Raw genomic sequence first — 118,170 nt, forward strand, 5'->3', positions numbered from 1 at the left:
TTTCCCCCCAGGAAGGAGGCAGTAAGCGTCAGAGGAGGGGACAACGTTTGCCTTTGCCACCTGCAACTAACAAAGGCAGCTAATTGCCAATTAACGCGCCATCCCCGGGCTGCGGCCGCGGGAGCCGAGAGAGCACTGGCCTGGGGGCTGGGAAGGCGGCTGCTCGCCCTCGGGGTGCCGGCGGGGCACAGAAGCGCGTCCGCTGCCGCAGGCGGCTGCTAGCTTGTGGTTTCTGGCGAGCGGGACTCGGTCCCGGCAGGGAGGTGGGGCCGCAGGAGCTGCGAGCGCGCCGGGGTGCGGGCAGCGGGGCCGGCCGCACTTGGGAAGCCGAGTGGTTGAAGAGGAAGAAAAAGAAGCGCCTGGAGGCGGGGGAGGGGGCTCCTCCTGTCGGGAGCCGCCGCCTCTCTCCTCGGGCGCTCAGAGCTCGGCTCCCAGCAGGGAGCGGCCGCCTCGGGAGGGGCCTCGTGGGTCAGCGGCGGGGGAAGTGGCTGAAGGTAGGTTTTTCCAGTCAGCGCCGAGCGGGGCGGGGGGGGCGAGGGCAGCTAAGGGGCACCAGGGGGCTGCCTGGGACACACTGAGGCTGAAGGAAGATGGGGTGGGGCGGGTTAAGAAAAAGGACCCCCCCCACCCACACCCACATGCCCCCGGTTCCCCCGGCTGCGGGCTCCCCTCTCTGCGCCGCTGGGGCTGGGCGAGGGGGGCGCCCGCGGAGGGAGCCTGCCCGGCGAGGGGGATGGAGGCGGCGAGGGGAGAAGTCAAAGGCTGGGAACTGGACCCGAGGCGAGAAGCGGCACCGCTCCGGGACTGCGTCCCCCGGGGGCCGCCTGCTCCCGGGGTGTGGCTGAAGTTCTCTTTCCCGATCCCTGGGGTCTGCGATCCCCGCTCCCCCCCCCCAGCCTCCTGTGTAGCGCCTGCGGGGGGAAGGAGCTGGAGAAGGGGATGTGCGCTGGCATCCCCGCGTCCTGCAATAGCTCACAGTGGCGCCGTATGAGCGCGCCCCCTTTCTTTGGCTTCAGGGGTAATTAACAGGGGAGCAGGCACCTGCTCATTCACAAGATGGGCACCACCAAGACTCAGGTGTGGCTTGGCGGGTTTTAGGAAGAGAGGGGAGCACAGAAACGGCCAACTTAAGGTAGCGTCGCCGGGTTTTGTCAGGGAAACAGCATTCAACACACAGGTCGTTGGGGCAAAATGGTGTTTCCAATACGGCAGTATGAAGCGTTGCTTTGTGAGAATGTGGGGCCATTGTCTGCAGCATCTGGAACGCACTTGAATTTTGGAGCAACAGATCCAACATCTGGAACGCACTTGAATTTTGGAGCAACAGATGGAAATTTCTGGGGAGTGGGTTGAGGGCGGGAGGACAGGGTAGGAAGGGATGGGCAGAGGAGTGTGCACCTAAGGGCCATGGAAGAGATGTATGTTTCCAGTGATTAGCCTGTGAGCCACTGTACCTGCAATACTATTCAGGTGACTATATAGGGACACTTGAAGGTAATTTTTCTGAGTAGGGTGTATAGGAAGGAATGAGAAGGACTTGATGGAAGAACTGGCAACATTCTGGAAATGGCCCACCTTGATTATCACTACAAAAGGTTTTTCCCCCCCAGCTCTCCTGCTCACCTTACCTCATCACTCTTGTTACAGTGTGTATGGTAACATTGTTTCATGTTCTCTGTGTATATAAATCTGCCCACTGTATTTTCCACTGCATGCATCCAATGAAGTGGGCTGTAGCTCTCGAAAGCTTATGCTCAAATAAATTTGTTAGTCTCTAAGGTGCCACAAGTACTCATTTTTCTTTTTGGCAACATTCTTGTATTTAATCATGAAGGTGGGCAGAAACCACAAAATTAGATCCAGATCTTGAACATCCATAGTCCAAGGGGAATTTGGATCCAAAGTTTTGGTTTATGCCCATCCCAGTGAATGTTAATCTAATTTTGTATAGCAGCCAGCTCAGACTCTTAAAAATGTGTTTTTTTTTTCCAACAATCCGTACTGCTAATAAAAACATTTTCCTATCCCTGGGCTTGAGGGACATCATCTGTTTCTAGACAGTTCTTGCTTGGTTTTTAAACTGACTTGTCTAGGGAAAGCAAATCCTTTAATTTCACAAATGTTAGTAACGTACTCCTGCCCCTGTGTCTTTTATTTGGTGCTCAGACACTAACATGGACATAATCAATAAGCAGAGTAGCCCAATCTGTGGCTGGACTTACTTCATACTCATACTGTGCATTATGGGGACCTTCTGGTCTGTAGGCACCAGGTCTACCAGGCGAGTCAAAAGGAAGCCTTCCTTGGTGTAGACAGTAGAAGCTGTGGTAACTCTCCTTGGCTGGAAGTTTTTCTTTGTCTCTCTCTCTCTGTTGCATTCTGAGAAGTTCTATAAGGGTAGGGTCTGATTCTGCAAATCCATACACATGTGCATCCTCCCATCGAGGTAACGAGGACCATTTGGATAAGGGTTTGCACGATTGAGCCTGTAAGGAGAGAATCGCCCCACTGCAGAGAGCCAGCATCACTATGCTTATGCATCATATTTTGAGCAAAAGGCTGGTATTTTCATGGGAACTTAAAGGAGATAGCTGGACAAATCTCACTGAGTTTCAGTGGGAGTTGGGTGCTTAAATTCCTTAAACTCCTTTGGTAATCTCAACCCTAAATGGTGTATTGGCTTTGTGGAGGCTCTGTTCACAGGAGTGAATTATACCCCAGAGAATGAGCTTTTCACCCAGGGCTTTGGAGCAGAGTCCGGAGCTGGAGTGCGGAGCAGCTCTAGAGCACTGGAGCTGCAGGTTTTTGCCTGGAGCTGGAGCGGAGCCGGAGCACAGCTCCAAAGCCCTGTTTTCACCACAGAGAGACTCTTTCCTTTTCCTTTGTTTTGTGTTTCTGTGAGCTGGTTCTGCTTTACATTTTATCACATAGTGAGTGACCTCATTGTGCCTGTCAACATGGAACTTTCATGTATTTGGCTTTGATTGTCATTTTGTCTTCATTTGGAGGAGCCTATGATGCAAATAGGTTGTTTAGCCTATTGAGGTTATTTGGCATAAATGCTTTAAAATAACATGAAATAAGCTCAGTATTGGTGGTGAAATTCTGGCCCCTTTGAAGTCAGTGGCAAAATTCCCATTGACTTCAGTAAGCCAGGATTTCATCCTGGGTGTACAAACACCTCAAAATGTGCAGGTGCGTGGATGTTGTATTGGTACAATAATATGTCTTAGATGCTCCAGGAATCTTGAATTGGGCTGTCTAGATATAGGGAAAATTCTGGAGGGTTCATCTGATTTGTGTGAAAATTGTAGATAATACAGTGAAATAATTATTGGTGAAGAACTGCAAGTTACCAAAGGCATTGAAATGTGGAGAGAAGTGTTCTCTGTTATGGATCCTGATGGTCTAAACAGAGCACAGCAAACTCCTTTAATTTTATCTAAAGAGAAAGAGCGTGCACAAAGTTAGGACCTGATCCCCCAACACTTCCTCAGATAGGATTATTGCCATGAGTGAGGGTTTGCAGGATGGGCCCTTAATACCCACTCTTGTGAGGTGCTTTACACCATCAACTCAGACTGAACGGAGGGTGCACAAAAGTGAACTGGGTCAGTACAGTTGGGGGACGAAGGCCCTGAGTAGGTAAAAGAGTTAACAGATGTTTGGAACTGATTAACATCTTCACTAGGTACAGGAGATTGTGCTGATGTGGCTGGATTGAGCAATGCTTATTACCATTTAATGTTTTTAAATTCAGGTTTACCATTCAAAGATATGCCTGTAAGCAATAGGTGCACAAAAAAGCAATGACAGTAAGACTGGACAGCATGAAGTCATAAAAATCAAGGCAAAAGTAAGAGCCCTTTCTGGTGTATTTAAGAAATTAGCATAGTGGGAGCAAACTCTGTGGTGTTCATTATCATTTGTATTACAGCAGTGCCTGGAAGCCTTCACCGAGGTCAGGGTCCCATTGTGTTGGGCATCACACTCCTAATAGGAGACAGTCCCTGTCCTGATCAGCTTGCAAACTAAATAGAAAAGACACATACAAGATAGGAGAAGGGGATTTATTATCATCCCCATTTTACAGAGGCACACAGAGATTGACCTCTCCTGTGCCACAGCCCAGTTCGTTAAGCCACAAGTACAGTTTCATCTTGACATTCAGCACATGTCCACAAAGGGTACAACTACACCGCAGCTGGGAAGATGTAATTTCCCAGCTTGGGTAGAGGTACACTTGCTTGAGCTAGCAGGCTGAAATAGCAGTGTGGCTGCACTGGCTAAGGCTAGCCTTCCAAGTACATACCTCGGATTTTGGCCAGGGTTGTACTTGAGCAGCTGGTCTGAGCCACCACACATACCACACTGCTGATTTTAGCATGCTAGCTCGAGCACAGCTAATGCACGTATGCCTACCTGAGTTGCACGGGGTATGCCTGCCAGTTGCACTGCAGACGTAAGTGAAGTGTGGTTTGTTGGACTGCAGGTTCTACGTAGAGCCCTTTGTTCTGGTTCTTGGAATGGACCTCAACACAGCCCGGGGGAGACAGACTTGAGCTAGTGGTCTAAAACAGCTTTGTAGACTCTATGAGGTTTCGGCTAGGACCTGGTGCCGGATTTCCAGTTAGGCACAGTAGGCACGTGCCTAGGGGTACTGGCATTCTAGGGGCGCCTAAAAATTAAGAGGGCTCCTGGCAGGGGTTGGTGGCTGCCCAGTGTATGGGGATGGAGCAGCGTGAGCATCCGAGTCAGCCCACCTGGGGGCGCTGTGAGTAGGGCAGCTGCTGAAGGTGCTGGGAGCATCCAAGCCCCTTCCCAATCTCGGAGGCCCTGCTGCTTCTGCCCCATGCTGGGAAGCGAGAGGGAGGGGCATGGCCAATGCCCCATTCGCTTGCACGGGCAGAATCGGAGTGCAGCTGCCATGCCGGGCTGTGGGAGTGACGGAAGACACCAGTGGACCACTAGCCACAGGGAGAGGTACAGTTCCCCCCTTGCACCTCGCCTGGGGCAGGTGGGCTGTGCCCTGGCTCGGGCTGGGAGGCTGTGCATGGCAAAGGGTTTCATGCCTTCCCAGGAAGGCTGTGCCCCGGCCTCCCCCGCTGCCCCGGGGGCTACTCCGCCAGCAGAGAGGGGGGCTAGTGTTGGGCAGCACTGCTTTGAGGGGCTGCTGCAGGGAGGAAAGGGGCCAGTATATTGAGGCCAGCACAGATTTAATACAATACAAAATAAGTTTCACATTCATATTGGTGCAGGGTCAGCTGTAGGCGGCGGGGGGCGCTGAAGTTGCTGTGCCTAGAGGCATGTAAGGGGTAAATCCAGCCCTGCTAGGACCCACTCTTTCCCTGTGCTTCAGAGCTGGAGCTCCAGTCCGAGCCACAATTGCAAAGCACTGTCTACACAGCTATTTTTAGACTGCTATTGCAAGCCCCTCTAGCCCAAGACTTCTGACCTGGGTTGGGAGCTTTACCGCCTCAGGTAGTGAAGACTAACGCAGAGTGAAACCAAGCAGTGCTTAGAGGGGAGGAGGCGGTGGCGGTGGCGGTCTTTGGCCCATGAAGGCACCCTGCAAAGCTCAATTCTGGGTCCCCTACCTGGGACTGTGACGAAGATGGGGGCAGTGGGGGTGCTAGGAGAGGCCCGGAGAGGCCCAGGGAAGCCCTCTAGACCCATCGCACCTCCCCCTGCCTGTGCCTGGCTCCTGCTCCCAGCTGTGGGCTCCGCTATCCACGTGGCCACAAAACTCAGATCTGGCTCCACCTCTGGGTTTGCCCTAGGCTTCCAGCAGCTCTGGCCACTGCCTGGTCCCAAGCTGCAACCTCCTTGTGCTGACCCCCCTGCCCAGGCCTAGTGCTGGCACCAGCTGGTGTGGAGGGTGCTCTGCGGGGGGGGGGGGGGGGGGGGGAAGGGGGCAGGGGGCTGCCTGGCAGGGGAGGGAAAGGGGCTGGAGCAGCCTGGTGAGGGCCTTCTGTTTGGCCCACCGGGCATCAGCTTTTCCTTCCTGCTCCCCACTGGGGTCTCCACTGTAAAGGTGGCCCCACTACCTGGGTCTGGCTGGCCCTAGGCTCCTGGCAGCTCTGGCCCTTGCACTGCCAGGCAGCCCCTTTCCCTCCTGGCTGCAGAGCATTTGGTGATCCAGAGGGGTAGAGGTGCTCAGAGGCAGGTCAATGTGGAAATGCTGCAGTCAGGATGGGTTGCAGGGGCCTAAGACCCTTATTCTTTATGAAAAGATCTGCAGAATGGAAAAGCTGGAGAATCACTGACGTACAACATTCAGCCTCTACTGGATTTCATAATGTGGAAAGTCCTTCCTATTGCCTTGCTTGCCAAGGTTTGCATGACTTATTTTTGCATAGCTGCTGGAGCTGAGCAAACTGCTCAGTGAATAATTTATTGGTTAAATTTAGCCCCTCCTCCCCCCTTTTGTTGATGATGTTTTTGAGTTGACTGAATAGATCACAACTTCTGCCAACGATGTAGTTGATTAGAATTATTTGCTTGTGTTATGTGACTGTTTTGCTGTGAGTATAGCTTCAGATAGATTTTGAATAGTGAATATTGACTATGCTGTTTTAAGTGAGCATATATGTCGCATGGTGTTGGTTCTGGTCCCTGACAGGCCATTGTGGGTTTTAGGAGCTACTAGGGCCCCATTTTTCACAATCTTGGCCTGTACATATGTTTTTCCCCAATTATGAAAGTTGTTGTTTAAATTTTACCCTATGCTGTGTTTATTCTAAAATAATCCATATACAATTATCAGAATAGGAAGGAAAAAAAACAGATTAAATTAAATTTAAAAGACATTTTATACAGCAATAACTACAGCATTAAGAGGAAAAACGTATTAATACTTGTACAAAGTAAATATGAGGAAAAACTAAGGCCCCAAATCTGCAAAGACTTAACTTTAAACACATGAGCAGTTCCACTACAGCCATATTCTTATGGGTAAAGTTACATATGGCCTTACTTAAATCTTTACAGATCAGGGCCCTTCTGAATTGTACTTTATTATTGTCTTATGAAAAAGTAAACAATAATGGTTTGAGTTTCTTAAGTTTACACATTTTTTTTTCTCCAAACCAGTCTCCAACTATAATGAAAATGAATGCACTAACGCCCCCCCCAACATCTCACCCCCCCCAAAAATGGACAAACACCACTAAGTGTGTCAATCTCTTGTTAGAGTTGTTTCTACAGGGATGCAGGAGGACTGGTTGAAGTGAAAGAACTCCACCCCCCCCCTTTACCCCCATAATGTAAAATGTTAGTAGTTTAAAATGCAGAGGAAAGAAAAGAAGGTACTTCCGTTCTTATACCATGCCTAATTAAGGTACTGTACGTAGCAAGTAGTTTCCTCCTCCTCTCCCTCCCACCCCACCCCCGGGAGGGGAGGGGGAACTTGTTACAAATGATATTTTGCAATAAAGTAGTATGAGGTTGTTTAACTGTTAGCTAGCTCCTGAAATATTTTAAAGATGTCATTAAAGTTATGGTTTTGGAGTATCATAGTTCAATTCATTTTTTTAAAAAATGCAGGATTTTCATGTATTTGTCTGTCTAGCCCTGATCCTGCAAAGATTTATGTAAGTACTTAACTATGTGTTGTGAGTAGTTCTATTGACAACTCACAATGTACAGAGTTAAGCACCAGCACAAGTCTTCGCAAGGTCTGGGCCTTAATTAATTACTGAGATCCTATGGGTGCCAGTGTAAGAACCTTGGCAGATGGAAATTAAGTTTACTTTTTAGAACACATTTTATAATACTAAAAGCCCTCCAGTACTGCAAACACCTATGTTTGTGGTTAACTTTTAAAACAATGGGTGTACTCGTGTTGTCAAGTTAAATATATATGTAAAAAGTCCCAAGATTGGGACCTCTAACAGTAAACAAGCATGGTTAGAATTGTTGTAGATCAATTAAACCTTACAATAACTTGCGAAGACTTGAGCATATGATTAACTTTACACATGTGAGTAATCCTATTGATTTAAAAGTCAAACATGTACTTGCACACATACTGAATGATGTTGGGGAGTGTGTGAAGATCTCCAAATTTATCTTTTTCTTGCAGATTGCTCACATGTACAATCAAATGCATAACATAGACAAGGTTATAACACAGAAAAGGAATGGAGTCTTAGAACTTAGTAAGTAATCTAGTTAGATATGCGTTAGATTCTGTTTTGTTTAAATGGCTGATAAAATAAGTTGTGCTGAATGGAATGTGTATTCCTGTTTTTGTGTCTTTTTGTAACTTAAGGTTTTGCCTAGAGGGATTCTCTATGTTGTGAATCTGATTACTCTGTAAGGTATTTACCAGCCTGATTTTACAGAGGTGATTCTTTTACCTTTTCTTCAATTAAAATTCTTCTTTTAAGTACCTGATTGCTTTTTCATTGTTCTTAAGATCCAAGAGTTTGGGTCTGTTTTCACCTATGCAAATTGGTGAAGATTTTTATCAAGCCTTCCCCAGGAAAGGGGGTGTAGGGTTTGAGGAGGATTTTGGGGAGAAAGAAGTTTCCAAGTGGGCTCTTTCTCTGTTATATATTTGTAGACGCTTGGTGGTGGCAGCAATAAAGTCCAAGGGCAAAAGGTAAAATAGTTTGTACCTTGGGGAAGTTTCAACCTAAGCAGGTAAAACTAAGCTTAGGGGGTTTTCATGCAGGTCCCCACATCTGTACCCTAGAGTTCAGAGTGGGGAAGGAACCTTTCAAGAAAGATGAAGCTGCTATTTTAGAAGGTGCTAAAATTTATTTAAAAGGAATTGTGCATTGTACAGTTTGTCAGTTTCTATTGTTACTATAACAAAACTGGGGAAGTGTGGAATAGTACACTGGACATAGAAAATGAGAACTTCCTTTACCATATGGTAGCTGATGGAGGTTTTTTTTTTAAAAAGATACAGACATTGGCCTAACAGGCTGATAGAGAATGTGGTTATAAACGATTTAGGTTCCAAAGAGTAAAAGAACCCAAAAGAGAAGACGTGAAAAAGAAGCTAAAGCTGTTCACAATGCAGATCCAAAAGAAAGCCATTTAGGGCAGAAAGATAGGAAATTTGTTTTTATTAATTCCTAAAAATTGCATTTTGATATTCTTCTTGCATCATTTAGTCTAAAATTAGAGTTGGGTGAGAAATGGTTTTCCCATCCCAGGAAAGTTTCTGACACACCAAAAAAAAAAAAAAAATTTCCCATCCTGAATTGGGATGCAAAGTCAAAATCTTGCAAACCAAAAACAATTAAAAAAAATCTATTTAGGTCAATCGAACAATCAGTTTGGATTCTGATGACTTTTTGTGCTGTTGAAGAAGCCCAACTTTATTGAAAATAGTTGATATTTTTGAAAAAATCTGATTTTTTGCATTAACTAGAATAAGTCATATGCAATGGATATATCCAAAAGACCAGATCCTTCTCAGTTTCAGTATTTTCACTTGCAAATATGCAAAAGAAATTACCTCTTTAGGTGTTGAAGTTAGTTCTAATCTTCCCAAAATTGTCTTTATAAATATGGACTATATATTAAAAGAAATTTTCAAAGATGTATAGAGGGGGCATCTCCTTCCTCTGTCCTTATTGGGGAGAATAGAAAATAACCAATATGAATATCTGCCCAAGAATGACTTGTATCATTAGCCTATTGCCTTTCAAGTTATCTCCTTTGCTCTCATAAATAGGCTTATCATCTAATTTATATGGGATTAAAAAAAAAAAAGCCTTGCTTGTCACACAAGACGCTTAAAAACTCCTGGGCAACTGGAGGCATGGGGTTGCCAGATTTGTACCTATATTATCTAGATTTCCCCTCCAATAGCTTTGTATACATACTAGCCTGGAGATTAAAAAAAAAAAAACTTAGCTATGCCATTTGGTTTCCTCTCTTCTTTTGCATATTTTAAGAGGCTATGCATACCCTTAAGAAAAAATCCAATCTTTGCATCTACTACTTCTGGGGGAATTCTGCACCAAAAAAATACAAATTCTGCACACAATATTTTAAAATTCTGCAAATCTTATTTGTTAAAATAATACTACATAATCAGGCCAGTTTCAATTATTTTGGTAATTTATTTCAAAATACCTGTCAGCAAGTATGTCTGTAACAATACAGACACACACACATCCCCCCCAGGAGAAGAGAGTTAAAGAAACCCCTATGACAACCCAGTTCCTATTTCTCTGCCCCCTCCCCCGACACCCATAACCTGCCCCCACCAGAGCCCAGTCACACACCCCCAGCCAATACACCTGAACCCCCTACCCCCCAGAGCCCAGGTGCGGGCCCCCCCCCTTGCCCAGACACCCTTCCCTTACCCCTCAGAGCACAGGGATCCAGAGGGAGAAACATCCCGATGCTCAGTCCCTGGCTTGTGTGGAGTTTCCTGCGTGGCACCGTCTCCTTACCTCACAGTGTGCAGGGAATTGCAGCTGCCGGGAACGCCCTAGCTCTGTCCCCTTCCCCCCACCCCCCACCGGCAGTGTCTTTTGTGTGGGAGCTGGGCTCTGCTGGGTCCAGTGCCCCCTAGTGGCTGCCAGTAGTACTGCAGCTCATTTCTATGGGGGAAAGGAAATTTTGCGCGCACATTAATTTCTGCAAAATTCTGCATTGCACAGTTGCACAGAATTCCTACAGGAGTAATCTACACAGGCATCTTGCAATGTGTTAAGATGATTACAGCATCCTATCTTACTCATTCTCTTCTCATACCACTATGGGATAACCTGTGCCTCAGGATCAAGATCAACTTCACGGTTAAGACAATATGGATAGAAAAACAATTAGCAAAAATTAAAGATATAATATGGGATGATAGACTGGCCTCCTTGGATTACATGTGTAACAAATATCAGCTACCGCTATCTCTCAGTTCCTTCTTTCAGTGGCTATCCTCAAAGATTCAGGCAAGACTAGGGGACAATTGGTCTGTTTCAACTCTCTCATCCCTAGAGGAACATGTTAAGAAATATGTAAACAAAAGTCAGTTTTTAGGAATTACTTATAAGTGGTTTAATGCTTTGCATTACTATGTCAGTCTCGAGAAAAATAGGAAAAAGAACGTACTCTTACTATCGCAACAGAAACCTGGGAGGATATCTGGTTTAATGTGAAAGATACTTCAAGTTCCTTATCCTTGTGATTCTTCCAGAACAAGTTATTAAACAGGCACTACTGGACTCAAGAATGATTGTTTAAGGGTAGGTTGGCAGCACACGGTGAATGTTGGAGACACAGACAGCCACATGCCAACCTTTCACAAATCCTCTATACCTGCCAAAAAATGTTCTGGAACACCAAGTTAAGTGCTCTCTCAAAAAATTTGTGTTACTATCTTTCCTTCACCAAGCCTCTATATTTTAGGGGTGCTGGATGAGTTGGTATTACCAGTGAATACTAAGAAATGGATTGCAGTAACTATTTTAGTGGCCAAAAGAGTTATTTTGAGAAAATGGAAATCTGCAATTCCTCTCTCCTATGCAAACTGGCTTAGTGAGCTCTCTACTACTGCATTAATAGAAAATTGACTCTAATAGGAAAAAATATGAGGATGTCTGGTCACACACACAAGTACTGCATACTTTTGCAGTTTAGTATATACTAGTACCCAATACTCATAGGTTATGTCTCACTTTTATTTATCTATTTAGTCACTGTAATAATTATGCTCTGCACGACCTCTACAGGTTCAGAGTTTTTTGGTTTTTTTTCCCTCCAAGTTTTACAAAGAATGAACACTGAATTTTGTTGTTTATTTCCATCGTGTGTGTATTTATATATGTTTTGTTTAATTGTGTTTCTATTTTGTATAAAAATAAAGCTTATAAAGAAAAGCTTCAAAAATTGGGAATGGGAAATTTTGTCAAAACCAACATCTCCTGAAAAAGTTTTGGTTTTGAGAAATTGGCATTTTTTGACAGAAAGCTCTAATTTAAATAACGATAAAAATGTTGTGTTTAGCGTGAGACATTTTAAGTGTTATTTAATGTACATCAGTGTTTAAATCTTGCTAATGGTAACAAGATAAATCATTTGTATGCTGCAAAATGTAACTTGTGTGTCCTCAACAAAAAATTTTAAGTACACTATACTATTTGGTATTTTTGATAAGCTCATTAAAATGTAATTTATAAGTTACATTTTTTCTTTTGTATGAAATAAAACATGGCATCAATCCTACTATTTGATATTTTTATTAATACTGTTCGTAATCTAGGGTCTGATCCAAAGTCCACTGAAGTCAATGGAAAGCCTCCGACTTCCATCTGACTTTTTTTCTTTTTCATAACTGAAACTGCAATCCTCCAAAACTGGTTCAACTACTATTAAATAACAACATATAAAGTACATCTAGGAACAGTCCTTCAGCAAAAAAAATGGAAAGTGTACTTTTTAGATATACCATAAAATAGAAAAGACTGACGTGAGTGACTTTAGAAGAGGAGAGAGTGGGGTACATATCTCCAGAAAAGGAGACCTTTTCCCTTCCTTTATGGAGTTTAAAATCAGGGATGAATAGCAAAACCAAAACCACCTCTGTGTGTCATTAAGACTATCCAGTGCATGGAAAGGCATCCTAAAATGTTGGACGATCAAATTAGGACTAAGAAAACATTCACATGTTGGGATTTGTAACATAGGCGGAAGGAGATGCTCAGGACTTATAATACACTGACACAGTTCCTGGATAGCAGTATGAAGGAGGAAGCACTTTTATACTGTCACCAGATCCATGTGCTCAAAGACATCGGTAACGGATCAGAAGATCTTTATTGTAGTCTTAAGGATATAATAGACAGGAGAGCTGGTAGAAATGTTTCATTGTTGCAACAAAATATTTTCTTGAACATTTTTGAACAATTTTCATTATTTATTGATCAGTTCTATTAGACAGGGAATGATTCCTAAGATCAAAAATGATTCTTTTTTACTTGAAATAATAGTCCTTGAGCTGAGGCTGGAAATTCAGAGAAGGTCTGTAAAGAAACCAGAGGAGACATACTTCAGTGTCCAAGAAAACATGAGGCAGCTATTTTACTTAGTTCATCCCAATTTGTCAGAATTAGCCAAGAAGATGTATTATATCTTTGGAGAAGGACCTGCTAGAAAGCTATGCAAAATGAGGGCAGAAAACGATGGTGACTTCTCTGACAGCACAGGATGGGGACTGCAAGTGTCACATATTGAGTGACAGTAACTCACGCAATATAGCTACAGAATGCTGTATATAAATTCAGTTTTATATTAAGTTACATCAATTAAGGTGGTAGGATTATGATCATTTTAAGGGCTGACAGTGTTTTTGACTCTGTGTGTAAACCAGAAAAAGACATAGAGAAAACAATTCAGACACAATGTCCTGGATGATCAGAAGATAGGGAGGCCTGTTAATTATGGGCCAGATCCTCTGCTGGTGTAAATTGGCGTGGTTCTATTGACTTCAGTACAGTTATGTGGGTTCAAACTGGGACAGGTCAGTAATACAACACTTTTTTTAAGGATACCATCTTGTTCTCCAAAGTCTCTGTTTTCATTTAAAAACAAAGCAGAAGTATCTAGCTTTAATAGCAGTAAAGAAAACCTTCAGAATATGAACCTGGTATAAAATGATGCAGAACCGTCTGGCTGAGTCTGCAGAGAGCCTGAAACTCTAGCTCTGGAAGTTGCCCCATTCATTTAGGTGGGGTGTTAACTCAGAAGCTCAACGATGATAAGTTCATCGTCATTGACCTTGGCTTGTAGAGTGAGCCTGTAAGAATACTATGACATTTTCCCCCTTTCAAATCAAGCCTTGGAGCTATGCCATTGATAACTGTTGAGTATTAGTCCCTATATCTTGTTATTAATGAGCTGTGGATAGAAATTCTTTTTAATATGAATTCCTCCTGCTGGGTGTCATTGAAGAAGTGAGTTTTTAAAAGGAATTTGAATGAAAAAGGGTGGTCACCCGATGCACTAGGAAGTTCCAAGCCATGGGGCACTGTGGACAAAATCCCAAATATAAGTAGGTGATGGAGAAAAAGGAAGCAGGCAGATAGGAGGCTTGTATGGTGTGAAGAGAGTAGGAAGAAAGGCAAGGAGAGAGGTAGGTAAGGATGGAGTTACACAGAGTCCTCTAGGACAAGAGGCTTGAGCTTGATGTGGAGGGGAAGGAGAGAAAGTCACTGCCTCACTCCTTTCTTTAAATGCTTTCGATCTGTTTTATGGGGGTGAGAGGATTTTAGTCACATTCTTTTTGCTTAAATTGGATGAGAGTGAGATGGGAATCGGAGGCCAGCAAGGAGTAAGTTGCACAAGTAAAAGAGGGAGATGACTATTAGCTATATCAATGGGAAAAGTGACAGCTGACCTATTGTGGAGAAAGAACCAAAAGGATTTGGCAATAGCCTGAATGTGAATGGAGAAAGAGAGGGATGAGTCAGATATAACAGAATTATGAGAGACTTGGGTGATTGGGGAGGTGATGATCTCAACAGCAGGGAAGAAAGAAGGAAGAGGAGAGAGGGTTTAGAAGGAAAGATGGAAGCTTAAATTTTGCTGTGTTGTTTGAGATTCATTGATTATAAAGCGAGAAGAGACCACTGTGATCATTTAGTCTGACCTCCTGTATAGCCAGGCCACAGGATTTCCCTGAATTAATTCCTGTTGAAGTAGAGCATATCTTTTAGCAAAGCATCCAATCTTGTTTTTAAAAATTCCACAACCTTTGGTAAGTTGTTCCAATGGTTAATTACTGTTAAAAATTTACACCTTATTTCTAGTATGACCTTGTCTAGTTTCAACTTGGAGCCACTGGGTCTTGTTATATCTTTATCTGCTAGAATGAAGAGCCTGTTATCAAATATTTCTTCCTCACATAGGTATTTACAGACTGTAATCAAGTCACTCCTTAACCTTCTGTTCTTCAATAAGCTAAACAGACAGAGCTCCTTGAATCTGTCACTATGAAGCATGTTTTCTAGCCTTTTAATTGTTCTCTGAATCTGGAGATCACTGTATCCCCAGTTTATGAACATCCTTCTTGAATTATGGACACCAGAAACTAACACAGTATCAGAGTATAGTCAGACCAGTGCAAAATACAGAGGTCATAGAACCTGCTCTTCTCCTCTGCTGTGACTCATGATTTCTTTGTTTATACTTCGAAGGATCGCACAAGCCCTTTGGGCCACAGCAGTGTGCTGGGAGCTTGTGTTGAGTTGATTATCCCCCTTGATCTCTAAGTTTTGTTTTGTTTTTTTCTTCAGAGTCACTGCTTCCCAGGATAGAGTCCCCCATTCTGTAAGTATGGCCTACATTCTTTGTCCCTAGATGTATGCCTTCACATATGGCCATGTTGAAAAGCATATTGTTTGATTATATCAAGCTTACTAAGCGATTCAGATCACTCTGTATAAATTACCTGTCCTCTTTATTATTTACCCCTCCCAAACCTTTATTTCACCTGCAAGCGTGATCAGTAATGATTGTGTTTTCTTCCAGTTTGTTAAATAAGCTAGGGACAAGAACAAATCCCTAGGAGACTCCAGTAGAAACACACCCATTAAATGATGATTCCTTATTAATAATTACCGTTTGAGACCTGTCAATTAACTACATTTTAATCCATTCAATTTGTGCCATGTTAATTTTGTATTCTAGTTTTAATCAAAATGTCCTTGGGGTACCAACTCAAACACCTTACAGAGTGGTGTTACATCAATTCTATTACCTTTATCAACCAAACTTATAATCACATAATAAATATCAAATTAGTTTGTTAGGATCTATTTTCCATAAACCCGTATTCATAGGCATTAATTATATTCTCCTCCTTTAATGCTCTGTTAATCGAGTTACTCATCAGCTGTTCCATTATTTTGCCTGGGATTCATGTCAGGGTGACAGGCCTATAATTACTTGGGGTTGTCCCATTTACCCTTTTAACATATTTGCACAGCATTAGCTTTCTTCCAGTCTTCTGGAACTTCTCCCCACTTGTTCCAAGATTTATTGAAAATCTGTATTAATTGCCCAGAGATCTCTTCAGCCACCTCTTTTAAAAGTCTTGGATGAAAGTTATCCATACCTGCTGATTTTAAAACGTCTAACTTTTGTAGCTACTGTTTAATATGTGCCTGGAAGGGAAATTGTTTGATCATATGCTGTGACTACGTCATATGTGTTTTGTTCCCCCCCCCCATACAGAACAGAAATATGTATTGAACACTTCTGCCTTTTCTGCATTATTATTGATGATTCCACCATTTTCATTTTGTAATAGACCCATACCATTTTTAGGATTATTTTTGTTCCTAATATACTTAAACTCCTCCTTATTGTCCTTAACTCTGCTAGCCATAGATTTATCCTTGTGTCCTTTTGGTTCCCTTATCAGTTTTCTGCAATTCCTAGTTTCTGATTTATATTCTTTTCTTTAATTTGAGATAGATATTTCTTATGTTACTTTCACTTCCACTCTAAGGCAGGTGTTTTTTTTTTTTAAAACCAGTACAGCTTTCTTGATTGTGGAATTGTGGCTTCTTGGGCATCTAGTAAAATGTTCTTAAATAGTTCCCAATTATTCTTCACATTTTACTGTTTAAATTCTCTCCCCCAACTGATCTGGCTCACTTTTAAAGCACCATATATATATTAGAGATTTGTACTTGATTCTGTTTGCACATCATATATATGATCAAGTCATGACCACTTGTACATAAGCCACCACTAACTTTTAGTTCTGTGATCAGTTCCTCTTTATCTGTCAAGATGAGGTCTAATAAAGATTTCCCCCATGGTGGATACAGTGCTTTTTGCATTAAGATATTGTCATCTGAACTATTTAGAAATTCTGAGGACGTTTTAAGTACTGACAGCATGCAACCATAAAAAGAGCTCTGTGTAAGATGCAACCTGAAGAAGAGCTCTGTCTGTGTCAGCTTGAAAGCTTGTCTCTCTCACCAACAGAAGTTGGTCCAATAAAATATATTATCTCACCCACCTTGTCACTCTAATAGTCTGATACCATCATGGCTACAACAACACTGCATACCTCTACCATATGTTACTCAGACTGATGTACCCTAAGATAATGCAGCTTTTTTTCTGGACACATTGTAGATAACTGCTTAAGGAGCCGGTCATCCTTTTCTCTAGTGTGATTTAGAAGTCTGTAGCAAACAGTGGAGACAGGACAGTCCAGATGCGATGTTGGAAAGACAGTAGTCTGAGAGGCATGGCAGGACTGCAAGAAAGAACTTGATGTAAAAAGGAGAACATGAGATTCCTAAGCAGAGATGATATGAAGCCATGTGAATGGATGAGATCACTCAGAAATAAGACGTAAAGAGTTAGAGGAGAAGAAAGGACCAAGTACAGAGCCATGAGGGACAGTGACAGAAACTTTGAAAGGAAAGGAGTCACAGAAGAGGTGAGAGGAGAATTTGGAGCCATGGAATGACAGAGAAATCAACGGTGCCTATGGCAGCAGATAGATTGAGAAGGATGAGTTAAGATAAGTTGTCTCTGATCTTGGCCAAGAGCAGGTCATTAGGATCAAACCTACTAAACGAAGTTGGTTCTTCTTTAATATAGGTGAGCACCTTTCTGGTAATTTAATATTAGATGGGTCAAAATGGAAACACTTTTTCCAATCCTGACCAGGTCCATTCCCTTTGGAATTTCACTGGTTTGCAGTTGTATAATTACTTGTATCACAGTAGTGCTTCAGGAAGCAAATCTTAGCTAAAGTTTTTCAGAGCCAAAATTCAGCTTTCTCTGGCCATCTCTATTGTCCACTGCAACTCAGTCTCTCAATAATAATATTTTGCACTTCTATAGCACCTCAAAGTGTTTAAGTCACTGAACATCCCTATGGAAGAGTTAAGCGTTATGCCCATTTTACAGCGAGATTATGATTTGCTCCAGTTCACACAGGGAATAAGTGACAGAGCCATATAAAGAACTCAGAAGCTATGGGTCACAGTCCCCTGATCTAACCACTAGATTAATGGTGTTCCATGGTAAAGTAAAAGAAGTGGCTATAAAGTATCTGAACTAAATAAAGCTGTATTCTAGGGGGTGTATGTGTGTGTTCATCTTTTCATATATTCGTGTATGCTATGGTTATACAAAATGCCCCAGGTACACATACATTATTTCAAAGTGGTCTCTTTACTGTGATAGTAAGTAATAGATTTTAATACCAGGTGGGACCACTATGGTCCTCTAGTCTGCAATAATGCATATTGCATAAGATGCCATAGAACTTCTCTCAGTGGTGGATAGTAATGATGCTTTTTCACAATGAAAGTCAAGAAACACCCAGACAAACATTTTTCTTCTGCTGTGTAATGAATTAGTTGTCAGTGATACTGGTTTGCAGTCTTTTGCTAGCATTTCAAGAAGGAATAGCAAATAAGAAGGTGGTTATAGCAGTGTCTGTGTTTTGGATAGCAGACACTGTATACAATTAAATCGCCTTTTGATCTGTGAAGGAAGACTGCATTTCATAATGTTTTTTTAAATCCATAAGGAAAGGTTGTAACCTTGCTAATGGTGGTTTGAGTGCTGCAGTGCTGAGCATTACCAAAGACAACTCTAAAATAACAGGGAAACTAAAAATAGACTTTCGACTGGGAATTGGAAGAATACAGAGGAGGACAGTAATCTAATGAGAATGAAGATGAATAAAGACGTACTAAAGGAACAGAGTGTATGACCGTGGGAGGAGGAAAGGAGAATATTTACTATGTATAAATGAAGAAAATAGGCTAGATTTAAAAACGCAACTTGCAAAACAAGGGACGTGATTAGATTTGACACTGGTGAGGCCTCATCTGAAGTACTGTGTCTGTTTTGGGCCCCACACTACACGAAGGATGTGGAAAAATTGGAAAGAGTCCAGCGGAGGGCAACAAAAATGATTAGGGGACTGGAACACATGACTTGTGAGGAGAGGCTGAGGGAACTGGGGATGTTTAGTCTACGGAAGAGAAGAATTGGGGGGGGGGGGGGGGGAATTTGATAGCTGCTTTCAACTACCTGAAAGGGGTTTCCAAAGAGGATGGCTCTAGACTGTTCTCAGTGGTAGCAGATGACAGAACAAGGAGTAATGGTCTCAAGTTGCAGTGGGGGAGATTTAGGTTGGATATTAGGAAAAACTTTTTCACTAGGAGGGTGGTGAAACACTGGAATGTGTTACCTAGGGAGGTGGTGGAATCTCCTTCCTTAGAGGTTTTTAAGGTCAGGCTTGACAAAGCCCTGGCTGGGATGATTTAGTTGGGGATCGGTCCTGCTTTGAGCAGGGGGTTGGACCAGATGACCTCCTGAGGTCCCTTCCAACCCTGATATTCTATGATTCTGTGTGCTCACTGACGGGTAAAAGAAAGCAGTACAGATGTATAGATCCTGATCCTGTTTCTCTTGAAGTCAATGAGAAGTTTGCCTCTGATTATTTCATTGGGCCCCCTGGAAAGCGTGGCCAGAAACCAAATTTTGTACTGTAAAGAGTTCTGGGAGGTAAAGAGATGCTATTGATAGTGTGGGCATCATCACATTTTAGACAGACTTGCTGTCTAGAAAGTGGAAGGCCTATTAGAATAAAATCTTACTAGGATTTATTATTAAATAAATATTAATTGTTTTTTGTAAATAACATGTGAATTCCCAGTCCTGCGCTTCACTTCTTCAGTGAGGCAAGCATAGGGAGGCTGCTACTCTGACGGTTCCTAGAGCAGGAAATCAAAGCAGTGTCGCTCAGAAGGTAGAATGCCACACATTCTTCCAGGACACTGAATGGGTCAAGTTGACATTTTAACCCTTCTGTATCCCTCTATGCGGAAAAAGCCTCAAACTCCTCATATTGTTTGGGTAAGGTGAGCTACAAGCCAGTGGACATGTGTAGAGAGTCACTGGTACAACCTCTGTAGGGAAGCAATGGATGAAGATTTTCATCTCTGAAGTCCTTTACTATCCTGTTGGGGGTTCATGCACAGCACAGTGCCTATGGTTTTAGTTTCTACGTGAATGTAGAAGGTTAAGGGTCTGCTGGTGAGTTTATTTAAGTCCACCTGTCAGTAATTACTTTATGCTCATGAAATAACATAGGTGTGGAATTCAGGCCCCTCAGCCTGGTCACTGCTGGCAGTCATGAGGACCACTGACCTAGACTTTTAACTTCTCAGGACATTTTCCCACCTATACAACAGTTATAAATTTTCTCTCTCTCTCTCTCACAGGAGTATTCGAGGCCTAATTAATTAGTGTGAGAATGTGATTACTGATGAGCAGTTATGCATGAGTAGTCCCACTGACTTAAATAGGCCTATTTTTGGAGCAAGGTACTATTCACTATGAGTGAAATCCTGGCCCTATAGAAGTCAATGAGAATTTTGCCACTCCTTCAGTGGAGCCAAGTTTTCATTCCATTAATCAGAGTATCAGAATCTGGCTTTTAGTATTTATAAGGCCCTTTGAGATCCCAGATTACAGGTGCTACAGATATGCAATTTATATTTATTACTATGCAGCTGTAGTCACCAATTTATCGAACAGCAATGTGGTTTTAATCTCTGGAGAAAGTTATATTATACTATACCAGCCAGTGTGCTTTCTTTAATCAATTTGAGCTTGTACAGCTCAATTCAGGATTGAGACTGAGCAGCACTATCCATTAATCTACTTAATCTTGGCAGTTACTTTAGTTATGACATGAGACTTTCCCGTTCACCATATAGAACATGCCAATAGTCAATCTGATTCTAGGGGTGGGTTTCGGTAACTACTCTAAATGTTGCCTTCACAAAGCCATATTTTTAAATGTTAAACATTTTGGAGCATGATTGGAACTCATGAAATGACATTTATAAATAAGGTCATTTCAATGTTTTTATATCATTTGGTGGGTAGTATGGAGACATGTAACTTATGACATGCTAGTCACAGGACAGCTTTGTCATGCGAAGCTGTGCGTTTATGGCAGAATCATTCTATGTGGGTTTTTTTTGTTTTTTAGGGTTGGGGCTGTGGTCTGAAGTACGCTGAAGTCTTTCCATCAATGTCAGTGTGTTTGGATCAGGCCCTAGGATTTGTATTTTGCTTTTATTTTAGGATGAAGCTTACCTCTGTGCAGAACCTAAACAAGGCCTGTGCACCACTCAAGCCTTACATTGAGTAATATTTAAGTGGTGCAACAGGCCATATGCTGCATCTCTGCACAGGGTGAATTTCACCATGTGTGAATAAAATTCCTCCCTTCTGGTGGATTCTCACAACAGCATTATTATCCCTTATCTCGCCCACAATGCCATGTTTAAATAAAATCACATACAGTGTAATGGAATTCTGAATTACATTAAACTTATTTTGCGAGATAGAAAAGCACAAAAGGTGGGGGGAAAATTGATTTTCTATGGCGATAGGTGCTGACTCCATGGGTGCTCCGGGGAAAAAAAATAGTGGGTGCTCAGCACCCACCAGCCACAACTGTTGGGCAGGGCCCTGCCAATCAGCTGTTTAGTGGCTGGGGGAGTGGGTTGGAGAGGGCAGAGAGCAGCAAGCTGCGGGCAGGCAGGGGCCTCCAGGAGAGGGCATAGTGGGGCAGGAAGAGGCGGAACGAGGGCAGGGCCTCCGGGGAGGGAGCGGAGTGGGGGCAGAGCGCCCCCTGGGTGAAAAATAAAAGTTGGTGCCTATGGCTATGGCCAAGAATACTAAAATACTGAGACCTATAAGCCCATAGGCCAGACTGTCCATCTGTGTGGTACTTACATGGCTCCCATTACTTTAGTGTCAGTGACACACAATCTTTCATATATTTATCCTCACAACACATCTGTCAGGTAGGGAAGTACTATCCCATTTTCATGGATGGGAAACTGAGGCACAGAGAGACTAAGGCTCAGATCCTCACAGGTATTAAATACCTTTTGAGGATCTGGGCTTAAGTCACTTGCCCAAGGTCACAAAGAGAGCCTGTGATGGAGCAGCGTATTATATGCAGGTGTCCTAAATCTGAAATGAGTGTCATCCTCCTGTTAGACCATCTTTCCTTTCCAGCATATCTTCAGATTTTACAAATAGGAAAAGATAAATCAATTCCTTTTACCAGACTAGAGAGGGAAGGGGAAAAAAAGAGAGAGAGAAATCCCTAAAAGTACATTGGTAGTAATATTTATTTAAGACTAAGTATTCTTTGTATTCTAAAGTATTTAAGACTTTAAAATTCTTTGACGTGCCTAATTCTAAAGAGCTCTAGGCACTTATGCAACTTGTTAAAATACACAGGCTACTGATCTGCTACTTGATGCTCAATTACATATAAGGCTTTTCTTCTTTGTTATTTTATAATACAGAAGTGCAGTAGAACAGGACAAACTTTAAATGGCCCCTTTCCATGGTGCAGTCCCTATTATGTAAGTTTATAAAACAGGGTTAGACCCTTGCTTTTCCCAAATAGTTCAGATTAATATTGCCATATTTTTGTCCAATGTATTAATTTCCAAAATGACCACAAATCATGGTAATAGCAACTGAAAGACAGATATGTTCCCAACATCCTGGCACATATCCTTCCAAAAAGGTTGGGTCTTCTCATGCTTCACCTTTCTGATAAACTCAGGAACACATAATTGTGAGGGCTAAAATGTTGTTCATACTTAATGTCCCCACTGGATTGTATTAGTTGTGCAATGACTGTGCTCAGCATTGGATAAACACATACTATCTTTGCCACCAAGAGCTTACAATTCAGTTCCATATTACTAGTATCAATTTACTCACTCTTACGCATGTAGCTATTGCTACAATATCAAATTACTGTATTTCCATCCTTTCTCTCCATTGTCTCTTCCAGCACCTACCCTACATTCCATTTTAGTGTAAATATTGGCGAGGATTTGTAAATTCTGCTTGTATATGCCTTTCAGAGTCTAAGAGCTGTAAACAATAGTTTCTCCAGTTAAGGGGGACAAAAGGCCAAAGTCTACAGTCCTTTCCTGGACAAAACTCTGATCTATTCTATAATGCTCATAATCAGGACACTTACTGGTATATTCTATGGCAACATCTGTTACTCCCTAATTCTGGCCTTGGGAATCTATTAAGGGACCATTGTGATCATCTAGTCTGGCCTCCTGTATAACACAGAACTTCCCCGAAATAATTCCTAGAGCAGAATTTTTAGAAAAACATCCAATCTTGATTTAAAAATCCTCCGTGAGGGAGAATCCACCATGACCCTTGCTAAATTGTTCCAAGAATTAGGTTATGTCTACACTACGCATCTTTTAGCAACACAGCCGTGCTGCTAAAAGGTGCACATTGTAGCCACTGTTTGCTGGCAGGAGAGAACTCTTAAAAAACCACCTCCATTGGGGGCACAGCTGCCAGTGCTCAGGGAGGTGTTTTTGCAGCACTGTAAAGTGCCAGTGTAGACAAGCGCTTAAGCCCCCTAGCTCCAAAGGTGGAGCAAGGCAGAGATTAGCACACACCCCTCTTGAAGGTATCTCCTATTGCCTAGTTTAGGTGGCTCCCTGCCTAGCTTTCTGGCTTTTGTGAATCGCATTCTAAGGTGCTTATCCCTCTTCATTCATCTTATAGGGAGCCTAGGCACCTAAGGGCATGTCTACATTTGAAATGCTACAGCTGTAGTGCTTCAATGTAGACCCTGCCTATGCTGATGGGAGGGTCACCTGTCAAGGTAGGTAACCCACGTCCCCCAGAAGGCTGTAGTGAGGTCAGCAGAAGAATTCTACACTGGGGGTTAAGTTGACTTAACTATGTTGCTCAGGGGTGTGGATTTTTCACACCTCTGAGTGATGGAGCTGGGTCAATCTAACTTTTTAGTGTAGACCAGCGTAAGACAGTTTTGTGGATTGCAGTGTTGTCCCTCTCATTTTCTAGGCACCTAAAAGTTAGGTGCTGTGATGTTCACCATTGTAACACCTAAAGTCCTTTAGTTGATCCCCCCTCTCCCCCCAAAATAGATCTTCAAGATATCTTCATCTGCAGCATATAGTAGCAATTCAGGAGTCTGCCTCTCCTGTCTCAGAACCCTTATCTACTGATTCATGTAAACTGAAGATTTGTGTGTATGTGGTTTGAGTTCGCATACGCATTTTAGTCACAAAGTTCAGTAAAAATTTGAATATTACCTTATTAAATTGTAAAAATAAGGCTGCTCTTCTTTTATTATGTGCATGCTTCCCACCTGTTTTTTCAGCTTTAGTTTGTCCATAGTTTTATAAATTGTTTAACTTTCTAATGGACCCTCAGCTGGAGTACAGTGTGCAGTTTTGGATACCACACTTTTTAAAAAAGATGTGGATAAACTAGAGAGAGTCCAGAGGAGAGCAACAAAATGAATAAACATTTAGAAAACCTAACCTATAAGGAAAGGCTTAAAAAAAAAAAAAAAGGCATGTTTAGTCTTGAGAAAAGAAGATTGAGGGGGACTGGAGAAGAGTCTTCAAATATGTTAAGGGCTGTTATACAGAGGACAGTGAACAATTGTTCATGTGCACTGAAGGTAGGACAAGAAATAATTGGTGTAAGCTGCAGCAAAGGAGATTAGGTTAGATATTAGGAAAAACTTTTTAAATATAAGGCTAGTTAAGTGCTGTAATAGATTAACAAGGAAGGTTGTGGAATCCATGTCATTAGCAGTTTTTAAGAACAGTTTGGACAAACATCTGTCAAGTATGGTCTAGGTTTTCCTGGTCCTGCATCAGCACAGGAGGCTGGATTAAATGACCTTTTGAGCTTTTCAGCTCTACATTTCTATGACGGGACCTGATTCTCATTTACACTATCCCCATCCCCTTTAAGGTCACTGTTCTAGCAGTGTTAAGGGGGCTTAAAGTGAGTGGGAGACCACTTTAGGCCACGTTAAGAGCCATTATCACTGCCAGAATGGTACAAAGTGGGTTTGGTGAGAATCAGGCCCAAGCATGAGTCTTTAGTCATCATGGAGATAGCCCTTAGTTTTATATTCAAGACAAACAAGGGGTAACATGTTGGCAGCAAACTACTCTAAAAAGTTGCAAGATAATTTGGTGAGGTGCTTTTAACATCAGTTTTGGGGTTTTCCAGGAGCCATGATGGAGACCTTCATGACCTGTAATTTAGATTTAAATGTTTTGAATGACTTAGTAGCTATGATGTAGATATTTTCACTGAAAACTCACTGCTTCCCGTAGATCAGAGAATAGCAAAAAGTAAACACTACAGCAAACAAAAGAGGAAAATGAAATGTTGGAAGTATTCTCTTCCATTAAGCAGTGGAAAAACACCAGGCTTTGAATATTTTATTATAATCATCTAGGAAAACATCAGAGACATCTTGGGCTCAATATGATGAAGAATATTTAATGAAGCATTTAAAACCAACATATTACTCTGTACTCTTAAGAATGCCTTACATGTTTATTGTACTATTCTGTCACCTTGAGTATATTATGCTTTTCTGCATTATGGAAATACTTAACTGATAGTCTCCTATGCCTCCCTCCACAAATGGCCAATTGGTTTGATAGTGCTTAACTAACTGTCATGGCTGAAGTTGACGCAGGTATATACGCCCTTCTTTAGCAGTTTGGAATGCGCTTTTTAGCATGTGGGCCCAATGACTATTTCGGTTAATGCTGAAATAAGTTATTGCACCTCTGTGTGTGCGGAAATACACTACTGAAAGCATTTTATAATGGAAAACTCTCCCCGGTACTTGCAGTTTTGAGATGGGCAAATTTCAGAAGACTAGATTGCCACAACCCTTACTTAGCCACATAGGGGTGTAATCAGTGGTGAGCCGGAGCCGGTTCACACTGGTTGTTAAATTTTGAAGCCGGTTTAGAACCGGTTGTTAAAGGGGTGGGCAAACTCCGGCCTGCGGGCCACATGCGGCCCGTGGGACCATCCTGTCTGTCCCGCCTGAGCTCTCGGCTGGGGAGGCTCCCCTGTGAATTTTTACTCACCTGGCAGCACTCCGAGCCTTTGGTGGCATTTCGGCAGCGGGTCCTTCACTTGCTCCAGGCCTTTGGCGGCACTTCAGCAGTGGGTCCTTCAGTGCCGCCGAAGGCTCGGAGCGACTGAAGGAACCAGTTCTTCAGCTTCTGGCAGCTCATCACTGGGTGTAATCCCCCTTGGTGTGCGAGAGACCTCCTGGATTATGATCAGAGGGACTGGGTGGATCTTGCGGCACTCGGCCAGAACATAGGGCTGCCTGCTCTGTGTGTTCCCTGTCGTGTGCTCCCAGAGGTGAGGGCAACCTTGCTTTCTATTTCTCTCACTTTCCTTGAGTGGGCCGGCAGGAGAGTGCTCCCTGCCCACCCCTGGGCCTCTGGAACTTGTCACTGGGCCCTTATCCCATAAGCCACCCCTGACACGCCCAACCTGAGTCAGCTGCACAACATCCTGCCTATCTGTCTCCCAACCATGCCCAAAAAGCATCTGTACGCACTTGTGCTTCATACTATCCATTTCCTCGCCCTTATGGCCTGTCCTGACATCAGGTGGTGAGGAATCCCACTGCGCCAATCTGTACTCCACTCTGGTTACATGTCCTGCCAGGGATATTAGTTTAGTGGCTCCTCCATGGAGCCATAAAAGAGGCATTAACTCCCCTGACACCTGTTCCTTCTGCAGTGAGAGGGAGACCCTGGCACACATCTATGTAGGATGCATCAGGTTGCAGCCTCTGTTTTAGCTGCTGCTGCTTCTCTTTATGAGATTCTTGCTGCACTTCTTCCCACACTTCCTCATTTATGCACAACCCATCCATGGCCCTCCTCATCAGTCTCCTCCAAGATGGCCATTCACATGGGTGATGGGTGAACCCCCACTTTGGGGAGGGCAGCCAGCTGGTCGCGTCCCTTCCACCCGAGGCTCCATCCCCCCCACACGCCAGAGCCCTGAACCCCGCTTCCGTAACAGGAGGAGCCCTGAGGCCCCATCTGCCCCCGCAACTTAGGAGTCCTGGTCTGCCTACCCCAGCCATGACGGCCCGCCCCCCCACAAGTGCCAGTCCAGTCCCAGCCACGCTGGGCCGAGCCACCGCCACCACCCTGAGCTGCCGGGTGGGCCCCGGCCATGCTGGGTAGAGCTGCCAGGCCCCCACCCTGAGCCTCCAGACAGGCCCAGGCCTGAGCTCTGAGCCAAGCCACTGGCCACCCTGAGTGCCGGGCCAGCCCCCAGCCAGCACCAGCACATGGCTGAGCTGCCGCGGCCTCACTCTCTCTCCAGACCCTCCCGGCCACCTCTGGCTCACCGCATTCCCCAAGGAGGAGGGACAAGGTGATCAGCAGCAGGCAGGCAGTGGAGGTCTTGGAGAAGGGGAATGGCCACCATGGTCCAGGTGTCCAGCAGCAGGGTCCAAGCTCTCCCTGTCCTATTACACCCACCGCCGGTGGCCATTCCTCATACCACGAGGAGGAAGCTGGATGGGGGAGCAGGGGTGCTCTGCAACTGTGGGGCCTATTTCTAGGCTCTTATCAGATCATGTCTCTGGGCAGAGTTTCTCTGGGCAGTGTCCGCTGGCTCCTTAGATACCTGTGAGGATCAGTGGGTGCTGCTCGGGGGTTCTCTGCTCAGTGTTCCCCTCTGGATATCTTAATTTTAACTTTTAACATTCACTCCCATCCTTTGTTTTTTTCCATTTGTTGTCCCCAGTACTAACTAACTTGTGGCCTGGGTCCAGTGGCTCCTCCCCCTCAGTTGAGGAGGCGGGCCTTTAGCTTTGGGCAGGCCAATCCCACCTGTCCAGTACCTGCAAATAGTACAGAGGAGTAAGCCTCTGTTTATACTCTGGCGCTAGCTGTGGCCGTGAGACCTGGGATGTCAGCTGGATACTTTCTGTAACAGGATGGCTTGCCTTTGGGCTGGAGAGCCCGGGGCTGAGCCAACCTGACTACAGAATGGGCCCCACTTGAAAGGAATCGGGTGATTCCTGTATAAAAGGAGCCAGGCCTAAGTAGTGATAAAGTCCAGCTGGGCAAAAAACAGAGGGAGGTTCCTCTAAAAGCAGGATACACAGAAAGTGCTGGTGGGAAAGCCCAACAAGAGAAAGGAAAGGAAATTACCATTACTATAGTTGTTCAGGCTGTAGGGAGAAAGAAGTTTCCTGCGGGGCCCTAAATTGGCAGAGGAAAAGTCTCTTGGCAGGGAAGCCTGGGAGAGACCCTGACTAAAAGTAGGGAAGAGGATGAGGAATGGCCCCAGAGAGAGCAGAAGCTTCTGTTGTGTTAAAATACTTTTGAACTTTTAGCTGGGGAGAACTGTGACCTGGCCGAAGAGGTAAGTCATGGGATGAGTTACCAGGCAGAGAAGCTGCCACAGCACTAGAGCAACTGAGCATGCACCTAGAGGTGAGTAGATACATTTATACTCTCTCCTGGAAGGAGTGGATGGAAAGACAGGAAATGGGAGTAGTTCTGGCTCCACCCCACCTAATTTCCCTGCCAGTGTATCTGATCAGGAGCTCCTCCATGTAAAAGGGGTGAAGTAACTTACAACCCCCTTCGCAGTGTAACCAGAGAGAGAGAGAGGAGTGAGTCATTTCCACTCCTGAGGCGTACAACTACATCCCCCACTCATTCTGAGCAGATTGTAAAATTACAGTCTATCTTCTAAGGTTTGGAGTTGGGGTTTGGTTTCGTCACCAAAAGTCTGGGATCACAGTATTATGCTATTCTGTGAGCATCCCCATTGATTTTGGTGGGACTACTCAAGCTGTAAGGAGCTATCCAAATAGGAGTGACACAGGGTGGTCCTAGATGCATTCAGAAGAGTCTAAATCTCTCAGATCCGGAAAATGGGCTGCAAATTCCAGGACAATAGGCTTTCTTGTGATATTTTCCACTTCTAATTCAGAACCATAAAACTATTTGTGCAATAAGACATCGCTAATATCATCGTTTGCTGTTTATTTCATATGTCCTAATGAGAGTGAGTGTTTCATGTCCTCACTAAATCATCTTCACTATTCTTAGATTTGATCGTATAAAATCTGTCTAGGTTTTTATACCATGTCTATCACCATGGTCTCAGAGTGTGAGAGTGGCATCCTAATAAGGCTAGAGCCCAAGTAATTGAAACCTAGCAATCCCAACAAATCCTTTTGATCTGATAGTTTGTAAAGTCCTTGACAATATGGGACTCTCTCATCTTACGTTTGTTTAGTTCCAAGGATGCTGTTGGTTCTCAACAAATGATTCTAATAATAGGTATCTGGGTTTTAATTTTTATTTCAATACATTATGAAATAAATGTAATCCGCACACCTCCTGGGTGTGGTGCTCTGTCCCATTTAGTGGCACGGAGACCACTTAGCTCTGGTCTACACTGTGAGTTTAGGTCGAATTTAGCAGCATTAGATCGATTTAACCTTGCACCTGTCCACACGACGAAGCCATTTACTTCTACTTAAAGGGTTCTTAAAATTGATTTCTGTACTCCTCCCCAGGAGAGGATTAGCGCTGAAATCGAACTTGCCAGGTCGAATTTGGGGTAGTGTGGTCGCAATTTGACGATATTGGCCTCCAGGAGCTATCCCAGAGTGCTCCATTATGACCACTCCGGACAGTGCTCTCAACTCAGATGCACTGGCCAGGTAGACAGGAAAAGGCCCGCAAACTTTTGAATCTAATTTCCTGTTTGGCCAGCGTGACAAGCTGCAGGTGAGTGCAGATCTCATCAGCAGAGGTGACCATGATGGAGTCCCAGAATCGCAAAAGAGCTCCAGCATGGACTGAATGGGAGGTACTGGATCTGATCGCTGTATGGGGAGATGAATCTGTGCTATCAGAACTCCGTTCCAAAAGACGAAATGCCCAAACATTTGAAAAAATCTCCAAGGACATGAAGGACCGAGGGTATAACAGGGACCCGCAGCAGTGCCGCGTGAAATTTAAGGAGCTCAGGCAAGACTACCAAAAAAAAACAGGCAAACGGCTGCTCGGGGTTGGAGCCCCAGACATGCCGCTTCTAGGATGAGCTGCGTGCCATTCTAGGGGGTGCCCCAACCACTGCCCCACCCCTTTGCTTTGACTCCATCAATGGATTATCACGCAACAGGGATGCACATTTTGGGGACGAGGAGGATAGTGCACAGCAAGCAAGCGGAGAAACCCTTTTCCCTGAGAGCCAGGAACTGTTTCTCACCCTGGACCTGGAGCCAGTACCCTTCGAACCCACCTAAGGCAGGCTCCTGGACCTGCTAGGCGGAGAAGGGACCTCTGATGAGTGTACCTTTGTAAATATAATACATGGTTTAAAAGCAAGCGCGTTTAATGATTTGATTTACGGCCAGTACAGCTACTGGAAAAGTCTGTTAACATGTCTGGGGATGGAGCAGCAATCCTCCAGGGACATCTCCATAAAGCTCTCTTGGATGTACTCCCAAAGCCTTTGCAAAAGGTTTCTGGGGAGGGCAGCCTTATTCTGATCCTTCATGGTAGGACACTTTACCACGCCAGGCCAGTAGCACCTAGTCTGAAGTCATTGCATAACAAAGCATGGCAGCATATGGTCCCGGTGTTTGCTGGCATTCAAGCAACATCTGTTCTTTATCTCTCTGTGTTATCCTCAGGAGAGTGATATCATTCATGGTCACCTGGTTGAAATAGATGGGTGGATGAAGGGAAAGCAGTAGATGTATTGTTTCTTGACTTTAGCAAAGCTTTTGACATGGTCTCCCACAATATTCTTGTCAGCAAGTTAAAGAAGTATGGGCTGGATGAATGCACTATAAGGTGGGTAGAAAGTTGGCTAGATTGTCGGGCTCAACGGGTAGTGATCAATGGCTCCATGTCTAGTTGGCAGCCGGTGTCAAGTGGAGTGCCCCAGGGATCGGTCCTGGGGCCGGTTTTGTTCAATATCTTCATAAATGATCTGGAGGATGGTGTGGATTGCACTCTCAGCAAATTTGCGGATGATACTAAACTGGGAGGAGTGGTAGATACGCTGGAGGGCAGGAATAGGATACAGAGGGACCTAGACAAATTGGAGGATTGGGCCAAAAGAAATCTGATGAGGTTCAATAAGGATAAGTGCAGGGTCCTGCACTTAGGACGGAAGAACCCAATGCACAGCTACAGACTAGGGACTGAATGGCTAGGCAGCAGTTCTGCAGAAAAGGACCTAGGGGTGACAGTGGACGAGAAGCTGGATATGAGTCAGCAGGGTGCCCTTGTTGCCAAGAAGGCCAATGGCATTTTGGGATGTGTAAGTAGGGGCATAGCGAGCAGATCGAGGGACGTGATCGTCCCCCTCTATTCGACATTGGTGAGGCCTCTTCTGGAGTACTGTGTCCAGTTTTGGGCCTCACACTACAAGAAGGATGTGGATAAATTGGAAAGAGTCCAGCGAAGGGCAACAAAAATGATTAGGGGTCTGGAACACATGACTTATGAGGAGAGGCTGAGGGAACTGGGATTGTTTAGTCTGCAGAAGAGAAGAATGAGGAGGGATTTGATAGCTGCTTTCAACTACCTGAGAGGTGGTTCCAGAGAGGATGGTTCTAGACTATTCTCAGTGGTAGAAGAGGACAGGACAAGGAGTAATGGTCTCAAGTTGCAGTGGGGGAGGTTTAGGTTGAATATTAGGAAAAACTTTTTCACTAGGAGGGTGGTGAAACACTGGAATGCGTTACCTAGGGAGGTGGTAGAATCTCCTTCCTTAGAAGTTTTTAAGGTCAGGCTTGACAAAGCCCTGGCTGGGATGATTTAACTGGGGATTGGTCCTGCTTTTGAGCAGGGGGTTGGACTAGATGACCTCCTGAGGTCCATTCCAACCCTGATATTCTATGATTCTATGATTAAATAGGGTAATTTTATTAAGGGGACATTCAGAGGTGGTCGTTCCTGCTGGACTGTTTGCCTGTGGCTGAACAGAAATCTTCCCTGCTGTTAGCCACGCAGTGCGGGGAGGGGTGAAGCAATCATTTGGTGAAATGTCTCTTGTGATCCACCAGTGCTTGCAGTACCATTGAAAAGTACCCCTTGTGGTTTATGTACTCGCTGCCTTGGTGCTCCGGTGCCAAGATGGGGATAGGGGTTCTGTCTATCGCCCCACCGCCGTTAGGGAATCCCATTGCAGCAAAGCCATCCACTATGACCTGCACATTTCCCAGAGTCACTACCCTTGGTAGCAGCAGCTCAGTGATTGCGTTAACTACTTGGATCACACAGCCCCCACAGTAGATTTGCCCACTCTAAATTGATTCCCGACTGACTGATAGCTGTCTGGTGTTGCAAGCTTCCAGAGGGCTATCACCATTTGCTTGTGAACTGTGAGGGCTGCTCTTATCTTGGTATTCTGGTGCTTCAGGGCAGGAGAATGCAAGTCACAAAGTTCCATGAAAGTGCCCTTATGCATGCAAAAGTTTCGCAGCCATTGGAAATCGTCCCAGACCCGCAACACTATGCGGTCCCACCAGTCTGTGCTTGTTTCCCAGGCCTAAAATTGGCGTTCCGCAGCATGAACCTGCCCCATTTACCACCATGATGTCCACATTGCTGGGGCCTGTACTTTGAGAGAAGTCTGTGTCCATGTCCTCATCACTCTCCTCACCACGCTGCTGTCGCCTACTCACCTGCCTTTGCAGGTTCTGGCTCTAGTTCTGCATATACTGCTGGATAATGCACGTGGTGTTTAGAATGGTCATAACTGCCGCAGTGATCTGAGCAGGCTTCACGCTTGCCGTGGATTAACGTGAGCAGGAGAGCACCGTGGCAGCAGAAGCGGCGGGTGGATGATGATGCTAACAGCAATATGGCGCCCGCACCGAAAAAGGCATGAAAAGATTGTCAGCCGTTGCTTTTACGGAGGGATAGGAGAGCAAGGGGTAGGCTGGCAGCAGACAGTGCAGTACAACTGCTAGCTGTCATCGTCTCCTGGGTGCTCGCAGTGCTGCTGGCTGGGAGAGCAGCCTGAAGCAGAATGGCCCCCTCAAGGATTGAACTCACAACTCTGGGTTTAGCAGGCCAATGCTCAAACTGCTGAGCTATCCCTCTGCCAATATTCCAGGCAGGACTGAATTTCCATTAGACAAAACTTAAAGAAGAGAATAACCTGAGTCTGCACCATGTCTGCCCAGGCGCCCCTGACAGACCTCACCTAGGCTGGCCAAGAGCACCCAGGAGATGACGAGGACGGCTACCAGTCGTACTGCACCATCTGCTGCCACATGGCAATGAGCTGCTGCTGCTGTGTAGCAATGCAGTCCCGCGTCTGCCAGCACCCAGGAGACGTACGGTGACGGTGAGCTGAGCGGGCTCCATGCCTGCCATGGTATGGCGTTTGCATGGGTAACCCAGGAAAAAAGGCGTGAAACGATTGTCTGCCGTTGCTTTCACGGAGGAAGCGGGGGCCTGACAACATGTACCCAGAACCACCTGCGACAATGTTTTTTGCCCCATCAGGCACTGGGATCTCAACTCAGAATTCCAATGGGCTGAGGAGACTGTGGGAACTGTGGGATAGCTACCCACAGTGCAACGCTCCGGAATTCAACGCTAGCCTCGGTACTGTGGACGCGCTCCACCGACTTAATGGTCTTAAATGGGGACACACACAATCGACTGTATAAAATCGATTTCTAAAAAATCGACTTCTATAAATTCAACCTAATTTTGTAGTGTAGACATAGCCTTAGAGAGAGATTAATGAGTCGATGTACAGCCTTAGCTAAGAGCCATAGGACTAATGCATTTAGCTCCAGAGGTCCCAGGTTCAGTTTTGGCCACCGATGACTAGGATCTGTTGGTGTTACAAGTGAGGGGCTGCAGAACAAGTGAGGTGCCTCCTTGTCTCCGCTCAGGATGGCAGGTGAACTCTGGGTCTGCACTGACCCAGGACTGCAACTGTGAGTGGGGTGCAAAGAAGGGATGGGCATGTTAAAGGGACTTTTGGATTGCTGGACTTAAGAACCTGAGGGGAAATGGACACTGCCCAACTTACTTGGGGGTGGGTCTTTTGGTCATGGTTTGTGTTTATGAACCCTGTTTGCGGTGTTTTCCCAAATTAATGCTGAATTACTTCTCTCCTTTTATTAAAAGTTTCTTTTCTACACTCAGACTCTGTTTTTTTCGAGAGGGGAAGTATTGCCTCTCAGAGGTGCCCGGAGTGGTGTGTAATTTTTCCAGGTTACTGGGTGGGGGCTTGAGTCAGTTCTGTGTTGTATCGATGGAAAGGAATCCCTAGATGTTGATCCCGGCTCTGGTTACTGCTGGCTCTGCCTGGCAGAAGGGTAATATAAATACATGCTACATTTCATTACAAAAGATAACCATCAACAATATACAGCCAAGTCTGAGGTGGATTGCCCTCTGCTGGTAAAGACACAGTAAAATCATACAATTTAGGGCAAGAAATGAAGACAACTACTACAGTATATCTAACCGAAACTGCAGAGAGAAATTAGGAAGACAAAGAATATTATCACCCCATTTGGAATTTAGCCAGGACACCATGGCCAACATTCTTCTTATTAGCCAAAGTACTGAGGGATCTTAAAAGACCACAAAAAGTGAGAAAGAACTTAAAAAAAAAAAAATCTGAAAAGCAACTCCTCCGTCAGCATATTTCTTTCTATAACCATGTGTGGTCATTGGATAGGTATTGATGCTGACAGGAGAGTGCGATTTCTTGGATCTACAATATTACTTGGCAAGGTTGTCCTTTAAGACTCCAATTCAAATGCTGACCTGGTTTAGCTTGTATGAGATGTACCACCACCCTAGATCCTATGGCAGCAGACATGCCAGATTTCAGTCAGAATTGGAACACTGGCTTGGTATGATAGTGATGGACTGAGTCTTTGCTTCTAGCCCCTTGGCATGAGACAGTGTGTGGTTATGCTGCCCCAGGAGGCGCATCCGACTCCTTTCCTTGGAAACTTCAAAGGCGTGTCTGCCATATCCATTCCCTGGTCTTATGTTTGGGGGCAAGTGCTGGGCATGTAGCTACTGTTTTCTTCTAAGTGCCTGAGCTGAGATGCAGGAGTGAACATGTGTTACACTCATGCATGGTTGCGTTAGGCCTGGATACAATCTGGCCCATGATAAATAGTGGAGTCGTTCCATAACAGATATTGGACTAAATATGATGTTGAACAGTCATGTATGAAACAGAGTCAATGGATTTTTTTTTTCCACATCAGCAAACTGCCAGCAATCTCAATGATATAGCAAAGTATATAGATTAAGGGAAACTGTGTATGGCCTCTATTCTATTCTATTCTTTTCTTTTCCTCCCCCTCCCCCTCCCCGGGGGAATTTCCATTGTGCAATGGTCATTTAGAAGCAGATATATGAACTGAGATGGGCTATTAGTTACCAAGAAAACATAGCTCATGGGTCCCCAACTGTTTAACCTCAACTAGTCAACTAGTTAACAGGTCTTTTAAACATGACTTACTTTGTTAGCACTAGGTGCTACTGTGGTGTTTAACAGCAGGTTAATCAAAACTTGTGAGGTAACACATTTTCCACCACACCACATTTTCCCTGGGTAGACAAAGGTTAAGGCCCTGCTCTACGCTTGAAAGCTATATTGGTATAAATGTGTTGGTTGTGATTTTTTTTTTTAAAAAAACTAATATGGTTATACTGGTACAACTCCCAGTGTAGATGCAATTATGCTGGTACCAGTATACTTATTCCCCTTCCTGCATGGGAATAGTTATCTGTACAAAGCACCTAACTGGAAGGGCAATATAGAAAAGTTATTCTCTGTTAAATTAAATAGACCTGTTAAAGCATCCTGCCTGTGTAGCAGAAATCTATCACTCTCCGGTAAATTTGACAGACTTGTTGTGTAAGGTTGGATAAAACACTTTAAAATTACTATAGAACCCTCTTGAGTTTCCCTCCTGTTTAAATCCTACAGGACTTTTTCATAAGGAAACCTAGAGATGGGAAAAACAAATCTCTCTCAAATGCCAAAGTACATCACTAAATTAAACAATTTTGCATTCCTCTAACAATTTAATACTGATTTTTTAAATTTTTTTATTCATGGTAAATAGGCCCAATGGCCTGTGATGGGATGTTAGATGGGGTGCGATCTGAGTTACTACAGAGCATTCTTTCCTAGGTATCTGGCTGGTGAATCTTGCCCTTACGCTCGCCATATTTGGGGACAGGGACCAGGAATTTTCCTCCAGGGCAGATTGGAAGAGGCCCTGGAGGTTTTTCGCCTTCCTCTGTAGCATGGAGCACGGGTCACTTGCTGGAGGATTCTCTGCTCCTTGAAGTCTTTAAACCACAATTTGAGGACTTCAATAGCTCAGACATAGGTGAGAGGTTTTTCGCAGGAGTGGGTGGGTGAAATTCTGTGGCCTGTGTTGTGCAGGAGGTCAGACTAGATGATCATAATGGTCCCTTCTGACCTTAATATCTATGAATAGATGTTAATATATTTTCACAACACCCTTCTGAGGTGAGTGTGGTAGTATTTGCTCTGTTGTACAGATGGGGAGATGAGGAACAGATCTGTTAAGAAAAGGAGTACTTGTGGCACCTTAGAGACTAACCAATTTATTTGAGCATAAGCTTTCGTGAGCTACAGCTCACTTCATCGGATGCATGCTGTGGAAAGTGTAGAAGATCTTATTATATACACACAAAAAGCATGAAAAAATACCTCCTCCCACCCCACTCTCCTGCTGGTAATAGCTTATCTAAAGTGATCATTCTCCTTACAATGTGTATGATAATCAAGTTGGGCCATTTCCAGCACAAATCCAGGCTTTCTCACCGCCCCCCCCACCCCAACTCACTTTCCTGCTGGTAATAGCTTATCCAAAGTGACCACTCTCCTTATATTGTGTATGATAATCAAGGTGGGCCATTTCCAGCACAAATCCAGGGTTTGACAAGAACGTCGGGGGGGGGGGGTAGGAAAAAACAAGAGGAAATAGGCTACCTTGCATAATGACTAAGACACTCCCAGTCTCCATTCAAGCCTAAGTTAATTGTATCCAATTTGCAAATGAATTCCAATTCAGCAGTTTCTCGCTGGAGTCTGGATTTGAAGCTTTTTGTTGTAAAATAGCGACTTTCATGTCTGTAATTGCGTGACCAGAGAGATTGAAGTGTTCTCCGACTGGTTTATGAATGTTATAATTCTTGACATCTGATTTGTGTCCATTTACTCTTTTACGTAGAGACTGTCCAGTTTGACCAATGTACATGGCAGAGGGGCATTGCTGGCACATGATGGCATATATCACATTGGGGGATGTGCAGGTGAACGAGCCTCTGGTAGTGTGGCTGATGTTATTAGGCCCTGTGATGATGTCCCCTGAATAGATATGTGGGCACAGCTGGCAACGGGCTTTGTTGCAAGGATAGGTTCCTGGGTTAGTGGTTCTGTTGTGTGGTATGTGGTTACTGGTGAGTATTTGCTTCAGGTTGGGGGGCTGTCTGTAGGCAAGGACTGGCCTGTCTCCCAAGATTTGTGAGAGTGTTGGGTCATCCTTCAGGATAGGTTGTAGATCCTTAATAATGCGTTGGAGGGGTTTTAGTTGGGGGCTGAAGGTGACGGCTAGTGGCGTTCTGTTATTTTCTTTGTTAGGCCTGTCCTGTAGTAGGTGACTTCTGGGAACTCTTCTGGCTCTATCAATCTGTTTCTTCACTTCCGCAGGTGGGTATTGTAGTTGTAAGAATGCTTGATAGAGATCTTGTAGGTGTTTGTCTCTGTCTGAGGGGTTGGAGCAAATGCGGTTGTATCGCAGAGCTTGGCTGTAGACGATGGATCGTGTGGTGTGGTCAGGGTGAGAGTGCTTTCGCCGACATGCACGGGCTGAAATTGTGGAAAAGCAGCATCACGTGCCCCATTACCTCAGCCGTGCGGAACACAAACACCTACAAGGTCTCTATCAAGCATTCTTACAACTACAATACCCACCTGCGGAAGTGAAGAAACAGATTGATAGGGCCAGAAGAGTTCCCAGAAGTCACATACTACAGGACAGGCCTAACAAAGAAAATGACAGAACGCCACTAGCCGTCACCTTCAGCCCCCAACTAAAACCCCTCCAACGCATTATTAAGGATCTACAACCTATCCTGAAGGATGACCCAACACTCTCACAAATCTTGGGAGACAGGCCAGTCCTTGCCTACAGACAGCCCCCCAACCTGAAGCAAATACTCACCAGTAACCACATACCACACAACAGAACCACTAACCCAGGAACCTATCCTTGCAACAAAGCCCGTTGCCAGCTGTGCCCACATATCTATTCAGGGGACATCATCACAGGGCCTAATAACATCAGCCACACTACCAGAGGCTCGTTCACCTGCACATCCCCCAATGTGATATATGCCATCATGTGCCAGCAATGCCCCTCTGCCATGTACATTGGTCAAACTGGACAGTCTCTACGTAAAAGAGTAAATGGACACAAATCAGATGTCAAGAATTATAACATTCATAAACCAGTCGGAGAACACTTCAATCTCTCTGGTCACGCGATTACAGACATGAAAGTCGCTATTTTACAACAAAAAAACTTCAAATCCAGACTCCAGCGAGAAACTGCTGAATTGGAATTCATTTGCAAATTGGATACAATTAACTTAGGCTTGAATAGAGACTGGGAGTGTCTTAGTCATTATGCAAGGTAGCCTATTTCCTCTTGTTTTTTCCTACCCTCCCCCTCCCCCCCAGACGTTCTTGTTAACCCCTGGATTTGTGCTGGAAATGGCCCAACTTGATTATCATACACATTGTAAGGAGAGTGATCACTTTAGATAAGCTATTACCAGCAGGAGAGTGGGGTGGGAGGAGGTATTTTTTCATGCTTTTTGTGTGTATATAATAAGATCTTTCCACAGCATGCATCCGATGAAGTGAGCTGTAGCTCATGAAAGCTTATGCTCAAATAAATTGGTTAGTCTCTAAGGTGTCACAAGTACTCCTTTTCTTTTTGCGAATATAGACTAACACGGCTGTTACTCTGAGATCTGTTAAGGTAAATGTCCATTAATTTTGGATGTTCATTTTGAGATGCCTAGTAGGACCTGACTTTCAGAGCACTTGATTATACAGCGCTTTATAACTTCAAAGCACAGCTCCCATTGACTTCAGGTTCAGCTGTGAAAGCTTAGCAAATCAGACCCTCAAGTTGGGCACCTTGAAAATGAGGCACACACAATTAGGGGCCAATTGTGAAAAGTTTGATTTAAGTGACTTGCCGCAGAGTTCCCATGTGATGCTGGGTAGAGGTGGGAATAGAATCCAGTTCTGCAGAGTAGTATTCAATTGCCTTAACTGTGAGACCATCCTTTTTGTTCTTGTAATTCCCTGAATCATTTGCTACTCACCTACCAATTACTGCAGCAACAAATGACAACACATGCCTTCACTACACAGTCCTGATTCAGGCCCAGAACACAATCCATTGTGAGCACTGAGTCAGGGGTTCTATGCAAAAACAGTATTGCACAGACAACCTTAATTCTGGCTCTTCCTAACAATTAAATGTTTGACTTGGCAACTCAATATTTTAACATGTGTAATTTCCTCGCTTTTAAAAAAGAAATTAAAAACAAATTCCATCATGTGTAATCACACTGATCCCCACATTAGTCATCAGCAGGGTTGGAACTAAATGCTGGTTGAAGTTGTTCCAATGGAACTTTTTTTCCTTTGGAAAAGTCTGATTAATTGAAATCTAAGCATTCTGTGGGAGTATGTAAATTTTGACAATTTAATTTAGAATAAGATAGAAACAAAATGTGCGTTGATTTGTTTTGTTTCTAAATGACTTTGTTTTACATTATACCTAAAATATAAAATAAATAACCATTTTAAAAGTAAAAATAAAACCAAAATGATTTTATTAAAACAAAATGTTTTGCTTGACCTGCAACTATTTTTTTAAGTTTCATTTAGTGGGAAATTTAGAATTTTCAGTTTTTAATTAGAATTCTGCATGATTTTTTTTTTTTAAATGTCAGTGTAATGGAAACTCCAGTTTCTGACTAACTCTGGTTCAAGGGTTCTCAAACTGGAGGTCACAACCCCTCAGGGGGTTGCAGGGTTATTGTGTGGGGGTCACAAGCTGTCATCCCCGCACATTGCTGACAGCTGGAGCCCTGCCATAGCTTAGGCATAGCTTGACTTCTATATTTGGGGGGGGCCAGCAGCATGCAGGCAATGGGACCATGCATAAGATGATTAAATTCTACACCTACCCAAGGCTTGCAGTTTGGTGGGTCAACACCTCTTCTGTTCCCCCAAACTATGCCTATGCATGCATGGGGATGACAGCTGGAGCCCCTCCAGTGCAGCTCCACCTCAACCCCGCTTTGCCTCCAAAATTTAAAAGTGTTTAAATATTAAAAAATGTATTTTTAATTTATGGGGGGGGTGCACTCAGAAGCTTGCTGTGGGAAAGGGTCACCAATACAAAAGGTTTGAGAACCACTGCAAGCTTGAATCATGATATCCACAGCACAGAGCTCTGCCATTGAGCTAAAGCAGCAACTGATAGCAATAGCGAGTTGTCATCGTGTATATGGACCAGCACTAGAGGGAGGTGAGACAAGTACTTTGCAGGTGGGTTTCACAGATATTTGCAGACATCAGAGGGGTTGTGAGACTGCACCCTTGGGTTCCATTCCAGGCTCTGGAGGGGGAATGTAGACAGTGAAAGAATCTCTTGTGTCTGGACTAGCTAACAATCAATGCTGTCGGTAGCTGAGCAGCACTCTCCGATTATCCTTCATATAATCTTTCACACTAAGAACAGAAGCCAGGCTCGAGCAAGAGGGGGAGTGAAGTCTACTGGGCACAATGTTTCCTGCCCCACACTTGATTCCTGCCCTGTTGCCTCCAGCCTGTCCCTGTCTTGTCTCTTATTCCCTTTTGGCTCCTTATACCAGACCCACTGACCTCACCTAACCAGCCCAGTTCTCCACCCCACAGACTCCTAATCCCAGTCCCTTTTCCCAGCCAGTCCTAGTCTTCTTCACTAGGACCCCCCATCCGAGAATCACTTTTCCATCCCAAGCTCCTCATCCCAGTCTCATCTCCTCCTCCCCACACAGACCCCTTAGTCCAGTCTTCCCCACTGGCTCCTTGTCTGATCTTAGTTCATTCCTGGTTCCCAGTCTGTCTCCTTGCCCAGTCAGGAGCACAGGAGAGTCTCCTGCTCTTAGTTCCTGTGTTGAATACCAGTTATCAACTCCAGCCAGAATAAAAATAATTCACCAAATTTAGTTATGCGAGCAGCTGCTTTTTAGAGCATCATAAGCAGAGAGGTATACAAATCATATACAGTTATCCCAGTTTTAGTTCAACTGAGGGCATCTTAAGGAAATCAGACCATGAAGATTTTCTTGTCTCTGGACTAGCTAGCAATCAGTGCTATCAGTGGCCATGCAGCACTTCAACTTTCAGATCATACTTTACTTAGTCTTTCACGCTGAGAACGGAAATCAGGCTAGATCAAGGTATGTATCAGAACATAAAAATGGCCATAAGGGTTCAGACCAATGGTCCTGCAAGCCCAGTATCCTGTCTTCCAACAGTGGCTGGCTTCAGAGGGAATGAACAAAATGGGGCAATTAGTGGTTAATCCATCCCCTGTCATCCATTCATAGCTTCTGGCAGTCAGAGATTTAGGGACACTCAAAGCATTGGGTTGTATCCCTGGCCATCTTGGCTAATAGTCATTGATGGACATATCCTCCATGAACTTATCTAATTCTTGTTTGAACCCAGTTATACTTTTAGCCGCAGGTTGACTGCATTGTGTGAAGAAGTACTTCCTTATGTTTGTTTTTAAACTGCTGCCTATTAATTTTATTGGGCGATCCCTGGGTCTTATATTATGTGAAGGAATAAATAACACTTCCTTATTTGCTGTCTCCACTCCAGACATAATTATATAGGCCCCTATCGTATTTCCCCTTAGTCATTTCTTTTCTAAGGTGAACCTTCCCAGTCTTTTTAATCTCTCCTCAGATGAAAGCTGTTCCATACCTCTAATCATTTTTGTTGACCTTCTTTTTACTTTTTCCAATTCTAATATCTCTTTTGAGATGGGGCGACCAGAACTGCGCGCAGTATTCAAGGTGTGGGTGTACCATGGACTTATATAGTGGGATAATATTTTTCTGTCTTATTATCTGTCCCTTTCCTAATGGTTCCTAACATTCTGCTAGCTTTTTTGACTGCTGATGCACATTGAGCAGATGTTTTCAGAGAGAGCTATCTCTCTTGAGTGGTAATGGCTAATTTAGACCCCATTATTTTGTCTGTATAGTTGGGATTGTTTTCCAGTGTGCATTAGTTTGTATGAAGACATAAGCCTCAGCTCAGCCAAATAACAGATGAGCAGTAAATTGTCAAACCAGAGCTCTTTTCCCTGCTTCCAGCCAAGCAGCGTGAATTATCAATCCAACTCCTGCGAGGGCTACAGAACAGAGATATTGGCAGTAGTTATTTCATTGTGGGCTACAGATTAAAAAACGCAATTAAGGCATTGTTTGTTAGCTGGGACGTGTGGACTTCTAGCAACCTAACACAAATATTTACAAGGGTGGCAAGAAATGGGCTGTAGATTGCTATGGCAGGAGTCGGTGTGTAATGATCTATTCCTGTACTAATAAACATAGAAACCAGTTAGCAATAGCAAGAGACCATGGCAGCGGGAAGCCTGGGGCATTATTTCCCCAAAGGTTTTATGTGCGATGTGGTTTTTCATCTGAGATACATACAAACAGAAACCTATCCCAGGTACCTTAAAGACATTGAGAGCAGCTGCTAAGCCTTGTAATCAGGCCATTCAAGGTAGACATGCAGCATCATGTCCTGTCATCGAATCATAGAATATCAGGGTTGGAAGGGACCTCAGGAGGTCATCTAGTCTAACCCCCTGCTCAAAACAGGACCAATCCCCAACTAAATCATCCCAGCCAGGGCTTTGTCAAGACTGACCTTAAAAATATCTAAGGAAGGAGATTCCACCACCTCACTAGGTAACGCATTCCAGTGTTTCACCACCCTCCTAGTGAAAAAGTTTTTCCTAATATCCAACCTAAACCTCCCCCACTGCAACTTGAGACCATTACTCCTTGTTCTACCACTGAGAACAGTCTAGATCCATCCTCTTTGGAACCCCCTTTCAGATAGCTGAAAGCAGCTATAAAATCCCCCCTCACTCTTCTCTTCCGCAGACTAAACAATCCCAGTTCCCTCAGCCTCTCCTCATAAGTCATGTGTTCCAGTCCCCTAATCATTTTTGTTGCCCTCCACTGGACTCTTTCCAATTTTTCCACATCCTTCTTGTAGTGTGGGGCCCAAAACTGGACACAGTACTCCAGATGAGGCCTCACCAATGTCGAATAGAGGGGAACGATCACGTCCCTCGATCTGCTGGCAATGCCCCTACCTATACATCCCAAAATGCCATTGGCCTTCTTGGCAACAAGGGCACACTGTTGACTCATATCCAGCTTCTCGTCCACTGTAACCCCTAGGTCCTTTTCTGCAGAACTGCTGCCTAGCCATTCGGTCCCTAGTCTGTAGTGGTGCATGGGATTCTTCCGTCCTAAGTGCAGACTCTGCACTTGTCCTTGTTGAACCTCATCAGATTTCTTTTGGCCCAATCCTATAATTTGTCTAGGGCCCTCTGTATCCTATCCCTACCCTCCAGCATATCTACCTCTCCTCCCAGTTTAGTGTCATCTGCAAACTTGCTGAGGGTGCAATCCACACCATCCTCCAGATCATTTATGAAGATACTGAACAAAACCGGCCCGAGGACCGACCCTGGGGGCACTCCACTTGATACCGGCTGCCAACTAGACATGGAGCCATTGATCAATACCCGTTGAGCCCGACAATCTAGCCAACTTTCTGTCCACCTTATAGTTCATTCATCTAGCCCATACTACTTTAACTTGCTGGCAAGAATACTGTGGGAGACCGTGTCAAAAGCTTTGCTAAAGTCAAGGAACAACACGTCCACCACTTTCCCCTCATCCACAGAGCCAGTTATCTCGTCATATAAGGCAATTAGATTAGTCAGGCATGACTTGCCCTTGGTGAATCCATGCTGACTGTTTCTGATCACTTTCCTCTCCTCTAAGTGCTTCAGAATTGATTCCTTGAGGACCTGCTCCATGATTTTTCCAGGGACTGAGGTGAGGCTGACTGGCCTGTAGTTCCCAGGATCCTCCTTCTTCCCTTTTTTAAAGATGGGAACTACATTAACCTTTGTCCAGTCGACTGGGACTTCCCCAGATTGCCATAATGTTTCAAAGATAATGGCCAATGGCTCTGCAATCACATCCGCCAACTCCTTTGGCATGTCCATATCATGTCCTTAGTGGGGGATTGAGTTAGGATACCAACTGGGGTGCGGGGGGAGATGAGAAGCTAGAGAGAAAGGGAGGGTTTTTCTTGCAGTTGTGGGAGAGAAGTAGATGGTGAAAGTCTATAAAAGGCTCATATAAGAATCCAAACATATTTCTTATCTGGAACAACTGAACCGTTTTGGTTTGCTCGTCACTAGTACAGCTATAATTCCTCTCAAGCTCACGCTGCAGTTATGCCAGCGCTGACTTGGTAAAAGCCCTGTTTTAGAAACAAATCCTCAGCTGGCATACACTACCTGCAGATCAGTTGAGGATCTGGCTTGCAGTTCACTGCCCTGTTTTCAATATATCGTGGTGGTTTTCTTTTAAAACACCAGAAAAATAAGAGGCTGCTATATTGAGCAAAGGCAGGAAGGGAGACGCTTTTTCTCACCCTTCCAAAGTGTTATGGGGAGGTGGTCTTTTCAGAAGAGAGATTTTGCTGTTCTCTCTCAAATCATCAGGAGAGTAAAACCTTGTTTACACTAGAGAGTTTTGTTGACAAAAGTTATGTAAAAAGAAAAGGAGTACTTGTGGCACCTTAGAGACTAACAAATTTATTTGAGCGTAAGCTTTCATGAGCATCCTATGAAGTGAGCTGTAGCTCACGAAAGCTTATGCTCAAATAAATTTGTTAATCTCTAAGGTGCCACAAGTACTCCTTTTCTTTTCTTTTCTTTTTCTTTTTTTTTGCAGATACAGACTAACACGGCTGCTACTCTGAAAAAAGTTATGTAGACACTCAAAAAGCACTATAACAAAAATCGGTATTGCATGTTCACACTCACTTCCTCTGTCGGCAGAGCGCGTCTGCAGTTGGGGCACTATCATCAACAGTGTGAGCAATGCACTGTGGGTACCTATCCCACAGTCCAGCTCGACATCGTCTGCTGTTAGGTCTTGTGGGAAGGCGGAGCGGATTGCAGCGCATCTTGGGACTGGGCTCAATGTCCCAGCATTCCATGGGCTTCTGGCTTTTTCACTACATTTTTCAATGGCCCTTGTTTTCTTTGCACCCTGGCATCTTTGTGAGAGGGGATGGATCCCACATTGCTCTGCTATGCTCTGATAATTGTCATGAAGACATCACAGATGGCAGTGCAGTTAATCACGAAGTTCCTAACTGACCAACTCCCCCAGTTGCCTGACATGCTGTGTGATATGGATAGAAACATGGATAGGAATGCTTTTGGCATTCATGGAACAGCTGCAGATGGTGGACTGTTGCTTTTGGGCTCGGGAAATAAGCACTGAATGGTGGGATAGTATCGTCATGCAGGTCTGGGATGACAAGCAATGGCTACAGAACTTTCGGATGCGGAAAGCCACCTTCCTGGAGCTGTGTGTGGAGCTCGCCTCAGCATTGTGGTGCAAGAACTTCCGAATGAGAGCTGCCCTATCAATAGAGAAGTGTGTGACAATTGCTATGTGGAAACTGGCAACCCCAGACTGCTACCAGTTGGTCACAAATCAGTCTGGAGTTGGGAAGTCGACCATTGGGGCTTCGTTAATACAAGTGTGCAGGGCAATTAATCACATCCTGCTATGAAGGACCATGACTCTGGGAAATGTGCATGAAATAGTGGAAGGCTTTGCAGAATGGGTTTCCCGAACCGTGGAGGGGCGATAGATGGCACACATTGCAATTTTGGCACCAGACCACCTTGTGACAGAGTACATCAATAGGAAGGGGTACTTCTCCATGGTGTTGCTTGTGGATCACGGAGACGTTTCATTGAGATCCACGCAGGGTGGTCCAGGAAGGTGCATGATGCACGCATCTTCAAGAACACCTGTCTGTACAGAAATCTGCAAGCAGGGACTTTCTTTCCAGACCAGAAGATTACAGTGGGGGATGTTGAAATGACCATAGTGATCCTGGGAGACCCGGTGTAGCCCTTTCAGTCACGGTTCACGAAACCTTACACGGAAAACCTGCACAGCAGTAAGGAGCAGTTCAACAGGCTGAGTAGATGCTGGATGACAGTGGAATGCGCCTTTGGCAGATTAAAGGCGTGCTGGCGAGGCCTTTATGGCAGGTTAGACCTCAATGAGGATAAGAGTCCCGTGATCATAGCTGTATGTTGCATAATCTTTGTGAATCTAAAGGTGAAAGGTTTGCTCAGGGATGGAGTGTTGAGGAAGACTGCTTGGCTGCTGATTTTGAGCAGCCAGATACCAGGGCTATCAGAGGGACACGGGGGTGCAATTCAAGTCAGGGAGGCTTTGAAGCAACACTTTGAAAATGAGAACCAGTAATGTATATCTCTGTGATTGGTCCTGCATCGTTATATTACATGTAGTTTTCCTAGGAGGCAATGGTGAAATTTGGGGCCTTACATTCCAGTAATCAAATGATTAAACTGCCTGTGTATGTACCGGTAGTGCCTGCTATCTCAGTTTGTAGGAAACAAATAAAGATGAGTTATCATTCAAAAACTTTGCTTTTCTTTCACAAGAAACAGCACGCACACACACGCTTGGTGGGAAAGAAGGTGCCAGGGAAGGGCAAACTTTCAGAGCTGTGTGTAGGTCCAGCTATCATTTTTAAAGTTGTACAAGGGGGCAGAGTGAAGGGGAAACCGAGAAGTCCCAGAAAGCGGGAAGGACTGTGCAGGCGGAATTTGGGGGAGGGGCATGGAAGAGAGTTCTGAATGTGCTGCAAGGGAGGGCTGGCACGCATCTGCTCAGTCTGCAACATTATTAAGGACTTCAGCATCTGCGTTTGCTCCCCCATGACTTTAATCATCCGCTCAATAGCGTCCTTAACAAACTCCTGATTTTCTTTTCTGTCCTGCCTTTCAGCTTCCCTCCGCTCCTTGTGTTCCCTTTACTCTGCATTGGAGAAGTGCAGTACCTCCCGGAACATGTCTTCTTGCTCCACTTTATCTGGTGGAGATGCTCAGCTGGGGTGTGTGGGGTGTTCCTCAAGGCTATATCTGCTGAAGCACAAGGAACAATGCACAGAAGCATGATTGTTAAATTCATGCACAGCATTGAAACATTTCAGTAAAATACACCTCTGGTAACATAACAATCGCTTTCTCATTGACCCTTGGCAAGCACACATCTCGGCGAACACCCAAAGCATGATGAGTGTTGGCTGGGGGGGAGTGCTCTACATGGGGAAAAGAGCACTCAGCAAGGGTTACATTGCAGCCGACTAGGGAAAAAATTCAAAAATTCTCCCACGCTTTTCCACAGGCAGGGGTCATTGTAGCAGATATCTCACTCCTGAGGGTAAGCAGGGAAGCAAGGGCACATCTACTACATGCTTGTGGCTTCCACCCTGGTCCCTATGCTGCTTGCCTGTGTGCCACTCTGGTCCCTGCACAAGTGATTGCCGAATGGTGTGGGAAAGTTTCCTACAATTGGGGAAGGAACAAAGCAATTCTGCCAAGGATCCCTCGGCAGAGGATTGCCAGTTACCTCCAGGAAAATTTCCTAAAGATCTCTCTGTAGGATTCCAGTGAGATCTGGTCATGCACCAACACCCCGTTCCGCTGTACTGATTAGCTGCACAGGGAAATGTCCAGCACACAGAAACATAGCCAGCCTTATACATTTCTATACCCTGAACCCATCTCTGCAGTATACAAACCACAGCCACTTACCAGGAATCTCCTCTCCTGCTTCTTGCTCTCTGGAGAGCAACTGCTGAGACTGGCTAGACAGTTCTGGAGTGGTGAACATTTCCTGGCTGCCTGCCCCACTGGGCGACCCCGCCGGGAGCTCCACAGTGTTATCTAACTCCACCTCTTCATCAATGACTTTGTCCTCTGGGTTAGGTCCTCTTTCCACTGCTTCTAGGCTCACTGAAATATCCACAGGGCTCTTGGCGATTGGAGGTGGGATCGCCACTGAGGATAGTGTCCAGCTTCTTGTAGAACTGGCAGGTCTTAGGCGCAGCACTGGAGCGACAGTTTGCCTCCCTCGCTTTATGGTGCGCCTGCATCAGCTCCTTTACCTTCGCTCCGCACTGCAGCGTGTCCTGATCACAGCTCTTTTCGCACACGCCTTGAGAGATCTGTCCGTAGGTATCAAAATTCCTACGACTCTAGTGTAGCTGGGACTGCACAGCCTCCTCTCCCCATATACTGAGCAGATCCAGCAGCTCCGCAGTGGTCCAAGCAGGAGAATGTTTGCTGCAATAAGCTGCCATGGTCACCTGGGAAGATGCAATGAGACCTCTCCATGCCAAGCCAACAGGAAATGGAATTTTTCAAAAATTCCCAGGGCTTCTAAGGGAGACAGGTGGATGGATGTTACGTGGCTGCAGGGCAGTGGAGTTCAAACTGCTGACCAAAGCAGTCAGGATGGACATTGTGGGACACCTCCTGGAGGCCAATTAAAGCGAAAAAAATCAAGCATGGTGTCTACATTGGCACTTTGGCAACAAAAATTTTGCACAAAAAGCCTTATGTCTCTCGTCAGGGTGGTTTTATTTTGTCACCAAAACAGGGCTTCTTTGCTGCCAAAAGTTGCATCGCAGCATGTGCACCTTTACTGTTTTGTTGACAAAACTCTAGTGTAGGCTGTGAATTTGGTTGCAAGGTAGGGGTGTGTATGTGAGAGAGAGAGAGAGAGAGAGAGAGAGGCAATGGATCAAAATCAACCTCTGTGCCATATTGCTAATTCTCACTTAAATTGTAAAAGCTTTGAGGAAGGGATTGTCCCCTCATCACTTGTTCTTTGGTAGATTTTGGGTCACTGAGTCTTGTTGGCATTTTTTCCAGTGCCATTTTGATACAGACAATGAGAACCTGTGGTGATGGCGCCTCCATCTCGCTGAAGGAGGAAAAATATCCTGGCCCTGTGTGGAACTGAAATGACCCTTTTTTCTTTTTCTCCCCCCCACCCCCGAAAAGGTTTAATCTGTGGAGTCCTGCCCAGCACTCCTCACACAGTGGTGGGTCCTGCAGCTCCTGTGCTGTGGGGCTGGCTCTCCGCTCCAGGCGTTGCAGCCTCCGGGGTCGCAGTGTCGCTCAGGTTTGGGTCCACGCTCCCAACTAGGTCAAATTTGTGAGAGTGGAGTTATGACCTGGCTCAAGGGGTTGCAGTTCCTGTCACTCACATTTGTCCTACCTGGCCTCCCATCATCATGACGGCTGGGCTAAACCAGAGTGGTGTTGGGACCCCAGAGGTTGCAGTACCTGGAGCAGAGAGGCGAGCCCAGCCAGCCCCATGGGACAGGCGCCACAAGGAGCTGCCACATGACTCTTCGAAACATTTTGGCAACCCAATTTTGGGTCCTGACCCACTGATTGAGAAGCCCGGCTATAGTCTGTAAACCTGCCTTTATTTGTCAAACATACTGTTCCTGCCATTCAGAAAATCATGCTAATAAATCCCCATAGATTTTTTTTTAAAAATGTGTTTGCAGTTCTCTTTAATTGTATGTGAGGTACACAATTAGCTTTTGCTTGTCATTATTACTGATGCTGTTATAAGCAGAACACCTGTATGCATCCGATATTACCTGTCGTCATGATGATTCCTTGTGAACATTTCATAATGCACCAGTGAATAACATAAGCTAATGCAGTACGAAATACCAAAGTTGTTGTTCACAGGACTAATTGTGTGATGCAGGGGAAGAGAAGATTGCAGGTAATAAAGAGCTTGTGATCAAAATGTAAAAGAGGCCAGGAAACACATGCAAGCATCATCATTTTAGACTAACAGGTAACTGTTTCAAATGTACAAAATGGGATGAAAGTTGAGGGGCTCCTGTAACCTTTAGAGACTTGTATCAACCTAACTACATTCCCCCGATTGTTTAAGTGACTACGGTAACTCTTTCACTTTCTGCCTTTGATTGTTTTGTGTAGTTTTCTGTGCACCATCCGTGTGCTTGTACTCTTAAATAGTGACTTTGTAAAAAAAAAAAAACCACATTTGTGGAGTACCGTGTTTATTGTCTCTCAATTTGTCATTCAAATTTGTAATGGCCTCTCCCCCCCTCACCCCCCGCTTTCAGTGTTGGAGATAAATGTAGAATGTGCAGATTTGCCAAAATACAGTAATGGACAATTTGGTAATTTGGAATATCACCATGTATCATGACAGTTAATAATTTAATCCGTGCGTTAGATCTGGTAATACATTCTAAAGTAGAGGAATATGAGAAACAGGAATGCCATTTTCTTGTTAAAATTTCAATAATGGAAAAAGATTTGCTTTTTATGAATGTAACTAATACCAGCCAATGGGCCAGCATTTGGAGATCTTCTCATACAAGTGTAACATTTTTACAGATATCTGCATGCCACAAGGATAATATAACTTACCTGTAATGCTGCCCTTGCTTTTTGGAAAACCTCCAATGGTAGACTTGGTTGTTGTCAGGGTTTCTATATTTCTATGCATGTTGCTACCCAGACTTCATATGGTGAGTTTAAAAACTTGATTCTTTTGTACATTGTTAATCATACATGGCATCAAATATACAAGACCGCCTTTAACCTAAAAACCACATCAGTGGTACAGCTAATTAATCTTACACAGAAACAGCCATAACATTGGCATCAGTGATCTTAACTTTGTTAATATTAAACTAAAAGTACATTAAAATTTGCTCGGTGTCTCACTAAACAGGCAAACCTGTTTGTTCCATGCCTTAAAGAGATCAGTCAAAATTCTAAATGACACCAGTAAGACTGATAAACAGAGAAAAGTGAGGGAGAAGGTAGGATGAGACTGACAATAAGTTCATACACTTTTGCAGTAAGGCAAGTGTATAGCTTGATGGTTCCATTAATTTTAAAAAAGTGTACAAGTGTTTGTGTGTTTTTATGGAGGGACTGGTCATTTCAGTTTAGCAGGAGCTTTAAACCTTTCGTTTATAGAAATCCCAATAAAATGGCATAGGACAAAACTTTGAGCACTATTTGAATTTTTCATGGCTGTTTGATGCAAATTCATTTGATATAGAAATGATGGTAAGTGTTCCAAAATGACCCCCTTGGTTGCAGTTTTTCACTGGGTTGTCTCACCTGTTTTTGGACATGCTTTGTAAGAAAAAAAAAAAAAGCTCTCTGGGATCTGCACTTTGCTGTACATGTTGTTGTGGAAGTGAAAGTCTTATTAAATTTTATTATCGACAGCACTGTATGTGATGTGAAAATGGCAAGGAAGACAAGGACTTTTCCTCTTATCTACTTATTTCCTTGCTTTTCAGGTTTTGGGTTAGCCTAGTGTGTCCTTATCCAACCTTAACTGTCACTAAACTATGCATGTGTGGATGGGTTTTGTTGTTGTGTTGGGTTTTTTTTTTTTTTTTGCATTCATTTGCAAGACAGCTCAAGTACATTTTTAGAAAGGATTTGAATGAGGTAAGAAGACTTAGTGAACAGGTTTGGGGAATATGTTCCACAGAATCTTAGAAGAGTAGAGTTGGAAGAGACCTTAGGAGGTCATCTAGTCCAACCCCTGCTCAAAGCAGGACCAACCCCAACTAAATCATCCCAGCCAGGGCTTGGTCAAGCTGGGCCTTAAAAACCTCTAAGGATGGAGAGTCCACCACCTCCCTAGGTAACCTTTCCAGTGCTTTACCACCCTCCTAGTGGAATAGTTTTTCCTAATATCCAACCCCACTGCAGCTTGAGACCATTGCTCTTTGTTCTGTCATCTGCAACCACTGAGAACAGCCTAGCTCCCGACTCTTTGGAACCCCCCTTCAGGTAGTTGAAGGCTGCTATCAAATCCCCCCTCACTCTTATCTTCTGCAGACTAAATAACCCCTGTTCCCTCAGCCTCTCCTCATAAGTCATATGCTCCAGGCCCCTAATAATTTTCATTGCCCTCCATTGGACTCTCTCCAATTTATCCACATTCTTTCGGTAGTGGGGGGCCCAAAACTGGATGCAATACTCCACATGTGGCCTCACCAGTGCAGAATAGAGGGGAATAATCATTTCCCTCGATCTGCTGGCAATGCTTCTACTAATGCAGCCCAATATGCCATTAGCCTTCTTGGCAACAAGGGCACACTGCTGACTTATATCCAGCTTCTTGTCCACTGTAATCCCCAGGTCTTTTCTGCACAACTGCTGCTTAGCCAGTCAGTCCCCAGTCTGTAGCAGTGCATGGGATTCTTCTGTCTTAAGTACAGGACTCTGCACTTGTCCTTATTAGACCTTATCAGATTTCTTTTGGCCCAGTCCTCCAAATTGTCTAGGTCATCACTCTGGACCCTATCCCTACCCTCCAGCGCATCTACCTCTTGCCCCATCTAGTGACATTCGCGAACTTGCAATCCATCCCATCATCCAGATCACTAATGAAAACGTTGAACAAAACTGGCTCCAGGACTGACCCCTGGAACACTCCACTTGATACTGGCTGCCGACTAGACATCGAGCCATTGATCACTACCCACTGAGCCCGACAATCTAGCCAACTTTCTATCCACCTTATAGTCCATTCATCCAGCCCATACTTCTTTAACTTGCTGGCAAGAATACTGTGGGAGACCATATCAAAAGCTTTGCTAAAGTCAAGGTATATCGCATCCACCACTTTCCCCATATCCACAGAGCCAGTTATCTCATTATAGAAGGCAATCAGGTTGGTCAGGCATGACTTGCCCTTCGTGAATCCATGTTGACTGTTTCTAATCACCTTCTTCTCCTCCAAGTGCTTCAAAATGGATTCCTTGAGGACCCGCTCCATGATTTTTCTGGGGACTGAGGTGTGGCTGACCAGTCTGTAGTTCTCCGGATTTTCCTTCTTCCATTTTTTAAAGATGGGCACTACATTAGCCCTTTTCCAGTCATCCAGGACCTCCCCCGATCGCCACAAGTTTAAAAGATAATGGCCAGTAGCTCTGCAATCACGTTAGCCTACTGCCTCGGCACCCTCAAATGCATTGCATCTGGTCCCATGGACTTGTGCATGTCCAGCTTTTCTAAATAGTCCTTAACCTGTTCTTTCACCACTGAGGGCTGCTCAATTCCTCCCATTGAGTACTTCAGCTTTTTCCACATCATCTGTCACTAGGTTGCCCCCCCCCCCCGCCATTCAGTAAGGGTCCCACACTTTCCCTGACCACCTTCTTGTTGCTAACATACCTGCAGAAACCCTTCTTGTTACCCTTCACATCCCTTGCTAGCTGCAACTCCAGTTGTGCTTTGGCCTTCCTGATTACGTTCCTGCATGCTCAAGCAATATTTTTATACTCCTCTCTTGTCATCTGTCCAAGTTTCCACTTCTTGTAAGCTTCCTTTTTGTGATTAAGCTCACTGAAGATTTCTCTGTTAAGCCAAGCTGGTCATCTGCCATATTTGCTATTCTTTCTGCACATTGGGATGGTTTGTTCCTGCACTCTCAACAAGGCTTCTTTCAAATACAGACAGTTCTCCTGGACTCCTTTCCCCCTCATATTAGCCTCCCAGGGGATTCTGTCTATCAGTTCCCTAGGGGAGTCAGTCTGCTTTTCTGAAGTCCAGGGTCTGTATTCTGCTGCTCTTCTTTCTTCGTTTTGTCAGGATTTTGAACTCTACCATCTCATGGTCATACATAGGGAGCAGCATGGAAGAAGGCCCAGAGATGTCTGTGAGATGATAACATGAAAGCGGTATCAAGACTGATGTCAAATTCTGTCTTTAGTTATTCCTTACAAAGGAACACTTTTCCATTTGAAATGCTGGTCAGCCTGCCTGCCCATCTGGTTTCCCGTCAGCCATCCCACCTGCCTATCTTGTTGGCTGCCATTCTGGGGAGAGGGGACATGCTTAGTTTTGGAAACACTGTTTCGTTCCTGCTGCCCAGGCAGCGGGAACATTTTGAGGTTTCCAAAACAAATATTTCAGAATTTCAGTTCAGTACAATTTTTTTTTTAACTTTTTTTGTCTCAATTTGTGATGACTGGTTTTTTGTTTTTTTTTTAACTTGAAGTTTTCCATGTAGTGAATTTCAGTTTCTCAGCCCACTTTGGTCTCAATCTCTGTGGGACAGTCTTGCTTTTTTTTTTTTTTTTTTTTTTTTTTTGCTGTTTCACATCCTGATTAACAGTGGATTTGCCCTATATATGTGGGGCAGAACAGTTGCTGGGTAGAGAGAGATGTCTTTTAAAAAAACAAAAACGCTCTTCCCCACTCCCCATGCAATTAATTTCCATCACAGGGACCAAGCCAGGCAGGAGTTGGTTGCCAGGGCAGTAGTGGATTCTCTGTCATCCTTCCCCTTCTCCCCCCTACCCCACCCCCCCAAAAAAACCCACCAAAAACCCTCTCTGAACTAATACTCATCAAGCGGGGCTCCCCAGCAGGGTAAACCTTCTTTCCATCTGCAGCACAAGCCCTATGACAACTACCTTCTCCCAGCCATGTTGCCTGGAGAAGAAGAAGAGGGAGCCTCTGGGTGTGGAACCTTTTTGTGGTCTCTGAAAAGGCTTCCCCTTTTCCTGGCAGGACCCAGGCAGTAGAAGCAGGACACTGGACAAAGCACCTTTGGAATACCCTGGACAGCAACAGTGACATCACACTCCACCAATCCTAGTTTTGACATAATATACGTTTTTCTCTCTGTTAATTGTCTGTGCACAAATTTCATTAGCTTTGCAAATATCCACTCTCCTTTGCAAGAACTGGATTTGATTTTGCAAGCAAGCTTTCTCTGATCTAAATTTGTCCCTAATGATTCCTTTTGTTAACTGTTCAGATTCATAGGGTTTGGCTATACAAAGTAGGTCAAAACTATAATGGTCAATGGTCTCCCCTAGCAGCTAGTTTATCAAGGAAATGTGTCCTCTCCAAATTACATTTTTGCTGAGTTCACAGTAGTCTTGACACATTTTAATGAGTTTTGTCTAGCAGATTGCACTTCATCTCATGCTCACACTGGAATGTGTGGTCAATTTCCAGCACCTGTAGGCCTGATACCTAATACTGTGGAAAATACGACCCTTGCTATGGCTGAGTGACAATTTTTCAGCAAATAATAAATTCACCAAAAAAAAAAAATTTGGTTGCTCCAAAATGTATTGGTGAATTTGGGTCACATTTGGCAAACAGTTTCAGCCAAATAAAAAAATGAGGTTTAAAAAAAAAAAATCAAAACTGTTCATTCTGACATTTTCAAGACAGCCCTTTTTGACATTTTTGTCTGGAAATAAATGGTTCTGTTCCCTAAATGTCAGTTCTAATCAAATTTCACTTGGAAAATGTCATTTTGCTTAACTCGAATGAAATCTTTTTTGTTTTTATTTCAGCGGGGGAGGGGGGGGATTTAAGCTGCAGTTGATTCAAAACCAACCTTTTTTATTTCTGTCTTTTGGCTTTGTATTTACTCAGCTCTAACAACTTGCCTATGTCTCAACAATATCAAATGCTTCTGGGAAAAATGGGGAAACACTAATTGTCCAGTTCTGATTGGTTCCTTTCCAGACCGAAGAATTTGGGTGACTCAATTTTGCTCCATTTCTGCCATGGTTCACTCATTTCACCTTATAGTATGGATAGGAGCACAGGATCTCTGAGAGCTGTCTTAATCACCAGCCTATAACGTCACTCTCTCTTTCTGGCCCAGTGGATATTTAATTATTTGTACAAAGTGGAATAGATCCAACAGGAGAAACTGAAAAAGACTCCCTCTATAGCAGGGGTGGGCAAACTTTTTGGGCCGAGGGCCACATCTGGGTGTGGAAATTTTATGCATTTCCCCGGGGGAGGGGGTTGGGGTGTGGGAGGGGGTTCAGTGTGCAGGAACGAGCTCAGGGCAAGGGATTGGGGCAGAGGAGGGGTGCGGGATGTATGAGGGGGCTCAGGGAAGGGGGTTGGGGTGCAGGAGGGGGCTCAGGGCAGGGATGCAGGAGGGGTGTGGACTGCGGGAGGCAGCTCAGGGCAGGGAGTTGGGATGCAGGGTGCAGCAGGGGGCTGAGGGCAGGGAGTTGGGGGTGCAGGAAGGGTGAGGGACGCAGGCAGGGAGTTGGGAGGGTGGGGTGCAGGAGGGGTTCAGGGTGCAGGCTCCTGCCCGGCGCCACTTACCTAAAGTGGCTCTGGGGTGGCAGCGGCGTGCACCAGGGCCAGGGCAGGCTCCCTGCCTCCCTGCCCTGGCCCCACTCTGCGCCGCTCCAGGAAGCAGCCGGAACCACGTACCTGCATGGCTCCTGGGGGAGGGGAGGGCACAGGACTCCGTGCACTGCCCTTGCCATGCCTCCATGTACCTCCCCCGAAGCTCCGATTGGCCACGGTTCCTCGTTCCCGGCCAATGGGAGCTGCGGGGGGTGGTGCCTGGAGGCAAGGGCAATGCACGGAGCCCTCTGCCTGCCCCCGGGGCCCCAGGGACGTGGTGCCAGCCACTTCTGAGAAAGGCACAGGGCCTGTGGTACCATGGGGGGCAATCCCACGGGCCAGATCCAAAGCCCTGAGGGGCCGGATCCAGCCCATGTGCTATAGTTTGCCCACCCCTGCTCTATAGCCTGCTGATTAAAGCGGGTCCCTGCTCCAAATCAGGCTGAGGTGGAAGCTGAATGTGGGTCTTCTCCATCCCTAACCACTGGGCTATTGGCCACTTTGGGGCCTGGGTGGTGTCTTTTGCTCTCTTTAAAGATTTCAAAAATTTCTGCAAAACAAAATTGTTTTCTAGCCAGCCCTAGCAATGAGGAGTCCCATCAAGGTGTTACTGACTAAAATGATTTCTTCAAAATGGAAAGTTTTTAATAGAACTGAAACCAACTGTTACCAATGATACGTTTTAATTTTTTTTTTTTTTTTGAAAGAAGGAATTGCTGAATACAACATGTTGCTTCTCGCAGCACTGCCAGTTCCTGTTAGCTGTGGTCTCTTAGCAAAGAGAACAATAGCTTTCTGTCCCAACCACTCTGTCCCCCAAATTTGGCTTCTTCAGCAACACTTCACCACTCCCCTGGTTGGTGAGCTGCCACAAAGAATGTGTTTCTGCTACTTAGCAGTTTCAATTACCATTAATGTATCAGGAAGATGAGGTGTTTGAGATAACTGCGTTTAATTCTGAGGCAAAGGTGTGCTGCTTCGTTGAGATTTATTAGATCATAGAATCATAGAATATCAGGGTTGGAAGGGACCCCTGAAGGTCATCTAGTCCAACCCCCTGCTCGAAGCAGGACCAATTCCCAGTTAAATCATCCCAGCCAGGGCTTTGTCAAGCCTGACCTTAAAAACTTCCAAGGAAGGAGATTCCACCACCTCCCTAGGCAACGCATTCCAGTGTTTCACCACCCTCTTAGTGAAAAAGTTTTTCCTAATATCCAATCTAAACCTCCCCCACTGCAACTTGAGGCCATTACTCCTCGTTCTGTCATCTGCTACCATTGAGAACAGTCTAGAGCCATCCTCTTTGGAACCCCCTTTCAGGTAGTTGAAAGCAGCTATCAAATCCCCCCTCATTCTTCTCTTCTGCAGGCTAAACAATCCCAGCTCCCTCAGCCTCTCCTCATAAGTCATGTGTTCTAGACCCCTAATCATTTTTGTTGCCCTTCGCTGGACTCTCTCCAATTTATCCACATCCTTCTTGTAGTGTGGGGCCCAAAACTGGACACAGTACTCCAGATGAGGCCTCACCAATGTCGAATAGAGGGGGACGATCACGTCCCTCGATCTGCTCGCTATGCCCCTACGTATACATCCCAAAATGCCATTGGCCTTCTTGGCAACAAGGGCACACTGCTGACTCATATCCAGCTTCTCGTCCACTGTCACCCCTAGGTCCTTTTCCGCAGAACTGCTGCCTAGCCATTCGGTCCCTAGATGCCACTACATGCAGTAGGTAGAGTTGGGTGCTTTGAATTCCTGAAGAGTTTTCATCTGCCTATTGTGACAGACCCAGACCGGTTGGGTGCAGGAGTCTGGTAGAAGGAAAACTTACTGGACACTGGAATAGTTTTCTGTTCCCTGAGTGACCAGGGCAGGGGCTGCCCCTGAGCAGTCAGGAAGGTGCTAGAAGCAATTAAGTCAGGCAGACTCCATAAGACACCTGGAACCAATTAAGAACTGATTAGAAGTAATCAAGGGAAACAGGCTAATCAGATCCCCTGAAGGCCATTTAGAACCAGCTGGGACTAGTTTAAAAGGAAGCTCCTTCAGAGAGGCCAGCTGGTAGGAGCTGGGAGTAAGAAGGTGTGTTGTGGAAAGACTGGGAGAAAGATGATGTACAGTGAAAGACCCGGGAGGACAAGCATGGTCAGGCACCAAGGAGGGTGCTAGGAGGGGCCGTTTGGGGAAGTAGCCCAGGGAAGGGCTATAGCTCCGGTAGTATAGGATTGCCTGTTGCCGGTGTGATTAAGATCCCTAGGCTGGAACCTGGAGAAGAGGGCGGGCCTGGGTTTCCCCCAACCCTCCTCACACTGCTACAAAAACACTCCCTGAGAAGGAAGACTGGGGCTAAAGAGGGCTCTTACACCAAACCCATTGACTGGCCAATGATGAAGGTGAATCAGTAAGCTGTAACCCTTGCCTCTAGGCGGGGAGAGAGGCTACCCTGAGGGGCAGAGCAAACCTCTGAGGCAAGCCCTAACTGCTCAGAAGCACAGGACTCCCTGAGGCAAAGCTGGAGCTCTGCTACACTATGTAAATCAGAAGAGGGTAAAATAAACTGCCTAGTAGAATGGCCTGGGCAGATCAAATAACTTCTCTTGTTGAATGGCAGGAAATCCTGTCCAGTGAACTCTGAGGAATGACTTGGCCCCAGGCCAGAACATTACGGGGCTAGTAACAGCGGGACAGCAGTAATGTACCCTGCTCCAACTGCAGACTGTGAGGGTAGACAGGCCTCCGCCAACTTGTGGAGATGCTCTGCGGGGAGGGGAGAGGTATAGACCATGATAGGGTGCAGGGAAAGGGAAAAGGGCACTGGCTGTTTCCCCATCCATCCGGGAAGATGGTTTTGGTAAAGTGAGGGTACAGGAGCATAGGCCTGTGTTGAGAAGGGGGAGGTGAAATTCTGATTTCGATATTTGCATTGGCAAGGCCTAAATATTAAATCAGGGAGCAGAGCACCAGTCAGAGGAGAGTGGAGCAGAGCCAGAAGTGCGAGGGCAATCTGGATAATGCGCGCTTATTGTGTGCTGGAACAATTTTTGTATAGTGGAGGTTATTGAGAGCCATTGAACCAAACTGTAAGCCCTGCAACAGCATCCCTAGTTCCAGCACCTATGCTTGTGGGACTTTGTAGCAACAAAGCAGCACAGTGGGGTGTCTCAAGGGAGTGAGAGAACAGAACAAGGTCAGCAAAGATCATTGCATGTTTTTCCCGCCTAGTAGTTGGGATCTCTTGAGAGGAACATGTGACCTCCCTGGCTGGTTTCACTTCAGCAATCAGTGTCAGGAAATGACTGTCCTTGTTCTTATTAAGTAATGAACATCTTGTCCTAACAATTGCAGCTGCTCCACACAAGACTTTTTCCCAGGGTTCTAGGATTGTTTGGATGGCAACCCTACAGAGACAGTAGCTGCCAATTCCCAGCTCTCTAGAATCGTTACTACGTTAGTCAGGTGAAAAATGTGGTCTGAAGTGAAAGAAAAAGCTAATTATGGGCCAACTTCTGCTCCACGCAACCCCACTGAAATCCACACAGTTGCATGGGTGTAAACAGACAGGAGAATTTGGCGGCATGGTGTTAAAGGAAGCATGGAATGTCCTCTAGTTACATGTTTTGTAAAGCGCCTAGTACAATAGGGCTGCAGTTTCTGATTGGGGCCCCTGGATGCTGCCACAATACAAATAAATAATAATGGTGATTGATAAAATAAGCCGGTGTATTGTGAAAGTTAAAAATATATAATTGCATAAGGTTACAAAATATGGATTAGTGTTAACAGTTTGTATTTTGTGTTTAATAATTTCCTTTATTTTTTTCCAGATCACCCTATTTTTTATTGGAAGAACAAGGCCCTGGGGTAGAGGCAAAAATGTACAAAATGCCCATCTGCGTGCTACAGCTAAGCAGGGTGGTGATGAACCACAAGCTCTGGGCTGTGTTTATCATCACCTTTAAGTTCATGTCCTTTGTCTCCATAATGTTCTACTGGAGAATCACTGAGGATGCCAAAAGCAAGAGTCTGCTGTATGGCTTGCCTCTGGAAGTCAAATGTCCTCGATCTGTGCCTTCTCCTCCCCCAGCTGTATCTGGCAGGCCACCTCCACCGCCTGGGGATATATTTTTTGTGGAAACCTCAGATAGAACCAACCCAAGTTTTCTCTTTATGTGCTCTGTTGAATCAGCAGCCAGGGCTCACCCTGAGACCAAAATAGTCATCCTTATGAAGGGGTTGGCAAACAGAAATTTCACTCTGCCAAAACACTGGGGCTTCTCTCTGCTGAGCTGCTTCCCCAATGTGGAAATCCGCCCACTGGACTTGAATGACCTTTTCTCTGGTACCCCTCTAGCTGACTGGTATTCGGTGGCCCAGCACAGATGGGAGCCTTATTTCTTACCCATACTTTCTGATGCCTGTAGAATTGCTATCATGTGGAAATTTGGGGGTATCTACTTAGACACAGACTTCATAGTCCTTAAGAACTTAAAGAACCTCACCAATGTGCTTGGAACCCAGTCCAAATATGTATTGAATGGGGCTTTTCTCTCCTTTGAAGCCAAACACAAGTTCATAGAGCTTTGCATGCAGGACTATGTGGATAATTACAACGGCTGGATCTGGGGGCACCAGGGCCCACAGCTTTTAACCCGTGTTTTCAAAAAATGGTGCTCCATCAGGAGTCTCCGGAGCAGTAAAAGCTGTAAAGGAGTCAGTACTCTTCCCAGAGAAGCCTTTTATCCCATCCGCTGGCAGGACTGGAAGAAGTACTTTGAAGTGGTCAGCTCTTCAGAGCTTCACAGACTCTTCAAGAACACCTATGCGGTGCATATTTGGAATAAAAAGAGTCAAGGAACAAGATTTGAGATCACCTCAAAAGCTTTGCTGGCTCAGCTGCATTCCCACTACTGCCCTTCAACATACGGGATAATGAAGAAGTATTTTTGAAAGGAATTGATTGACTCACCTGTCACCTAACTGAACAAAGGAAGTAGCCAAAACTGTTCAGCCTTCTGAGCAAAAATATACATTTGAAAGTACTTATATCTCTGTGAACCATCAAGCACCAGGCAGTGTGATGTAGTGAAATTCAAAGATAAATGTAGGGCAGGGTGAATGTAGGTTGAACACAGGAGTTAACTAAAGACTGAGCAGTGCTTATCTCGTTTTCCTTCCTTTCCTTACGGTTGGGTCCCTCTACAGTACTCTGGCTGTGTAAAGTGACCTTAAGACGGGAGTAAATGTTACAACACTCTGTCAGCATAAAGAGGTCTTAAAGTGAGAGTAAACGGTCTTTATTCTGCCAACAGGGCATAAAGAGGCCTTAGTATAAATGAAAAGCAGGACCCAGTTCACAAGAATCAGCCAGTGAACTCCCAAATATCTCCAAAGAAATAAAGTGAGGGAAGTAGAGGGAAGATGAATTGAGGAAGGAGTTAAAGGGAGGATCAGAAAAGGCAGCAAGGGAAGAGAATAAGGAAGATGAGAGAAGAAGGAAAGGGCAGATTTTTTTTTTAAAAAAACCTTTTTTTTTTCCTTTTCCTTAGTGCAGAAACCAGTGGCCGAAAGGAACTTCCACATGTTCCAGCTTTTATTTTACAAAGCTTTAATTGGACACTTCTGTGTTTACAAGGAGCCATGTGCTGTATAGTCCTTGCTCAGTTCTTAATGGGGCAAATTCCCATTGTCTCCAACGTGAGGTTTGACTGGGTAAGGAATTCAGGGTTTGTCCGAAGGTTTTTGTTTTTGTTTTTTTGTTTTTTTAAATTAAAACTTCTAAGCAGCCATGGGACAAACTTTATTTTAGACTATGGTCAGAATTATGCTATGAAGAGGCAAGTGATGTGTCCAAATCATGTCCTTACTTTCTTCTGATTGGAGAGCTATAAAATGTCACTTCCTTTTATTGGAATGATCTGGGTTTATGTGTGTACACCCACTGCAGTATCTGAGCAACTATTAATCATTTTATTCTCACAACACCACAGGAAGGCAGGGAAGTACCACTCTCTTATTTTACAGATGGAGAACTGAGACAGAGAGATTAAGGACGGGAGTTAGTTGCCTACATATCTCTGAGGAACAGGGCCTAAGCTCCTTGCCCAAGATCACATAGGAAATACATGGTAGAACTGGGAGTTGAACCTAGATTTTTCTGAACCTCACTTTAGCACCAGAACTGAAAGGCCATGCTTCTTATGCTTTCAAATCTTCTGTGGCATTTTGCTGCTATTTCTGGCACAGAAAGTAGCCTGGAAGTGCAGGGGTCTTCTTTGATTCCCTGAATAAATGCTACTGAAAGCATGAGTGGCTCTCAGACTCTTCCTAACTGATGCGTGGGGCGGGGAAAGACAGTTTATGTTGTGGAAAAAGTTGTCTTTGCAGACTCCCAGCACTGGGATGAGCCCAAGGAAAGACCATGAAAGTTTTGGGACTTGTTATCTTGACAGGAAATTCCAGTTTTCATAAACTCAGTGTAAAATAAATGATGAATTCTGAATTTCCTTTCTTATACAACAGATTGTAGCTGTGTGCTGTTACTAATGGGGTCGTGTAAGCATTACAACATCAGTGAACTATCTGCTCTGTGTGAAGGCAGAGATGAGCTGCCAACAGACCTGTCAGGGGAAGCATAGCAGTGATGGAGGGCAATGAATGGGATGGCTTTTGCAACATTGGAGGTATTTGTCACTGAAAGGGTCAGGTAGAATAAAGTGGTGATATACTTTGGTGGAAAGGAGGGGGAAGCACTGGGTGAAAGAGAAATTTTACTGCTCCATCTCCCAGCTTTCAAGCCTTCATCTGAAGCTTCTGCTGCTGCCACCACAGGGCACCTCTCCTGTCCTTGATTCACCACCTTCCCACCTGGCTGTCTCCGATCTTGAGACTGACTTTGCAAGAGACTGAACATCTCCTGTGAAGTGAATGGGAGCTGAAAAACTTAGAGTCTCAGAGGAGGCATTCAGCACCTTGCAGGAATGGGCTCTTACTGGTTAAGTTAGATTCAACTGTAGCTTCCACAGTGGGGGGAAAACGTGCTGCCTGCCTCTGTCTTGACCACCACGTCTTCCTGCTCTTTGATTCAGCTGTGAGTCTATAGCATGATTTGGAGCACAGCTGAACTGACAAAGAAGCATCAGTAGCTATAAGGGAGGCAGGTTGCCAGCTAACACATCAGTCTCCGTGCACACGCACTCTAAAACAAGATGTATAGTAAGAGGGGTCACCCAGGGACACAGACATGTGGTGAGATGGGTTGTTATGGGCGAGTGGAGCATCATCCATCTCCTACCCTGTACTCCGTAAAGGAAACCATAGCACTATAAAATATTTTAAACACCTTGTTTGAGCCTTAAACAGTTGGTTTTCTTATGAATAAAGATGGGCTCAAGCTATTAACTTCAGAGCTAAAAATAAGCTTGTCTGATGTTCAGGGACAGTGGCTGATTCAGTGCTCCATTTCATGAACATGACTAATGCTGAATCCTAATAGGATGGCATCATCTGGCACTTCTGGAAAACTGCTCTAAGTCATGATCCCACCAACACCGCTGACTGCTCTGGCTCTATCTGACCTTCAAGTCTGCAGCTGCTTCAGGGCTTTTTCTGTTTCTCAGCTCAAACACAAGCAAGCACGGATTTGCTCAGCTAAGCGAAGGAAATGTGTAAAACAAAAGACAGCCTGAAGCATAGTAGGACAAAATCTCTTTATTTCTTTCTCTCGGTTTACTTGCAACCACGCAAATAACAGAAACAGCAGAGCAAAAGAACCCTAACCTACTATGGAACTCATCCCCCTCCCTTCACAAGGCTATGAGTAATCAGGTGTGGTTTATTTTCCCTCCAAACCTTAGGTCACATTCTTCATTTTACTCTCCTTCTGCTATATGTCCTACAGTCATTTTGGATCTTGTTGGTTTCCCCACAGTCCCCACTTGAGCACATCAAAATACAGAATAGACACTTTTCAAAACAAGTGTACTTACCAAAAACGTCGAAGAGCATAGGAACTGTGTTCCTACACAGACCATGGGTATCCTGTCTCCATCCACTGGAGCCAGTGTTGGCTATTTCAGAGGAAGGCAAACTGTGTACCCATTGTAACTTTGCAACACTATAGGCTGGGGATCTTCCTGAATATCTGAGACATTAGCATTGGTAGCCCTTGAATTTTTTTTTCAGCTTATGTCAGTGCAGCTGCTATTCCTGTCTATATAAATTGATAGAAATGCAAGAAATTGCCAGGCTGGAAAAGATCCCTGGTCTGGGTAGTATGGTATCCTATTTCTGGTATTTCTCTTTTACTTGGCCTCAGTCCAGCTGAGCAATGAAATGTTAGCTGAGCCAGGGACAGCCTAATGGTAAAGGCATAACTTAATTTGGTCAGGCTGCATCACAAAGAGTGCACTTCATTTAGTCACACTCTTTGCCTCTGAATTTCATGTAAAATATAGCACTGCTTATGTGAAAAAAGTGCCTTTTCATATAATGGCCGATTTCTCTGCAACTCATGACCTGTGTAAAGAGCTTTGCACTAATCCCATGTTCTCTCCACTGCTGTAAATAGAATAGAGGTCAGTTGTTAAATTGGGAGGAAGTCCCTCTGTTCTAGTAGAACATGGGAAGTTGGGTCAGTTGTGTCCTGCCAGATTAACTTGCAGTATATTAGGAAAATTCTAAATTTAGGATTTGGGTGGAACATTGTTGATTTATGGCAGCTTAATATCAGGCTAAAGGAAGAGGCCGATCTAGTCTGCAGTGAAATGCTTAATAAAGGCCTTTGCAAATTAAGGCTCACGTGCCTTGAATATCTCCCTTCTGACTGCTGCCTTATTGGTCCTGATCATACATATAAAAGGGGTGCCCACTGGAATTCAGATGTTTCATTTGCCTGGTGTTTCCTTCTCCATTTTGAGAAAAATCAATACAACATCTCTCTCTCATCCATGCACGAGGAAACAGACTTGAGCGTGTACTGGTTGTATTTGAGTCACTTGCCCCGATGGTCCCACCTCAAGGGTTAAATAGTAGATCTGATTTAAAAAAAAAATGGATAGAACACTTTTCTGTCACAATGCAGTTTTGACTAAATCAAAACTTTTTGCAGGAACAGAGAGATTTTTTTTTTGACTAAATTTTGCAATGGGTAAAAGTCAAAACATTTTGTGTTCAGAGTAATTTTGATTTTTGTTTGGCTTTTGGTATTCTATTAAAATACATGTATGTAATGATTTAATATGGTATAAAAGTCACAACAAAATGAATTGAAATGACACTTTTTGAAATGAAATGTTTTTACATTGATGAAATATTTCAAAGCTATTGAAATTAAATGTTTAGATGGTTCCATCTTGATTTTTTTTTTCCTCTTAATTTTTGGTTCACAGGAAATTACAAAATTTTGGCTTTTTGTTCTCGTTTGGAACAAATTTTTATTTTATTTTATTTTATTTTATTTTTGGTCAGACTCTCCTGCAGAATGGAAATTGTGGCTCCCAACGGGCTGTAATAAGCTGTAATGTTATCTGAAGCACCAGCCAAATGCAGTTCAACGCGGAAGAATCATTATCAAGAAGGGACAGGGGAAATTTCGTTGTGGTTTAAAAAATAAAAATTAAAAAAAAATTCAAAATAATCTAGAAGAGGTCCACTGTGACCTTTTGTTAATCAGATGAGCAAGCATCTATGTCTTTCCCTGAAGACTGTCAAAATGTAACTGGTGCTCCTGTTACTTAGCTTGCACTGAGATATGGAAACTGGTGGGGACTTTCTATAAGCTGTAGCCAGGACTTACACTGATGATCAAAGGTAAAGAGATGAACAGTTAACTGTGATCTTTTCTCACCTTTTTCACGGTGCTGTCTTTACGAGGCAACCTGGGTAAGGATTTTAGCTTCTAGGCAAAGGAAACTCCTGCAATATTGCAGCACCCCCTTGGTGAAAAAGAGCTTTAAAATTGTTTTTGTTTTGTATTTTGGCATGGATAGAGACCACAGGCATCATTTTTATTGCCAGAGGTGTCTTAAGTAGAAATCCTGGCATATTTTAAAATCAAGAATTAGTGCTGCTGTTGTCTGGATTTATGCCATTTGATGCCTTTTCAGAGATGATCTCTTTTACGAAGAGGATGAAACCAAAGCAGCCTTTGGCCTTTTCCTACTGTTCAATGTTTATGGGGGGGAAATAAATGTAATTTTTACCTTTTTATTTCATGTTTCTTCAAAAAAAATTCATTTTGTTTTTCAAGTGATTGTTGGAAACTTTATGTAATCTGCATTAGTTATTGTCAAGACAAAAAATTTTCATCTTATCACTAGAAACAACTTTGATTAAATTTAGCAGTGTTGAAATAGCATTAGGCTAGCTGAGTTTAAGCAATTTTTAAAATATAAATTACGGCCTGCAGGCTGGATGTGTAGACAGTTGGTAATGTCAGTGCAAAATATTCAGCTCCTGCTCTCTATCCAGGGTTATGGTGACCATACAAAATGACTATTTGGTAACCTATGTAAAATAAGCTTGGTGATCTTGGTCCAGAACATGGACAGATGTCCACACCATAAAAATTGTGTTGCAATTTACACTACTCTTATCAGTGAGGTCAATAATCAAGGCCCTAAATTAGCATTGATATTTTACCACTGACCACCCTCTTAGTCTTAATAGTGGAAAGTTTGCTCTTCCATTGCCCTACCTATATTTGTGGACCTGATCCAAAGCCCGTTGAAGTCAAGGGGAGTCTTTCCAGTGATTTCAATGTTTTTTGAGTAAGGCAATGGATGAATAAAGGACCTTGTGCACCAGTACTGTCATTTTGATCATCAAACTGACTTATGTGCAAAATGAATAGCTCCCAGGTTTGTCCTGTATCTTGTTAAGGTTCATATAGGCAATGAAATTGGCAGGTTTATAAACACCCAACCTTGCACCAGTATACAAATACCTGATAACAAGTTTTCAATTATTAAATACTAGCTCAGCTTTATTTCTGTAGCTTTGCAATGGCAGATTGTGTGATCTATTGTTCCCAAAAGTGTATCTGATGATAAAATCATTTCCAGTATATTCAGATCATGTTAATAATGGCAAAGTGACTGTGACCGCACTGGATCATGAATGAAGGGAACAGATTTCACTTTTAATGTGCAAATATTAAACATGTTTAAATATTAAATTGTAATCTTCTTCTTTTAATTGTATGCAGCGGTGTTGTAGCTGTGTGAGTCCCAGGATATTAGAGAGACAAGATGAGTGACGGAATTTCTTTTATTGGACCAACTTCTGTAGGGGAGAGAATGACAAGCTTTCAGGTGACACAGAGCTCTTTCTAGACCTGAGGACGAGCTCTGTGTAGCTTGAAAGCTTGCCTCTCTTACCAACAGAAGTTGGTCCAGTAAAAGATATTACCTAATCTCTTTTTCTCTTTTAATTGTTAACCCAATTTCAAGGAAGGGTGGGAAGCAGTGGATCATCTCTGACTGCTGCTTGATTGAGGTCTTGTGGTTCTGACATTTTAGACAGTGACCTTTTTAACAAGGTGAAACTGCTGCCCACGGAGGACTGAGAAAATCCAGGTGAGAAAATATAATGGGAAACTATCCATATCACAAATTATGTTTAGTTTTATGATAGAGCTGTATCCCTTGTCAAATTAACCCCATGTAAGCTTTAAAGGAAGACAAGATCATTGTGGAGAAGCTAAATGAACTCTTCACATCTTCTCCTCACTGCAGAAGATACAGGGGAGATACACACAGCAGAGCTATTGTTTTGGGATGATAGATAGTGTTGCCAACTTTCTAATGGCATAAAACTATACACCCCTGTCCAGCCCCCTTCCCTGCTTCTTCCCTGAGGCCCTGCCTCTGTTTACTCCATCCCCCCTCCCTCCATCACTTGCTCTCTCCTACCCTCACTCACTTTCACCAGGCTGGGGCAGGGGGTTGGGGTGAAGGAGGGTGAGGGCTCCAGCTGGGGGTGTGAGCTCTGAGGTTGGGCCAAGAATGAGAGGTTTGGGGTGCAGGAGGGGGCTCAGGGCTGGGGCAGGGGGTTGGGGATGTGTGTGTGTGGGGGGGGAGGGATGGGGTCCCAGTGGCACTTTCTGTGGCTCCCAGGAAGCGGCCACCAGGCCCCCTAAGCACATGCACGGCCAGGGAAGTCCCGCGTGCTGTCCTCATACCCATGGGTGCCACCCCCGCAGCTCCCATTGGTCACAGTTCCCAGCCAATGGGAGCTGTGAAGCCAGCACTGGGGCAGGGACAGTGCACATAACCTCCCTGGCCACCCATGCAGCCGCTTCTGAGAGCCATGCAGAGCTAGAGAAGGCAAGGAGCCTGTCTTAGCCCTGGGCCCCCACTGCACTGCTGACCGCACTTTTGATGGTCCAGTCGGCGGTGCCAACTGGAGCTGCCAGGGTCCCTTTTCGACTGGCCATTCCGGTCAAAAACCAGACGACTGGCAACCCTAGTGATAAATCTGAAGTATTGTGCCACATTGATGTGTCAGTAGTAGAGGTTTTAGAACAAATTGATAAATTCAACAGTAGTAAATCACCAGGACCAGATGGTATTCACCCAAGAGTTCTGAAGGACCTCAAATATGAAATTGCAGAGCTGATAATAGGAGTATATAACTTATTGCTGAAACGAACCTCTGTGCCAGATGACTGGAAGGTAGCTAATGCAACACCAATTTTTTAAAAATGGGCTCTAGAGGCAAACCTGGCATTTATAGGACAGTGAGCCTAACTTTAATACTGGACAAATTGGTAGAAAGTATCATGGAAGTGTAGGACTGGAAGGAACCTCAATAGGTCATCTAGTCAAGTTCCCTGCACTCAAGGCAGGACTACATAATAACTAGACGGTTTGTGACAGGTGTTTGTCTAGCATGTTCCTAAAACCTCCAATGATGGAGATTCCACAGCCTCCCCGGGCAATTTGTTCCAGTGCTTAACTACCCTGATGGGAAGATTTTCCTAATGTCCAGTCTAAACCTCCCTCAACTGAACGGCACTCGCTAGGCAGGGGACATGGGTTCCAAAGCCCAATGAGCTGAGAGAGGGTGGGGATAGGCACATGTGCTTGGTGGTGTGGTATGGGTTCTAGACACCATTTGACCCTTCCTCTCTCCACAGTATAAAAAAAAAAGTTAATTTAGACTCAATTGAGAGTCTTGTTACACACTGAAGAGTTGAAATCACTGATGTGAACCTCTGGACTCTGGGGCTGCACTGGCCAAGGACAGCAACTGTGAGTGGGATGCAAAGAAGTGATGGGCACGTTAAAGGGACTTTTGGGTTGCTGGACTTAAGACCCTGAGAGGAAAAGAACGCTGCCCAATTTACTTGGGGGTGGGTCTTTTGCTCATGGTTTGTGTTTATGAGCCCTAGTTGTTGTCTTCCCAAATTAATGCTGAGTCACTCCCCTCCTTTTTATTAAAAGTTTTTGCTACACTCAGACCCTGTGCTTGCGAGACGGGAAGTATTGCGTCTTTAGCTATTAGCACCAGAACCTCATGTAGAAAATTAGCAACTGCAGTTCCAAAATGAACACACTAGTCTTACTGTTATTGCTTCTTGATCTATAATTTCTAGAACTAGTGCTGCCCCTACTTAAGGTCCGTTATCCCCATTATGGCTACTGGCACTGACAATGTTACCTAGGCATGGTCTAGTGAGGGTTAGAAGACCTGAGCCCTATTCCCAACTCTGGCTTTATTTGGCTGAATAACCTTGGATAACAAAACTGGTTTTATGCCTGAGCTTTCCCCATTTGTATAGTGATACTTGCCCACCTTTATAATCCTTAGCGGAAAGTAGCTATATAAATTCAAATTATTACTGTTACTCATGGAGGGAATGGCAATATCATGTTCTTCGGCCCTTTCTTGATGGAGATCACAGATTCTCACTCTAAGGAGGAGACCCTACCTATGTGAATGGAGATCCACAGGTTTGAGTTGTTTCAGTACAAACTGCTCTATAACATCAAGATAAGCCTGCGAGGGATAAAAATACGGGGGATGATAAAAATTCAGTGTGTTCATTTGTTCAGCAAAGAGTGAAAGAAATGAGATGTAGCAGCTTTCTGCTGAACAGTTATCACAGACATACTTTGCTAATCTCATTCAGCTTTAGGCAGAAGTTACTCTCCACCCATAAATTAAATTCCTGTCCTGTATTAGCCTCACCTGGCAATGCTTCTCTTGGCTCAGTCTCCATACAGTTCCATGGAAGTTATTAACATTTCAAAAGAGGCCTGGTTTGATTTTCAGAGGTGCTGGACATCCACAGCCTCCACTGACATCGCCTCTGAAAATCAATCCAGCAGGCTTGTCTCATATTTCCATTTAGGACTCTGAACCTGGGCATTAGCTGATGTTTCTAGAAGTTCATCTTCTTGAAGGTAATCCTCATTGCCTTTTAAGGTGAGATGGGTTCCAATCGTAAAATTCTGATCAGGGCTCAGAACTGGATTTTAACAACTCCAATTTCAGGGGTGTATGGATTTCGGGTTTGTCCCATTGTAAAATCATGGACCATTTACAAAATTCATGTTTTCTAAGCCTTTAATCATTTTTGTTGCACTCCTCTGGACTTTCTCCAATTTGTCCACATCTTTCCTGAAATGTGGTGCCCAGAACTGGACACAATACTGCAGTTGAGGCTTTTTGTGTGGAGTAGAGCGGAAGAATTACTTCTCGTGTCTTGCTTAGTATGCTGCTACTGATACATCCCAGAATGATATTCACATTTTTTTGCAACAGTGTTACATTGTTGATTCATATTTAGTTTCTGATAAATTCTAAGCCCCAGATCCTTTTTTTCAGTCTTCCTTCCTAAGCAGTCATTTCCCATTTTGTATTGATTGTATAATTGTATTGATTGTACAGTTGATTATTTCTTCCTAGGTGTAGTATTTTGCATTTATCCTTACTGAATTTTATTCTATTTATTTCAAACCATTTCTCCAGTTTGTCAAGATTATTTTGAATTCTAATCTTGTCCTCCAAAATGACCCCTCTCAACTTGGTATCATCTGCAAACTTTATTCGTGTACTCTCTGTGCCATTATCCAAACCATTTAAGAAGCTATTGAGCAGAACTGACCAAGGACAGGTCCCTGTGGGACCCCACTCGATATGCCCTTCTGGTTTGACTGTGAAATATTGACAACTAGTCTCTGAGTACAGTTTTCCAACCTGTTGTGCAGTCACCTTATAGTAAGTCCTTCTAAGCTATGTTTATCTAGTTTACTTACGAGAAGGTCACGTGAGACAGTATCAAAAGCCTTACTAGAGTCAAGATATACGACATCTACTGCTTCCCTGCCCCTCCCCCAGAGCCACAATACTTAATACCCTGTCAAAGAAGGATATTAGGTTGGCTTGATACAATTTGTTCTTGACAAATCCATGTTCACTGTTACTTATCACATTATCATTGTTTAGGTGCTTACAAATTGTTTGTTTGTTTATTTGCTCCATTATCTTTTTGGGTACCGGACTTAAGCTGACTGATCTATAATTCCCTGGGTTGACCTTACATCCCCTTTTATAAATAGGTGTTATATTTGTCTTTTCCACTCCTCTGGAAGCTCTCCCGTCCTCCATGATTTCTCAAAGGTAATCATTAATGGCTCAGAGATCTCTTCAGATAGTTAAGTATTGTAGGATATATTTAGTCAGGCCCTTCCAACTTAAAGACATCTAACTTGTCTAAGTAATTAACTTGTTTTTTTTCTATCTTAGCTTCAGATCCTACCCCATTTACACTGATGTTCACTGTGTTAGTCATCTGATCAGCGCTAACCTTTTTGGCGAACATTGAAATAAAAAAGGCATTTACCACTTTGGCCAGTGCTGAGTTTTCTGCTATTGTCTTTCCCTCCTCATTGAGTAATGGGCCTAACCTGTCTTTGGTCTTTCTCTTCCTTCTGATTCGGTGGTCTCAAAGTCCCAGCCCGGGGGCCATCTACGGCCCGAGAACCTCCCCACTGTGGCCTGCAGAGGAGAGATGCATGCAGACACGCTGCCAGCAATCTTTGCTGCAGGCACAGCCCCCCGCAGCTCCCATTAGCTGGGGGAGAGGGACAGAGAGATCATCACTAGTTGCCGGGCAGAGTCAGCCATAGAGGCAGCATCATTAGTTGCCGGGCAGAGTCAGCCATGGAGGAACCATCAATTTTTTCCACAATTAATATAAACAGGTCAAAATACCGAATACAATTATCTGATGCCCACCTTACTGCACTCCTGAAGGTTTCAGCTGCTTAGTCACCGAGGCCAAAAATCAACAAACTGACAGAACTGAAGCGTTGCCAGGTGTCTGGCAAACACTAAAAAGTCTCTGGCAGGCAAAGAAGTTGTATGACAGTTTTATTACTTCTAAGAAATTCAAAATAAAAAATACAATATAAATTGTTTTATTTTCTGAACAGCATCTTCGGTGACATTGGCCCTCTGGGAGGATTTGAGGACTGGCACTGGCTCTAAGGTAAATTGAGTTTGAGACTCCTGGTCTAATTGATTTGTAAAGTGTTTTCTGGCTACCCTTTATGTCCCTAATTAGTTTAATCTCATTTTATGGCTTGGCCTTTCTAATTTTGTCCCTACATGCCTGTGGTGTTTGGGGTATTTTTTATAATTCATCCTTCGTAATTTGACCCAATTTCCACTTTTTGTAGGACTTTTTTTTTTTTTTTTTTTGAGTTGCAAGTCATTCAAGATCTCCTGGTTAAGTCATGGTAGTCCCTTACGACACTTCCTATCTTTCCTATGTGTTGGGATAATTTTCTCTGATGCCCTTTAAAAAACTGCCAACTCTCCTGAACTCTTTTCCTCTTTAGACTTACTTCTCATGGGATCTTACTTACCAATTCCCTGAGTTTGCTAACTTCTGCCTTCTTGAAGTCCATTGTCTTTATTCTGCTGTTTTCCCCCCTACCATGCCTTAGAATCATGAACACTATCATTTCATGATCACCCTCACCCAAGATGCTTTCCACCTTCAGATTCTCAACTAGTTCCTCCCTCTTTGTCAGAATCAAATCCAGTATAGTCTCTCCCCTAATCATGTTCTTCATCTTCTGTAATAAAAAGTTGTCTCCAATTGGATAATCTTTGCCCTGCTGTATTGTTTTCCCAACAGATATCTGGGTAGTTGAAGTCCCCCATCACCACCAAGTCCTGTGCTTCAAATTATTTTTGTTAGTTGTTTAAAAAAAGCCTCATCCGTTTCTTCTTCCAGATTAGGTGGTCTATAGTAGACCTCTACCGTGACATCACCATTGTTTTCTGCCCCTTTTATTCTTGCCCAGAGACTTTCAACAGGTCTGCCTCCCACTTCTATCTCAACCTTAGTCCAAGTATATATATCTTTGATATACAAGGCAACACCACCTCCCTTTTTTCCCCTGCCTGTCCTCCTGAGAAAGTTGAACCCTTCTATGATGCATATTTATAAATTAGTTTTATATGGCTCTCAGAGATAGAAACAGACCAGTGTTGCAACTCTGTTAGCATTTTTACCTCAGCTCTAGTAATCCAAAATGGTGACTGGAAGTCCCTGAGTGGTAAACTCAGGAAAGTTCTACTGGATTGGTGCCCAATTAATTGAAAATATAAACATGGAAACAGGACAACCCACTAAGAGCGGTATACATTCATTAATTCATTCACTCATTTGCTTATTCATTCTTCTGCTTGTAAGGCATAAAGTACACACTTCAGTCACCTCTTTCTAGCATGCCCAGTTTTCTGCCAGTGTGGCAACCTGCTCTATATTAAAGCTGAGGTTAGTGAGATTGGCAGTCACAACATCCATCTAGCATGTGTGGGGGCCACCCATGAGGTCATCTCCATCCATCTTTTGTTGGATCAAACACTTAAAATTGGTGGGTTGGTATGGACTCTGGCATATGGAACAGATGGCCAAGCCACCTGAACTGATGTTAAGACACTTGGGTAGACAATGAAGGTATGTTGGTCCAATGCCTAACATCCTCATTCATAACATGATGAAGCCACCATGTGACTTCAATATGTCGTTGTTGTTTCATGCCAGCTGCACATTTGTGTCACTGTGGTGGCCCAGGTTTTAGAGCCAAACAAAAGGACAGAAGCCACTACTACTTGATAGCTGCACATCTTAATCTGAGTTGATATGTGATGTTGAGTCCACAGAAGCTTCCAAAGAGTGTGCATAACACCTGTAGCCTTGCCAATTCAATGGTTCATGTCAGCAAGGCAACCTCCCTCCTTGGTGACAATGGAGCCAAAATACTCAAATACATTGATGAATTTAACTTCTTGTCCATTGATTACAATGGGTGGGCTAGACATCTGTTCATCAGCCAGTTCATCAGTTTGATGTTCTTTCAGTTGACTTGAAGACCAAGCTTACTTGCTTCATCCATAAATATATTCAGTTCATTGGCTTGTGATTGGCTTGTGAGGGTGTGAATATAGCTGTGTCATCTGCCCATTCTAGGTGTGTTATGCAAAAGTCATGCAGCATCACTTCCAGTATGTGGCTAGTGATGGCTTTCAACTTTTGGTCAATAATGGTGTTGAACCCACACATCCTTTATGGATGCCTCTGTTGTATTCAAACCAGTTAGACATTCTAGGACCTAAGTGGACCCAGCTCTCACTTTGATGGTACATTTCTATGAGACACCAGAGGAGTTTGCCAGTCACTCCAGCAGCTTGCAGGCAGAGCCAAAGAGAGTAATAATCAACAGAATCAAAGGAAGCTTTTAAATCAATAAATGTTATATACACCTTATCCTTCCTATGCCAAAACTTCTTTTTCAATAGTTTGTCTAATGGTAAAAAGCTGCTCCATGGTTGATTGGCTGGATGTAAACTTGGTGACCCCCTAGATGGTGTAGATTCCTTATGGTAGGCTTGACACACTCAAGAAGAACCAGTGTAACAGTTTGCTTAGAATGAAAGGCAAAGTGATGCTGCTGTGATTGGAACACAACACAATAATCCCATGGTGCCAGTTGTTGGGTAGTTTCTCATGAATACACACTTTGGTGTGTATTCAAGATGGAATCCTCACCATGCTTGATCATCTCGGCAGCTTTACCACAAATCCTGGCAGTATGGCTATTCTTGAGTTTATAAGCTGTTCTTCAAACATCCTTGAGAATGACATCCTCTACATTACATGGATGGGCAGTCACTGGACCCTTCACATCCTCCTAGAGCTGAGGATCTGCAGTTCTGATCGGACATTCTGCTTTGGTGTTCAGTATGTTACCATGTCTATCATTGATGAGTGAAGATCTATTCCTTGGACCAGCTTTTAAGGTGCACAATTCTTTACAGACAGTGCCATAGATGTTTCTGGATAAAGCAGCTTCCATCAATTGAGACTTATGTGACCAAAACAGCTCATGGTCCTGCTTTAAAGCTGTGTTACACAAGACATTGAGGTGTCAGTATTCTTGGGTGTTCCTGTTTAAGCAAGCCACACACATTTTTCTATGATGTCCAGGATCTGTTGACTGATCTATTGATGTTTAGGGCTGGGGCATGTTTTCCCCAGCACTTTGCTGGTGACGTCCATAATAGAAGCCTGGAAACAGTCCCACAAGTTATTGGTTGCCTTGTATTCAAGGCTTTCATCAGCAAGGGCTAGAGCTTCAAATTGTTTGTAGGTTTCAGCCTGTATTATAGAAACTGACAGATGCTGCTGTCAGAATGGAAGTCTAAACGACTAATGGAAGGCTTCCTTTGGGTTGCCTTCAACCACAGTTTCACTGGGCCACGAGCAACCCATGGTCAATATTCCCAACTTCAGCACCCCTGAACACCCAGCAGTGTTCATACAGCTTCTCCACGGACTGGATATGAGAATGTGCTCTACAGCTTTGTGGGTTCGTCCATCATTCGAATACTACAGCCACATATTTATGTTCTACTGTTGGAAATTGGGGTCAGAAACATGGAGTCTGGTTGCAGCACAAAGCACAAGCAATCACTTACTATTATTGTTTACGGTTGCTTCCATAAAGAAATGCCTGATGCTTTCTGGCCAAGCTGTTCTAACATCAGCTCCCAGCATGGTGTTGGCATTGCATAGCACAATGGTAATGTCGTGAGTGGATACTCTGGTGATGACATCACACATGGCTCATGTATTGTCTATGAGGGTTTTACAAGCTTTCCTTGACAAGACAAGACAACACTACCGAAGCTGACGCAGCTGCCACCCTCCCCACTGGGGCTTTGCCACAGATAATAAGAGCCGTTAACAATCATTTAACCAGCACTACTCCAATGGGTCTTGCGCAGTCCTGCCATTAAAATGTTGTATGGGTTCAATTCACATGGCAAGAAGGTAGGAGCACCAATAGTTTTTAGGGTGAGTATGTTCCGAACATCAACTCTATATTGTGTATGAAGGTCCAAAAATCCTGAGTCCATCATTCTATGAGGGGGTTTGTTCTGGGTTGCAGATGGAGTAATGTTTAGTGTGCAGTTCATAGCAGCAAAAACCTGCACCACTTCCCCACAGACAGCAGGTGATTCTGGTTTGTCAGCTAGCCAGGCCTGTGCCACCCGAGGCAAACTAAGAGTAGTAGAAGAGCTAGAAAGCATGACTGGGGAAATCATGCTCCATGAAATGCAGTCTGCAACAGGGGTCCACAAGAAGGATGTCCGTTGCCACCCCCACTAGTAGGGACATGGATTGGTGGAAAATATTGTGATGCAAGTTAAGCACTAAACAGCTGAGGGCAAGGAGGCTTATCAGGAACCTCCAGAAAGTAGAAATCTCCCATCAGACAGTGGAAATCTGTGTAAGTCAGAAGCTTGTGCCAGATGTTGAATTGTAGAGCACTCCTATGCCAGATACGGATGAAAACAAAACAGGAGGCTTAATCTTGTTTAATGTAAAAACCCAAACCTGCCATGCTGCACAGTCCAGATGAAATCCAACACACAATGGATGCCAAAGGCACCCGATCGCACCATTCATGAAGCAGCAGAGGAAGGCCAACAGATCAGCTATACAGAAATAAAAGTAAAAGGAGCACAGCATGAAAACAAAGGAAAACATATTTTCTGGGAGCACAATGGAATGTCTCATGCCACATGTGCAAGCACTGTACAAAAACTGTCTCATCCATGAAGAATGCAGCCTGAAGCTTGCCATAGTCCTTATACAAAGAAAAGAAGTTGTCCACACTCCACCAATAAAATGAAGTTTAGCATACTCTGCACACAGAGAAAAGCATCAAGATTATAGTAAAGTGGCCATGATAGGGTTAACTGGGTTCCCCAGCGTGTTACTTGTTACTGGACAGTAAATTCTCTGTGAGATTATAATGAAAGTTATAATGAGCTCCCAGTGAGATGTTGTAACGGAGAGGGCCAAGATGATGCATAAGGAAGGCCTATATCAAGCAGGAGTAGAAAGAGGTATTTTCTTTGTATATGGCATTAGTAAAACTATTACTGAAATAGTGTGTCCAGTTCTGGCATTCACATTTCAGTTAAGGTGTTGAAAAACTGGAAAGGGTTCAGGAAAAAAATCTAGAAGAATGATCTGAGGTCTAGAAGGATACCTTATAGTGAGAGACTTAATAAAATCAATCTACTTAGTTTATTCAAGAGAGAGGTTAAAAGGTGACTTAATCACAGTCCCCAAATACTTAATAAGGGGAAAACACTTCTGATAGTAGATGCCTCTTTAATCTAGCAGAAAAAGGTAACGAGGTCCGGTGATTCCTGCTTAGATGCTGAAGCTAGATGTGCTTTAGTTAACTAGAAATGTTTTGAGAAAAGTTATTGGGCTCAGTACGGAGTAACTGGATGAAGTTCTGTGGCCTGAGTTAAACTGGAGGTCTGACTATATGACCTAATAGTTCCTTCTGGCCTTAAAAAATTAAGATTCTAGACTAACTGAGACTAGAAAGACAGTGCAATTTTTTTATATTGGAAGAATTTACCTTGAGAGATTGTAGATTCTTTACATCAAGGCTGGATATCTTTCCAAAAACTATGCTAGGGCTCAAACAGAAGTTTGGGCTTAATGCAGAAATTGCTAGGTGAAGTTCTATGGCCTGTGCTAAGCAAGAGGCCAAACTAGATGATCACAATAGTGCCTTCTGGTCTTAATATCTCAGACATTTATTAATTAGGTCTACATGTCTTTTAGAGATGGAAACAGACCAGTGTTGTCCATTGGCAGCATTTTTACCTCAGTCCCAGTAACTCAGAATGGTGAATGGGAACGCCCACATGGCAAACTCGAGAGAGTTCTATTGAGTGGTGATCACTTAATATGAATATATAAATAAGAAAGTAGGACTAATAGGTGTATGGCTTGGTGGAAAATATTGTTATGCTAAAGTTAAGAACTGAGCAGGTTCAAGCGATGGGAACAGAAAGAAGCCTATTTGAGCACCCGTTCTCCCAGCTGAAAGTGGACATCTATATGAATCAGAAGCTTGCAGTAGACTTTGATTAGGAGAACAGTCCTGTACTGAATATGGACTAAAACAACAAAGGAGGCTGCTTCTTGTTTAATGTGAAAATCCCAAGCCTGCTGTACACATAGGTTGAAATCCAACATACAGCGTATTTCAAAGGCAGCCGGTCACACCATTCACAAAGCAGCAGGAGAAAGCCCACAAACCAGCTATACAGATTAGCATAGAATCGAAAGGAGTGTACTAGGTACAGAATGAAGACAGCGATACAAAGGAAAAGACATACTTTTCTGAGACTGCGCAATGGCACCAGTTGTGCCACATATGCAGCAACTGTACAGAAGCAGTCTCCTCCACACAGGATGTAGCCGGCAGCCTGCCATAGTCCCCATGCAGAGAAGGAATGTTTGCCACACTCTGCAAATAAAATGAAACTTAGCATACCCTGCACACAGAGAAAACCACTGAGGTGAACACATTACATTCTGAAGCTAACAAGCAAGTATGGCTCTACTGGCCTCAAAGGATTATCCCACCCTGTGAAGCAATGAGCGGCATGGCCTGTGGGAGTGGAATTTTAATAAGGGGAACCTGAATGCAGAGACACACAAGACAATTTAGTAAAAGGTGATACAGAGAAAAAAGTCAACATTCCCCTATGAACAATTCATCTTAATGTAAAAACCAACATCCACCAGTTCAGGGAGGCTAAGTAGCATTTGTTTCCTATATTGTGTTGTACTTGCAAAATAGAGGGATGTTAATGCATCCAAGGTACCTTCATCCTGAATTGACTCCAGGAATTTGCAGCAGGTAATCTGTGATAGCTCAGAATAATCCTAAAGTAGCCTGGAAAATAGTGAGGGAGCAGCACTGGCTGAGATAATCCTACTCACCAGAAAGTATAATGACATTCTTTTTGATAGTTGTAACACCGTTTATTCTGAGCCCACTGATTTAATGACTTTATTTGTTGGTTGACTCTAAGCAACCAATGTGTTGCTGGATTTCAGGCAAAGAATCTTCCACTTCAGACTCATTCATCCAAAAGAGCTCACTGTCATGGGACTATGGTAAAGTTACTGGAAGAGCTTTCCTCGAACGCTGAACATGGAACTTTATTAGAATAAGGAATATGGCATTATCTTTAAAGCTACTTTCTCAGTGCTTTGTGTGTGTGTGAGAGAGAGGGCGTCGCAAGCGAGTTCAGGCCCGGTTTAAAAAAATATTTCAAAAGGAGCTGGGTCACTGAGGGGTCAGAGAGGTGGGGTGAGAAGTTAAGCCAGGTTGCTGAGGTGCTCACATTACATACTGTTTTACCAAAGCAGCTGCTCCCAGATTATGTCTTACCAGAGTTGCTCCCTCACTATTTTCCCCACTACTTTAAACACTGAAACTCATAATATGTATAAATGATAGAATAACCACCAAAAGATAGTCTGACACATACCGGTGCCATACACATATCTGTACTGTGGGTACTAGCCTCAGGTGCACTGACTGTGAACACGGCTCTAAGTCACCTGACCATCACCCATGATCCTGGGGCCAGACTTGTCTCTAACACAAGTTAGAATAACCACTGGGCTGTTCTAATTTCCATTGCATAGACCAGTCCCATAGGGACCATTCTGCTGACCCAAGGTTGCTGGAACACCGCATGCTCTGGCTGCACTCCAGTCCACCCCAGACTGTCCTTATATGTAGTCGGTGTTACATTGCCAGCAAGTTCCCCTGTAACAGGGGAATTCCTAATTGCTGTGTTAGGGCAGCCTTAAATCCCTTTTGTACTGGTGGAGGATTTAGTCTGGGCTGAAGATCTGGGTCCATATTGTTTGTTCTCTTCGACTTTTGCTCTCCCTCGTTTCTGCTCTCTTTTCAGTGTTTCCTAAGTGGGATGTAAACCTAGTCTCATTTGAGTCAGAGCTGAGTTTTTGAACCCATGATGTTGAAGTGAATATAGAATTAGGCAAGAAAAGTTTGCCCATCACTGGTTAAATCATCCACAGTTACAGAGAAAGCTAAAATTCTGGATGCTATTGCTTTTGAGGTGTCCGAAGTTGGAAATTATGTCTTCCTCTATTGAGGCTGCCTACTCCCCCTGATGTTAAAGCTTTTACCAAGTTGTTACTCAGCCCTGGTCTACTCTATGAGTTTAGGTCGAATTTAGCAGTGTTAGTTCAATTTAACCCTGCACCCGTCCACATGATGAAGCCATTTTTGTCAACTTAAAGGGCTCTTAAAATCGATTTCTGTACTCCTCCCTGATGAGGGGATTAGCGCTGAAATCGACATCACCAGGTCGAGTTTGGGTAGTGTGGACGCAATTCAATGGTATTGGCCTCTGGAAGCTATCCCAGAGTGCTCCATTGTGACTGCTCTGGACAGCACTTTCAACTCAGATGCACTAGCCAGGTATACAAGAAAAGCACCGGGAACTTTTGAATTTCATTTCCTGTTTGGCCAGTGTGGCGAGCTCAGCAGCAGCGGTGACCATGCAATCCCAGAATTGCAAAAGAGCTCCAGCATGGACCAGACAGGAGGTACTGGATCTGATCGCTGTATGGGAAGATGAATCCTTGCAATCAGAACTCCGTTCCAAAAGACAAAATGCCAAAATATTTGAAAAAATCTCCAAGGCCATGATGGACAGAGGCTGTAACAGGGGCCCACAGCAGTGCTGCGTGAAAATTAAGGAGCTCAGGCAAGCCTACTAAAAAAACCAGAGGCAAACGGCTACTCCGGGTCAGAGCCACAGACATGCTGCTTCTATGATGAGCTGCATGCCATTCTAGAGGTTGCCCCTACCACTACCCCACCCCTGTCCATGGAGGAGGAGGAGGAGGATAGCGCATGACAGGCAAGTGGAGAAACCATTCTCCCTGACAGCCAGGAACTGTTTATTGTCCTGGAGCCAGTATCCTCCCAAGGTGGGCTCCCAGACCATAAAGCTGGAGAAGGCACCTCTGGTGAGTGTACCTTTGTAAATATAATACATGGTTTAAAAGCAAGTGTGATTAATGATTAATTCGCCCTGAAGACTTGGGATGCATTCGTGGCCAGTACAGCTACTGGAAAAATCTGTTAACATGTCTGGTGATGGAGCAGAAATCCTCTAGGGACATTATTAAGGGGACATTCAGAGGTGGCAGTTCCTGCTGGGCTGTTTGCCTGTGGCTGAAAAGTCATCCCTGCTTTTAGCCATGTGGGGGGGGGGGGGAGGCGTTCATGCTGAGCTGTTCACGTTTGGGTGGCAGGGATCTTCCCTGATACTTGTCACGTGGTGGGAGGAGGGGTGAAGTGATCATCCCAGAGAATTGGGTTTGTGCTGCACATTAACCTGAAAACCGCAGCCCCTCCTTTTAAATGGCCAACCCAATGGGTGCTTGGTATGGGAAAGGAGGGTGCTGCTGTTTGAAAACATTCCAACCATAACCACATGTTATGAAGGTTGAAGAAGCTGAAAGACTGTGGCTTACCATGGGTGCCTGCAAGCCGAATTCTGTTGCCTGGCCCTGCGTGTGTGATGTCTCACACCAAACTGGCAGGCCCTCAATATAAGAGGCAAAATGCAACCTTGTACCGAAAGCACATGTGCTATGTAATGTTATCAGCGTGGTTCACCATGAAAGAGTCTACCCTTTGTTCTCTAAAATGTGTCTTTTTAAATACTACACTCCCTTTTTTTCCTCCCGCAGCTGAAAATGTTTCAACGCTCCCCCTATCGCCTCTGTCCCAGAGGCTAGCACAGATAAGAAGGTGAAAAAAACGCACTCGCGATTAAAAGTTCTCTGAGCTCATGCAGTCCTCTTGCACTGAAAGAGCTCAGCAGAATGCGTTCAGGCAAACAATGGCAGAGTCCATGAAAGCAGAAAATGAATGCGAGGACAGGAGGGAAGAGCAAGAGGAGAGGTGGTGGCAGCATGATGAAAGGAGGTAGGATGCAATGCTGAGGCAACTGGGTGATCAAACTGATGGGCTCCAGCATCTGGTGGAACTGCAGGAAAGGCAACAGGAGCATAGACCACCGTTGCAGCCCCTGTGTAACCGCCCACCCTCCTCCCCAAGTTCCATAGCCTCCTCACCCAGATGCCCAAGAACGCGGGGAGGGGGGGCCCCCTCCGGACATCCAACCACTCCACCCCAGAGGACTGCCCAAGCAACAGAAGGCCTGGCCAGTCATGAAACTGGTTTTCAAAGCTTCTCTGATGCGAAGCGTGTCCTGCTGTGCTCTTCTAATCGCCCTGGTGTCTGGCTGTGTGTAATCAGCGGCCAGATGATTTGCCTCAACCTCCCACCCCACCATAAACATCTCCCCCTTACTCTCACAGATATTGTGGAGCGCACAGCAATCAGCAAAAACAATGGGAATATTGGTTTCGCTAAAGTCTAACCGAGTCAGTAAACTGCACCAGCGCGCTTTTAAACATCCAAATGCACATTCTACCACCATTCTGCACTTGCTCAGCCTATAGTTGAACAGCTCCTGACTACTGTCCAGGCTGCCATGTCAGACAACATGGAGAAATTCGCTATTGAGACAATAGCAGCAGAGCAGAGTTGCAGTGGAAGCGGTGGATGATGATGGTTAAAAGTCCTACTGCACCGTCTGCTGAAAGCAGTATGGCGGCTGCATGGAAAAAAGGCATGAAACGATTGTCTGCTTTTGCGGAGGGAGGGACAACTGACGATATGTACCCAAAACCACCTGTGACAATGTTTTTGCACCATAAGGCATTGGGAACTTAACCCAGAATTCCAATGAGCGGCGGAGACTGCGGGAACTGTGGGATACCTACCCACAGTGCACCGCTCCGTAAATCGATGCTAGCTACGGTAGTGAGGACACACTCTGCTGATTTAATGCGCTTAGTGTGGATATATGCAATCAACTGTATAAAATCAATTTCTAAAAATTGACTTCTATAATATCGACCTAATTTCATAGTGAAGACATAACCTTGAAGTAATAGAGCCCATGCTAGAAAAATACAGTAAGAGAATCATGAAAAAACATTTTTTAATGCTTAGGCCAGGTGTTGTCTGAATGGTTCTATGCCCTACAGCTTAACTACAAAGACTGTAGTAGTTCTGGTTTTCATGCCATACAGTATGAATGGTGTGACTTCAGATCCATACCTTTATTTTAGCTTCATTCCATAGAGCTAATGCTGGTGGGGGGAAATATTTGGTCCTCTTAGATTAAAGGGGCCAAAGCCTGATGGGCTGAGGGCTGCACTGACAACTTGTACCTTTAATAACAATTTTAAAATGTTCATAAAAAAGTTCTTGGTGCCCTACCAATTAATGAAGGTTACATATGATGACCCAGCAGCAAATAGTAGTTACACAGAAAAAATGAATTACCTCCACCAATAATCAAAACAGCCCCTTCAGCACCATCTTTCCCACAGCCCCTCCTCCAGGAACATCCCCTTAATATTCCTCAAAAGCCCTGTCAAGTAAGTGTCCTTTATAGCAGGCCTAAAAGGGCATCAATTGTGGCTGTTTCAGCCCAATGGGGAAGTTCCAGAGGCTGAGACTCCTCTCTGAGATATCAAGAGGAATCCAACTGGAGGGCAGCTGCTGGCCACAGCTGGGGCAGTATGGTGTGGGAAGAGAGGCATTCTCTCAGGTAGGCAGGTCCCAGGTCACTTAGGGCTTTAAAGATCATGACCAACACCTTAATCACCACTAGCGGACCAATACACAGCCCGTTCAGATCCTGGAGCACTGGTTTCACGTACTCTCAATGAAATAGTCAGTAAGTGAGCTGCTGCATTCTGCACCAGCTTCTGTCTCTGATGTCATTGCCTTGAGGGAACAAAGATATAAATAACTTTGCCAGTGCCACATTTGAAAGGAAAGGTTTCAACTTGCTAACCAGGCACAGAGGGTAAAAAGCGGATTGGGTTACTCCTGTGATCTAAACATCTAGCAGCAGCTGAACGGCTGCACTCCCTCTGCTGCCGCCTTCACTGCTCTCATCAACACCTCAGTCTTATCTGGCCTGAGCTTCACCCAGCACGCTTTCGTTCAGTCTCAAGTGGGCACTGAAGAGCAGAACTACATTATCTGAATTGGACAAGACAGGGGCATACCGTTCGGGGGTCCTTAGCATATTGAAAATGCCACATTCCATGCCATTTTATTAACTCTCCTAACACCCTCAAGTACACATTGAACAGGAATGGTGACAGAATGGCACCTTGTGACACGCCACACTTGATAGCCCTTACAGAAGAGGAACATTTGCCCACAACTATCTACTGAGATCTTGCTCCATGTTCTTGCTGCTATGTAAAGCCTTCAGAATCCCCTCAGGTCTATTAGTTGATTGTTATGGCTCATGCTCTCCTCTGTCCTTTGGTGTCTAACCAGTAGCCTTGCAAGTCAGGCCAGTCTTCTCTGTATTGTCATATGCCTGGGTCTGTCATATGCCTTTTCTGGAAGACGTAACAGGCTTTCTTCCTTCCAGAGCTTCAGCTGTGCCTCATTCAAAATTGTGGCTCCTTCATCTTGCATTGGAACCTCTGCCACACAGTCAATGACTCTTTCTGCTGGTGTCAAAGCTGTTGCTAGACTGGCATGTTTTTGTTCCCCAATCCTGGCTTTCTTGTTGCCACTGTCCCAGCTCTATCTCCCAGACTGGGCATCAGCGTTAGTGCACTGTATGGAATTACTAATCCAAACTGACATTGCAGGACATTGCCAAACAAAAACAAATAATAAAGATATGACTGCTTTTCTCGTAGCAAAGATGGATCGAACAGAGAAACAAAACTGAGGTAATGGCATAGGGTAATTCATAGGTTTGTTTTTATAGTGTGTGTTTTTACCTTGGCAGAGTGTACTGAACACAGTGTAATGAAGAGATTTAGATTTTACCCATGATGATCCAGAAGAGGGAAGGAATGCAGAATGAGCGACACAGAGAGGGAGAGTAAAGGTTGGAACATGTAACATCTCCCAGACCTGCAAATAGAACATATTTCTTGTGTCAGCATGCTCGGAGTGAGACTGCCCTGAGATGAGTTCTGATCCCTGCAGAGCTGGGTCTATTTTTGAGAGAAGCGTTCTTCCCTGGGAAGGAAACTGCAGCACGTATCTCATAGCGAAAACAGCTTGCAAACAGGAACTGTGCCAGGTTTGCAGAGTATTAGTTCTGCTAAGTGCAGATGCTTGCTGAGTAGAGCTGTATGAATGATGATTCAGTGGCTGAACTGAACCATTTTTAAAAATTGTTTTGGCTTATTTTAAATGAGTTTGGGGGGTGTGTGGTTTTGTTTTGTTTTTTTTTGTAAATCCAAACTAAAAAAAAAAGTTTTTTTGAGTCAAATGCAACATTTTTTTTTTTTTTGGCCCAAAACAAAATGTTTTGTTTGTTTTACCCTCTTTGCCTTCTTCAGCAGTTTGGGGGCTTGGGTGCTTACAAGGATTATCTGTGTCTGTCTCATTTAATCATTTCCCTGCCACTGCAGAGGCCTTGAGCACTGGTGCACCTCAGGCCTTCCTACTCTGTACCTATGACACATACTAGTGCAGTCTCCTATGGGCTGTAATCCCTTGGTCTAATTTCAGTTGTTGGGTTTGGCATAGATGTTGTTGAGTTTAGTGGTGTTGGTGGCCTGTGTTACACAGGTCAGCCTAGAGGCACTGGAGGTCCCTTCTGGCCTTAAATTCTACAACTTGATGACTCTACGTTTTTAAAAAAAAAATTAAATCGCAGTAAAATTCTAAATGAAAAGATGAACCAAATGAAAAAATCATTTGAAAATGTTGAAACGACAATTCAGCATTTTTTTTTCAGAGATTTTTTTTTTAAATGTGCTTTTAGTAAGCAGCCAAGGGTTGCGAGCAGAGGCCTGGAGCTGCTGACTCAAATTTCATTTTATTGGAATGTTTCTCTTGTATGGAGCATTAAGAGTATGCCAGCTGAGGAAGTAGGCCCCCCACAACAGCTACATAGCCAATCGAGATGATTAGTCATTTTTTACTCTGTTTTACACTTTCTTATTCTGCTGCAACAAATAGCAGCTGAGCTGAATATAAACAGAGGCTACCTTTTAACTTCTTTGTATTTGAAAATAAATGCATTTGTATCGGACTTTAGAGTTTCAGTTTGACATTAGAGGGAGAAGTTATCGTGCAAGAACGACATTTCAAGCTCTCTTGTACAACACCACATTATACAACACAAGCGAAAAGAGAGAGAACACAAGCATTCCTACAAGTTGTTTAAAATGTCCCCATTACTACAATGCAAACTACCGTTTATTTTATGAATAATAGAATCCTTAGCTGGTGTGAATTGATGCAAGTTCCTTTTGAATATATTTTACAGCTATTCATAAAAAGATACTTGAATCTGGAGTTGCCCTGAAACAAGTGACATATGATGTTACTTAAATCAAGAATTTCACAGACTGGCCAATGTAAAAAAGAACCAGGACTTTAATTGAAGCTTTCACAGAAACATCTGATATTAGGTGTCAAACAAATGAAAAACTTGCTACCACAATTAGTATAAAACCTTTTTGATTTAATGAAAATTTAATTTGTTAAAATTCACCATACTGCAATAAAGAAAAAAAGGAAGCAGCTTTTTCATCTTATTACAGTGAAAACTCAGCAAATAAATTTTTTAGAATTTTTTTCCATAAAAAGCAATAATTCTTTCACAGACCTCCTTGGCTTAGTATGACTTACATTTTTTTAATGTGATTTTGTTTTTGCTCATAGAGCTTTGCTTTAAATAAACTTTCTATCAATCTAAAATTTTGACAGTCTACGTGTGATTACTTTGATCCCGTCAGAGAGAACAAAAAGCCAGCCAACAATTGCTTTATGCGATGGTGGTGTACAGGATGGAGTTATTGAGAAACACGGTTAGGAAATTAACTGCCAGAGGCAATGGTGAAATATGTTTGGCATGGGTCTGGACAGGAGAGAGTCTTTGTTCCTTATTTTTTTTAAATGCTGCACAAGCAGGTCAATTTTGTGCAGAATGTTTAGAGTGGAATGTTAAAGAGTGTTCAAAAGATAATCTCTTAAACAAACTACCTAATGATCACCACAGGCAACATTTCCATCTTGGAATTGTGGAAGCATGATATTGCAGGTAGCTTTTCTTAAAAATCTCATATTTCTTGGGGAGAAAACACTATCTGGGCACAAGTCAGATGTGTACAAATCAAGAGCTCCTCGATGGCTGTGCTCTGTCAAGTATTCAACAAGCAGTGTCCATGTAGGGGTGTGTAGTGGCATGTGTTGATCATTAAGCCTTGTGAGCTCAGAAGCACCATGTGGGAGCCCATCTGATGGGATCACATCTAAGAAAGTCTCTTTTGCATAAGGGGGTGTTGATCAAGCGGGTGATACCTGCCTGGTGTCCATAGTCACCAAGAATTAAATAAGACCCTTTGTCTGTTATTTAACTCAATTGTCAAGAACCCTCCTCCCTCACAGTCCTGGCCAACAAAGGCTTAGCAAAGCATATTTCTGCTCTCGGGTTTCCATTTTAATGATCAGTGCATTCCTGATTGGAAGACAGGCTACAGGCAATGATAGCACAGCCCTGTGCGAGCGCCTGGTGCATGATTAACAGCATGCAATCTTTCATGTGTTTACCTGCCATCTGCACCTAGTACATTGTTCTGGCTCACACAGCTCCCAGCCTCAAGCCTCGATGGAGTAGCATAGCTGCTACCTGCTCACCATCCACCTCCAGCAGCCTAGAATTAATATCAATAAAGTTGAACACTGAAGGGGCTTTTTGAGCAGTTCTCTTCTAAGGTGCCATTGTGCCCAAAGGCAATAACGATTAATTAGGATAGCTGTTCCAAGGGTACAGCTGCCTGTGGAGACAATACACAATTTCATCGCCACGCAGAACCCACAGGACATTTTAGCCCTGGCATGAAGGAGGACCCCAGTTAATTGACTACTCATCAGAGTATGTAAGACAGGAGGGAAAAATAACATGGTATGACAAGCTGCACAGTCTGCTCTGTGTGCCCGTTCAGTTTGGTGCTGTTGATGGGAGAGCTTGGACCCTTATTTTTTTCCCCAAACAAAAAGGAGCCAGGCCCAAGGAGCCCAGCAAGACATCTGAGCCCCACTGAGAAGAAGCCAGGCCTGAGGAGCCCAGTGTAGCAATAAGAAATATTAAATAACAAACATATTTTAAACTACATTAGAATTTCATTTAGTTAAAATTATGAAGAGGCCTTTATTAACACATGGATGGCCCTTTTAAGAGGCCCCTTTAAGAGTGTGCGGGGGGGGGGGAAAGCAGCACAACCTGGACTGATTACTTGATGCCCAATTGGTCTTAAGGGAAGGCACCTGGGCCTTATAAAGTGCACGGGGGGAGGCTGGGGTGATTCAGTATTATACATGCATCCCTCTGATTCAGTTAAAAGCTAATGACTGCACTGCACCTTTAAGCGGGGGGGTGGGGGGGTAGGTGTTGTCCAGCTTGCCTGGGAAGAGAGAATAGTGCTTTATGGCCAGGAGGGTGAGCGAGGCTCAGAAGCTGCAAAAGGGGAAGTGGGTCAGCTTGGCAAAGCTGATTCATCCCCAGGGACCAGACTGGTGCGGGAGTTCAAAAGGGGAAAGCCCATCAAGCGAAGCCCCTTTTCCTGGGAGCAGGCAGAGCAGCAGCCAGCCTCCTGCTCCTTGAGGTGCCAAAACACCAGGTTTGGCCAGGCTCTGCTCTGGGCATCGCGCTAACTGTTCCTTTCAAGGGGGGGCTGGGAAGGAATTTTTCCCTCACCACCAGATCGGCCTAGGTGGCGTGGGTTTTTTTTCCATCTTCCCCACAGTGAGATTGGGGAGGGCTTTGTTATGGTGAGGAGGGAAGGGTGTTAGGCTATGGAGCCGACACTCATTATGTGGGGCAGATGCCCAGTGTGGGTACTCCATAGGGCAGGGATACAGTGACCAGATAAATGGCTTGGAAAAGGACTTAAAAAGCAGATGTTGGTTAAAGGAACAGAAAGGGGGGGGCCAGGGGGATGAGGTGTTTCGGTGTTACTATGACTGGCCTAAGAGGTGAATAATTTTTAATACTATTTATTTAATTAGGAAATATTAATAGATTTACAAATCCTTGCTATGTAAATATCAGAAACACAACAATCATTACAACCGTGAGCATTGATTTAAAGAGACATTATACTAGAATATAGTCAGATCTTTCTATTCATATTTCTATTTTTAATTCCCTTCTGAAACTAACTTTCTCAAAGTAGAATAATCTGAGCGTGTTTTGTACTTTTAATGACAGTAGTTAGCCCTTTGATATTCAAAGATATTACTTTGAAAGGACGAGATTTTGAGAATAACTATTTAGCTTACTGAAAATGTGAAATTATGATAATTCTTGATTGCTGTTCGATGGCATGACCACTTATGTGGCCAATGTCTCATTTCCTATCACTCTGTGTTTGCAAGTGTGTACCTTGGTTTCCGTTTTGTAAACCTCCCTACCTATTTCTTGTAGTAATTCCCCCCTGTCTCATCAGTTCCCTCCCCTCTCCTTCATTCCTCTTACTTTAAATCCACTCACAAAACACCAACACAGCATGTTAAGGAGTACCCAAATCCCTTTGCTAATACCAAATCCCTCTACTCTTCCCATGAACACTTGTACTGCTTCTCTTTCAATCCAAAGAAGGTACATTCTCGTCCTATGGGACCTTAACCCACACCATTAGGGATAGATTACCATCCACTTATTAGAGTTACATGGGGAGGATTTACACAGAACTCTTAAAGGTTCCTCCAAACTCCTCTCTATTTTCTCCAGGTTCCTCCGCCCCCTGTTAGGGATCTCCCTAACAATCCATTCCTTCTTATTGTCTTGGCTACTTTTTAAAATAGAGAACATGCTATCATAGAGTTATGATCTCCCCAGTTAAAGCAAACTATTTTCTTTATAACATTAACATAGTTACTGCTAACTATTCATTCCTGGTGACTTCCAAGAAATCTCTTTTAGTTAATCTTTAGTTTACTCCCAGATATCTGAATTCTCTTGTTCAGCTTCACTTCTGCCATTGCTAGCAGGGTCTCTAGAGTCTTTTGTCTTTGCCTCTCTTCCTTTTCCTGAGTTTCACTGTCTGCCGAGAGTTTTTCAGCATGTTATTTGTAGTTACTACCTCAGGAGAATCCTCTTGTACAGCTGAGATTTGGATTTCTATCCCAAGGGACACAAGTGTATTTTTTCCTTACCTAACATCTCTTACTGTATGCTACTGATTTTTTGATTGTTTTTGGAGAATCCATCCCCTGCCACATTCTGCTCTGTTTTGGGGGGAGTTTAGTAGGTTTTGGGGGTTGACAGAGGCAGATTACTTTGCTGTCTCCTCAGAGCTCAGGCTTCAGGAAAGCAAGTTATTCTGGCTTCCTGCTAGTCTTCATGAATCATTGTTTTACGATGTGGCCTGGCCTGCAGAAGAGTGATTGGATGTAGTGTGATAAGTGCTGCACTGACTGTCATTCCAGGAAGTCCTTCTGTGTCCATAAGGCTTGTGCTGGTTGGGAAGGGGAGGGATAATGTCATAATTGTCTAGATTGCCATTGGCAGAAATCCTTTTCTCAGCCTATAACTGAAGACGGCAACACAAAATATAGCTATACAGTATTGTTTTACACTGTCATAACAGAGGGCTTAATTTCAACATTAATGCCACAAGATACATTTATTATGGGATATTCTGGTCCGTATTTTATATGGTTTGATCAGTCTTTCTAGGTGTGCAGTAGTTAACAAACAAAACCCCTATTTCCATTTTAATCGGGCCTAGTTTAAAAAACTGATATCTGGTCAGGAAGTTAAAGTACAGCTTTGTGATGGCACTTTAGTACAATTTCTTTCATCCTTGGCTACAGTGATAAAAGGGATTTCAAAGCCTGGACAGGCACTGAACATTTCTTTAAAAGGCACAGCTTAGGTTAAGCATCTTAATACAGAACAAAAGGATATTATTCCAAACAGACCATTTAAAATTATACAAAATTACAATTAAACTCAGAAAGAACTTCAGGTTAGCTTGATCCTTTTCAATACAAATCTTCCTTGTTGCTGCTAAGGAGGACAGGATATGCTGTTCCAATGTATTTACCATGGCGATACACAACTATCTGTAGTTCATACTCCTCTATCTGCACCATCTCACGAGTGACCTTTTCCTGAGACTGCAGAAAAATGATTGTATAGAGGGCAAATTCAAACTCGGGACTGACACCAATAAAGGTGCTTCCCACAGGTTTTACTAGACCTTTCCAGCTGAACTGTAGACTCAGAACTTGATCATCCTCATCAGACTGTAACCAAAAATAAAAGACATGAAAATCCCTGAATACTGAATATGACCAGACAGACACATTTTCACATTCAGGGTTATTCTGCAAATACAAATGTGGGAGACTCTACTTCTGAGCAGCTATAGTGCTTGTATCAGTTGTGTATATGTAAAATGTGGGAGGTAAAACAGAGCCATTATAGGGGGTTACACAGCCCTGGATCTCACATTAAATCTTCTTTAGAATCTTAGACGCTCCTGTTGTTTATGGGTCAAGAACTCAGGCAGCAGGTTTGTCTTTCCTAAGAACTAGAATAGTATCCTAAGCCAATCCTGTACTACTGAAGTAAATGGCACTAAATATTTATGCCAATTTATATTTCCTTAAGTTTTCCTATAGCATTCATCACTGTAAGTATCCAAGTGGCTGAGGAGTGTGGTCTCCTATTTCATGAGGGCAGTAAGAAAAAGGATGGTGCTTGTGGCATGCTCAGAAATATCCTATATTTTGGTAGAATTCCATTTCAATTCAATTGTAGCTGGGATTTTCAAAGGAGTCTAAGAAGTGAGTCACCCAACTCCCACTGAAATTCAGTGTGAGATGGATTCCTAAGCCCCTTAGAGGGGTGCCTAAAAGCCCTTACTGCATAGCCCTAACTAGCACAGTCAAGTGACATCTCTGTCAGTATCCTTTGCATCAGTGTCTAAAATTATGGCCTCCTTTATGGTTGAAAGGTGACATCTATAGGCACAAATGAAAACTGCACCATTGTGAAAACAAAATAGAACTATGTACAGCACTTCTATACAGTTCTGGGATGACCCAGAATCCTATTTTCGATGTCTCCGACTCAAGGAATATTTCCAACACACCTCTGAACAACATACTAACCCACAGAGACCTTCCTACCAAGACTACAAAAAGAAGGATTCTGGGTGGACTCCTCCTGAAGGTCGAAACAACAGACTGGACTTCTACATAGAGTGCTTCCACCAACGTGCACGGGCTGATATTGTGGAAAAGCAGCATCGCGTGCCCCATAACCTCAGCAGTGCAGAACACAATGCCATCCACAGCCTCAGAAACAACTCTGACATCATAATCAAAAAGGCTGACAAAGGAGGTGCTGTCGTCATCATGAATAGGTCGGAATATGAACAAGAGGCTGCTTGGCAGCTCTTTCTACAAGCCATTACCCTCTGATCCCACTGAGGGTTACCAAAGGAAACTACACCATCTGCTCAAACTCCCTGAAAAAGCACAAGAACAAATTGGCACAGACACACCCCTAGAACCCCGACCAGGGGTATTCTATCTGCTACCCAAGATCCATAAACCTGGAGATCCTGGACGCCCCATCATCTCAGGCATTGGCACCCTGACAGCAGGATTGTCTGGCTATATAGACTCCCTCCTCAGGCCCTACGCTACCAGCACTCCCAGCTATCTTCGAGACACCACTGACTTCCTGAGGAAACTACAATCCATTGGTGATCTTCTTGAAAACACCATCCTAGCCACTATGGATGTAGAAACCCTCTACACCAACATTCCACATAAAGATGGACTACAAGCCATCAGGAACAGTATCCCTGATAATGTCACAGCAAACCTGGTGGCTGAACTATGTGACTTTGTCCTCACCCATAACTATTTCACATTTGGGGACAATGTATACCTTCAAATCAGCGGGTACCCGCATGGCCCCACAGTATACCAACATTTTTATGGCTGACTTAGAACAACGCTTCCTTAGCTCTCGTCCCCTAATGCCCCTACTCTACTTGCGCTACATTGATGACATCTTCATCATCTGGACCCACGGAAAAGAAGCCCTTGAGGAATTCCACCCTGATTTCAACAATTTCCATCCCACCATCAACCTCAGCCTGAACAAGTCCACACAAGAGATCCACTTCCTGGACACTACTGTGCTAATAAGCGATGGTCACATAAACACCACCGTATACCGGAAACCTACTGACCACTATGCTTACCTACATGCCTCCAACTTTCATCCAGACCACACCACACGATCCATTATCTACAGCCAAGCTTTACGATACAACCGCATTTGCTCCAATCCCTCAGACAGAGACAAACACCTACAAGATCTCTATCAAGCGTTCTTACAACTACAATACCCACCTGCTGAAGTAAAGAAACAGACTGACAGAGCCAGAACAGTACCCAGAAGTCACCTACTACAGGACAGGCCCAACAAAGAAAATAACAGAACGCCACTAGCCATCACCTTCAGCCCCCAACTAAAACCTCTCCAATGCATCCTCAAGGCTCTACAACCTATCCTGAAGGACAACCCATCACGCTCACAGACCTTGGGAGACAGGCCAGTCCTTGCTTACAGACAGCCCCCCAACCTGAAGCAAATACTCACCAGCAACCACATACCACACAACAAAACCACTAACCCAGGAACCTATCCTTTCAACAAAGCCCACTGCCAACTGTGTCCACATATCTATTCAGGGGAAACCATCATAGGGCCTAATCACATCAGCCACACTATCAGAGGCTCATTCATCTGCACATCTACCAATGTGATATATGCCATCATGTGCCAGCAATGCCCCTCTGCCATGTACATTGGCCAAACTGGACAGTCTCTACGTAAAAGAATAAATGGACACAAATCAGACGTCAAGAATTATAACATTCAAAAACCCCAGTTGGAGAACACTTCAATCTTTTGGGTCACTCGATTACAGACCTAAAAGTGGCAATTCTTCAACAAAAAACCTTCAGAAACAGACTCCAATGAGAGACTGCTGAATTGGAATTAATTTGCAAACTGGATACAATTAACTTAGGTTTGAATAAAGACTGGGAGTGGATGTGTCATTACACAAAGTAAAACTATTCCCCACCACTGTTCCTCACATGTTCTTGTCAACTGCTGGAAATGGCCCCCCTTGATTATCACTACAAAAGGTTTCTCCCCCCCTGCCACCCCCGCTCTCCTGCTGGTAATAGCTCATCTGACCTGATCACTCTTGTTACAGCGTGTATGGTAACACCCATTGTTTCATGTTCTCTGTGTATATAAATCTCCCCACTGTATTTTCCACTGCATGCATCCGATGAAGTGAGCTGTAGCTCACGAAAGCTTATGCTCAAATAAATGTGTTCGTCTCTAAGGTGCCACAAGTCCTCCTTTTCTTTTTGCGGATACAGACTAACACGGCTGCTACCCTGAAACACTTCTATAGCAGTGGCTCTCAAACTTTCCAGACTACTCTACCCCTTTCAGGAGTCTGATTTGTCTTGCGTACCCCCAAGTTACACCTCACCTAAAAACTACTTAAAAAAGTAGTTACTGAAAACTTGCTGACTTTCTCATTTTTACCATATAATTATAAAATAAACCAATTGGAATATAAATGTTGTACTTATATTTCAGTGTATAGGATATACAGCAATATAAACAAGTCATTGTCTGTATGAAATTATAGCTTGTACTGACTTCGCTAGTGCTTTTTATGTCACCTGTTGTAAAACGAGGCAAATATCTAGATGAGTTAATGTACCCTCTGGAAGACCTCTGTGTACCCACAGGGGCATGCGTACCCGTGGTTGAGAACCACTGTTCTATAGCACCTCTCACTCACAGCTCTCAAAGTACATAGCCTGCATTTAAGGGGCACTGTTAACTTCAAGTTGATACCTGCTTGATTATTTTAACCTACTATTGTTACAAGTAACACCTACGATGATTATTTTTGAGAGAATTATTTTCTCTATATGTTCTGTATGTTCCCTTTGTGCATTAGCTAGCAGTTTGAAAAACAGTCATTTTCACTGTTCCCTCTGTTCAGTCAGGTCAGCATCCCCTGTCTGAACAGGCACTTCACACAGCCATAGTGCAGAGAAATCATTTTTTTTAAATCGGAAAACGATTGTTAAACCAAACAATTGGCAGGGGATTCTCCGAGGCCAAAACTATTTTTAATTCACATTTTTTTGAAACTCAGCAGATTAAGTTGTCAGTGTCCCTTTAATTAAGCCTCACAACACCACTATAAGCTAGGTATTATTGGCATTGTGTTACAGATGGGGAAACTACAGTACACAATGTTAAGTGCCTGATCCAAAGCCCACTGAAGTCAATAGGAGTCTTCCAATGACTTCAATGGGTATTGGATCAGATCCTAATTCCCAAGATCTCAGACCAAGAAAGTAACAAAAAGCCCCAGTCCCATTCTTTAACCTTGATAAATCATGTGAATGACAGAATTATGCTGCTTTTCTGGACATACTTGTCTGAACCCATTATCCTAACAGAGTTCATCAGCTCCCAGAATTGGGCCCTTTGAAACTTAGTGCATTGGGGCTTAGCAGAAAGGCAGCAAACATACGGGGTTCTGTCCAATGTCGTATGAAAGGCAGAAGAATTTCCAAGGGATTTTTGTGGTTGAATACACTCTGCACCTTTCAATATCAGGCCCACTGTCTTGGGTCCAGCATGGTAAAGTCAATGAAGACACTAACCACTAGAGGATTATTAATCCCCTCTGTCTACAAGAGGTATTGGGGAAAAGGTGGCCCGAGAGAATTTTAGGGTCTCAGTGGGGAATTAAAAATTAGATGGGCATTGAGCTTTAATAGCAGACAAAATCCACAGCAAAAATAAAAATAATCTGTCTCCCCCAACACCATCATGCCCTGGACTCATTACCAGAGACATCCTGAGTAGATTTACTCACCTTATCTATAAACTGTACACATACAAACAGACAACCCTAAGTCTCTCTTACCCTGCTCTTTTTCCTCCTGGCAACATAGCCTTTGTAGTCAATTTGTTTATGCTTTTCCTGAAGGTAAAATTGTACCCAGTTATGCAAACCCAGAATTTCTTTTCCATGTTTTGTTTCTCCGACAAACACATGTTCAAATCCACAGGAATCAGGCCTACAATAAAATCAGCATAATAATAATTAGCTAAAAAATTTAATTTGCTGGATGCAAAAGGCCAGAAAATGAACAAAATTGGCACTTGCTAAGAGTTATCCATTAACATTCTTGTTCTGAATGTTTTGTTTTTCTTTTTTGTGGAACTTAAAATAAAGATCTGGTCATGAAATCTAAGTTGCTATTTGATGTTAAAGGAATAACTACCAGTAAAAAACAAACAAACAAAAAAACCAATGGACCAGACTATTTGTCTTTTCCATTATAAATTGACATTTATCTGTAAATTGCTTTTTGTCCCTCAAATGCATCTGTTTTCATAAAAAGGACTATGTACCTAATAATCATTCAGTCATCGAAAAATAAAATAAATACTCTTTGACAAGCCAGCACAGTCTATTACAGAAACAGTGGGACATTAAAAATTACTTTCGCCCAATTAATACATTACATAACCTTCTCCATTTTTTGTGGTTATGTCTGTATGACATACATGTAAGACTTATTTCTTACATCCTATTAAATATGGTTACTACTAGGATCCATATTGACCATACATACCCTTTTCCTGTTTCCCTGGTGTATAGCTGAAACCAGATGTCATAGAGCTGAGACTTGAAGTCGTTAAGACTGGGTTTTGACCAATTTTTTCTAACTAAATATTGATGAGTAAGCTGGAGGATCGAAAACAAGGAAATATAATTAGTTTAATTTACAGTTAATTGTGGCAAGTGATAAAGCATGAAGAGCTGCTGTACTCACTTTCATTACTTCTGTTTCTAAGATAGCATCAAGAAAACGATTGTTTTCAGCCATTTCTTGTGGGGTCACAACTTCTGTTACACCAGTTGACGTTTCATAGTTGTCCAATAGGGAAACAAAAGCTGCAAAGAAAGATGCCATTCAGCAGGGCACCTGGTATAGATGTTCAACAGTGTGTAGACCAAAATCACCTTTGTAGTTTGGCCTCTAGATGGCAACAGAATCACAAAAAAAAGATCAGTTCTGGTATTCTATCTAGCAGATATATAAATAGCAGTGTTCTGGTGAAGCTCCACTAATCGCTCTGTCATTGCATCTTTGCTCTGATCAGGGGTTTTAGGCCCAGTAGGCATTGCTACTCAACAATCTAAAGTTTGTCCATCCCCAGGTGTGCCCAACCCCGGAGTGGGTGCTAATCCTGACAAAAAAAGATCTGTGTGAATAATAGGTCCTTGTTCCACAGTAGAAGTAGTAATGCCAGAAAACATCCTCCAGGCAGAAAAGGAGTCAGTGTGAACCTGAATGGCTGCAATATGAGAAATAATATTACGACCAATTAATTAGTTTCTAGAGGCACCAAGGAATAAGTAATAAATTGGAATAGCAGTTTCTGGAACTGCCATTTAATAGGCATAAAGCCAAATTCTGTTCTGAGTTACATGGCTGTGTATATACAGAGACATTGCCTCTATTGATTTTATTGGCATTGCCTCACAGGTGTAATAGATATCAGAATACTGCTCAGAGACGTTTGTTTGAAATAAAGGTACTGTTTGTAGTTAGCACTCTATTTTAATACCAGTGTAGCCAACCGTCTGAGCAATGAAAGTATTAAGTGTAAACAAGTTAAATTTTAAAAGTTGCTGGGTTCTGCTGATTGAGTTTATTCTTGCAAATACATATAATTCTAGCCAATCTTACCAAAAATGTGTACATTTGTTTACCTGCATATTTCTGGATTTCTGGAGATCAGTGTACTTTCTGAAATAGAGGCCACAGGTAAACTCCAAGATCTGATTGCAAATCTATGGGAAATTACCTTTCAAATGACGTACTGCATGACGATCTTCAGCTCCAAATTGTCTGACCATTCAAGCTGTACATAATGCTACATTTTAAGTCTACATTTAAAAAAAATAATGCAGATTCATCATTCCATTTCCCATGTTACCAAAACGACAACGAGAAGAAAGGATGCACAATTACTGAAGAACAAATCACAGGAAGATCTCACCTGCAAAAGTTTTTGTGCTCTTCAGACGCTCTTCATTTACGTAGCGAAACAGAGGTTCAGATGCACTGTCCCTTGCAACGCTGCTGCCCTGCTGTACAAAGCCTGCTTTTTCCTATGAGAAGCATCAGAACAAAACAATGAAGGATGGAAAATGTATTTCAAGGGGATAATCCCTCTCCAAGTAGTAATCAAAGCACAGCAAGAAGTTAACTGCTATTAAAACTGTTTATTATACTACAAAACAATAGAGATAGTTATATAATAAATCACAACATCAAGCAGAGAGAAAAAAATACTCTTTTTTGTCATTGTAAGTGTTTGAAAGGGTCCTGTTGCCTCTTTCTCAGGGCTGACAGTGATAGCTCATTGGGGGCATCGCAATAATGAATAACCAAGGATACCTCTGTGTTATATAAATAATAGGCAATCAAGTGGAGCAATGTGGGTCTGATGTTACTCTCCTGGCACAAGCAAAACTCCCATTGACTTCAGGGGAATTGGTGCCTACATTAGAATTGTGGAATCAGGCCCAGAAGGAGAGATTGTCAAAGCTATAAAGGACAGCCAGGCACCCAACCCACATTGACTGTTGGGCACTTAACTGTCCTTTGTGTTTTTGAAAGTCAGCCCTGTTTCAACAAGAGATTTAAGTTTTCTGAGTAGAAATTCTTCTCTTAGATTCAAATCCCGAGTGTAGCATCCAGGCCAAGCACTGGGTAGATGCACTGTGGAGCTGGTGTGTACATACCCAAACCCCTGGTGCAAAGGAAAGGAGGAAGAACATAGCAACTGATCCTCTAGCCCCACTTCCAGCTGCCCCTACCCCACCCATATGGGGCACTCCCATGTGCTGCTGCGTTCCACACTGAATAGGGGTGCACATCCCCTGCAGGGCCTCCCACATTGAGTTCCCTGCTCCATCACAAAGCAGAACCACACCAGTTCCCCTGCAAAGGGAGGAGTCTAGACTTAGCACTTGGTGTTAATAAATTATAACACTAATAAATTTTAGTAGTCATGGACAACAGAAATCAGATAAATCAATATCTTTAGAAGAAAACAGAAAACAATTTGCACAAAACTTTTGAGACTTAAGCTTTATTTAAAAAAATACTCCCCTAATATTTTTTATTTGACACTTGCCAACTTGCCTTTCTATATATTTCAGTTGCTGGAAGTTGCTGCTCTTACTCCAAGTGCATGTCAGCTAGCTGAAGAACAGAACTGTCATTCTGAATGGATGCTGTGAGAGTTATCTGTTTTCCTGCCTGCTGTGCATTATAAAATGCTCCGAAGAGGTCGTGGTTTCACCAGCCATTGTGTTAACTGTTTCTTCTCGCTGTATACGGTAGAATTCTGCTAGACAGGAGAACCTCACTACTTTGTGCTTTGCCAGTCCATGCCCTCATAACTTATACACACACACACCCATATCTTCCCACTTTATGATCAAAATATAAGCTCAGACTCACTCTAGAGAGGTCTGCTACTACTAAGATTTCATTACTTTTACAGAATATACTACGGAATATTTTCTAGCATACTAAGAATTATTGTGGCATAAGCTTTCGTGGGCGAATACCCACTTCATTGGGTGCATGCACGAAAGCTTATGCTCCAATACATCTGTTAGTCTATAAGGTGCCACAGGACTCTTTGCCGCTTTTGCAGGTCCAGACTAACACGGCTGCCCCGCTGATACTTACGAATTATTGTGTTAGTTTACTTCTCACTTGAATATTAATTCAATAGCTAGTTGTCTTTTGAGCACTAGCACAGTGGATTTCTTTAGTAAAACTAATAAATATTATTATAATAATAATTACAAACAATAATAAGCACTCTGGCCTCAATCCAGCAAAGCATTTAATCACATTCATAAATTTTAGCTTGCGAATAAAGCCCTGCACGGATACAAAATTTGTATCTGCAGCCGATCGGAGATCTGCAGACATGTTCTGTGGATATCCGCAGATTTGCAGGGCTCTAGATATAAAGTTTGGATCTGCATCCATCTGCGATCTGACTGCAAACATGGTCCACGGATACAGATATCCGCAGATATAAAGCAGATATCGGTAGCTTTGCAGGGCTCTATGAATAGTCCTACTGAAATCAACTGGCTTGACTGATTTGCTGTACTAGTTCATTGATTTCACCTCCTGGTGCTGGAGTGTTTGCCAATTGAGGTCTAGTTTTTACCCTTTTCTTTTTTGGTTAGATACCTGAGAAGGCAGTGGTTGTTCAATTCCAAGATCATTTGGATACCAATGACATCAAGGTTAGGTCCCATGCTTGGTTTGTGTCCTTTTTTGGATGTGAGGGTATGCTTATTAAGGTCATGAAAGATCTCCTGCTTGTTTTAGATTGGCTAAGTTCAACATTTTAGTTAGGTGGGACACTTCAGCAGCTTTTCATGCAACTCATTACGGGTGGTTGCTTTGGCACCTGATCCTACAGTATTAAAATCAATGGAATTTTATCACTGACTTCAGTGGGAGCAGGATTGGGGCCCCAGTGACTAAGGGGTGTTGCTGGGGTGAGAGAAACTGACCTCTAAACAGGAAATTGTATGCTATCACCGAGGAATATGGAATACAGAATTCCTCAAGGACCTGTGGCATCCATGATGTTCAACATTTTTACTTGGCTTCTTATCACTTGCTCTAACCATGAGACCAAATTCCCTTTAGATCTGCTTCTTTAGCAGATAGCTATTTAATAGTCACATGATTCTGGAACATTTTGCAGGGACCAACCCAGATCATAGATATATATGGAAATACAATGAAACTCAGATGAATATCTGATAAAGAGACAGATTTGTTACAGAATAAACCTTCTGGCCAGACTTTCAAAAACAGGAGCTTAAAATCCCTATATAGAGACCTACCTGATTTTCAACAGTGCTCCAAACAGCTCCCACTGAAGCTTCTGAAAATGAGACAAGTGCCCAAGTATGGATTTAGGGGGTCTAATTTTGAAGCCAATGGAAGCTGTTGGGTACTCAACATTTTTGAATTCGGATGTTAATTACATGGCATAAATCCAGAACTACTCTACTTATTTCAGGGTGGTACTGAAAGCAGAATTTGGCCTTAGATGTGCTAAATGAAGACATCTACCAAGCTAAAAACATATTGCATTCATAAGCAACGTGTTACTGCTAGATTTCATCGGCCCCCATTGCTACATTATGCAGTTAGCGAATTTCAGGCATCACAAAATACGTTCCTTTCCTCATTCTCATAATATTTGATTTACCTGGTATTGAAAAAATTCAAAAGCATTAACAACTGAACTGGCACTTCCCACATGGTCTCTGTTAGAGAAGGCAGGCATTACATAAGAGGAAGAAATCTGACAAATCTTGTTAACTCCATAGGAAGAAAAGAAAAAAAATCAAAGTGAGCTACATTGTGCCCTGACTGTGCAACCCCCTCAAAGGGAGTGGGGTTTCATGAGGGCAGAATTGAGCCCAGTGTATATAATTTATAACAGCAACAGTATTCAGAATAATTCCCGCAAATGTGGCATCAACAAAAAATTCTGTTTAGTGGAATATGTTTTAGTGGAATATGTTTTATGCTGCTGAGTTCTGAGCCGATTTACACATGTGAACTGCGAAACTTTCCTAAAGGATCCTGTTAGAAAAGCAGAACATTTTGATGCGATAATGTTAGATGACTAGTACATTTAATCTATACATGGATTTTGAACAAGAAACAGTGTTACCAGAGCAAGCAGATGCTTCTCTAAATGCTTTGTGTCAGCTAAATATCAGTAAATTACCCCTGGCTGAATATCTGCCAGAAAAAAAGTGTTTAACTATTGACTCTGAAACCTCATGAGCAGATTGGGTCTCAGAGCTCAGGCTCCAGCCTGAGCCCGAACGTCTACACTGTAATTTTTAGCCCCACAACTCGAGTCCTGTGAGCCTGATTCAATTTCCCCAGGCTCTGAGACTTGGTGCTGCAGGTTTTTTATTGCAGTGTAGACGTACCCTGAGTCACTCACACGCATTATCAGCTTAGTGCGCAGCAGGGAAGCAATAGATGTGGTATATTTGGACTTTAGTAAGACTTCTGACACAGTCCAACATGACATTCTCATGCACAAATTAGGTAAATATGGTCTAAATGAAATTACTATAAGGTGGGTGCTTGAAAGGCCATACTCAAAAAGTCATCAATGATTCGATGTAAAACAGGGAAAACACATCAAGTAGGAACCCAGAGGGGTCTGTCTTAGGTATGGTGCTATTCAATATTTTTATCAATGACTTGGATGATGGAATGGAAAGCTTGCTTATAAAATTTGTGAATGACACCAAGCTGGGAGGATTTGCAAGTACTTTGGAGGACAGGATTAGAATTGAAAATGATTTTGACAAACTGGAGAAATGGTCTGAAATCAAAAGCATGAGATTCAATAAAGATATGCACTAAATACTACACTTAGGATGGAAAAATCTAATGCACAAATACAAAATGGGGAATAACTATATGGGTAGCAGTATTGAAGAGAAAGATTTGGAGTTTATAGTGGATCACAAATTGAATGAGTCAAAAGTGAGATGCAGTTGCGACAAAGGCAAAAGTCAATCTGGCATGTATTAATGGGAGTGTTGTATGTAAGACATGGGAGGCAATTGGTCCATTTCTACTTGGCGCTGGGTGAGGCCTCCACTGGAATATTGTGTGCAGTTCTGGGAGCTACACCCTCTGTGCTGCTACTCCCGCTACTTCATATAGATTCATCCTGTCCTCACTCCTCATGATATTTAGTAGCTAAATTACCTGTAAGTCAATTGTATAATCTTTCCCGGGCACAAAGCGATTAACATCTGCATCCCATAGCTCACTGAAAAGTTTAGAAAGTTCATGATTTAACTCCAGCCTGCAAAGAAAGTTAGAAAAATATCAATGCTTAAAAAAAAAAGACACATCAACACAACTTTGTCAATGGCCGCATCCACATTTCTGGTGCCACTTTAGCAGCGTTCTGGGTGCTCTCAGGATATCAAGGGAGCTTTCTCGCCTCATGACACTCTTAGTCAGTGCTGCTCTCACCTGAGGGACAATATTAATTAGTAGTATGGTCTGCTGATAATACCTAAAGTACTTTATAAAGAAATGGGAAATGGTTTATTTTGTAAGTTTTAAAGAAAAATGTTTCCTTTTTAAAGCAATTGATGTTATTATTTTTGAACAGTAGATTTCAGTTTTATTTTATAATTAGTGAACTCTACTAAAAAAAAATTTAAAATAAAGATGACAACTATTCATCTAGAAGGATTCTATAGGTTCATCACAAAAAGGCAGCCATCTCTAATGTGGAATGCAGCAGATGTCTACCAGCCAACAACATTACAGAACAGAATAGAAAAAGAAGTGAAGAATTCCATTTTTTGTGTGGTTGGTTTTCTAGGGAAGATCGCTTATTCCATCACATTCCCTATTCCTGCCAATTCTCCACCTTCCAATCCTTCAAATGCCCCTGTCAGAGCAGCTTTCCTTTGCTCAAAGAGGTTGGAGGGGACTTCCTTCAGAGTACATCAGTGCTGCTCCTAGAGCAGTCAGGAAGATTGTTGTGGGGCAATTCATGGTGCTTCCTCCCTTCCAAAAAAACAGTGGAGCTGAAAACACCAGCATAAAACTAAACTAATCCAGGGATAAATCGAGTCTTGTATCTGTGGTCTTCTCCCAGCATGTAGTGGCATTAAGCACTCACTGCAAGGCTACAATGTTGGCCCCTCCACACTTTAAAAGACATTTGCCTCACTTAGAAATAGAATTACATAGACACCAGCAAGAAGCATTCGTCATGAAGGTTTGTGAAGGTGACATTTTGTTTCTCTTTAATATTCGTGATGAACCTGCTAGCTGATAACTGGGTTCCTACTTTACCTCCACCCTGGCTGAGGTGGAGAGTGCAGGGCAGGGCACTCCAGTTCACCATCCAACCAGTAGAGAGCTCCATAATCCTGAGAATGCAAGAAAAGGAAAAAGAAAAGGAGTACTTGTGGCACCTTAGAGACTAACCAATTTATTTGAGCATGAGCTTTCGTGAGCTACAGCTCACTTCATCAGATGCATACCGTGGAAACTGCAGCAGACTTTATATATACACAGAGAATATGAAACAATACCTCCTCCCACCCCACTGTCCTGCTGGTGCTATTACCAGCAGGACAGTGGGGTGGGAGGAGGTATTGTTTCATATTCTCTGTGTATATATAAAGTCTGCTGCAGTTTCCACGGTATGCATCTGATGAAGTGAGCTGTAGCTCACGAAAGCTCATGCTCAAATAAATTGGTTAGTCTCTAAGGTGCCACAAGTACTCCTTTTCTTTTTGCGAATACAGACTAACACGGCTGTTACTCTGAAACAAGAAAAGGAAGTAGCTTGCTGAGGTCAGAGTGGACCAGACTCCGGAATCATAGGTCTGGAAGGGACATCAAGAGGTCATCTAATCCAGTCCCCTGCACTCATGGCAGGACTATGTATTATCTAGACCATCCCTGACAGGTGTTTGTCTAACCTGCTCTTAAAAATCTCCAGTGATGGAGATTCCACAACCTCCCAATTTATTCCAGTTCTTAACCACCCTGACAGTTAGGAATTTTTTTCCTAATGTCCAACCTAAACTGCCCATGCTACAATTTAAGCCCATTGCTTCTTGTCCTATCCTCAGAGGTTAAGGAGAACAATTTTTCTCCCTCCTCATTGTAACAACCTTTTATATACTTGAAAACTGTTATCAAGGGGACAGAAGCTGCATGAGGCCAGGAACAGCAGCTCAGAGACAGCAGCCTGAGGGAAGGCCAGATAGAAGTCAACCTGAGAGTTGGGATGAGTTGGGATGAGTACACTGAGAGTGGGCCGGACACGCTCTGTTGTTGGCAGGGGAGAGCAGTAGCCACAGCTGGAGGATAGAGGGCACTAGCCTATTCATCCCGTTCCTTTGTGGGCCATGGGAAGAACAGGATTGACTACATTGCCCACAATGTGCTCACTACACTGGCAGCTCTGCATTAAAACAATGACAATAATAAAATCTCATGCATCAGGGCTTCAGCCAGTTGCCTGCAGGGATCAGGATAGAAAGCCCCACCCCTCCATCATGGAGCATAACTGGCTGTATAGTAAAGCAATCCTTTTACTCAAAATGTGTGAGTATTTATGAGAACCCAACAAGGACTGGACCTTGCAGAGCCTAATGCTTGGAGCGCGTGGTACACAGGACATGCTACAAGGGGTCAAAGGGGACTGATGTACCACAGGACTCACTACAGTACCCTGAAGTGGGGCTGGTTACAGTATTTTTCCCTTTGTTTTACATTTACAATGAAGTTTTGACCCTATTTCTTCAAGCGGCGCTAAGCTTAAGGAACTAGCCTTAGTTTTGGGGTAGTTCAGAGTTCACTGGGGCTCTTCCTTAGGTGTTACCCCTGCCCTTGCTCCAGTCCATACACAAGACCCTATGACCCAAGTGTGGTGGTGCTTTTAACCTGGACTAGCTGACTCATCTCAGGCTGCAGGCTAAAGCCCCAGTGAGGCTTTCACTTGGCCTGGGTACCTGATCATTTTGAACTGAGGACACAAGCAAAACCACCCAAGCGCTGATGGTCCTCCAATTCCCCCCATGTGTGCAGAAGGACAAGTTCTCCCACAATTCACTAGGCAAGAATCAGGCAAGTTCAGGTTACTGGAGCACAAAGAAGCGTTGAATGTATGTGCCCCCCAGAACTCCTAGAGCCTCACATGGGTGAGCGTAGTACCAGTGAGGACACAGTAATTCGGCTATGGCTGTGCAGTGTGGCTGCTCACACCCAGGCTAGGCCCATCTGGGTGCCCAGACCCAAATGCTAATCACTGAAGTTAACTTTACAGTGAAGATACACCCTTAGTCACCAAGTGATTGTGACTGATTTCTTTCAACTGTGAAGAAAGCTAACAGGGTCTGGACAATCTGAAAATACAGCCAGTAGGACCTACCTAGTTTCTATTTCTTAGTCTGCTGTGACTGTTCAAATAGGCTCATTTATAATCCCTCTGACTTTACAAAGTAAACTTTATTTGGTTTAACTATTTGAATTGGCAAGTCCAGCACATTAGTTCAGAAAGATACAATGAGGACTTATGCAAATTTATATTGGCACAAGAACCAAGTGTAGATAAACAAGATGTTGATCACTGATCACTGAAATGCCAGTCTGAATGGTGTCAAATCAAAAGTCTAAACTGACAGCTATGGGCCAAATTCTGCCTTTGGGTGCACTCGTGCAGGGTCCCATTGACTTCAATGGGAGACTCTTGCATATATCTGAGGGCAGAGTTTTACCCTTTAGAATTTAAGCATAAGCAAAAGATGGATTAAAGTGAAAGAGAACAGCATATGTCCTTTTGTGCACACGCATCTATTTATTTTTAGATATTTGTAATTCTATTTGGAGTTCTTAAATTAGCTTTAGAACAGACTGCTTGAAAAAACTGAATTGCCAAATAATATTATTCCACAATACATGGTGTAGAAATCAGACGCTGATTACAAAACCCACAGACAATATGCCATGTAAGTGCAGGAGAGAAAACAAGACCACCTGAGGCAACGACAGGCTCTTGTATGCACCATGTGCTACAAATCTACGTAACATTAAAAATCAACTCCATGTCTTGTGGTAACGGGAACTTGCCACACACTGCTTCCCTGACAGTAACAATATATGTGCACAAATATTAAACTGCCTTTAACACAATGGCTTTGGTTATAAAGGGGATGTGGAAATGAGGGTCTCCTTGCAATAACTGCCCTGTGGATTCGCCCCCCTAGCCTGTATTCCTTCTAGCATTACACACAGTCCAGGCCTCTTCAGCAGCCACAGTTCATTTAGCCCTGAAGGCCTTGGACAGAATACACATCAAATCCCATTAAACCATTCTCTTTCATTAGTCGAAGAAGGTTGTCATTGATTGATATGAGGTACTCCCTGCTCCTACTGGAAGTAAAGGAAGTAAAGGTTCAATCAAACTTGCATTGAAATCTAGGGGAATAAGGACCAAATCCATCACTAGCATTAAGCACCTGGAACAAAGGTTAAATCCATTATTGGTGCTGATTTAGGCTTTTACATCAGGGTGAACTTGGCCCTAAAACCAGAAACTGAACTCAGGTCTCCTTTATTTTTCCTCACATCGTGTTAAAAATATCTCCCAGCACAAGGCCCCAATAATAAATTTCAGTGGTATAACAATAGTCGCTTTGCACACTTACTGTGTTCCTGGGCAGATTCCTTTGTATCAGACTGTACCTGCAGGTCAAATTAACTCTTTTCTTACCAAAATGCCAATTCAGTTGCATGTTAGGGAGCATACTGGAAGCAACAGGTTGCCATACTCCCATCATGCTACAATCATTTAATGTCACAGAACTGGCCATCTCCTATGTTCCTTCCTAGCTGCTTTTGAAGCTCCTCCCACTTCTGACCTTGCCTTCTCTCTCCCTACTACCTTTCATCTCACGTTCCAATCCAGTGCTGCTGTTTTTGCTGTTCCACAGATCATCCCAACTTACTAATGATTTTCCCCAAGCCCACAGATCTTAAAAAACAACAAAAAAACACAAAACCCAACAAACAAGGGATGAAGATGTTAAAATGAGTAGTAAATACAGCAGTGCAATGGACAACTTCATATACTGAACTCTTTGTTTTCCTTTATTCCTTTACTCTTACCATTATCCACTCATTCTGTACATTCATGCTGTCTATCTCCCTGCTTCTGCTGCTACCATCTAGGGTTGCCAGGTGTCCAGTTTTTGACTGGAACATCTGGTCAAAAAGGGACCCTGGTGGCTCCGGTCAGAACTGCTGACCAGGCCATTAAAAGTCCAGTTGACGCGGGACTGGCAGGCTCCCTACCTGGCTCTGCGCGGCTCTCAGAAGCGGCAACATGTCCCTCAGCTCCTAGGTAGAGGGACGGCCAGGGGGCTTTGTGCACTGCCCCCAGCTCTGCAGCTCTCATTGGCCAGGAACTATGGCCAACAGGAACTGCAGGGGCGGTTCCTGAGGGCGGAGGCAGCACGGACGCTGCAGAGCCGCCTGGCTGCCCCTGTGCCTAGGAGCCAAAGGACATGTCACTGCTTCCAGGAGCTGCCTGAGGTCAACGCTGCCCAGAGCTGGCACTCTGTAGATCCTCCTACACTCCAGCTCCCTGCCCCAGCCCTGAGCCCCCTCCCACACTCCGAACCCCTTGACCCATCCCGGAGCTCCCTCCTACACCCCAAACCCCTCAACCCCAGCCCTTCCGCAGAGCCGGCATCCCCAGCCAGAGCCCTCATCCGCCTCCCATACCCCCAGCCTGGAACCCCCTCTTGCACCACAAGCCCCTCGTCCCCATCCCAGAGCCCATACCCCCAGCCAGAGCCCTCACCCAATCCCCTGCCCCAGCCCGGTGAAAATGAGCGAGTGAGGGTGGGGGAGAGCGAGCAACAGAGGGAGGGGGGATGGAGTGAGTGGGGGGCAGGACCTTAGAGAAGGGGCAGGGCATCAGGTAAGGGGCGGGGCAAGGGTGTTCAGTTCTGTGCAATTAGAAAGTTGGCAACTCTACTACCATCAGCTACACTACCTCTGTGCTAGGCTTCACAGAATATTCACACTTGAGCCAATTGCTATGGTGACAGGGAATCTGCTGTGTGCTGGAGTTGTAAATAAGGATTTAGTAAGGTAAGAGTTTGACAGCATTTATGTAAAAATTCTCTTTCATATAGGGGAGATCTGTCCCCAATGGAAAAACCCCTGCTAGTCACCCGTCTGCTCACATTATAAATTGGCAGTGTTTATTGGATAGGAAGGTGCCATTTGCACTTTCCTCTTCTAGGGTAATTTTTTTTTTTATTTTCCAAATTACTCCCCCACCCCATCCCCACAACACACGTCATGCTTCTTTAGTCAAAAGAGGATGACCAAGAGTGAGCAAACACATAGACAGTGGTTATGCTCAGATATTAATTTAAGAAGCATGCTACTGCCAGCAATTCAAAAAATGTGTGCCTAGAAATGCAGTCACTTCACAGGACACAATGACTTTTTCTTTTCTCTCCTTTCTCCCCTATCCATGACCAAAATATCAAAATGGCATCCATAAACTTAGGGACTTTCCATCTTCTTTTTGTTGTTCCTTTTCTTTTCAAACAGGGAAGAGCACATGCACAAATTGTACCTGAAGTTTAGAATGAAGGTGAAAAAAACAAAGGGAAAACCAAACCCTGCCAAGACCGAGCTCTTACTTAACAAGTTACATTGTCATTCGGTACAAAGTATTTCTAAATGTCACAAAAATACCTTCACCATCTGGTGTGATAACCTCAAGCAGAGGCTTTGAAGCCCCAGGACATAATACATCTTAAGATGCAGTCAATGTTTGGATAAAAGTTTTCTTGAAAGAAATTATAATACTTCCCCCTCTAATTTTCAATATGATAGCATCTGTGGCTTGCAATCAGAGAATAGTCTCGTATGTTCTTGATCCCTTCCCTATTATTCCTCCTTCCATACTCTTGATGAAACCACCCCAATTACTAGCATAGTGTTTCCATATAAAAAAAGATTAAAACAATTTTTGCAGGACAAGACAGGCCGTGTTTTGCATAGGATTAAAAGTGAATTTTGCAGGAGTGTTGCTGGTTCCAGCCATCTCAGATCTTTCAGTTTCTTTGCAATAAAAGCTGTACTGAGAGTGTAAGAAGCAAGAGGGCTGCTGGGATGTAGCTTCTTGACTGAAACTTTACTATATTCTAACAGTTGTACACTTAAAATAAAACTCTAATCTTAGCATTGCTGCTAATTCAAAACAAAACATTTGCATGATATGCCTTTTGGTTTTTGTGCAATTCAGTTGTACAAACCGCCTTCCCCTCCCCCTGATTTCACCTTGTCCAAATAGTTTCTGAGCAGGAAATAAGTACTGCTGTAACCAGCAGACACAACCAGATTGAAAGCTAGTTCTAAAGAATTCAACAAAATCAATGCAACCAAACCTGTACTGTAAATGTGCAGTGCAACACCCAAACAGAAGGCTGGGATGTGTACATCTTCTGCAGTGTAATTTTATCCTCAGGAGACTTTCAGCAGCAGGGCGATTTTTAAAAGTCCTCCTAATCTTCGCATCATTTGTGATTTTAAAAGAAGCAAAACACTTGCCCAGGTTGCTAAGCAAACCCTTTGCATAAAGATTTAACATGCATGTAAAGTTTCCTTTAAAATTGTATGAAATTGTTAGTAAAAGAAATAAACTATTGACTTGATTCTCCTCTCATTTATTCCAGTGTAGGTGCAACTCCATGGGCTCCAGTGGAGTTAAACCTGATTTACAACCTTATGATACATTTGAGAGAAGAATCCGATCCACTGAACAGAACTGTATCTGTAGAGTGGTGATCACACTTCAAGTTTCAAGATAATAACAACTGTATCAATGCAATAAACAGTCTAGTAAGACGCTATAATTCAGGAAAAACACAAGAGGGCTTGATGAAAGTCTAGAAGGAGGGCCTTGAATCATTATAACTTTAGCTTTGCAAGGTATCCTACAACATCAGCTGTCTTAAAACATCTAATCTTAGTATCACATTATTTTACATAAAGCAGCATATGATTCAGTTGCCCTTTTAGCCCCCAGCAGCTTTTCAACTTGAAGCAAGTTACTACAATAGAACAGAAACAATAAGCAGAATGTTATTGCAATGCTGCACTCCAATTAAAGCCCCTTTAAATATAGGTGTCCCAGAGAAGCACAACTCTCTGTATATTTGGCATTTAAAAAACAGGAATAGTGGGCCAGTGTGATTCTCCCTTACCTACGAGCCATGCTGAGAGGATATATTTCTCTTGGCAAATACACTAGAGAGTAAGATCCAGCTGAAGCTCAAAACTCTGCAGCTCAGTGAACAGACTGAAGAGGTGTTTCTTTCCCACAACCTAGTTACCCAGAACTGTCAGTCAATGTGATAGACAGAGCAAGAAGGCAATGGAGATGCAGACACGTAGCTACAGGAGGGGAGTGTGCATAGAGGGTGGGGCAAAACCTGACAATAATAACCTTGTGTCTAGCCGCAACCTGCTAGTAACTGGAGTAACTTGTCTGCTATTATGTGTGCTGAGGAGATAGGGAGACGCTAAGCAAGATTAGATCTGCCTTTTCATCATTCTTAGCCTCTAGAGCTTTCGTCATGGTGGACGTGCAGATTTACAAAGCACACAGAAAACAGAGCTCTGTAGGGAATTCCAGAATTGAATTCTTTGCCCACTACTTTCCACATGTTGTATGAATTTTACATCCAGAAACAATCACTTCAAACCTAAAAGTTTAATATTGACTTCACTGAGAGCTTGGGTCCTTAGTGTCATTCTCATGCTTTTGTTTTATTGTATGTTATATTGTTTTGTTTTGTTTTATTGTATGTTATTGTATGTTTATTGTATGTTATATTGTATAAATATAATAATTTATATTATTATAAATCAACAAAGAAAAAGTTAATGAAGACATAGTATACAGGGAAAAAACACCTTCCTGCCTTTCCTCCCACAACTATCATGATAGCTGACATTTGGAAAGTACTATGAAGGGCTTTAAAATCTTCCCGGAGCCCTCACCCCTTCCCACACCCCAACCCTCTGCCCTAGTCCGGTGAAAATGAGCGAGTGAGCCAGGATGTGGGAGAGCGGGTGATGGAGGGAGGGGGGATGAAGTGAGTGGAGGGTGCGGCTTCGGGGAGGGGGTAGAGTAGGGACCTCGGGGAGGGGCAGGGCAGGGAGCGGGGTAATGATGTTCAGTTTTCTGCAAATAGAAAGTTGGCAACCCTAGGTTCAGCTGGAGGGCTGAGCCTTGTAAGACTGGACTGGAGTGTTGGAATACCCTGACACCATAGAGCAGAGGCCTAGATGAGTGCTGGAGCCTGGCCTGGCCTCTAAGAGGCACCCTGGCATTAGGGATACTACCTGGCCAGTATCTGACTGGCCTGGCCAGATTTTTTACGGATTTGCCAGTTGCCAGAAAAATAATTTAATCTGCTTGTTTATTTTTTAAGTGGGTCTAAAGGTTTGTATTATTATCACCACAATACATTGGGCTAGCTAATGTTAAAAGTTTCTGTGCCCAGCTAATGATGCTGCAGCGTTCCTACTTCTGCAGTTTAAATAAGAAAATGATGTTATCAATCTTATCTATACGTGTTCTCTCTGGAGTGGCTCTAGAAGGAGGGGGGGGCTGTTGAGTTGCCTTGTGGTTGGGCTTGCAGCGGGCTTTTTTGCATTTCAAAGGTGGTAACCCTACCTGGCATAAGAACCCTAGTGACAATGTGGTAGAGAATGCGGGCATGATCTTCCCATCCCTGGAGACTGACTCAGACTGTTGAACACCCTCGACCTAAGGTCGTGAGTTGGTAAGATGGTGACAGCGTGGATCTGGGATGCCTTCTAAAGTGGATGACCAAGATTCAGCAATAGCAACAGCAGCTCCTGTGGCAACTGGCTGTCCAGCAGCAACAGCAGATCCGGGACTTAGGGGCACAGCAGCAACAATTGGTCCAACAGGTAGTGGCCCTAATGTAGCCTCAGTGTCTTATTGGGATTTCATCTCCAGGGGCTGTAGACCTGGCCAGCCACAGTCATGTCAGTGAAACCTCATGAAAATGGGCCCTGAGGATGACTCAAAGGTTTTCCTGATGATGTCTGAGCAAGTGGTGACAGCAGTTCAGTGAGCCATCCTGGAAGCATCTTATTTGATTGGATCAGCACAGGCTGAGACCAAAGGCTAGATGCAGCCCCATTGAGAATCTCTCTGGGGAATCAGTGACCTGATGCCCCAGTGTAATGTGATCCTCTGGTGTGATGGAATCCCCAGTGTACAACCTGGAACTGTGCCCCCTTTACTCTCCAGCCTGGGGTGTCTCTCACAATGCTTTGCTAGTGCCAAGCTGCAAACTCCTCCAGGTGCTGTTATCACTCAGCCACCAAAATGCAGAGACACAGCCAGCTAAGTTGCATGAATGCTCTGCAAGCAACTCATGAACTATAGAAAGGGAGACACCAGCCAATCCCCCCAGCCTTGCACCTCAGAATGTACCATCTTATACTGCTCAAGACCTTCTCTTGAATAATGTAAGCTCCTTAATTAGTTCGCCACTTTGTCAAAGGAGAGTGGACGTACAACATCCTGTGTAATTTGAACAGATTCCCCACACACGTTAGACAAACTCACTGGTAAAGACAAAACATTAAAACAAGTGTATCAACTACAGAAAGTTTTTAAGTGATTATAAGTGGTAGGCATAAAGGTCAGAGATAGTTATATTTTATCTTCTTACATAAACATGTGTTCTAAACCCTAAACTTTCAGACTAAGCAAGAGTTGAATCAAACAGTTTTTTTCACCCCCCCCCCGGATGTTGCAGGTAGGTTATAGTTCTTAACACACAGGCTGAATTTCCTTCTGAGTCTGAGATCAATCTCCTCAGTTCAAAGTCTTTGTCTTCCCAGTGTTCTTGTTGCCTTCATTGTAGGTGGGGCAGGAGGAGGTGGTCTCGTGATCCCATTGTCCCTTATTTTATACTCTCAGTTCATGTCCCAGAGAAGATACTGGCCCAGATGTGTCCTGTGGGCCTTGCTGAGTCCCAGAGTTGAGCAATCCCCATTGTGTGGTGCTCACACAACTGTTTCTTACAAAAGTGTAAATCTCTGATTTATAATTCCCCTGATGGTCAATGGCTCATGATGGTCGCTTAATGCCTGTTTGGGTGTCACTTTGTTGTCACTGGAGAGCTAGCAGTGGGTGTCTCCCAAACTCACAACATATTTCAATAACAATTATATTACAAAATCTTAAAAATTCATACATACTAATGATATACATATTTTGACAGAACAATGAGATTCAGCAGATCATGACCTTTCATATGGTATCTTATGTGGCATGCTTTGTATGAAATATCACAACCAGATACAAATGATGAATATGGGGGTTACAGGGTGCTACTTTGAAGTACAGTGTATCACACCCAGTTCCAGAAACAGCAGCCTCCTGTGGGGCCCAGCAAACTGCAGTGCCTCAGCCTGGTCCCTCTCGAAGGCCAGCCAAGCCTGGACAAAGGATGCTGGGGGTCCTGCAGGCTCCTCCACAGGAAAGCACATTTAAACCTAGAGATTGGATACTTCTGCTTCTCCCAAGTGCCAAATCCAAGGACTGTAAATGCCAAAGTTTAGGCTTTTAAAAAATATATCACAAAGAAACTAAAAAGAACATAATTCAAATAACTTTTGCCTGTGCAGGTCACCTTAAAACCACTGGTTACCATTCTTTCAATTCCCACCTCTGTAACTCATTGGCTCCTTACCCAAACCAAGCTCATCTGTTTTCCTTTCCAAGACAGCATTTTTAGGGCCTATGGTTACTTTATGGATCAACATTTGGTATAGGTCCCTCATCAGGTTCTTATTCTCTACTGGATCACCTAAAAGAAATTCGGGCCCCGATTCTCAGGTGCTCTATTGCTGCACTTAGGTGGGAAAGATGGCTTTAAGTCAATGTTGTTCTCCCTTTATTTTTGGGTTTGTCTACCCTGCAATTAAGAAGTATGATTGCAACACACGTAGGCATACCTAGTTGGCTTTAATTTATTTGATTGGGTACCAACAGTAGTGATGCCATGGTAGCACAGATATCAAAGCACTTTACAAAGGAGATCATGATTATATGATTTCATAAGAATTTTTTAACATTTTTATTTGACTCAGGGTCTGTCTGCACTACACTCATGTAGACATACACAAGCTAGCTTTAATATATCTAGGTCAAGTCCTGGAATAGAGCTGGGTGAATTTTTTCAGATTAGTAGGTTATTCAAAGAAAAAGGTGGTTACAGTCAAATAAAAACTAGTCATAAATTTGACATGATTAATTCTGGCTATTTACCAAATGGCTTAAAGAGGTAGCTATGATGCTGCTGTCCTTCCTACCCCCTCCCACTTTTATCACCTTTAGCTCAGTGGTTAAGGTACCTGGCATGTGGGAGACCTACATTCAAATGCCTGTTCAGGAACAGACCCGAAACAGACTTTTTTGATTCACCAACAATCTCAGATTTGGTTGGCCCTTAACCATTTCCACCCTCCCCATCCAGCTCTATACAAGAGTAGTGAAGCTGTGCCAGTGCACACTTCACCAGGAGCTGTACAAGTGCTCCTGGGTAGTTACTTGTGCAACTAGCTCACGCAGAAATGTGCACGGCTGCATCTTCACTGCTCCAGTTCCTGAGCTAACTAATTAAAGCTAGGTCCAATACGTCTACATAAGCTGCAATCACACGTGCTTGCAGAGTAGACATAACCCTCAGTCATGTATTTTATAAGGGGTCCTCTGGACCATAATGCACACCTTGTTTCTTGTCACCTTCACTCTTACTAATGAAACAGTGCTGAGGAGCTGATAATTTATATAATAAAGTGACTCACTGTGAAGCCCTAATGTTTGCAGGTGATTCAAGGAAGCACAGCTATCTGCAACTTCAGAGATGCATGTAGAGACCTGACCCCTGTCATCCTGACAAGGCTGAGAATCTGAAACCAGCTTTATGTTGGTTGAGAACTTAGATAGTATGGGCATACGGAAAGTTACATTTCCCCAGCGCTTTTCATTGTATGCAGGGGTACCACTTGCGGGGGCAGGGGACATAGGTGCCAACTCCATGGGTGCTCCGAGGCTGGATCACCCACGGGGAAAAATTGGTGGGTGCTCTGCACCCACAGGCAGCCAAGCTCCCCGCGCCGCCTCACTTCCTCCCCTGAGCGCTGCCTCCACCTCCTTCCCTGAGTGCCGTGTCCCCGCTTCTCCTCCCAGCGCTTGCCACACAAAACAGCTGTTTCATGGCATAACAAGCTGGGGGAGGGAGGGAGGAAGAGCGGGAATGCGGTGTGCTCAGGGGAGGAGGCAGGGAAGAGGCGGGGCCGGGGTGGGGATTTGGGGAAGGAGTCCAATAGGGGCAGGGAGGGGCGGAGTTGAGGCAGGGACTTTGGGGAAGGGGTTGGAATGGGGGCGGGGCAGGGGTGAAATCGGGCCGGGGAGGGTCGAGCACCCACCGGCTCCAGGAGAAGTTGGCGCCTACGGCAGGGGAGGGCTCTAGCCCTGAGTTTTGTAAGGGAGGTCTACCCACCCTAGCCCCAGCTGGAGCTCTTAAGTGCAACAGCTTGATTGTGATATGTGATGAGTTCGGTAGCTGGGAGCTGCACAGCCTTTGGGGAAGGGAGTTTGTTTATAAACAGGCAGGGTGATTTAGATAACAAAAGCCTTATCATTAAAATAAATTAAGGATCCTTAGATGATCCTGAAAGCATTGCCAGGCACTTCAGTTAAAAGATAGGAAACAAAGGGTAGGAATAAAAGGTGAGATTGGAGAGCGATTAACAGTGGTGTCTCTCAGGGATCTGTACTGTTCAACATATTCATAAATGATCTGGAAAAAGGAGTATGCGGTGAAGTGGTAAAATTTGCAGATGATTCAAAATTACTCAAGATAGTTAAGTCCAAAGCACACTACGAAGAGCTACAAAGGGATCTCACAAAACTGGGTGACTGGGCAACAAAATGGCTCAAGAAATTCAATGTTGATAAATGCAAAGTAATGCACTTGGCAAAATATAATCCCAACTATACATACAAAATGATGGGGTCTAAATTAGCTGAACCTGTCAATAAAGAGATCTTGGTGTCATTGTGGATAGTTCTCTGAAAACATCTGTTCAATGTGCAGTGGCATTTAAAAAAGATAACAGAATATTGTGAATCATTAGGAAAAGAATAGATAATAAGAGAAAATATCGTATTGCCTCCATATAAATCCACGGTATGCCAACATATTAAATAGTGCATGCAGATTTGGTCACCCCATCTCAAAAAAGATATATTGGATTTGGAAAAGGTACAGAGAAGGGCAACAGAAACGATTAGGGGTATAGAACACCTTCTGTATGAGGAGAGATTAAAAAGACTGGGACTTTTCAGCTTGGAAAACAGATGACTAAGGGGGATATGATAGAGGTTTATAAAATCATGAA

At 43.7% G+C, this 118,170-nt stretch overlaps 2 protein-coding genes across 2 annotated transcripts; one reads left to right on the forward strand and one right to left on the reverse strand.

Annotated features, from left to right (window-relative positions):
- The first annotated feature begins 476 nt into the window (after nucleotides 1–476).
- On the forward strand, nucleotides 477–67,547 carry A4GALT (alpha 1,4-galactosyltransferase (P1PK blood group)). Its single transcript, XM_077826071.1, has 2 exons — nucleotides 477–494; nucleotides 60,199–67,547. The coding sequence occupies exon 2, from the start codon at nucleotides 60,248–60,250 to the stop codon at nucleotides 61,319–61,321; it is 1,074 nt and encodes a 357-aa protein (XP_077682197.1). The 5' UTR covers nucleotides 477–494; nucleotides 60,199–60,247; the 3' UTR covers nucleotides 61,322–67,547.
- A 24,343-nt stretch (nucleotides 67,548–91,890) lies between these two features.
- LOC144259258 (poly(U)-specific endoribonuclease-like) lies at nucleotides 91,891–112,004 on the reverse strand. Its single transcript, XM_077807451.1, has 7 exons — nucleotides 111,918–112,004; nucleotides 103,858–103,957; nucleotides 99,059–99,170; nucleotides 97,825–97,946; nucleotides 97,624–97,736; nucleotides 96,909–97,062; nucleotides 91,891–92,154 (listed from the first exon to the last, which is right to left on the reverse strand). The coding sequence occupies exons 1-7, from the start codon at nucleotides 111,926–111,928 to the stop codon at nucleotides 91,891–91,893; spliced, it is 876 nt and encodes a 291-aa protein (XP_077663577.1). The 5' UTR covers nucleotides 111,929–112,004.
- Between the last annotated feature and the right edge of the window lie 6,166 nt (nucleotides 112,005–118,170).

Source organism: Eretmochelys imbricata, chromosome 1, assembly GCF_965152235.1.
Source record: "Eretmochelys imbricata isolate rEreImb1 chromosome 1, rEreImb1.hap1, whole genome shotgun sequence".
Classification (NCBI taxonomy): Eukaryota; Metazoa; Chordata; order Testudines; family Cheloniidae; genus Eretmochelys; species Eretmochelys imbricata.

Coding starts and splice junctions, on each gene's coding strand:
- LOC144259258 (XM_077807451.1), bottom strand. Junction 99,171..103,857: donor ATTATACAATTGACTTACAG/GTAATTTAGCTA, acceptor TGCTTCTCATAG/GAAAAAGCAGGCTTTGTACA. Junction 97,737..97,824: donor TAGAAACAGAAGTAATGAAA/GTGAGTACAGCA, acceptor TCGATCCTCCAG/CTTACTCATCAATATTTAGT.
- A4GALT (XM_077826071.1), top strand. CDS start 60,248: ATGTACAAAATGCCCATCTGCGTGCTACAGCTAAGCAGGGTGGTGATG.